The sequence below is a fragment of the Marmota flaviventris genome, chromosome 7, assembly GCF_047511675.1.
Source record: "Marmota flaviventris isolate mMarFla1 chromosome 7, mMarFla1.hap1, whole genome shotgun sequence".
In the NCBI taxonomy this organism is placed as follows: Eukaryota; Metazoa; Chordata; class Mammalia; order Rodentia; family Sciuridae; genus Marmota; species Marmota flaviventris.
Window position 1 is genome coordinate 39,626,468 of NC_092504.1, and position 133,818 is coordinate 39,760,285.

At 39.7% G+C, this 133,818-nt stretch overlaps 1 protein-coding gene across 1 annotated transcript; it reads left to right on the plus strand.

The window, feature by feature from the left end:
• Nucleotides 1-27,019: 27,019 nt before the first annotated feature.
• Dcun1d4 (defective in cullin neddylation 1 domain containing 4) lies at nt 27,020-97,521 on the plus strand. Its single transcript, XM_071614275.1, is given in 12 exon segments — nt 27,020-27,065; nt 27,068-27,166; nt 49,267-49,337; nt 49,643-49,682; nt 58,093-58,207; nt 61,667-61,758; nt 68,376-68,446; nt 72,471-72,562; nt 79,981-80,089; nt 91,813-91,917; nt 94,011-94,113; nt 94,242-97,521. Coding segments are annotated over 12 exon segments (999 nt in total). The 3' UTR covers nt 94,298-97,521.
• Nucleotides 97,522-133,818: the final 36,297 nt, after the last annotated feature.

Genomic DNA, 133,818 nt, shown 5'->3' on the forward strand with positions numbered 1-133,818 from the left:
CATCATCATCATCATCATCATCATCATCTTCTTCTTCTTCTTCTTCATCATCAAAAATTGGCTTTTGTTTAAAAATAATTTGGTAGATTTAAAATTATCTTTCTACTAACAATTTCACTTCCTTGTCTTCTGATCTTCTTGAGTGAAAGACTTGGTTAGGGTCTTGTGTATATAAAAGCTTATATTATACATCACTTCACTCCTAGTCTTTTCTTAAAACTTGTTCTTTTTAGACATATATGACAGTAGTGTGTATTTTGACATATTATACATACATGGACTATGACTTATGCTAATTAGGATCCCAGTCTCACTCCTAATGTTAAAGTTTTAGAAACAAGTTGCTATTGGGAACATAATTTTTCAGGGTTATTAATAGAGAAAAAAAAATTGAGAACCACTTTTCAAGACCAAGTGCCTAGATTCAAGAATAGGAGTATGCACTGCAGATCCCTGGGTACCAAAGACTGGAATGGAAGTATGAAACTCCAGTAATGAGGGACACCAACTAACTGCCCTAGCCTAGGCAAGCAGTGCCTTTAATTGAAAGCAAAGTGTCTAAACAACCTTCCACGTGTTCTGCTGACATTTCCATCAGAAGTTGAATTCATTCATGGTATTCAGTCATGGAAACTGCTCCTGTCAGCTTGGTCACGGCAGTGCAGTGACACAGGTGACAGGAACTTGGGGAGAAGATTATCACATTCATTAAAGCCAAGGAGGGAACCACTGATCAATGTTTTAAGAGTTTCTATTGCATTAAAACTCAAATCCCAAACCAAGGTGGCTTAGTGAGAACAAAACAAAGTGACCTTCATAGGACTGCCCTCAGGTGCTGTGATAAGTTCTCAGTTATGACGTTTCAACATAGTTTCCTTCAATCTCTTGACTCTATCCTCTGCTGGACTGGCAGGTTTCACTTCCTGAGTTCAAGATGTTCACAGAGTCCACATCATCTGTCTATGCCTGCCACCCCTAACTTTCTAACTTCATTCCTTTGGCCTCTGTCATACTGACTTCCTTTCTGTTCTTCAAACATGACTAAGATGTTCCTGCCCCAGGGCCTTTGCACTTGCTATTCCTGTGCACCCTTTCCCCCGATGTACATATGATTTGTGCCATAACCTCTTCTAAGACTCTAGTCACATAAAACCTTCATAGTGAAGCCTTCCCAAACACTCTATTGTAGCCTAATCCTCTCCCTGGAACTTCCTATTCTGCTTTATCATTTGTCTTAGCCACACTGAAAATGTATATATTCCTTTATGTGTGTGTGTGTGTGTGTGTGTGTGTGTGTGTGTGTATCCGTTTATTTTTTCATAGCTCCCATTAGCACACAAATTCCATAAGGGCATGATTTTTTTTAATAGTGGGGTTGAATCTGGGCCCTTTACTTCTGAGCTACATCCCCTGTCCTTTTTAGAATTTTTAAATTCTGAGACAGGATCTTGCTATTGCTGAGGGTTTTACAGAGTTGCTGAAACTGGCCTCAAATTTGCAATCCTTCTGCTTCAGCCTCCCAAGACACTGGGATTACAGGCATGTGCCACTACGCCAGGAGAGGGTAGATTTTTAAAAAATATCCCTAGAGATGCAATTCACATGCCATACAATTTACCTTTTATAGTGTACAATTCAATGGGTTTTAATATAATCAAAGATTTGTCCAACAATCATCATCATCAATTTTAGAATATTTTTTACCCCTCCCCCCCACAAACCCCATTCACTTCTCCTTCTTGCCTTCCCCATAGGCAACAGAGAATCTTTCTGTCTGAGAATTCCTTATTCTGAACATTTCAAGCCATTGGAATTAAACAATGCATAGCCTTTTGTGACTGGTTGTTTTCACTTCCCATCATCTTTTCAAGGTTCAAGTGGCAACATATATCAGTACTTCCTCTCATCAGTAAATCATATTCCATTGTATGTACATGTCACATTTTATTTATCCTTTAATCAATTAATGAATAGGATAATGTTGCTATGAAAAGTTATAGAAGTTTTTATGTGGATCTGTGTCTTCAGATCTCTTGGGTACATACCAATGAGCAGAATTTCTGGGTCATATGGCCACCCTACTTTGACCTTTTGAAAAACTATCAACCATTTTTCAAAACTGCTGTACTTTTCTACTAGCAATGTATGAGAGTTCCGATTTCTCTAACACTCATTCTCCAATACTGACACAGAACTTATTTTCTCCCTTTTAGATGACATCCATCTTTGTAGGGGTGCAATGGTATCTCATATGATTAGGAATTGCATTTCCCTAATAAGTAGGATGCTGAGTACCTCTTCGAGTACCTCTTGGACATTTGCATATCTTCTTTAGTAAAATGCTTTTTCAGATCCTCTGCCCATTTTTAAATTGTGTTGTCTTTTTGTTACTGAGGTATGAGACTTCTTTAACAGAGTCAAGATACAAGTCTCTTGCTAGTAACATGACTTGAGAATATTTCCCCCATTCTGGAGGTCATTGTCTTACTATCTTGATGGAATCTTTGGAAGCACAAAGTTTTTAATTTTAATGAAATTTGAAATTTTTCTTTTGTTGCTTGTCTTTTTGGTGTCATCCTAAGAAACCATTGCCTAGTCCAAGCTCACAAAGATTTATGCCTTTTTAAAAATGAATTTTATAGTCATAGCTCTTACATTTAAGTCCATGATTTTTCTATATGGTGTGAGGCAGCTGCTCCGTTTTATCCAGATGCTTGTGGATATCTGGTTGTTCTGGGACCATTTATTACAAAGCCCATTCCTTCTCCATTGAGCACTTTGGGAATTCTTGTTGAAATCACCCTCCATAAACACTCATAATTTTATATCTGTGCTCTCAATTCTATCCCACTGATCTATGAGTTTGTCATTATGCTAGTACCATAGTGTCTTGATTACTGTAGCTTTGTAGTAAGTTTTAAAGTCTGGAAATATGAGTCTTCCAATTTCATTTTGATTTGGCATTTCAGAGACCCATCAATCTCCTTTTATAAATTTTTATTCGTTTTGCTAATTGCTATGCCCCTGGAGTCTCACACAGTGCTTTTAGGGTGCATAGTAAGGGGTGAAAAAGTATCATATGAACCAATGAACATATTCTCACAAAATAACAACAATAACTAGATATCCTATAAAATAGATATATTAATTTTTTTTCTGCTTAGCTTTCTTTCTCTATATTTTTCTGGAAACAGCACTCTCACTTTCTCTGGGGAACTGCCCCTCCCTTAGTAACTTCATGTTGTTCTTTGGGGGCTCCCAAGCATAGTATCTAATACACCTGACCCCAGAAGAAAGCATATAATTCAGCCCTGGCCAATCTATCCCATCCCCTGCCATACTCTAGTCTTAGGTGTAAGCCTGTGATTTGAGCCTGCTAATCAGGGTTCTGGGATCACTCATTTTAAGGAATGAACCCTGCCGCAGTCTGGCTGGGCACAAAATCACGAGCCACTCAAGCAGGAACAAACTTTATTATTTTTTGAAACTGCCGCCAATGTCCGGTACGCACCCGGGAAGATTTTTTCCACCCACGCGGCCTCCTCTCGGACCCGCAGAGAGAGCTCCTCCCCCGGAACTCCCTCCTACTGTACTTCCCCAACCAATGGGAACTCTCCAGGAGTCCCTTAGCCGGCCTAGGTGAACAGCAGGAGTCCAATATCCATATGAATGCAAATCTTAACATAATCATATCATCTCAATGGCTAGCTGGCGTCACCTTTCGACCAAAAATGCCATGCATCATATACTTGGCTCTTAGCATCTCCCCCCTTCTGTTTAAGTAACAAGCAATCTGGCTAGGGACCGTGCCTGTTAGGTTTGTCCAATTAAACATATGGTTCTTACCCGTCATCGGAAAACTGACTTTTAGGCGTCAGCCTCCTGTCTTAGGTTGATACCACTGCAATTGGATCATACCCGTCACTGACTACCGGTCCAGCATATAGCCATACTTGTGGATAGGCCTATGTACCAGTGGAGGGGTGAGGTTCTTTGCCTCACCTCTGTTGGCCCCCAAATTTAGACCATCACTAGTAGAAGGGAGGAGGATACAGAAATGTCATGACACCAAGTCAATTAACGGCTCCTAGGAAAAATTGCATCACTGGTGACACATCAGCAAAGATACGCTAGCACTACCATAATTTGCTGCATCAACAAATAGATCACAAAGCATACAAGTGATACATAGTCCAGGCAAGTTCTGTAAGCAGTTCAAAGCAGAGGAATCTATCAATATGTCCATATCCTCCCAAAATAAAGCATACAAGTGATACATAGTCCAGGCAAGTTTTGTAAGCAGTTCAAAGCAGAGGAATCTATCAATATGTCCATATCCTTCCAAAATAAATCGACTCATTGATTGAGCATTACTTGTTGAGTTATAAATCATTGATGTATCAGTTTACACGGTTTGTTGTGATAACTCTTGTAGTTTGGTTTTATCTTTGTCTTCACCGGCACTGGGATGAAAATAGGAATTTTGACAATGATGCTAAAAAAAAAATATGTAACATTTCAACAGTTACTAAGAAAACAATATTGAGAACAATTTACATTATCCTGAACAGAATTATTAAATATAATGAAAAGGAAAGGTGAAAGTAAACAAACAGATCTGTTAACCTTCTATTTGTTCATATATTAAAATAATCCTCAACAGCTGTTTACCCAAATTAAATTAAACTATTAAAATCACGTGAATAATAAAAAAAAAATTTTTTTGGATCCATGTGCATGAGTGCTCCTCATATGTGATATATGGACATACGCACATACAGACATACAACACAAAACAGAAGTGTGCACACGTAACATATAACACATAAGACAATAGTAAAGGCCTTGTAGCTTTACCTAGGTGAAATCTCCATTGCAATGTTCAAAAACTCCACAGTCAAAAAATAAAACTGATCAGAAAAAACATTAACCTAGGTCTGTATGAGCTCAAAAATAAAATAGAACTTTATGATGTGGGAAAAAGCAATAATAAAATAGATATTGAAAAAAGCATCCTGGTTAATCACTGTCACAGATGTAAGAATAGCCAAGCTGGAGATCTGGATATCAGCTGTTATGGATTTGAGTCGAATCATCTTCCTTTTGGTCTGTAGAAATTGTTTTAGTTAGTCTCTCTGGAATCCAAATCGGCTGCTGTTCTTCCTGTGGAAAAACACAAACAGAGCCCCGACTCCAGACTATCACTGGGTCAGGACCTTTCCATTGTCCTGTTAGAATATCTTTCCAAAGTACCTTAGGCTTATGTACACTTTTTGGATACAAATGTCTTTCTGCAGCACTAAGCCCTGATGAATCCAAATTTAAAAAGTTTAGAGTAAAAAGGGTTATTTTAAGTTTATCTTTGGGGGGATATATACCCCTTTCCAATTCCCTCCTTTTGTTTTAATAAGTACCTTTTAATAGTTTGATGAGCTCTTTCAACTATGCCTTGTCCTTGTGGATTGTATGGAATTTCTGTTGTGTGAGTAATGCCAAATGATGAGCAAAATTGTTTAAAAGAGGTGGACGCATAACCAGGACCATTATCGGTTTTTAACTGTTTTGGAACGCCCACAGTGGCAAAATTTTGTAAGCAATGAGCTATAACATCTTTAGTTTTTTCTCCGACATGAAGGGAGCCCATCAGAAATCCGGAAGAAGTATCAACTGTAAAATGTAAATATTTAAATTTTCCAAATTCTGGCAAGTGTGTGACGTCCATCTGCCAAATATAGTTAGGTATCAGTCCTCTAGGATTGACTCCAAGATTAACTTGTGGTAAAAATGTCACACAATTTTGACATTGTTTTATTATATGTCGGGCTTGTTCTTTAGTTATTTTAAAACGCTTTTGTAAAGTATTAGCATTGACATGGAACCTTTTATGAAAATTTATAGCTTCTTCTATTGTGGAGAAAATATGTATGTCATGTGTAGATTTATCTGCTAACTCATTGCCCAAACTAAGGGCTCCAGGCAATCCTGTATGTGCCCTGATATGTCCTATAAAGAATGGATCTTTTCTGTAAAAACAGTAGAAGAAGGGGAAATCCTACCAGCATCTTCAAGGGATACTATAGCATTAACTACATACTGACTATCAGAAAATAAATTAAATACAGAATCTTTAAACATCATAAAAGCTTGTAATACTGCATTAAGCTCTACCTTTTGAGCTGATTGTTTGGGTACTAAAAATGTAAAAGTTTGATCAGGGGTAACTACTGCTGCTGTACCATTATTTGACCCATCAGTGAATATATTTGGAGCATTCATGATAGGGGTTTTTTTTGGTCATCTTTGGAAAAACTACAGGATGTTTAGACCAAAAAGACAACAAAGGATTAGACGGTAAGTGATTATCAAATGAAACATTAGATTTACACATGATTATTGCCCAAGTATTTAACTCATTAGCTAACTCATCAATTTGATCCATAGTATATGGAGTAATAATTTTATTGGGAGAAATCCCAAACACTCCCTTGGCTGCTTTTATTCCTTTGAGTATTAATTGTCCTACAGCCTCAGGATATCTAGTAAGAATAGTGTTAGGAGAATAAGATAAATGTATCCACAATAATGGACCTTCTTGCCAGAACACTCCTGTAGGAATATTTTTTGTTGGCAGTACAATAAATAATAAAGGCAAACTTATATCAATTCTATCCAAATGCATATTTTCCATATATGTTTCAATGATTTTTAATGCCTTTCTTGCTTCAGGCGTCAACATGCGGGGTGAATTTGGATCTGATGGACCTTTTAGAATATCAAATAAAGGTCCCAACTCTCCTGTTGGTATGCCTAGATAAGGCCTTATCCAATTTATGTCTCCTAATAACTTTTGAAAGTCGTTAAGTGATTTGAGTTGATCTACTCATATTTGAATTTTGGGTGGACGGACCATGGTTGAGGATAATAAAACCCCTAAATAATTAATTGGAAGATTTAATTGTACTTTATCTATTGCTATCTCTAGATTATAATTTTTTAATAAATTTGTAAGTGTGGCATAACATTCTAGCAATGTGTTTTTATCTTTATGTGCCAATAACACATCATCCATATAGTGAAATATTTGTAGTTCAGGATTTTGATTTCTAAGTGGCTGGATTGCTTTGTTAACATAAATTTGACACATAGTTGGACTATTAGCCATCCCTTGAGGGAGTACTTTCCATTCATATCTCTGATCAGGACCTTCATGATTTAGTGCATGGATAGTAAATGCAAAATGTGGACTATCCTCGGGATGAATTGGAATTGAAAAAAAAACAATCTTTAATATCTATAGCTAAAACATACCAAGTTTTTGGTAAAGCAGACAATTGGGGAATCCCTGATTGAGCAGGTCCCATAATAACCATCTCATTATTAATGGCTCTTAAATCTTGTAATAATCTCCATTTACCAGATTTCTTTTTAATGACAAAAATGGGAGTATTATGGGGAGATACGGAAGGTTGTATATGTCCCTCTGCTAATTGTTGTTTGACCAGGTCATGGGCTATTTGTATCTTTTCTTTAGTCAGGGGCCACTGAGGAACCCATACTGGTCTTTCTGATTTCCAAGTAATTTTGATTGTCTCAGTGGCCCTTTCTGAAAACCCAATCCATGTCTATTTGTTTCTTGATCTATTTGAATTGGTGCTGTCATACCTTGTTCTTGTTCTCTTAATCTTTCTTCTTTCCTAAAGCCTTGTCTAGCCCTAGTAGTGGGCGCATTAGGATTGATGTTATTTGTTAATGTCAAACCTAATTGATCTAGGACATCTCGTCCCCATAAATTTATAGGAAGATGATCCAATACATAGAGCTGTATAGTTCCTTCACATCCTTCAGGATCCTTCCAATCTAATACCATTGCACTTCTATGGGGATTAGTTGCCACTCCTAGGCCTCGAAGCGTTTGAGTGGCTTGTTGTAATGGCCAGTGTTTTGGCCATTCTTGATGAGATATTATGCTAAGGTCAGCACCTGTGTCCAGTAGCCCAATAAAGTCATGTCCTTGAATATTTAGTTTTAGCATGGGGCGAGAATCTAGATTTAAAGACAGCATAGCCCAATCTACACCTGTGGAGCCTAATCCCTTGGAACCTCTTTCTACAGTACGACTGGAAAATTTATCATGTAGGCTGGGTATTATTAATAATGGTGCTATTCTATCTCCTGGTGAAATTACTGATATACCTCTTGGAGAACTAGCTATAATTTTTATTTCACCCTCATAATCGGGATCAATTACCCCAGGACTTATCATAAGTCCTTTTAGTGTTGAAGAACTGCGTCCCAATAATAAGCCTACTGTTCCTTGGGGAAGAGGTCCTTTTACTCCTGTGGGAATGATTTGAACTCCCATCTCTGGAGTTAGTACTGCTCTGGCAGAGGCGCAGATGTCCAACCCTGCACTCCCTCTAGTTTGTCTGATGAGGGATTTAATGGATAATGCGTCCTGGGCACTACCTTGATGGTGCTGCTGGGTTCCTCCATTGCCCCGTATATTTGTGGTTTTGGGCCCCGGAGCATTGGGCCCTCCAGTCCGTTTTTTGGCAATGGAGCCTGATGTCTTTCTCCACGATATCGTGGGTAAACACTTGGTCCTTGTCTGTTTTTTGATAATGGAATACCTTCTATGGTGGTTTGAGAACGGCATTCATTAGCCCAATGTTTCCCTCTACGGCATCGTGGGCAAATACCCGGTATTCTATTCCTTTGATACCTAGCCTTGTTAAACCCTCCTCCTATGGGGCAACTCCTTTTAAAATGTCCTGTTTGATCACAATTATAGCATGTTTTTGGCCTGGCATCTAAAGCCTGTTGTACTGCTGCTAAGACTTGCCCTTGTTCATTAATGTCTCTACATAATTTAATATATGTGTTTAAATCTTCATGTTTCCATGGTTTGATGACCTCTCTGCAGCAACGATTTGCTTGGTCATAAGCCAGTTGTTTTATAAATGGCATTGCCTGTTCTGTATCTCCAAATACTCTAGATGCTGTCTGAATAAGCCTATCTACAAATTCAGCGTAAGGTTCATTAGCTCCTTGTATTACCTTAGATAATTGTCCTTGTAAATCTCCATGCCCCTGTAAAGTTTTCCATGCCTTAATTGCATCTACAGCAATTTGTGCGTATACGCCAGGATCATATTCAATTTGTTGCCGTTGACCCTCATAAGGTCCTTTTCCTAATAACATATCTAGATTTCTTTGAGGGTAACTGGCTGCTGCATTTCGCCTAGCTGTTTCCATGCAAAATTCCTCATTGGCAACCTTCCATAACAAATATTGTCCTCCATTTAGCACAGATCAACACATGTTAGCCCAATCTGCTGGCGTCATGTCTAAGTTCGTAATGGATTCGACCATGCTCACAGTGAAGGGTGCTTGTGGCCCGTAGGTTGTTACAGCCTCCTTTAATTGCTTCACTGTTTTGAAATCTAAAGCACGGTGAATTCGTTGCCCTCCTGCCTGCTCAAGTACAGGGCATGCTAATCTTTGGGGTCCTGCCTCAGGATTCCGTCCATCAACTATGGGAGTTGAGGGCCGCTCAGCTGTAGATGGAGCTGTTGGTTGAATTACGCCCTCTGGTGATAGAACGGGGTTAGTAGCAGCCTCCTGTTGTAATTCCCCGCCTGATGGTTGTTTTTCCTCTAAGCTTTCTTTCTTCAAATCTTCCTCTGTCTGACTAGCTTGAGAGACCTTCTCTTTCGCTTGACCTAACATGTTTTCTACCATAGTCTGGACCTCTAACAATTTACTTAACAGTCTTTCGGTTTGTTTTTTACTAGTTTCTAATCTACTATAAAGGTAACGCAACCCAATAAGATAGCATAAAACAAAACCGAAACAGAATTAAACAAAAACCGAACAAAGAATAGTTGTATCAATTTTCTCTTTCTCAGGGCCGAACAACTTCAAACCTTGAGTCAACCATTTTTCCCAGTTTGCCTGAGAAAATTCTAGGGATAGGCAGCTTGAAACAAAAACAAGATAAATCAAAACGAGAACACATTGTTTTTTGAAATGGTCACCCATTTTGTTGCCTTCCCTCAGGGGCGAGCAATTTTACTCACCTCCAAGCTTCAGGCGTTCCCCGTGCGGGCCGCCAGTTGCCGCAGTCTGGCTGGGCACAAAATCACGAGCCACTCAAGCAGGAACAAACTTTATTATTTTTTGAAACTGCCGCCAATGTCCGGTATGCACCCGGGAAGATTTTTTCCACCCACGTGGCCTCCTCTCGGACCCGCAGAGAGAGCTCCTCCCCCGGAACTCCCTCCTACTGTACTTCCCCAACCAATGGGAACTCTCCAGGAGTCCCTTAGCCGGCCTAGGTGAAAGGCAGGAGTCCAATATCCATATGAATGCAAATCTTAACATAATCATATCATCTCAATGGCTAGCTGGCGTCACCTTTCGACCAAAAATGCCATGCATCATATACTTGGCTCTTAGCATTACCCAAACTGTAGGAGACTATATCCCCACTAGACTGAGAAGCATGTGAAACAAACAAGACCTCTACGATAACAAAACAAGTCAAAACAGGTTGAAGAGAAACAAGACAGAGTCCTTTGAGTTCTAGTTTCTGTATCCTATTGACACTTCAGTTGGATTATCTCTTCTGAACTTGGCAGAATTCTTTGTTGCACATAACAAATGTGACTCTAGTTAACTTGTGCAGAAGAAGAATGCAGGGGAAGGACATTGGGAGCTTGCAGAATGCAGGGGAAGGTTGGAACCCCTAGCTTAAGCAAGAACCAAGCAATTCAAATCCTGCCATAGAGATGGTCTGCTTAGGATGTTACCACTGGCAAGTCGTGCACCATGCTGGACCCTGCTGTTCCTGAGTTCCCTGCTTTGCCATTGGACTTTCAACTTTGCAGCAGGTGAGTGACCATCTCTAATCCTCCTCACACCTGCAGTCACTCTCTTAAGACACAAATTCCTAGGCAGGAGCAGTATCTCTTCTAATGTGGCCTCCAGTCAGCTGCCAAGACCCCTCTTAGTGCCAGTGCTCAATAAATATTGGTCAGAAATGAATTACATCTGCTTTGGTTTGTTTCAAATTATGTGAGCAAAATTAAAAAAGAAATTACCCTAACTTTTAACCTAAGGTATATAGATCGAACGTTAGCCATTTATAACAAAGGAGATCTGTTATGGTTTAGATATTAGGTATCCCCCAAAAGCTCATGTGAGAGACACTGCAAGCAGGTTTAGAGGTGAAATGATTGGGTTACGAGATCCTTAATCCAAATAGTGAATTAATCCCCTGATAGGGATTAACTGAGTAGTACTGAAGACAGCTAGGGTGTGGCTGGAGGGGGTGGGTCCTGGGGGGTGTGCCTTTGGGGTTTATATTTTGTGCTTGTTCAATGGAGATTTCTCTCTCTCTCTCTCTCTCTCTCTGCTTCTTTTTAAATTTATCTTAATGACAGTAGGATGCATTTATGCACTTTGATATACCATACATAGATGGAATATCTCTCAGTTTCTTGGTGTGATGTCTTGAGCTGCTTCCCTCTGACACATTCTGCCACCATGATGTTCAGCCTCACCCCAGAGCCCCGAGGAATGGGACTGTCTATAAACTGAGACTTCTGAAACTGTGACCCCCCAAATAAACTTTTCCTCCTCTAAAATTGTTCTTGTCATGTCTTTTAGTCATAGCAGTGAAAAAGCTAAGACAAGATCTGACTAAAGGAAACGAAAATAAAAGTAACAGCCTCCACAATGCATGGAAAATAACCAGTGCTAGAAGAAGTGCTTCAAGCACTGTATTGGGTTCTTATGCTACTGTAACAAATTGCCACAAATTTAGTGGCCTTAAATAGCATGCATTTATTGTCTCATCATTCTTCTTTTTTTGTCCGGGGCTACTGGGGATTGAACTCAGGGGCACTCAACCACTGAGCCACATTCCCAGCCTGTCTCATTGAGTTGCTTAGTGCCTCACTTTTGCTGAGGCTGGCTTTGAATTTGTAATCCTTCTGTCTCAGCCTCCTGAGCTCCTGGGATTACAGGGGTGCACCACTGTGCCTGGCTGTCTCATAGTTCTTGAATCAGAAGTCCCAAGTGGTGCAATGGAATCAACCATTTGACCCAGTTATCCCGCTCCTTGGCATATACCAAGGGAATTAAACTCAGCATACTACAGTAATACAGCCACATCAATGTTTATAGCAGCTCAACTCACAATAGCTAAACTATGGACCCAATCTAGGTGCCCTTCAACAGATGAATGGATAAAGAAAATGTGATATATATATATATATATATATATATATATATATATATATATACACATACATACATACATACATACATACATACATACATACCGGAATACCACTCAGCCATAAGAAAGAATGGCTTTATGACTTTTGCTGTAAATGAATGGATCTGAAGACTATTATGCTAAGTGAAATAAGCCAATCCCCAAAGGTTGAATGTTCTCTCTGATATGTGGGAGGAGAGGGAAGAATAGAAGTTCACTGGATTAGACAAAGGGGACTAAAGAGAAGGGTGGTGGGGTGGGAATAGGAAACCCTGGAGAATGAATCAGACATAACTTTCCTATGTTCTTATGTGAATATGCCACCAAGGAAACTCCACATCATGGGATCCTAATTAGGATAAGTTATACTCCATGTTTGTATTATATGTCAAAATACACTTCAGTGTCATGTTTATCTAAAAAGAATAACAACAAAAAAGAAGTCCCAAGTGGGTCTCATGGACTCAAATCAAAGTGTTGTCAGCACTACCCCTTCCGCAGCTGCAGGGGCACACTGCCTTCCTGGGGGGTTTCTGCAGCTGCCTGCATTCTTTAGTGCGTGGCTCCTCCAGAGATCACCTCACTCTGACCCCATCACATCCCTGATGCTGACTCTCTTGCCTCCTTCTTTCACTTCAAAGGACCTTTGTGGGGTTGGTGGTGTTACTGTGCCAGCTATGGTTTGAATGTATGTGTCTCCCCCAAATTCACACATTGAAATCCTCCCCCACCCCATATGGTAATATTAAGGGTGAGGTCTCTAAGAGGTGATTATATCATAAGGGTGGAGCCCTCATAAATGGGAACAGTGCCTCATAAAAAGGCTTGAGGAAACTTGCAAGGTTCTTTCTGTCTTCTGCCTTTAGGGGACACAGAAATTGGCTTTTATGTTCTTTTTACTCTTTCCACTGTGGGAGATGTGGCAAAAAGGCCCTCACCAAACACTGAGCACTGGTGCTTTGATCTTGGACTTCTTACCTCCAGAATAGAAATGGTGCATGTCTGCTCTTTATAAATTGCCTAGTCTAAGGGCTTTTGTTATAGCAACAGAAATGGACTAAGACAAGGCCCAGTTTGGGGCTGGGGTTGTAGTCAGTGGTAGAGCACTTGCTCAGCATGCATGAGGTCCTGGGTTCAATCCCCAGTACCCCATATAAATAAACACATAAAAATAAAGATATTGTGTCCATTTGCAACTAACTAACTAATTAACTACACACACACACACACACACACACACACACATACACAAGGCCAATTTTAAAGATAAGTAAATCTTGCCCAGAGAGGTCCAAGGTGAATGGAAGAACCCATGCCCATGTCAATCCTTGGCCACTTTGTTCCAAAATCCAAGTGTGAATGCTTTTTGCAGCCCCTTCCCCTGGTTTCTAGAGTGTTGGTGAGTAAGGTGAGTAACCAGCAGATAGAATCTGGTGGATGTGTCATCTTTGCATCCTCTCTTCTGATGAACTGCAGAAAGAATGGCAGAGATTTTGGGGACCCTCGTAACCCAAGATACAGCAAAGAAAAGCAACATATCTCTGATTCTTATTCCCAAATGCTGATTTATTCTGCAGACCCATAGGAGTAGTCTAGGTCTCTGAGCCAGACTCTGGCTTATTAAAAAGGGACATGGATCCACAAAGCCTCAAACACAAGCTTCTCTAACAAAACTAATGGTAGCAACAGGAGATGCAGCAGGAAGCTGAAGAGCTTCAGGCCCTGGAGTCAGAGGAGAAGGCTCTGCCCAGAAGAGGCTGCCCTTAATATGGTAGCAACACAAAGACTAGTGGGAAAACAGACTTTTCCCAGTGGACAGAATCACAGAGGATTTCAAGTTGCCTGACTCCCCGCTACAGCACCCTCATAAATATTAAACACAGACTGAAAACCAGTTTGAACATTCAGCTATAGACTTGCAGATCTGGAATGTGCCTCATCTCAAAGGTGGCCCACTGGCTCTCAACATGCTGAGGCAGAATAAAAGCCGCTGACGCTTTTCCTTATGGAATCAATCCCTCTAGCTATCCATAGTCAAATTCTAGATAAATAAGAACCAACTAATCACGTAAGCATCCGCTTGAGACCACATATGCCCAGGGTCAGTGGAAACCCATGCATGAACTCAGTCGGTGACAAGAGATGTATAAAAGAGACACCCTGTCCCTCCATACTTCATCACTTTGTCCAGCCATGGTGGACAAATGACCACCAGTAGAGATTTGGTCAACTCTTGGTTCATGAAATATTAATAGAGTTTCTACTCTCTGCTGGGGACAGTGATAATTCATCAAGGATAGAGCTCTTGTGTTGAAGGTGAGAGTAGAAGTTTCTAAGGAAACTTCTATAAAGGATGGGGCCTGGCAGAGATAATGAAGGCTGGCTGGAATAGGGAAAGGACAGCCAGATAAGCTTTGCTCTATGAGCTAAGACTCTCCTAATTGCAAGGGACAGAAACCTAACTTGAACAACAGAGGGGGATGTTTTGCTATGAGACCATCCTCTGGAAGATCAGGGCATCAGTGATTGGAACCAGGGACTAGAGAGCCATCGACAGCTCTTCCTTTCCACTTGACTTATCTACTACTCACAGTTCATGTGACTCCAGTTACCCCCCCCCCCAGGGAAGCCTGCCCCTCCCACCAACTCATCTCTCTGATTGGATCATACCCTAGAGTTTCAGTTGGTCTAGTCAAGTCTTCAAAGGAAACCAGAAAAAGGTGAACTGTTTGGAGGATAGTGCCAGGGTGGGAACACCAGGGCTCATGGCATGATGGGCAAAGTTAAAGTGGGATTTGGGCCTACCTGCCCCCTTATCTGGTGCTCCTATGTGCATGTACAAACTGTACACAGTAGCTGAGCCAGAGTTTCTATTACATGCTCTCTGAAAAACTGTACCTGTTCTCACTACCTACTGATGTGGTGGCTTAACTTTGCTTTCAGGATTATTTAAGGAATGCCCCTGCAAGCTCCTAAGACCCATGAGAACAGCAACCAAGACTGTGTTGGCTTAATGGGTCATTCCTAGAGCTGAGTGCAGTGTCTGTCACATCAAAAGCCCTTGTTTTATGAATGAATGAATGAACAAGCAAATGAGTGTTTCTGTTATTTCTCTAGGACTGGCTTCTTCTATGAGATGGGGGCCACAGTTGCTGGCAGCTAGGAGTCCACAGACAGAAAAGGCTGCTTTAATTCTAACTTTAAATTTTTCAGGGAAGGAGATAAATCAGCCCAAATGAGATCACATGTGCACTGGGAGTGATTGGCACTCCCCAGCCCAACTTTGTTGGATAAATGGCAGCTGAGCAGTTCCCCAAAAGAAGAGGGGGCCCTTCCCAGTGAAAAAGGGGAAAGATAAACAAAAACAACTCCTGGTGTCCTCCAACCACCCCTAGTGTGATGTGGGATGGTCACTTCTGCGTCTTTGTTTCCTCATCTGTGAAATGGAGGAATGTGCCAAGCTTACCTCTGAGATGGCCCCGCCCCAACATTCCATTCTCTTTTGTTCTGGTTCTGGTTCTGTTGCCAAATTCTATTCTAGTGCTTTAGGCAACAAGTCGAAAGAGACATGACTGTGGGCAGCCTCAGTCAAGGAAGGCTTAATGGAGGTGAGTTTTAAGAGTTGTATGCTGAGGGGGATGGGGGGAATTCTAATGGTGGAGAGCCTGGCTTGGGGAAGAGCATTGGGGGCTAGTGTGGAGCCATTTGTTTGTTAAAAAAGTCTTTTTTTTTTTTTCTGGTAGATACCTTTATAAAGGATAAAATCTTAACTTATCTGTGTTGTCCCCTGAATTAGCTTATGCAAGAACATCCACGAGGATCTGAGGGGATGCAACGTTGGACAGGCAAGTTTTGATAAGGTCTAGTTAGTCCCAATAGGTCCGGAATAGAAGCTTCTCTAGGGTGAATGACTCAGGCTGCTCTCCTTGGGATCTATACTTTTATGGAGGTGTTTTGTGCTCCAGTAGCCCAAACTGAGTGTTTGTGTTAGTCAGTTTTCTGTTACTATAATGAAATGCCTGAGATAAAAATAAAAAAGGTTTATTTTAGTTCACAGTTTTGGAGGTTCCATAGCATTCTCAGTTGGCCCCAGAGCTTTGGACCTGTGGCGAGGCAGAACATATTGTGGCAGTACCTGGTAGAGCTAAACCACTCACATCATGAGCCAGGGAGAAAACAGGAGAGAGGAAGAGCCCAGGGTTCCAATATTCCCTTCGAGGGCACATCCCCAGTAACCTAAGGACATCCCACTAGGCTTTACCTCCCCAAGGTTCTAATAGCACCTTCCAATAGCACCACTTTGGGGACCAAGCCTTTAACACATGGGCCTCGAAAGACATTCAAGATAAAAACCATAGCAAGGTTACTCAGGGATTCAGGGAAGGAGGAAGTGTCTCCATTTTATGATGCTAAAAAGACATGAGGCTTTTCTTACACACACACCTGGTCCTAAATCCTTCCCAGCATCATTAAGTCTTGGCGGCTGTCTGGCTCCCTCTAGGTCTTCATGCTACCTACCCCTCTGTGGCTTTTTCCAAGGATGCAACCCAACTTATCTCAGTCTTCTTTAGCTTATTAACATGGTTAGGGAACAGACAGTGCAGTTTGCCTCACTCACTAAGGAACCACAGTGAGGGGCTCTGGGCACCAACAGTGAGGAGCTAGAAAAGGAGAACTGACAAAGAGGGTGTGGGAGGAAGGGAGCCAGGGGCTGGTGCAGCTCTGACCCAGGGATGGTGGCAACCCTTTAAGCCCGCAGTGTCTGTAACAACCCTCTGCAACTCTGTGCTCCACTCTTATATGCTCCTGTGTGGTCCTGTTTCTGGTTCCTCTAATCCACTTAACAAGGAAGAGAGCAAAAGCCCATACCCTGGAATTGGAGAAACTGTGATTCATGCTGCCACTAATGATGGGCAGAGAACACAGACTCACCTTGGCTCCGAGGACTATACATTACTGGGACTAGAAAAATAGACACAGTTCCACATCTAAAGACTTGGAGTATGTGAGAGAAGGTAGACCGAGGTGGGCAAGCAGCACTCTTTAAAATACTATACCAAGTAGCAGCATAGCACAAGTGATTAAAAAATACAGATCTGAAGCCAGAATGTTGGGTTTAATTCTCCCAGTTCCATTACTCACTAGCTGTGTGATGTCGAGCAACTTACTTACCTATCTGTGCTTCAGTCTCCTCACCTGTACAATCAGTTTTAGAAAAGTTCCTACCTTTTGGATTGTTAGAAGGATTAAATGAGTTAACATGGGTACACTCAGAATGGTACTTGATGCAAAGTGAGTGTTCCGTGTTTGTTGACATGTCTCTCCCCAGCTGTCTGTAGATCTGATTGTTTTAAAATGTGAATGGAATTTTCGAACAAACTCAGGTTGTGGTGATAGAGCTTTGAAGCCAGAAAAAGAGATGTTGAGGTGGAGGGATGAAGGATAAAATGCAAGCAGTCGCTGTGACTCAAAGTTGGAATTTCAGGGTGACTGACTGTACTCAGGGCTGGAGAAGTGACGGTTGGGAGGCCAAGAGTGTGTGCATGGTGATGGGGGGACATTACTGGGCTCAAGAACTGATCAGAGCCTGGGCTCAGGGGGCGAGAGATGGAACTACTGAATGGGAATGAAGGCAAAGGGAGACTGACATGGGAACCTAGAGCCTGGGTCCATGTTTTAGGCAGCCTTTTCACTGCTGTGATCAGAAGACCTGGCAAGAACAATTTTCAAGGAGAAAACTTTTGCTTCTTTGGTGCTCAGGGTTTCAGAGGTCTCAGTCCACAGAAGGCCAACTCCATTGCTCTGGGCTGGAGGTGAGGCAGAACATCATGGTGGAAAGGTGTGGAGGAGGAAACAGGTGGACGTGGCAATCAGGAAGCAGAGAGAAACTGCTTTGCCCATCAGGGACAAAATGTAATCCCCAAAGGCAGCTCCCAGTGACCAGCATCCTCCAGCCATACCCTAGCTGCCTTCAGTTACCACCCAGTTAATCCCTAAAGGGATTAATGCACTGATCAGGTTAATGATCTCATTACCTAATCATCTCGCCTCTAAACTTTCTCTCATTTCTCTTACATGAGCTTTTGGGAGGATACCTTATATCTAAACCAGAAAAAGCAGTTTTCCCTAGGACCCAGTGTTGAACTGGAGGTGAAACAAATTGAGGCAGAGATGAAGTTTGTTCTTGGCATCTCCTCTTCAAAGAGCATTTTCTTCTCTTGCTCCAAGTGCAGTACCTTCACACCACCCTGAAGATGTTGTTCCTGAGTTCTGCCTTCCTCCTCTGCTCACCTCATACACTGGTTCCCAATAAAATTCCCATTATTTGAGTGCAGGCTTAGATGTCTGCTGAACTCAGGGGAAAAAACTAACAGAGTGGAACTAATCTTCCACTAACGGAATTACTGAGAGCCACTGACTATTGCTGAAAGCTCCTGGATTTTAAAAAGGAAATACCTGTTCACTCCAATGAATGCCTAGTGCAAGGGCCTGATGGGGTGGCATGGTTGGGTTGCCGGCTTTTCATAGAAGATAATCATTTCAATGATCTTAAAGGAAGGGGTCTGTGATCCCATAATGTTAAGGGCATTCGCTGTAACCCATCTTGACCAAGGCAGGGTAACAAAGCAGAAGGGTAAGCATTCAGGTTAGTTGGAAGAAAATATTTTTCAATAAGGTAAGCTAGTGATTTTTTGTGTGTGTGCACATGTGTGTGCATAGGTGTGCATGCCTGCATGTGCACATATATGTATGTCTCCAAATTCCTTTCTTTTTCAATGTTGAAGCCATCCATTTTTTCTCTTAAAACTGCTTAAATTCATTGCTCTCCTCCCACTAACATGGCTCTGGTGGTAGCTTCAATAGGGGTTCAAGGGTGAGTGTTGGGAGGTGTGAGGTGGCTGAGGCAGCTGTAACCAGGCTGTAGGGGCTGGAATCTGCTTAGTCATGACATCCCATATACTCTTCCTCTCTAGAATAGGAAGTCCTTACTTCCATAACCTGTTCCCATCACCACGGAAGTGAGCATAGATTTTCCACAGTTCCTGTCCTTCTCTTCCCTCCCCCTTTCCTACTGCTGTCTGCCTTCTCTATCCACTCTCCCAGAATGCTCCACTTTGCCATAATGAGATGCTCAGCTGCGGAGCAGCCACTGACGTCTGGAGATGGATGGGGTCTCCTGCACTGCCCTGAGAGGGATGTTGAAAAGACATTGTATTCATGGAAGCAGGCTAGAGGAGGCGAGGAGAAATGAAGAGCCTGAGAATACACAGAAGCCATTGTCCAAGTAAAATGGTTATTCTTTCTGTCCATTCCCTCTAGCTGGAGTAATTGAAGCAATGCTATATTTATGGAAGCCACCATAAAGGTCATGCATTGTTTAGATTCAATTGGAAAATTATACCTTCTGAAATGGAATTAAATGCAGCATCATTAGGACTTGATTAGCTCGATGAGTAAGGTGAAAATACCCAATTCAGAGAAGAACATGTGATAATGAGTGAATATATTTTAATTCAAATACTCTGTAAATTCTCGAGGCAGGTGAGATTTCTGTAAGGTAAAAGGCCCTGGGTACAAAGGAAAAGAGTTTAAGCATCCTATAGCTGTGCCAGAAAAAAAGATTAGCAAAAAATTAATGCTATCCTGATAATTATGTACCAAGAAATTTTGAAAGTTAGTTTTAAAAATAAATGAAAATTTTTTCGAGAGCTAGAAGTAAAAAAAAAAATCGTTGTTAAACGAAATTAAAATTGAAACACTAATATCGAATCTAATTAGAAAATCCCTAGTTTTTCAAAGGGATCCCTTAGATGGTTACTTTATAAAGAAAGAAAGCAGAATTATCTAGAAAATTTAAAAATACATGCACAATTTTATTTGGAGTTTTCCCTAAGCAGGAAAATTAGTCAGCTGTACCTCAGGGGCTTGCATTATGTTCACAAGGGAACCTGGAAGCTCCTGCAGTCATTCCTGCTACCTCTTCTACTCTTATAAATGCTTTTACATATTTTATCTTGTTTAGCCCTTCCTTATTCATCCCTTGAGGATATTATTCCTGTTTTTATAGATGAAGGAATTGTGGCCCAGACAAGTTTAATGCCTTGTTCAATGGTTATAAGTGTAGGGTCTGCATCTTAATCCAGACTAGCTCAAAGGCAATACTTAAAGACATTTGCCTTCACCTTGGGCATAGCAGATTAAAAATGCTTTATGCTTTCAGAGAAGGGTAATATTACTTCAAAGTACAGGGAAGAGAAATTATTCATTATGGGAACACAATGTGTCTCTATTCACTTCAAGTCCCCTGTAATTTACTACAACCTGTTTACTTTTTTAGGATGCCATCTTTCTATATTCATAGGAATTTTCCATATTTGTCTGAACTCCCAGTATCAATCAGTCATTGTTAAGCTATTTTTCAGAGAGTTTGAATGATGCAGTTATTAATATGGGGTGCACAGTTTGTTTCTATGTAAAGTCTCATATTTCAGCTTTGAACTAGGCAAATTTCACATTGGTGGCATGTCCTGGTGAAGGTTGCTTTTGCATCCTAACTCAGTTCACTGTAAATTCTAAACTCCAGGCAAGAAGGAAGCCAAGTAATCAAATATAGTGACCATGGAGTCATGGGGCAGTTTAGAGGAAAAGAAAAGCTTTGTGATAGGGAAGAGTTTATTGCAGAACATGATGGAACTGTAGTGTTACAACAACATTGCTTATGCAGCATGCATTGGGCATTAGTATGTGCCTTATTATATTCATTCATCTAATGTGCACAATGTCCTGATGAGGGAGAGCCTATCTTTTTCACCATTTTGCGATAAGGACACTGAAGCACAGAAGCAATTTCTTCTTACATGGAGGAGCAAACGGGATCTTCACCCAGGCCATCTTGTTCCAGAAGGACTATGTTCTGCTTCTGAAAAAAAAATGGCAAAAGTGGTCCACAGGTTCAAATGTCTAGCAAAGAGTTGCCTTTAGAAAATTCGTCTCCATTGCATGTATTAAGGTTTTTATTTGGGGATACAGTATTGCCCCCAAGGGAGTCTGATGAAAAAAAAAATGTAAGTCCCATTAATGTACACTGTAAGTCCACATTACAGGAAAATACAAATTTTAGAATTTTAGTACTGATTGTAAATAGGTCACTTCTTGTGCTAAAATTCACTTTTCTGATCGTTAGGGTAAATAAGACAAGTGGGAGGAGAGGTGGGGAGGAAACTAATGAAAGAATTAGTAAAGGATGACAGCAAATGATGCCATGTTTTCATGGGCTGGTCACTACAAGTGTGAGGCAGGGATGTCCTTGTTGGTACAATGAAAAAAATGTTTACCTCTATTCTCCATTGACCTGATAATTAGGACATGTCTATATGCAGATATTTAAAAGCGAAACTACTGTGCATATGTAATATGTAACAACAAATCCCATCATTTGTACAACTGCAATGCACCAAAAAAAAAAAAGAAGTGAAAGAGAAAAAAATCCAATTCATTGAGAACCCAACTTACAATAAATACATAAATAAAAGCTAAAAATAAAAAGTGAAACCAACAGTTTTATTACCCTTGTAGCATCTGGCAAGTGGCTGTGTGCAAGACTGTTTTATGATATATGTGAAAAGCAACATGCTACAGTGGCATTCTTTGTTATTAAAAGCTTAAAAGATGCAACTGGTTCTCAATAACACAGGCCTCATTGGTTAAAAGGTTAATTCCAGTAAGGCTGAAGAGGCTGCCCCTTCTCAGAGAAAATACTAAAGGACAGAATTTACTACGTTCAGCAGAGTCTCATTAGGTACCCTGAATAAATAATCTCATTAAGAACATATCATAGAGTAGAGCATTGCTGTTGAAATAATGTCAAAAGAGCAAAATGAAGAAGGACTTAGAAATCTGGAAGCAATGCTTCTAACTCACACTTTCCATAATATATAGTTATTTATCTACAAAGACCCCCAAGAGGCTAAATGTTCAACCTGGTAAGAGGCCTGGTTTCATTAACTTTTAAAAACACCTTCATATCTATGTTCTTGTATTTTATAAACAAATCTCTGAGTTCTGTAGGGCATATTCTAACCTGGTTAGAAAGAGAAAGAACTAAAGCCCAGCAATGGAAATATTACATGCAGGAGTGGCTACTTAGGGGCACTTTTACTTTTTAGCTGGGTGGTGAGTTGCTGGAGCTCTCTAAGCCTCAGTTAACTGATCTGTAAATTGGGGATGACATTAGTACCCCATTGAGTTGTCATGAGGTTAGGTAGAATAGTTTGCAAGTAAAGCAAATGAGGTTAGGTAGAATAATGTACAAATAAAGTGCTTATTTTGGAAAACACTTTAAAAGGTTGTCATTTTTATTTCCATATCGTGGATACTGACTTCGACTGACTTTTTATCATTAGAAGAATTCTACACATTAGTGAATTCTACATAGTATGTCTATCTCTGTCTCTCTCTCTCTCTCTCTCTCTCTCTTAAAATCTAACTAGGGATTTAACCCATAGGGCATTTTACCATGGAGATACATCCCTAGCCTTTGTTATTTTTTTATTTTGAGACAGGGCCTCTCTGAATCACTCAGACTGGCCGTGAACTTGGGATCCTCCTGCCTCAGCATCCCATGTCATTGGGATTACAGGTGTGTACCACTGTGCTGGCTTCCACACAGTCTTTTACTGTAATCTTAGGCTGCATTAATTCCTCCCTGCTGGGTATTCTTTCTTATTCTTTACAAATCTTCCCAGAGACACATTTATCTATATGTCCGAGCAGACCCAATTTCATTTCAGCCTTGAGGGCTATGCTTTTTCCATTTTGTACTCCAAACCCAAAAGCACACTATAGTGGGATTTATCAAATTTGGGGGAAAGTTTAAAATTTGAAGAGGGCTGGGATTGTAGCTGAGTGACAGAGCACTTGCCTGGCATGTGTGAAGTATGGATTTGATCCTTAGCACCACATAAAAAAAAATTTAAAAAAGAAAGGCATGCTGTCCATCTACAACTACAAAAAAAAAAAAAAAAAAGGATTGATTGAAGAGCTCTGCTGTTCTTTTTTCTTACCAGACTTTCCATATAGAATTCTAAGCTTAGGGTACTTCAAAATATATATGATTAAAATTAATACCATATAACTAAAATAGGAAACTTCCTAATAAATTAAATATCAGTTAACATGAGGTAACTTTCTTTAATAAAGCATTATGTTAAAGCAGTAACCAAGTTAAATGAAATGGCATACCTGTATCCCCAAATCTCTACCTATCACATCCCAAGATACTCAATTATTAATTCTCTCCTGAATTTGAATATAAATGCACAGAAATATAACATTATTATTTTAGTAAGCCTCCCCTCAGGGGTTATTTAGAAATACAACCAATGAGAAAATAGAAATAATGTATATTATATTATTCAATATATTATATATTGAAAAAATTCCTTATCTACATTTTAAAAGGTGATATTCCAAATAAGAAGCATAGAATATGCTGACATAAAAACTTTCAAATAGGAAGAAAGAGTGGATTGCCTATCTTTGGAATTTGAAGCTTTGATATTGGACAATATGGTGTTGCAGCGAAAGACCTGGACCAGGAGATGGGAAACTTGAATTTTTGAGTATGCTTTGTTATTTACTAGCCAAGTGACTTGGATTAGACATTCAATTCCTTTGAGCCTCAAGTCTCATTTCTTAAAATAAGGAAGTTGGATCTGATAGTCTTCAAGTTTCCTTCCAGATATACAATTTCACATTAGTCAACATTCAGTTCACTTTTAGGAACAATTACCAGTGCCTGCTATTTGAAAGCACCGTACTAGGTACTAGGGAAATGAAAAGATAAATATAGCAAGTTTGTTGACCTCAAAAGTATATAATATGGGCTGGGGGTACAGCTCAGTTGGTAGAGTGCTTGCCTTGCATGCACAAGGGTCCTGGGTTCAATCTCCAGTGCCACACACAAAAAGTACAGAATCTTGTGGATTATTAAAATGACCAGGTAATATTTGCAGGGAATTATATAGTCATTTTATTATACTGTTTCATTATTCATAAAACATGTGGGGCAGTGAAACTCAGCAGACTAAGAATGAGCTTTGCCTCTCAATCCTCAGGCTGTACCTGATGTACCTCAAAGATCTGGCTAAATTACTCTAAGTCTGTATTTTATTTGAAAATAATTATACTAGCTCAACTGAAAGGTATGTTGAGAAATAGCAAAGGTTGTCCATTCTGTACGTTTTTATGGATACCATTTATGCTTCAAAGGAGTGCTAAGAGCTAGGAAAATATCAGCTGGCAGGTCCTTCATATAGCTTAACCAGTATACAATTATAAAGTTTGCTGCAAATAAGTCAATATAGTAACTGCTAAAACAAGTTATGGGCTTATTTTAGTTTAGAAGTGTCAAGAAGCAAGCCCTTTTCTTTGCAAAATATTATGTCTCAGCCTTGAAACACCATGATAAATAGTAAAACAAACACAAAATTTAAACACATATAAATATTACACTTACCAAAAATTAGGACTTACATAAAATATATATGTTTTATTCTCCGTGTGTATATTAGGCTAAAACAAACAGGATAAATAATGCAGGAGCAGCATGCCTGCTCAGATTAAGGATAGGTTTTGTTGTCCAACAAGAAACTATCTCAGAATCCAGAGTTACTCATCTCTGTGGGGCCTAGCTGAAGTTCCATCATATATAGAGATGCTCTATGAAAGATTCTTGTCTTAAGGAGGAACCTTAAATAATAACTTCAAGTAAAATTCTGAGATTCTGTGATTAAGCAAAGTATCTGAATGACAATGAAAGAGATAAAATCATAAGAATGCCATTGATTAAAAAGAAATTAAGAATTAAGAGGGACGAAGCGTATGACAAGGAGAGTTATGTGGGCAATAGAAACTGGTTTGCTTGAGCCCTACTTCAAATATCTTGTTTTTGGCCTAACACTTATGTCCTGACTCGAAACCTACATTTCAGAAACCCGCAACAAAAGTCTGGCCTGTAGAAATCAAAACGACTGCCGCTTTGTACCTGTCATTTGTGGTGTCATCCATGTTCTGTGGCGGGATCTGCAAGATGCCTGGGCTGTCTTTGGCAGCATTTAGGAATCTGGGGAAAATGGTGTGTGTGACTTGGGGATGGGGGTGGGCGGTTGTCTGTGAATGTCTCGAAATATTATTCTGTTACCACAATGTGGTGTGGTGAACTGGTTTCAAGAGTTGGGAAAACGTCGAAATTCATACGAATGGTGCAAATTTTTGATTTAGGAAACAAGGATCAGAATTCATCTCAATTAACGCCTCCCTCTGCCAAACTGCCAGTTTCGTTTTCTGGATGGCCTCTCCGCGTCAATGACTTAGGTTTTCTTAGATGAGTAACTTGTCTTTCGTGGGTTGGCGATCTGCCCCTGGACTTGCCCATGTGCCAACCTGACCTCGGAGCAGAGTGGCCCTGGATTTGGTGCACGTTGTCTGGAACATGCGAACGTTTCTGACGGACAATGCCTGTAGCATTCGAAGCGTTTTAAACAGTCCATTTGTGAGGAAGGGGGTAAAGGTGCGTTGACTTTGGAAAAGAAGTGCATTTTGCGAAAGTGGAAAGAAGATAGCTCGTTGTCGGAGAGATGGGTGTTTCCAGCAAAGGATTTGCTAGAAATGAAGACGCGGCAATTCTTTTTCCAGTTTCCTGCGGTAGGAAACAGCTGGCCAGAGAAGTCCCAGTCCAAGTTGGGCGCGGACTGGGCTTGCAGAGATCTGCTGTAAGGCGTGCGGGACAAGTGGTGGGAGACTGGAACGAGAAGCGCTGGGCGCTAGGGATGTAGGGGCTTCGCTACTCTAAGGAACGGGATTCAACGTCCCGCAACTGCGCTTCCCCTTCTCAGTTCTTAGGGGAACACTTCGCGTGCTTTGTTTCAGACGCCAACCCATCTTTCTCGGTTGGTCTCCAGCTCCACCAATCCTGCCCGCCTCAGGGCGGGGCTTCAGGGTCAAGGTGGACCAATTCCCCAGCCTCGCCCCTACACGCGCTTTCGGACCCCCGGGGATGACTGACAGCAGTCAGGCCCAACCTGCTACTCCAAAGCGGGGCCTCCGCCAGGGGCGTTACGGGGACGAGGGGCCCGGACCAATCGTATTGGACATCAGGGGGCGGGGCCTCGTTGCCAGCTCCAGACCGGCACTATCGGCACACCCTTTGTCAAATGAGAGACGAAGAGGGGAGGTCCCTTGGTCTCGGCTCAGCCAATGAAGAGGGCGAGATGGGCGGGTCCGGAGTGCCTGGCGGCGGGTCCTCAGCTCTGAGCCGAGGTGCGGTGAGCCGGTGGGGGGACCGCGAGGCGAGCGCGGGAGCCTGGGCGGCGAGCGGGGTGTGAGCTGCCCGAAAATGCACTCGGATGCCGCAGCTGTCAGTGAGTAGTGGAGAGCCAACAGGCCGGCCCGAGCTATTGCCAGCACTCTCCACTAAGCTCCCTCTGTTCTCGCCCCACGCCTCCTGTCCCGAAAAGCGCCGGGAGCCCCTGACAGATAGCCACCCCTTCCCCTCCTGGGGCTCGGGCGGGCGGTGACGCCGCGGGCGGCGTGGGGCGGGGGCGGGCGTGGGGGGAAGGGGACGGCCTGCCGGGGGCGGGAGGAGGTGAGGGGGGTGGGGACTGGCTCCATTTCAATGTTGGGGGAAGCGGGGGCGGGACGTGCGATGAAGGGCCCGGACCCGAGTGTCCGGGGTGAATGGAGGTGGAGGCTGTGGCGGCGGGCGCTAGCGGGCAGGGCCGGGGGTGGCACCAGCGGGGGAGAGGGAGGGAGCGAGAGAGCGGGGCGCAGGGGTGAGGATTTCCAAGGGGCTGAGCGGTGCGGGTGGCTCCGTGAGAAAGGCGGGTGAGTGCGAGGGGAGCGCGGGGGCGGGGACAATGGGAAGAAGGGCTGAATGGCGAGGGTGGGGGGAACAATGGGGTGGGGGAACGGGGGCAGTGGCCGTGCGGGGCAGGAGGGCGGGCTAGGGACGAGGGCTGATGTAACGGGAGAACGAGATAGTGGGAAGCATTGGGGTGTGATGGAATAGTTGGGGAGTCCGGCGGGCGGGAGGGGCACTGGAAGGGTGGTTGGGTAACTAAGAGTGGTAAGGGTTTGGGGGGTTGGTGTTGGGACGGTAGGGTTATCGGGAGGAAGAGAGGAACGTGGGGAGGATGTGGGGTGGGAGGGTGGGGGCAGGGGTGGGGGCGGTGAGGTGGGGGTGAAGAGCTAGTTAGGAAGGGGAGGTAGGGAGGGGTTGGGGAGGGGGAGTACTGTCACGTCCAGATTCGGTTCGCGCCGGGCCGGGGCGGGGGGCGTCGGACTGTGTGTTTGGGAGGGGTGCTTCTTCCCCCTTGTCGAGCCAGGGTCCTTTTGAGGGGGGAGCCCAGAGCCTCGGGGCAAGCGGAGAGCAGGGGGCGGGGCTGGGGTGGAGGGGACGGGGGAGGTGTCCCGAGGTTGGCTCTGGCCACGGTTCTCCCGGAGCGGCGGGAAGCGAGGTCAGCGTTGGCGCGGGCTCGGGCTACAGGACTGGGAGGCGGGGCAGGGGCGCGGGCTGCGGGTTTTCCGCGGCGGTAGCCGGAGGGGTCGGGCCCTGGAGGCCGGGCGAGGGTTTTGCGCAGGGGAGGTGTCGGGGTCCCTGGCGGTCCGTGGGTTTGGCAGTCTGTGACGCAGTTGTCTAATTTGTGGCCATCAGGTGTGGAGGCTGATGTCTTGGGACCTGCTTCCCTGGAGAGAGGGTCGAGCTGGAGGCCGGGCTCAGCTTCTGGGGAGCGCGACCTCACCCCCAGCGCGGGGCGGGCGCTTAGGGGTTTCCTTTAGGGTCTGGCTTCAGTCGCCGGGTGTGAAGGGGAAAGGCAGTCTCGCGGAATTCTGGGACTTGTAGTCCGGGCCGCGCCGGGCCGTGGTTGGGTTGGGTGCACGTGGGTAACTGTGGAAACGAGTCCCAGAATGCAGCGCGCCCCTCAGAGCCTCTCCGCTCTGCTAACTCGTGCTTTATTCCCCCAGCGACCCGAGCACGCTCTCGGGAGGCGCTCCAGTCCCTGGGGACTGTATTGGCCGGAGAGAGAGAGAGCCCAAGCCAAGCCCAGTCCTTTTTTACTTGGGCTCTTGATCTCCGAGAGTTTATTTTCCCCTTGTAGAATAAATGCTTAGTCTAGAACCATCTAGCATATAGGTTCAAGAAGCAACGCAAGGCAGCGTTTAGGAAGGTGTGTTTCTCCGCATCTTGTATGTAAGCTAGCCTAGGTTGAAAGGCGCAGTCTTATATAAACCTGGGAACACAGTAGAGACAGTTGTATGTATCGCTTATGAAGACGATATAAACTATTTGTTATTTCTTGGGCTATTTTGATTGCCCAAGGATAAGGGGAATTTTTGAATTGAATTGAGTGATGGAGGTGGCTTAATGGAATTTGGGTTGGAATTGTCCCATTCATAAAGCTAGAAGAAAATATGAAAGTGAGTAAAGGTAATATGTGATGTCTTCATCTTTCAGTAAGTGTGGAAAACAAATGAGTGTTGTTTGTTTCCTTTTTAGCTGTGGGCTGAATTCCTTCAGTCTTTAGTATTAAAAACGTTCCTCTCAGTTTGTAGATACCCAACCATAACATCTTCTGCCAGTTCCCTTTACAGTGGTAACTCCCAAATCTAATGTAGAGGTTAGGAAGATGAGGTAGAAATAATAGATTATTTTTGTGATATGTCAGCTAATATGAAACTATTGGTAACAGTCATTAGGTATTTTAATGATCCTAGTGAATAAAATTTATACAAGAAATCCTAAGGTTTGGAAACCTTTTGATATAGTTATAAATATACTCAAGTTGCATATTTACTGCATGATGGTTCTTTAAATGTCTAAAAAGGTCAGTGTGTGAAATAATGAGTATCTTTCTGTCATATTTGATTTAAGTCTGTGGTTAAAATGTCCAAAAAATCCTTTGAAATATGTAAATGTATAATACAGACGTTTTTCAAAAACATGCATTTAATTCTGGGATTTACTCTTGCAAAGAGGTTGAAAATATATAGAGCTATCTATAATTGTTTTCAAGATTTAAAGAAAATATTAGTCTAGTCATTTCTACCTTTTTCTTTGGTTCTAGTATATCTCAAAGGAGAAGTGCCCATTGCACATGCTTAACTCCTGTCTCTAGCCCTAAAGGCCTGAACTCTTGCACAATATCAGCTTATACTTTCTGCTCTGGTTTTTAGGATCCTCTTTGATTTTGGTTCCTTGGAAAGGTCCTTTTTTTTTCTTGTGAATTTACTCTGCATTTAAACAGGTGTTTCTTATACCTTACTTAGCAGTTTTGACAGTTTTAGAATGGGAAGCTTTTTAGGTAATTTTATCTGTAACAGAAACAGAGAAGAAAGTTCCCTCATTCTCTCTACCTTAGAGGACTTCTGTATACTTACTTACTCTTTATTCTTTATTCCTGGCTCCAAGATGTGCCTCTACTGGACTTGATCAGATCATTTTTTCAAACTTTATTATTGTCTCCTTTTCTGCTTTTATCTTACCTACTTATTGCAGCTCTTACTAACATATTGCCTTCTTCCTGTGTATGATATATGTTTGCATTTTTCTCATCTTAATAATAATCATCCTCCTGATAATTTTAGCTAATAATTAATGTTTAATGATCCTGTTAACTCAGCAGTATAAAAATCAAGTTTGTCAGAAACTGACCTTCTGATAGTTTATATTGTCAGTTAGGGTGCTTTTGGCAAGCAGCAACACTCAACTAAAAATGGCTTAAATAATAGGGCTTATTATTGTCCAGTAGCAGGAAGTATAGAAATAGGTGTTTCTTAGACTGATGCAGTGGCTTAACGTTGTCATTAAGAATGGGGCTCTTTGTGCTTCTCAGAGTCTTCCCAGCACTTAGTATCACAACTCAGCCCTGGGTTCTTTACTCAGCTCCAGATAGAGATCATGAAGAGGCCAGTAAAGAAAACCATCTGAGCTTTATTATTGCTTATTCTTAAGCAGAAGGGAAATGGAAAACAGCATTGGGCCTGTGGCATGCTCTCCAAGGACTTGAGGGGTAAAGCTTGAAGGACAAAAAGAGTGGGCTCCTGCAGGCACACATGATGCCACTATTTCTGCACACATCTTGTCAGGTTTTTAACTTAGCATGGGTTTGCATTTGATATAGTGATGTGCTCATGTGTGTTTGGCCTGTCTGCATTAAACTCACAAAAGACCATGGAAGTAGGTGCTCACTACCACCAGCCCATAAAGGTTGTATATATTGGCAGGCTTTCTATGGCGGGGTGTTGCAGAAAGCTTGGGGGAGGAGTAGCAGCTCCCAATCCTGGTCATTTGTAGAAACATCTTTTGAAGGCAGCTTACTGATGGGGGTGGGGGGTGGTTCCTAGAGGTGTGGGGGGCATTGTTGAGGGCCTTTTTTGTCTCTTTTGCATCATTTCTTCTTATGTATTTTGACTTTTGATCCAAGCTCTTTGCCTCACATTTGCAATATGATTGCTGCAGCACCCGACATCATGCTTATGTAAGAAAGAAGGGAAGGAAGGAGCATATTTCCTTAAAGTTCCCTGTTAGGGCTTTTTTCCCCCAAAATCTCGCCCTGGAGACTTTTGTTCCAGTGTCATTGGTCGAACGATTTCATGCTACTCCTAGTTGTGAGGGAGGCAGAGAAAGTAAAGACTGGCATTTTTCAGCTTCTATGATAGAATGTGGCTTTTGCTAGATTGGAGTAATGGTGCTCAGATGGCTCTGGATTGGCAACAGGTACACGTCTAAGCCAACTACTTAACAAGGTTCTCTCTGGCTTGGTCTCATTTTTTTTTAATCTTCCTGATGTATTTTCTGCTTTATTCTAAAAGAATTAGGGATGACTTACAAAATATTAAATCCTATCAAGTGAAGGAAAATAAATTGCATATGGACTTAAAAGGTGCACTAAAATTCTTGCTGTCTGTTGGAAGTAGACTATGTATCTGGCTCTGAGCTTCCCAGTAGTCAAAGAGGATACCAAAACCAATTAATTTTGTTCATTTGGTTAATGAAACTGCAGTAACTTTTATTAACGCACACTGTAACCTTAGTTAGGCATTTCTTTATCCTCTCTTTCCCTGGCCAGTAGTGAGAAGGAGAGGATGCTTCTTCCTGCACCTATGGCCATTACCTTTGGTCTGACCCATTTTTCGGTTGTGATAATCAGTTGTACCTTTGTCAGGCTCAACCTCTGTCTTCTCTATTACCATTTGAGTGATCTTTGTGCTTAGGATTCCCCCTGCCTACTTGAGAAACTTGGAGTCTCCCAGCTGCTTAGTTAAATATGGACTCTGGTGTGGATGAACAGCCTCTGCTGACTGCCCTCGGTTGCTGCTATGGAGCTGCTTTACCTTGCCCTCTCTTTCATGGACTCTCGCCCTTAGATCTCCAAATTTCTGGCTACTTCTATTCTGTTGCTCAGTTTCATGTTACATGACAGTGACTGTTTGCTTACTAATTTCTCCTCTCCCTAATTAGATTATTACCCCCTGAGATTGGGGACTGTGTCCACTTAGTGTCTAGCATGATGCCTTGCCTAGTGCTTATATGTATTGGATTGAACTTAAACAGCTACTGAATAGTTAGTGAATTATCTATAAAATTTTGCATGCTTCTTTATCTTTTTTTCATTATCTTACATTTCCCCCCCCCTCAGGGAATGCAAACTTGCTTTTTCATTCTTCACCTTTTTTTTTTCACAAAGTCAGCCATATGCAAATTAATTTAAATAGTATTTTTAAAAAATACTATTTAAGTTATCAGTCTTGAAGGTGTGGAGAGATTGAAATGCTGGTCATGTGGGAGGAACAGAAGGAGTCTGAATGTGTGTGTCCATTTCTAATCTCATGTCACAGAGTCCTGTGTGCAGAAGGTTAGGGTGGTGATAGCAGGTCTTTTGTTTAGGAAGAGTATTTAGGCTTTTCGTCTTATCACTATATCCTGTTCCTAAGGATTTATTTAAGTTAACATGAAAAGGCTTTCATTTAGAAACTAAAATATGAGTTGGAGGTAAATTTTTAAAGTAAAATTATCTGTAGTGAATTCTACATCATTGCTGCCAACTCTACAGTTGGTCAGCCTGAATTGGTGTTAATAGGTTTTCATAGCTTATTCTTTTTCTTATTTTGAAATTCAGGTTATGAGAGGAACCTCTTGAGGATTATTCTTTAAAGCAGAAAGAATATGCATTTAAAATTGTGTTTTAAGAAGACATGGAAACATTTTAGATAGAATTATGTGTTTTAGTAAATCGTTGTATGACAGTTTAGATCCAAGAATTTGTTTTTTTTCTAGAGTGCCTGCTAGTCCAGTTTTGAATTGCTTTTCTTTAGAAAACATTGTTAATGGGTTATTTTCAGCGTAGGGAGATAGGCTTGTGGGTTTTGAAACTAATATGCTGAATAAACCACTAAATGTTAGGAAAAGACCCCTGCCTGCCCCAAATAGCATTACCCCTAGATATGACTTTTTTTCTTATTCCATCTTTGAGGATTTCTTCCTCTTTTTTTTTTTTTTTTGAGAAAAGGGTCTCACCAAGTTGCGAGACTGGCCTCAAACTTGGGATCCTCTTGCCTCAGCCTTCTGAGTTGCTGGAATTACAGGAATGTGCCACCATGCCTGGATTGAGGTTTCTTTCTTTCTTTTTATTTCCCCCTTATGAATATATTTGGAAACCTTTTTTACTTGCTGGCCCATGTCAGTAAGATTTGCAGAGCAGGGGTTGTGTGTATAGTGTGCATTGTCAGTTTTCTGGGACCCTGGTTCTTTCTCTGGGAATTCCTACCCTTAGCAGGGGGGTTAGATACACATCCCCAAATGTGAACCTAAAGGTGGAGACAGATGATGGGAAGAAGGCAGGAGCTAATGGAGGCCATTTTGGAGGGTGTTCAATGGTGGCAGCTTTCTATTTTTAGAGGCCCAGGCCAGTTCTGGCACTGTCTGTGGGGTACCTTGCTATGTGTCCACAATGTTCTTTTGGTTGTATAACTGATAGGCTTAGTTCTCTGTATTCCTGAGAGATTCTGTGAGCTCTCCAATAGCCCTTTTTAAGAAAAGTCACTTTTCTGTTTAAACTATCCAGGGTTAGTTTTTGATGCTGATAACTAAGAATTCAGACACTTAAGTATTTAGACCTGTCAGTGATCAAATACATAGTAAAAGCCCTTGTGGAGAAGAGTAGTGGTTTCCTTTTTTTATTCTGGCTACCTGTGGGCTCTGTTCAGAGGTTACCCAAAGGACTGAAGGGGGCACACAGGTAATGTCACTTGTAGGTGGTTCCTGCAGCCTTTGCCTGGATTCAGACAGGTTGAATCACATGTTCACCAGTTCACTGCATCTCATTAGATGGAACTGTTTTTTTCTGATTACCGATCGATGCTCAGGAGCTAGAGCATTGTTTGGGATCAGACTTGGGAAAATCAGCTGTGGAAATATTTGTGTGTGTGTGTGTAATATTTATTTCATTTAGCCAAAACTGTGTCTAATAGTTGTAATGATTTTCTAGTCAACTATATTGATGTATAATGTACATATTATAAAATTGTACCAATTATGGTTGGGTGGATTTTGACAAATATATACTGTTGTAACCACTGTTGAGATACAGAACATGTTCTGTATGTGTGTCCTCTTGAGGCCAGTACTTCTGTTCCAGCCCCACCACCAGATTTTTGGCTTCCTGAGGCTTCCTTTATGTTAGTTGATGATTTGTCATTTTGCTCTTCTTAATTATAGTACTAAAAGGAATTATGATAAGTCTCAGTTTAGATTTAACTGAACTGTTAAATCTAAAGAAAAATATCAGTGCTGTGTAAATGGTAAATCTGATAATTAGTATTTTACTGTGTGGGATTGTCTTGAGTTGGATCACTTGCTCTGTTGGAAGGTTTTCCAGTGGATGACTTTTCTTGCCTTTCTGTGACCCAAAGATATGCACTGTTAGCACTTGCTCTTTTGATGCGATAATGTCTTTTAATTGCCAAGTGAATCAGATTGTAGGCTGCAAAGCTTAGTTGTTAGGTATGGGCACTAGAGTCAAAATGTCAATTCATATCCTGCTCTGTTGTCTATTAGGTATGTGACTGTAGGTGAGTTACTCAACCACTCTGTGTGCTGAGTCCTCATGTATAAAACTACTTGTTGTCTATGGTGGGGCATGGAGTTGTATTGTCACCAAATGTTAATACCAAGCCTCTGCTCTGTACCAGGTCCTGTTCTTCATCTTTCAAGACTTTTTCATTCTTGTGTGAGGCAGGAGACAGGTAGTAAATAAATCATGGTAAATTTTGTATAGAGAGGTAAAGAGGAGAGCACAGGCACCTGGATATACATATATACGTGTGTGTGTGTGTGTGTGTGTGTGTGTTTTAGAGGGGTTTGTATTTTTAAATACTGTGCTCAGGGAAGGCCTCACTAACAAGGTATTAAAATTTGATGGGGAAGGGGCCACTCCAGGCAAAGGGAACATCATTGTGGAGGCTCTGGCAGGGAGAGTCCTGGATATGAGGGACAGCAAGGAGATGATGTGCTGGGAGTAGTTGGGTGAGAGTGGAGGGGAAAGAAGTAGGAGGCAAGATCAGAAGTGGTCCTGAGGAGTAAATGAGCTAAAACACATGAAGTGTTTTTGTTGCTGATTACTGTGTAAAGGCCTTACAAGGAACCAGTTGAGAGGAAAAGAGGTTACAGGAAAGAAAGAAGACTCAAGTGAGACATTCCCTTACTCAGCCATTCAGCAAACATCTGAGGGGTTCTTGTTGCCAGTGCTGCTATAACAAACAAGATGGAGAAGGAGCGTGGGGGCCAGTGTTTAAGGAGTGTTCTTTCCGGGGAGTTCAGTTAGAGCCGAGAAGTAATGGACAGGTGAAGTCTCAATGGATGACAGCTGCTGGGTCAGGCGGAGTCAGGTGGGTAGGAGGGTGGGCTCCTGAGCTGAGGGAACAGCAAGGGTGGGAAGGAGAGCTGAGGCAGCGGGAAGAGTGTGTGGTGAGCTGGAGTGCAGGGGAGGGTGAGGCCTGAGAGGAGGGGCACAGGGCAGGGGAAGCTGGGGGGGAGGGTGGTCCGAGGTGGGGTGCAGGAGAAAAGGAGGGTGCAAGGGCCTGGGGGGACAAACACGGGCATGGGATCCTCACAACACCCCCCCCCACACACACACACACACCCTCAAAGTGGATTTGGGCCTCTTGTTATCCCTAGTTCACAGGTTTAGAAAGTTGTACTGTTCTCAAGGTCACATAGCTTGGAAGTGGGGAACTGAGTTTCTAAGGCATTCTGACTCCAGGATCTGGGGTGTCTCTCCACTACCAATGAAATTATTCTTGACATTTTATTTGTGCTTTTCATTTAATACTTTGTGTAACCCCTTGAGCATTTTGAAATTCCATTTTTTTTTTCTTGGCTTGTGAATGATGATAGCAGAGCAGGTTGGTACGGTTATCTCCATTTTGCTTTTGGTTCTTTTCTTCTTGGAATGGTCAGGATTGGGATTTCAGATGCCTTCTTTTACATTCCTCTTTATCCCCTTTCCTGTTGGTCTGCTTATAAGACAATAGGCACTTAAAAAACCAGATCTCACTGGGCAACTGAAGAATTATGGCAAGGAAAAGTATTTCTATATTAACTTGCTGATGAAATAGTCATTTTTGTCTTCTTAGATTTTATTTATTTTAGATGTGTATTGAAATACTCTTGAAACTTATATTTAAATTCAGGAGATATCTCACTTGCAGAAAAGCTAGGAAATATAAGATTTCTTAGTAGAGCTGCCGATAGCTTTTGTGTAACATTTTTGAAATTATTTTCTTCCTGTAGTTTAGGGTAAATTTAAGTATTTTCCCCTCTTAATATCTCTTCTCTACAGATGCCATTTCCAAAATTTGACTACAAAATACTCATTCTTAATTAAACAGGAAATTGAGGATAGTTGTACAGAGTCAAGTCTAGTGGTTACTGAATTAATAGTTTTAAAGATGCATCATCTTGTTATTCCTCTGCCCTGTCTTTACTTTTTGCTGTTTTAGGTTTTGTGTGTCTTAGTCTCTTCTGCCTTATAGGAATTAAAATAATTAGCCTCATTTGGAGCGTGATAGGGGCCTGCACAGTGCTAAGTGTTTTTGACTGTATCATCTCATTTCATGCTCTGAGTATCTTTGTGGAGAGGAGCCTGTGAATTACTCCAGCTGTGTATGGGGAACACGGAGGCAGGCTATGTTAGGTTGGGTACCGTGTGCAGGGGAACTCAGCTAGGACACAGCACTACTGGGATTCTAACCCAGGCCCTGATGCCACAGCTCACCTACTCTCCGCTAAGTCTGGGACCTTGTAATATTAGCAAGATTTCAGTATGACTTTTCCTCTGACTGACCCATGGATCTGTGTTTTCAGTGGGTAGGTGGGGTGGGAAGGAATCTAGAGCCTTTTTACCTTGTTACATTGGGAATGTAACCAAATTGTATGTCCTTAGGTGACTGTCTCCTTGAATATGGCACCAGCAGGGCAGTGTGCTGGGTGGGCACCCCCTTCTCTTGGGTGGCTGGTTCTCCTGTCCTTTTCTGTGGGTTTTGTGAGAGACTTGGGAGGAAAAAGCCAGGTGCGGTTTGCTTGGATGGCTTTCACTTTGGATGTTGTGCTTGTTGAAAATGCTGAGTCACCTGCAATGACCTGGTTTCCTTATCAGTTTTCCCTTTCTCTAAGCACCCCTTTTTGGCTTTTGTGCCTTGTAAGTAGCAAATATTTATTGATGAGGTGAATGAAGCTAATACCTCCTTCCCCTGCTACCTTTGTTTTCTTTTGCTGTCACCTGGCTTTTTCAGTCCTGAGCCTTTCCCCTGGACCTTGACCTTTATTCCATGCACTGATAGGATACCCTCAAGTGAGTTAGAGTCCTGTGGGGCCTCCACGGAGGTTGTCCTAGGGGCAGCTTGGCTGCTGGCAGGGTAGAATTGAGTTACAGGTGCTGCACATTAGAATCACCTGGGGCTGCTTGAGAAAAGATTGACCACTCACTTCCATTTGTATTTAATTGATCTGGGTTGGGACCTTGGCATCAGTGTTTTGTGAGCTCCCTAGGTGAGTCTCCTGTATAGCCAATCCTGTATGGATTCCTTAAGAAGATTAGTGAGATAGATGGGTTTGGTGGTTTGGCCCTAAGGGAGAGGGCTGAAAAGGTGCAGCAGCTCTTCAGTGTCCCCACCCTGGGAGGTAGGCAGACCATTCCTGCTCACCTTCTGACATAATAGCCAATACCAGGGCAGTGCCTATTCTGTGCCAGGTTCTGTTTTAAGCACATATTAGCAGTAACTCATTTAATCCTTCCAATATCCTTATGGGGCAGGCACTGTCATGCTTTTTATAGAAAAAGAAATTGTTAATTCTAGATGAAATCCATGTAGTGTGAAACTGATCCATAAACCTAGCTTGTGGATTTTTCTTGTCTTGCAGTATGGAAAAGTCATTTCAAATCTTTGTTTTAATAACTTAGCCTCAAATATGAATGTTTATTTTACAAATGAAACTAAGACCTGTCCCATCTCATATAAACTTATCAATTGGTATGCAAAATTGTAAATTGGTATTGTAGATCATTTAAAACACTCCTTTTTATAGTTTCAACTAAAGTATGCTTCACTTTATGATAGTAGATCTTATATTTAAGTCATTTTGAGGTAGAACTTATTTTTTATTTAATTGATTTTATTTTTAAAAAACACTATAGCAGAATGCATTACAATTCTTATTACACATATAGAGCACAATTTTTCATATCTTTGTATATAAAGTATGTTCATGCCAATTTATGTCTTTATTTTAATGTAATTTTTTAAAATTGCATTTCATACTTTAAAACACATATGCTTTGTGTTGTTGAGCTCAGATACAGGTCTGCACTGACTTGTGGTCTGACCTGCCTCTTTATCCTCTGGCTATGGTAGCCTTTCAGGATATTAAGCAAATCTAAGATTGGCATTTTAAACATGCTCAAGTCCTGCCATATAAAAACCTGTATTCCACATACCATCAAGTCCACAAGCATATCTAGTCTCCCCTTCAAAGCCACGCTTCTTGAACAGGTTGTCCATGGTTGGCATATTTTGTTTCCTCATCTCAGTTTATTTTGACCTCAGTTCTGTCATTGCAATCTTTGCTGAGGTCATGGGAGTAACCTCCTTGTTGCTAAATCCAGTGACTTTTTAAAGCATTAATTCCCCTATTTATTCATACTTACAATGTACTAGGTAGGCTCTTGCTGTTCTAAGTATTGGGATAGGGTGGTGAAGAAAGGAAAAATGTCCTTGTCCTCCTGAAACTTTGACTCTGGGGATAGTGACAAAGTTGTAAATATACATAATTCAGTGTTGGGATCATGAAAGACCTCATATTGTATGATATCCACAAAAGGCAAATCTTTAGATTTAGAAAGTAGATTAATGGTTGCCTAGTATGGAAGGGAGTTGGGGGGAATTGAGGAGTAACTGCTAATGCAGTGATAAGTGTTTCATAATTAGATTTTGGTGATGGTTGTATAACTTCTTGGATATATTAAAACCCTTTGGATTATATACTTTAAATGGGTGAGCAATATGGTATGTGAATTAAACCTTCAGAAAGCTTTTAAAAATATATCAGGAAGTGATAAATGCCACAAAGTCTGAATCCGGTGGTGGTTGAAGGTACTGCTTTGGATAGAGAAGGTAAAGGAGACTTCTCTGATGAAGTGACATTTGAATAGATATTTCAGTGAAGACAAAGACAACTGTTATGCCTTGTCAATATCAAGTGTCATTGAAGGAAAGGACATAGTAAATGCCATTCCTGAATATACAAGGAAGAGTGTAGCTGGAATAACAGTGAACACGTCCAAAAGAGTGGGGTTCTATAAGACATCATGTGGGGTCTCATAAGGACTTGATTTCTTTTCTTTTATGCTGCACTAAGACATCCAGATTTTCAGTAATTGAAATCAGGTTGTGACATGTCCTTTCTGAGTTGGCACCGAGGTCTCCACTCAACATCATTGACATCCTTATCCTGGGTCTATCTGAAACCTAGAGGAAAGAAGGCTGTATTTCTAGAGGGCTTAAAGAAGCAAGGCAAACCTGAACAGTGGTTCTCAACTATAGTACGCCCTTGACTTTAACAACAATTTTTTTCTTTTTCCATGTCTCAGAGCAAAATTGTCAGGAAGATGGCTATGTACCCCATGGCTTGGAGTACCCTTTAAGCATTCCATGTCGATTCCCAGTTAGAGAGGCATAGCCTTGCACTGCTAGATTGTTTTGTCCTGTCCCAGAGACATTTAGAATGAATGCTGATTTTGATAACCTTTAATTTTTTCCAGTTTTTGTTTTACTTTTTTGGCAACAACATGGCCATTATTCTACCTTTACCTGTATTATGTAAATGTGCATAATACAGTGTTGGGATCATGAAAGACCTCATATTGTATATATCCACAAAAGGCAAATCTATAGATTTAGAAAGTAGATTAATGGTTGCCTAGTGCCAAAGGGAGTGGGGGGAATTGAGGAGTAACTGCTAAAGCAGTTACTACTTTAACCCTGCCCGCCACCAAACTTTACAGGTTTGTTTCATCATTTTCATTGTCATCAAAAAGCATTTATTAAGTGCATAGTGCTGTATTTAAGATGTTTATATCTGAGAACATTGCTCACAGATTAGCTGGAGTTTAGCTAATGATACTTTGATGAACCTTTAGTGACCAGAAAGTGTCTATAACACTGGTATTATATATCTTTTCTGCACCCTCTTTTTAAAAAAATGTTTATTAGCTTTATTAAATAATTTTACTAGTTTGGTTCAGAAATAAATGGACAGCATTTTTTACCAGAAAAACAATATATGTTATTTTCATATACCAAGTACATGCCTTTTAAAAATATATTTTGTGTTTAATTGACACATAGTAATGGAACACATTTATGGGATGACATTTCAGTACATGTATACAATGTATAATGATCAGATCAGGGTAATTGCCATATCTAACCCTTACATGTGTATTATTTCTTTGCACTGGGAACATTTGAAATCTTCTCTTCTAGTTATCGATTGTTGTCAACCATATTTATCCTACTGTCATATAGAACAGTAAATTTTTTTCTATCTTAACTGTACCCCTGTACTCCTTAACTATCCTCTCTCCTCCCTCTCCATATCCTTCCCAGTCTCTGGTAACCACTGTTCTATTCTGTACTTCTTTGAGATCGACTCTTTAGCTTCTACATATAAGTAAGAACATGAAGTATTTGTCTCTCTGCTGATTTATTTTGCTAAACATGAAAGTCCTCCAGATACACTCATGTTGGCTGCAGGCGACAGAATTACATTTGTTTTTATGACCGAATAATATTCCCTTATGTATATATGCATATGTGTATGTGTTTCTACACATATATACCACATTTTTATTCATCTTTTGATGATGATTGATTGCATAACTTGGCTGTTGTGAGTAATGCCACAGTAAACATGCTAACATAGATGCCTCTTTGACATTTTGATTTAATTTACTTTGGAGATTTTATATATATATATATATCTGGTAGTGAGATAGCTGGACCAGATGTTAGCTCCATTTTAACAAAATCATACATGGAAGGAACTTGATTTCAATCCCCAATTCCCCTCTCTTTTTCCTCCCCTCCTCCCTCTCCCTGTTTCCTCCCCTCCTCCCTCTCCCTATTACCCCTCCTCTACTAACCTTCCTTTTGTCTACATATCATTTCTAGATTTTTGAGGAACTGTTTTCCATATGACTGTGCCAGTTTACATTCCCACCAGTAGTGTATAAAAAGTTCCCCCTTTTTCAATTCCTCAGCATTAATTTTTTTTTGTCTTTTTGATAATAGCCATTATACCTAGAGTGAGATATCTCTTTGTGTTTTTTTTTTAATTTTTTTTTTTTTAGTTTTCGGTGGACACAACATCTTTATTTTATTTTTATGTGGTGCTGAGGATCGAACCCAGCACCCCCCGCATGCCAGGCGAGCACGCTACCGCTTGAGCCACATCCCCAGCCCTCTCTTTGTGGTTTTGATTCTTGTTTCCCTGAATGATTAGTGATGTTGAGCAGTTTTTCACATACTTATTAGTGATTTTTATAATCTCTTTTGAGAAGTATCTTCAGGTTATTTGCCCATTTTTTTTTCTTAATTTTTTTTTTTTCTTTTTCATGTGCCCATTTTAAAATTGTATTATATGTGTTTTTCTTTCTTTTTGCTGCTGTGACTAAAGTCCCTTATATATTCTGGCAATTAATCCCTTGTCAAATGACTACTTTGCAGATATTTTCCTCCTTCAGTAGGTTGTCTTTTCTCTCCTGTTGATTGTTTTCTTTTGCTTTACAAAAGCTTGTTAAATTTGATGTAATCCCATGTGTCAGTTTGTGCTTCGGGGGTCATCCAAAGAATCTGCCCAGACTAGTATTCTGAAGCATTTCCTCTGTGTTTTCTTGTAGTAATTTCATAGTTTTGGGGCCTTATATTTAAATCTTTGATTCACTTTGAGTTAAATTTTTATATATGGTGAGAGGGATCGAGTTTTTTTCTTCTGAGTATGGCTATCTAGTTTTTTCAGTATCATGTTCACGTATCAAAGAGACTTTCTCCAATGTATGCTCTGGCCACCTTTGTTGAAAATGTTTGCTGTGGATGTATGGATTTCTTTTTGTGTTTTCTGTTCTCTTCCATTGGTCTGTGTCTGTTTTTACGCCAGTATTGTGCTGTTTTGGTTACTATTGTTTTGTACTATGTTTTAATGTTAAGTACTATAATCTCTAGCTTTGTTCATTTTGCTCAAGATTACTTTGGTTATTCAGGGTCTTCTGTGGTTCCACACAAATTTTATGATTGTTTTTTATTTCTGTAAAGAAGGTCATTAATATTTTGATAGCAATTGTGTTGAATCTCTAGATCATTTTGGTAGTATGGACATTTTAACAATATTAATTTTTCTAGTTCATGAACATGGATGTCTTTCCATGTTTTTGTGTGTGCTTCAATTTCTTTCATCAGAATTTTGTAATTTTCATCCTAAATATCATTCTCTTTTGTTAAATTTATTTTTAGGTTTTTGTTGTTTATTTTTTGTAGTGCTGTAAATGGGATTGCTTTTTTGATTTCTTTCTCAGTAATTTTGTTATTGGGGCCTAAAAGAACTATTGCTTTTAGTATGTTGTTTCTGTATCTGCAGTCTTATCGAATTCATGCCAGTTCTAATCATAGCATGGCAAGGTGGAATCCTTAGATTTTTCTATAAATAATATCATATTATCTGCAAAAAGGGATAATCTGACCTCCTCCTTTTCTATTTGGGTGCCTTTTATTTCTTTCTCTTATTACTCTGGCCCATTTTTTTTTCTCTTAAAAAAAGTTGATAGATTGTTTTATCCAGTTGTAATTTAATTACTTTAAGTTTTAATATTTAATTACTTTAAGTTTGTGGACTTGATGATTAACAACTTTGGGTAGGAAATGCTGCTGCTTTTTTCCCTTCATGGAGTGTGAAAATAGCTTAACAAAAAAGTTAAGCTAGAATGAAAGAAAGAGCTAGCTTTAGATTAGCAGTTAGAAGATGTGATTTATTCCCAGCCTGGCCACAGCCAGCTAGCCGGCTGATCCTGCTTGGGCTACTACAACAAAGAGAATCCGATGCAAGTGCATGGCGTGGAGGAGGTCTTCTCTCTCACCTCCCATATGCACTCCACTTGGTCTTATTCTTGTAGTACAATCACATTTTATATAGAAATTGTTTCTAAGGCTCCTATTTAAGGTGCACATCACCTGTATTAAAAATACCACTGAAAATAATTGCAGAAGGCACCCCATTGGAGAATAGCTTGGATGAATCCAGCACAGTCATTTCCTTCTTCCAGTGTTGTAACAGATCACTAGCTCCTAAGTTGAAGCACCTGGCAGGCATTTAGGGACCATGTTTTATGAAAAATTCATCTCTTTAAATACTAGACTCATACAGTGTTGTGATGCACTAAGATTGGCCTGTAAAAACTGAAACTGAGTGACTATTCATGTGTCACATCTTAGTTTAAATAGAAAAGAGGGCAGTTAATGGGACAACTGAAATGCCCCTCCCTCCCAAAGTGAATAAAATTGAATTTACTTGAGTTATGTGGCTCTTTTCTGCAAATCCAGTGTATGGAGGATCTTTCCTCTCCACTTTTACTGCCATTGTCTAACTTGAGGCCCTACTTATTTATTTCCCACCTCAGTCACTTCCAGTTCTCTCCATAAATGGCCACTCTAGATCCAGGTTGCCTCATCCATGTTACACTCTTGTCCTAGAGTAGTCTCTCTAGCAGATTCCTGATTAGAATGCTCCCACAGCATCCAGACTTCCACAGGAGTGCTTTTCATACTTCTCCAGCAACGCTCTGCAGTGCACAGGTTTGTGAGGTAGGCACTCCCAGGGTTCTGGAATTATGTATGCACTCAGCGTGTTGAAATTTCTTTACGGTATCATGCCATAATCATGTAAAATTGTTGTAGATATATTACCATTGAGTAGAGTTGGTGTTGCTTGAATGTGCCATGTTTATCTCTTAAATTTGCATCCCTCTGGTAGAATTATATATTTTAAGGATATTCAATCTAAACTCAAAAGCAGGTTCTTTATTTTCTGATCTTTGCTTTTCTTTTGAATCTCTTTCTCTCTCTCTCTCTTAACCTGACACTTCTTAAATCTGAAAGTCACTTGAAATCCTCTGAACATATCAAGTTTAAGTCTTGGTACCTTTATATCTGCATTGAATCATTTACTGAATGTTTATCGAACAGTTAATATGTGCTGGTACTATTCTAGGCACTGGGGACATAGCAGTGGACAAGATCAAATCCTTGGCCTTTGTGGAAGTAACATTATAATACATATAATACAGATATGTGATATAGTGTCAGGTGTACAAATGCCATAAAGAGAAGTAAAACATGGTGTGGTGGTAGAGTGCAGAAAGGATCCTGTTTTTTGACCTACCAAGGTTCTTTGTGGAGGTGATATTTAAATGGCAACCTGATAATGTGTGAGAGCAAGTTGTGTTGTTACTGGAGGGATGAGCATTCAAAGCAAAGAGAACAACATGTACAAAGGCTCTGAGGTATAAGTGTGCTTGGGAGTGTCCACTTAACAGCAGGAAGTCACTGTGCCTAAGCAGAATGAGCAAGGGGAAGATGAGTAGAAGCAGAGTGTGCAGGGTCCTGAGCCTGTGATGGGGCATTTTCTTTTGCCATGAATAGCTTTCCCTTTCATTTGTAACTTTGGGATGAGATTGGGATTAATTTTAGTTTGTTCCACAGGCTAGCCATTTACCCATCTGTTACTGAATAATTACTGTTTTCTATTGATTTTCACATGATATTTAATTACATTAATTATATATGTTTACTTATACATACATGGAAACATACAAACATGTTTATCAACTCCTTTCATGGATTTATCCTCCTGCACACATACCATACTGCTATAGTTACTGTATTTTTATACCAGGTATTGGCACACTAAAGCCTACAGACCAAATGTAGTCTACCACCCAGCTTATTTATAAAGTTTTATTGGAACGCAACCATGCTCATTTATGTATTATTTATGGGTGCTCTTGAGCTACAATGGCTGGCTGAGTAGTTGTAACAGATCAAAGAGGCCCAGGCAGCCTAAAATATTTACGACCTGGGCCCTTTACCAGAGGGTTTATCAACCTCTGCTTTATAATATCTATTGATATCAGATGGAGTAAGTTCTTCCTCACTCTTCTTTATCAACAGTTTCTTGGCTATCATACATGTTGTTTTTCCATAAACTTAAAAAAATCAGTCTACCAAGCTTGCCTGACTGCTTTCCCTATGTTTTTTGGGGGCTGAAGAACTGCAGGGCAGGTGGAATAGGTATTTGATTGCATTCAGTTTGTATAGTTTAATGAAGGGGGAGAAGTGATTGTTTTACAGTTAGAGTCTTTCTATTCCAGGAATGTAATGGCTCTATCTACATTTATGTCTTTCAGCAAACTTTTATTGTTTCTTCACTTGTATCTTACATACTGAAGTTTATTCCTTTTTGTTGTTATTATAAGTGAGATCTTCTCCCAGTTATATTTTATAAGGGACTATTAGAGTATAAAGGAAAGCTTTTGCTTTTTATATATTTAAATTTTTTTTGGCCCTCAGGGGCCAAATTAACAAAATTACTTTCATATTTAATTCTTTTGTTTGACAGTCATTGTCTGAACTTACCCATTCTGTGGAGAGGATAGTTTAGGAAAATGGACTTTGACCTCCTTAGTGGTGTTCATTTTTCTTTTATATTGTGCATAGTGAATTTGAATTAAAATGGAAAATAAACTATATAATTTTGTGGTCAGTCTGCATTTGTGGATAGTTTAAAAAATATCCTGAAGATCATTTAGGCAAGCTATTTGTCAAGCAGGCTATGCCTCTTTGCAAAGCCAGTCGTTGCTTTTAATGTAGGACTATAGAGCTGTGCTTGTCATTCAGGAGAATCAAGCCCAGACACCACCTTACTGTGGAAAGCCATTGGATCATGGAATACAGTTGACTTAACCTGGCATTTATCCTTTGGAATTGAAATATGAGCAGAAGGAGATTTTTATGAATCAGTTAGTGCTTTCCTTAAATATGTTCTCTGTAAAGCATTTGATCTTTACCCCTAACATCTATGCCTTAAGGATGTGAAATCTGTTTTAGATTTCAAGGTCTATTACTTGCCCTGAGCACTGAACAGATGAACCATAAATCCAATATGTGTTAACCTTTGTGAATTTATCTTTTAATGCTATTTTTGTCCTTTTCCCCTCTGAATTCATGTCTTCTTAACTTCTTATGTTGGTAAAACTAAAGAAAGATTATTAATTTTGGTTTCTTTTTTCTTTTTGTATGTACTTTTTGGGTGACGTGATGGTCGGTGGTGTCAGAGTAGGGTTTGGATATGGAAATGAATAATTGCTGGCTTATACCACGTGATTTCTGAAATGAACCGTTACACCTTCTTTGTGTGAGTGAAGTGAAACTTCACATGCAGAATCTGGTTGTAAACACTCCTGTACTTTTTCCAGTGTGTTGAGATTACTTGCAGCCATTATTATAAACATCACTTGGTGTATATAAATATAGAAATGCTGTCATAGGCTGTAGAGATGTTATCTGGCCACATGCCTCAATCATAAAGGGATTTCTGACTTTGGACCTGAGTTGGACCTAGGGAAAGTAGATACTATTTTAGATGACCATTTGGTGTGTAGAACACCATAAGCAAATATAGTGGTCATCAGTGGCTTTTATTTATTGTGTCCCAGACATTGTGATGGGTGCCTGACACAGATAGGTATTATGATAGGTGTCTGATATATTTTCATCCTTCCAGCAACACTATGAAGGATTATTTCATAGTCTTATTTTTCAGATAAGGAAATTGGGATTTAGGTTAAATAACTGTTAGACCTGAGATTTGAGCCATGAGTTAAAACTCCAAGGTGAGGTGATAAAACAAAATGGTATTTTGGGCAGGAACAGAGTGAGTGTGCGTGTGCACACGCACATATGTGTGCACATTGGACTCTGTTGGAATTAGAGAGGGCATTGGACAGAATGTGAAGGTTGAAAAGAAGGGTTTTGTGGGATGGAGTGGTGAAAGAAGTTGGGTAGGGCTCAGCTGAAATTCCAGATTGAGGACAACTTCTGTTTCTTTTCTACTTCTTTCATAGCCGTATAAAGGAGAGAGAAAGATTTAACAACTTGACTTCTTCCCTTAGATTCCCTTATGTGAATTTTGACACTGACTTAACAGTAGAACAGTGAAATGACAAAATGTAGCATGGGGGTTAGGAGGACTTCACTGCATGTATGACCTTTGGCGCGCCCCATTCTCTCTTCCTCCTATTGTGGCCTCAAACTTTGTGTGTTAGTTTTTGGTTTTGTGGGGGTCCCAAGTGTTTAATTAACATTCCAAGGTGATAATGGAATGTATTGTCTTCCTGTTTCTAAATTGAGAGAGTACAAGAAGGGGGTTATGGTGTGGTAGTAGATGGGAGGCTGCAGAAATTGGACTTTCTGGCTCATTTGGCTGTCAATTTTGGTTTTAGAGATTATCATTGGTGTTCATTAAATGTAAACATAAGTAATTAAGTGCATGTACACGCGCTTGTGCGCGCGCGCGCACACACACACACACACACTTGCACACCCCAAATGCTTTTCTGAACATTTGTACCAATTAAGATGAAAGATCTAGATTCTGTGCCACTAATGTCATAATTTTAAGCATGGCTAGATTATTGAGATGCCAAACAAAATGTGTCTCTATTTGAGGCCTGTTTAGAGCCTGAGGCCCTCCTCTGGCTGTCTCTCTGCCCAAAATTGGTTCTTTGAACCATTCTAGCTGGCTGTGACTGTGCCTGAGCAGTACGTGTGTATATGTATAAATAATGGCTTGCTGCTGTGTATATGTATAAATAATGGCTTGCTGCTCCTGTGTTAATGTCAGGGGCTTTGCTATCCTGGATCCCTTTGCCCCATAGGCCTGCCCAGAACTGGATTCCTAGTAAGACTTAGAAAATGAACCGATAAACCTTTCTAACTAGTGGCAGGGAGGCAGCTTGCTTTCTTGATTTGAAGTGAAGTAGTACCAGAAGGTCCAGCCCCAGCAGACAACTTAAAATGTGGTAGTATCTCATCTTTGGATCTGTTCTTTGCATCTGATGCGCATTCCAAAAAACATTTCAGTGAAGGGTGGCTTCTTTTTGTTTTCTTTTTTGTTAGATTGTTGTTGGTTGGATAGTTATAGTATCTTTTCAAAGATTTTAACCTTTGATTTTAACCTTTATATTGGAAAGAAAAGGAACTTGGGTTGGGGGCTGCTTATTAGTGATATCAAAAAGTTCATGTAGGCTGGGGCTGTGGCTCAGTGGTAGAGCGCTTGCCTAACGTGTGAGGCACTGGGTTCAATTCTCAGCATCACACATAAATAAAATAAAGGTCCACCAACAACTAAAAACAAAGAAAACCTAAAAAAGAAGAAAGAAAGAAAAAAGAAAAGGAACTAATGTAAATCCTAATGTTTTATGAAAATACTTCCATTGATGCTTTTTCAAATAGGAAGTTATTGATAAACTTGTATTTTTACTGCCTAATATACATGACAGCATAGTTTACAAAAATGAGAAATTTGTAAGACTAACAGTTTATTAGTTTTATATTGTGCAGGATTCTAGGATGGAGCAACTTCATCAGTCTTTTGATTCTGTAGATAATTCTGAAATGATTGGGGATGAAGCATGGGTATATTTTTTGATCTAGGCCTGTTTCCTTAGGAGTATGATTTCTGCTTCTGTGGTACGCTTTAACATTGCAGTGCCTGCAACTATACCCATAGACCCATCATTGGGCTCTGGCCTGCAGGAGAATTCTTTGATTTATCTGTTTGTTTAATGGGAGAGATTTTGTTCTCTCTGTTGTATAATCAACCACAAAATAAATATATTGTAAGAAATACTGGCCTTGGAGTGCTTTTCTATCGTTGTTTTGCCAGGACTTACTCATTGTACCACAAATTCTGGGGACAGGGAGGAGAAAGTGAACACATTTCGAGATCTGTCTTCTATTTGCTAACATTTATATCTTTCTAGTAAGTTCAAGTTCCCTGCTGACAGGATTTTACAATTACTGTAGTATTTTCATTTTACCTTAGAATCCACATGAAAATTTCATGAACTTTAACATTTGGTTGGGAATTTAATATTATTGTCAAACTTTATTTCTAGGAGGCAGGTCAGTAATTGCATGTCATTTTGTATATATAAATATAAATTAATTGATATCAAAACATTTGTTTATTTTTACTTTTTTAAACAGTCTCTGTAGTGTGGAAATAGATGACAGTGAATTTTTTCTTTTTTCTTTTAAAGACTTTCAGCTGAACTCTCATCTCTCAACACTGGCAAATATTCATAAGATCTACCACACCCTTAATAAACTAGTAAGTCAGTCATTTAAAGATAAAACTATGGGCTGGGATTGTGGCTCAGTGGTAGAGCGCTCGCCTAGCACAGGCGGGACTGGGGTTCGATCCTCAGCACCACATAAAAAATAAAAGGCATTGTGTTGTTGTGTCCGTCTACACCTAAAAAAAATAATAAAATAAGTTTAAAAAAAAGATGAACTATTCATTTTGTGCAAGTGTATTTGCTGAAAATTTTTCAATTGTGGATAAGATAGCAATTGCGTATAAAACTTGCTGTATGCTATGTGATTTCTTGGTAATAATGAATGTATTTCTTGCAGAATTTAACAGAAGACGTTGGCCAAGACGATCACCAAACAGGTATCTGTAAATGCTAACATTACTTAATTTTTTTTCTTTATTCTTTTGAGACAGGGTCTCTCTTTAGTTGCCCAGGCTGTTCTTGCACTTGGATCCTCCCACCTTTAGTCTTCCAAGTACTGACTGCTTAATTTTAAATACCCTTACTAATACAAATTATGAAAGAGAAATACTAGCCATTAATGCTCTGTGTTATCGCAACACTCCATGAACAAGTACTTGGTTGAGGAGATCTTTCAGGGTGTAGTGAAGGCAGCCATATTTCAGCTCCTTCCTAGAGGAAATCTATTCTGGGGTGCTGGTTTATGGAAAAGCACTTTAATTCCTTTAAAGGGGCTAAAAATTCTCTAGTGGTCTTAAGATCTCATTTTTTGGTTAATTCAGCTGAAAATGTGATTTGATTTGAAAGGTAGGTGTGTGTGTGTGTGTGTGTGTGTGTGTGTGTGTGTGTGTGTGTTGTATAGGAAATGAGGACTTATGAATGAGAACACTGAAGCTAGATTATTCACAGTTACTCTCTAGCCCTGCGCTCTTCAAAGTGTAGCTAGCATGATAGTCTCCTAAGGAGGGCTTATTTAAAACAGGTTGTCAGGCTCTACCCCCAGAGTTTCTGATTCTGTAGATTGGGGATGAGTGGGCCCCCAGAGTGTGCTTTGCTAACAATCTTTGAGATGATGTTGATCCTCCTGAATCTGGAGACCATATTTTGAGACCATTTCTTTAAATTGTTAAAGAGAAACTGGCATTTGGTTTATAGTCACTAAACTTCCAGTGAAAATTACTAAAATCTATTTTAAAATTAGAAAGTTACTGCACAGTATATGAATTCCTGCTTGTTCTAGTCTGTTTGGACTACTATAACAAAGTACTTTAGATGGGGTAATTTATGAACAACAGAAATTGATGACTCATGATCTGAATGTTGGGAAGTCTAAAATCAAGGCACCAGCAAATTCTGTATCTGATGAAAGCCCGTTCCTCAGTGTTAGCTCTTCTTGCTGCATCCTCACATTGTGGGAGGGAGAGGCAACTCCTTGGGCTTCTTTTATGAGGGAACTACTCCCAGTCATGAGGATAGAACCCTCCCAAAAGCCTTACTTCTTCATACCAACACATTGGAGATTAGATTCATGTCTCCCAATCCCACCCTATTTCCCCAGTGCACTATTTAATGTTGGTTCTTTCAGATATTTTTATGCATGCATATATACTGGTATATATGCTTGTTTTTTTCATTTAGCATTCATGATTTACTATGTATATTATTGGATTTTTTTTTCATTTAATTAATTTTATTTAATCTCGTGGTCATTGATTTAGGACTCCCACCCCCTTAGATTGGTTCAGAATCAATTGAAAATTATGCATAAGAAAGAGATTAAAAAGTAACAGTTTTGTTGGAAAACTTGCTGAGATGTGCAGCAAGACTAATCAAGCTTTTCAGTATTTCTCTTTAAGGCTTAGCCACAACTAGGTTAAGTATAGGCTGGCATATCTGCTGCCCTCTCATACCACCTACTGTGATGGTGGAAGGCTTCATATGTCTGCCAGCAAGCAGATCTGAAAGTTGCTTCAAGGGGCGGGGCTCTCTGCTCAGTTTCCTCTCTGTGGATCACTAATTAGACCAGATATTCCTGCTTTCAGGGAGGAATGAGACAAGGGGGCAGGAATATTCTAGGGCACTGTGTGTCTTTATAGTAGCACATTTATAAAGCATCTTCTCTCATTTTAAATGGCTACATAAATTTTCTAGTTCATAGATACATTATAATATGTTTTTTCTAGGCTCTTAATAAACACACATTTGTATATTTAACTTTTAGCTACTTTCAGTAATGCTGGAATAAAATTTTCAGGGCCAGTCTTAATAGCTAAGGGGAAAAAAACACTTGTTTCTCATTCTGAAATGATGTTTGTGGATCTATGAGGATTTATTTTTCATCTTATTCTTTAGTATTGTTTTATTTTTAAAACTATGTTTAAAATAGTTTTTATTTTTAAAACAATTTTGCATTTGTAAAGCCCTAAAGTTGTATTTCTTTAAGATATGGTAATATAGCTTCTTAAGTTCTGAATTCTACACATTATATTGTTAATTTGAAGGTTTGATTTAAATGAGTAATTATAGTAATTTCACATTCATATATTTAACCTGATATGTGACAATTTAATAACTGTAAGTCATATTTAAGGAAGAGGAAATTGGAAAAAGCATTTGGCCTCATGCCTCTCTTATGCCCTTGGGAATGGCAGCTGTGTCTGATGGTTGGTGTATTGCATACGGCGGGTACAGTATCTGATGACTTGTGAATGTCTGGCATTTTCCTTTCTGGTTATACGGAGCATCACTTGTGATTTTCATACCCAACAAAATGGACTTAAAAACTTAACAATGTAAAACTATGATGATTGGAATCTGAGAAGGTTTAGTTGCTCAGATGCTTCTTTGACTATCTTGTCCCATCACAAGAGTCTGAGCCACATCTATAAAAATTGCATGTGGAAGAGCCAAACCCAAGTCAGAAAAGGCTTCTTTAACACTTTTCTTTGGTGTTCTTAATCTTCCTCCCAAGGTAGAGAGAGAATTAGTAGTTAATCTTGGAGAAGTGACCCAAAATAGAATGAATGAATAAACAAAGGAAAAAAAAAAAGGGACAAAGAAATGTGTAAGGAAGTTGATTCTAGTTGTCAGAAGTCAATATTATTTAGAAAGAAAGGAAAAGGAAAACTTTTTAAATAGGATAAAAATTGTTCATTTAGAAATTAATAATTTTATACTCAAGCAGGTAAGTAGTGCAGTGATCTGTTAAAAAAATTGAAATAAAACACTAGCTACTGGAAAGATATCTTAAAATGCTATCTTTTTATCTACTTAAATTATTAAATCTTTATGGCATTGTTCAGTGAGTAGTGAGGCTAACTAGCTATGTAAAAATAACTGAAGTGGCAGAATGAGCCCTGTAAAACATCATTAAGTGAACCAAAACTGCGATACATCAAGCTCACTAAAATGACAAATTAGGTAGTGAGTTTTTAAAAAATTGCTTTTAGATATGCATGACAGTAGAGTGTATTACACATACATGGAGAGCAACCCATTCCAATTAGGATCCCATTTTTGTGGGTTTACATAATATGAAGTTATATTGTTCGTGTATTCATTTATGATCAAGGGAAAGTTAGATCTGATTCATTCTACTGTCTTCCCTATTTCCATCCCGCTCCCTTCCCTTTATTCCCCTTTGGCAGTGAGGTTTTTGTATTGGAATATGCATTTATTATATAAGTTTGGAAAAGTCAGAAACACTTTTTAATTTGGTAAATCATTTGTTTGGGGATGATTGGAAAATGGACACATGAGTTGATATGTCTTATAGGAAATCAATTCTGATAGGAACTCACTTTACTGAGGCCCATAAAGCAAGATCATATTTTATAAATATGTAAAATCAGTGAAGCACCTACTGAGGCATTATTTTTTAAGGAATAGCGTGTTTAAGTAAACTATAATCAAAAGAGCAAGCTGGATAGACATTAAAGGACCTTTGCTCTGATCCAGGTAACTCAGGTTGCCTTTATGGGGCAAATACTAGGATAGACCTGTTGAAGAGTGTTGGCAGTATTTCTAATTGTTTAATTTGGGAAATAGCCTATATATATTCATTGATTGATTTATTTAGGAAAAAAATGGTAACTTATAAGATACTTAATTTGTTCTTTTTAAATACTGAACCAAAAAGAATGAACCTGAACTCCAATCATAATCTTGGGTTGAAAACTATACACAATTTTTATTGCATCCCTAAGGATCATACAAACACCACGGCATTAAGAAAGAGCCTAGCAGTGAGAGGATTGTTTTCAGATCCACCGCCCATCCAGTATAGAAATGTTAGAAACACCTCTCAGATTTGTGAAGGTAAATACTCTAAAAGTTGTGCTGGGGACATTGCTCAGTGGTAGAGTGCTTGCATGAGGCCCTGAGTTAAGAATCCTAGCATAGGGTTGTCAGGGGAGGGTGTTGTAATTATTGTCGATGTGTTAAAACATCATCAGTCTTGATATTTGAAGCAAATAAATACTCCATAATATTCTTGTGTACATTATTTACTTTTGAATTTTTTTGTAGTTGAAAGATAAAGTTTAATTGAAGTAGATGAAGTGATACAAGTTGTTGGTTAAGTCTAAATGATACAAATAAAAACAAATTTTTGTAACATATCTACTTAGATTTAAGTGTTTCTATTATAAAAAGACTTAACCACTGAGTTACTTCAAGGAGCAAATACTCTGCTAATATTTGTGTTTAAAAAAAAAAAAATTCTGCCTGCCAGGAAACGTAAAGTCAAGTGTTTGTTTTGCTGACAAATGGTGAAAAAAATCAGAAATGATGGCATATTATCTACTCATTGGTATTTTAAGTCTTTGTACGTGTACTGATTTTTAAGCAGAATTTGATTTATGTGTGTCATCAGAACACACTCAACAAATATTTATTGAGAGAGATGTTTTTATTGTAACAAGATACTGCATTAGCTGCTTGCTCTGTATGTACAAGCGAGCTAGACAGGACCCACAAACCAAGATGTACCTTAGTATATTATTATGCATCAGCATAACTTTAAAATTTCTGGTTTTTGCTCTTGCATAGTTAGGATCTGCCAGTGAGGGTAGAGTGGGGAGAGGGATCTGATCTGGAAGAAATAGCCTTAATTGTGCTGTCTGTGTATTTGGTTGATTTAGTTCATGTTGGTAAACTATTATTTTAAGTAAACTTGTTTTCCATGGCATTAAAACATTGCTTCTTCTGTAGCCTGAAACTTTCCTGTCATCCTGGGTTCTAGGTGGTTATGCCTGGGAGGGATGAACTGTGTGTGGTCCTTGGGAACTTCCTTCCCAAGTCCTAGTTGGTTGCATCCCTGCTGTGAGGTGGCTGTGAGCAGGGCAGTAAGTCAGAGAGTGCCTGGGCTGTGGTGACTTCAGGGGGGGGGCAAAGAGGCATGGGTTCTTTGTAAAAATGGCTCTACAACAACCACTCACTTACGCTGATGCTTAGAGTGGAAAGACAGAAAAGGAAGTCATGCTTCTTAGCTAGAAGATAATGTTTTGAATAAATAGAAGAGTATATTGCTGAACTTGGGATGGTTTGAGACTCTAATATGATTAAGTTTTACACAGACACAGTGATTTTTGAATCTTTTAACAGAAAGCATTCATCAATAAGAAAAAGTTGGAAAAGTGAATTAACTTACAATGTTTACCAAAAACGTACTACTCTTGAAAGGTAGGAGTAAGCGAAAGCCAGGTGATACCAGTGTTCATGAAGAAGCAGATGGTAGAAAAGCTAGTATGAAGTGTTTCTTGGAGAAGACATTATTTTGGAGTGTACACTTCCTGTGGACTGACGAGATGCGTGCCTTTTCTTCAGTGTTTTGCAAGTACTTGCAGGTAGAATAGGTTACCGCCAGGCTAGACACCCAGAACCAAATCATGCCTGCTCTTGGAAGAAGATGGCTTTCCTTCACATGTCCACATCCAGGGAGAAGCAAGCCTTCCAGTGTTGTGCCTGCTCTTTCATTTCTAGGCAGTGCTACTGGCTTCACAGCCAGGCAGTGTAGACTTTTTCTTCCTGTAAACTCTGTCATGAGGCATTAATAGACAAGGATAAATCTTTTTCTTAAATATTGGTGATCTGTGAAAACTTGGGTCACTACAGTTCTTTGGACCTTTGGTATTTTGGTGTTGTTTATAAACAGGACACTGTTTTCCAGGGAAGATGAATGGAGTATCGGTGTGGGGGTAGCACTCTATGTCTGGTTATTCTTTTTTTTCCCCAGTTTTTTCCCCTATTGGGGGGAGAGACATATTAGGGGTACTTTTTTTCTGAAAGGATAGGTCTTGTTGGGCCCCCTGGAAAGGTAGCTGGAGGTCATCTTGTTTTGACCTGCATGGAATCTGGGCTGAGAGTGCAAGCTGCTTGAGCTCAGGGGCTGGTAGAAACAGGCTCTGGGCTATAGCCCATTTGGGTGGTCATCTCGCCTCATAACAGAAAGGGTGTTTTCCCCTGGTATGTCCCTAAAGGCTATCACCAAAGAAACTTAGCACAGTGGTAGAAGCCTAAATGTGACCTGGGATTCAGGTTCAGCCCTGATCATTGCTTTTAGCAGCCTTATAACTTCAGCTACTGAGAGCCCTCTCCTTGTCTTCAGAGCAGGTGTCCTTAGAGAACTCTGCATACATACCCTGTCCACTTCCTCACCTCACATCCCTCCCCTACCACCTTCCATCTAGCCTGCTCTCTCCAGGTCCATCTCTGCTGTACTTCATTGTTAAATGCAGTGTGTGCCTTCACTCCTTACCTGATGGACCTCTGTGCAGTATTTGAACAGTTCCACCTTGAAACTCTTTCTTTGGGCTTCCAGGATATCATAGAGGAGAGGAGAGCTTGGGTTTTCTCCCTGCCAAGGTTGTCACCTTCTTTTCTTAGTCCCTTTAGTATCCATATTACCCATAGCTTTGCTCTTAATTCTCTGCTTCTCAGTCTCTACTTTCCTGCTACCCATCTTTTCATTAGTGGGACCAAAATAATAAGAAAGCTTATTTGAGGCTCAGGATTTCAGAAGTTCAGTCCATGGTCAGTCAGCTCCATTACTCTGGGCCTGAGATGAGACAGAACATCATGACAGAAGGGTGTGGCAGAGGAAACTGCTTAGCTCATGGCAGCCAGGAAGCAGAAGAGTGAGAGAAGAGCCAGGGACAAGATACAGTCCAACGTCACATCCTTCAAAGGACCTACTTCCTTCAACCACACCCACATGGTTACAATTACCACCCAGTAGTTCATTCACATTATTAATCTCAAATGTATTAATCCACTGATGAGGTTACACCTCTCATAATTTAATCATATCACCTCTGAACATTCCTGCATTGTCTAACATACGATTTTTTCAGGGAACTTTAAAGATCCAAACTATAACTGTCTTTGAAGGAGTGGTAGCAGATAGTGGCTGAGAGCTGGTTTGCTGTAGGGCTTCTTGGGTTCCCTTACACTTCTGCTGCAGGTACCTAAACACAGTGCTTGCTTTGGTACCTATGTATTTACTGAATGAATGTTTTTCCTTATGAATATCCTGAGAAATATCACTGTCCCATTCTTCAGATTACAATCAAGGGACCCAGAGTAAGTTAGCAATTGCTGCATCGTTAGCAAAGAGCTGGCAATGGTTCATTGAGTGCAGGTTGCCAAACTCCAGCAGCATTCACATGCTCTCTTGTTTTCATGGCTCCCTGAGAGTCCAGGTCCCTCAACCAAGAGCCAAAGAAAGGGGGAGGGATGTGGGGACCAGAATTCACCATTTTTTGCTTCACAAATCTTGAAAAGTCACTTGAATGCCTCAGCCTTGATTTTTTTTTCCCATCTGTTAAGTAGATAATTATCTTTGCCCTGCCTGTCATTCAGGGTTATTGTGGGAACCAAATGACATATCTGATGGCACTTGTGCCAAAATGGGATATTTAATTATCTTATAATTGTCTTGTAATTTATAATGGTTTAGGATAATCTGAAACAAGACCGTTTGAGTTTGAATCCCAGTTTTCCACTTTAGCTTTCTCTGTTTTCTTCCCTGTGTGAGGCAACAGTGGTCCTTTCCTCAGCGGCTTGTTATGAACTTACCTGAGTTAGTATCTGCAAAAGTTAAGAGGAGGACAGACTCCCAGTAAGTGCTCACTGAGTGTTCTTTGCAATTCTTATTGTCTGTTATTAAATTTTAATACCTTTTTACCAAACGAAAGCTTTGCTTTCCTGACTGTAAACCCTGACTGAAAAATGGCAGAGTTTCCTTCAAGTGGCAGAAACAAGAAAAGTTATTGTGTTTTGTTCAGGGCCACATCAGATTCTGCATGACCCCTCCCGCCCCCCCGCCACAACACCCCAATCTCTCCCCTCGGCCAATCATTTCCCTTGTAGCTTGTGAGCATTAGGATTGATGTGCTTATATGTATTTTAGAGTCATGGTTCCTGATTGAACTGACCTTGCCTAATGAAATAGATAAATGCAATAGCAGTACATTTCTCTTGAAGGAACATTGACGTGTAAGAGAAGCCAAAAGTTTAGGTGATTTCCGTTAGTATTTCTGGAGAGTAAATTAAAATTGAGCTTGCTTCTATTTCTGGTATGATTTGGGTGGTGGGAAGTAATTACTTGTTTTGTGTCATTGCTAGGTTTTTTCCTTGACTAACATTTTTTCAAAGAGGATTTACAAACCATTTTCTCTATAGTATTTACTGATAACATCAAACCCTTCACAATACAAGCCATGGCTGTTTTTAAATTTAGCAGTCATAACAGTTTGTAGGAGTTCCTGTGCAGCATGTTTTAATTTGTATTCTGAATTTTCTTTATAGGAAGCCTGCGGTCTTGCAGTTCTTCAGACTGCTTTAGTAAAGTGATGCCCCCAAGGAAAAAGAGAAGACCTGCCTCTGGAGATGATTTATCTGCCAAGAAAAGTAGACATGATAGGTATGGTTTAGAGACTGTAGATTCATATTAATGACATGCATGTTGAAAATACTGATAGGGTCTTCTTAGTGTGTAGATGCCACCTGGAATATTGTTTTGATTCTGCCAGATGATCTTTCAAAGTGAAATTATTTAATGATGCTTATTTTTATGTATTTTTATGTCTGGTTTTATAAAACAGAAACAAAATAGATAATTTGAGTTTTTAGAGATAAAAGTTTTGTCTCAATTCGTGGATCCATTAAAACTGGAGTAGCAGTAGTTTCTTTCCTTTGAAAGCCTTACTGTTGGTGTCTCGTGAGGACCACAAAATTGTCTGTTCTTTCATAGTGTCTCACCCTCTGACTACAGCCACAGGGCTGGAGCAATGCGCCTGTACTGCGTGTTCTACACTTACCCAGAATGTTAGCCACATGGAGGTTTATTCTCAGATGGTTGAGGATTTGACAAAAACCATGAAAAACTAGACTGTTCAGACCACTTCCCTTTTACACAAGTGAACTGTTAATTTTGGTGACTCCAAAGGCCTGTTAAATGTTTATTTTAGGCCTGTTAAATGTTTAATCTTTATTGTCTCACCTTGATTTTAATAAGCAATTTTTTTTCCTGTGTTTTTCTTTTTGAGACGGGGTCTCACAGTGTTGCCCAGAGTGGTCTTGAATGCCTGAACTTAAGTGATCCTCCTGCCTTAGTCTGCCAAGTAGCTGGAGCTACCAGCACATGCCACCAAACCCTTATCTCTTTTTTTTTTAAACAATGTAAAACATCGTAGTCTAATCTTTTCTGTCTTTTCTCGTCTTTCCCTGTCTTTCCCCATTCTGGCTCTGTGGGTCACTTCATTCAGCCTAGAATTTTCACATCTTAAATTGAGGGGATTTAGATGAGATTTTTCTGTTTCTTCTTTGCTGTGATATATTTGCTACAACTCAGTTGGAGGAATACAGAGATGGACTCTGAAAATGTGAAAATAATGTCACTGTTCATATTTCAAATGAATAGAAAATATTATGTAATAAAGAAGACAATTTAGAAGATAATCAGTAGCAATGTGTGGGGTTTTTTTTTTTTGTTTGTTTGTTTGTTTTGTTTTTTTTTTTGTGTGTGTGTGTGGCAGTACTGGGATTAAAACCAGGGGTACTCTACCACTGAGCTATGTCCCCAGACCTTTTAAATTTTTTTAAAATTTGAGGCAGGGTCTCACTAAGTTGCCCAGGCTGGCCCCCAACATGGGGGTCCTTCTGTCTTAGCATCTTGTTGCTGGGATCACTCATAATCTTTAGGACAGTGTTTTTTAGTTTTGTTAAACCAGGTTACTTTATGTCTTCTTGTCAGTATGAAATGTTATTATCAGGGAATTATTTAATTCTAATAACCACTTAGCATTTTGTGCCTTTGTAATCCTTGTTATTTTTTTCACCACAGTCTAATATAATTTAATATGATAAAATCAGATTAAAAACTGGCAGTTGCAATTTCTGAATTTTTAGTCTTTTTTTTAAGCCAATTTATTTATATACCTTAAAGTTCATACATTTTAAGTGTACAAAAGTGGTTTCTTCTTAGCTGAGTTGTGAACATCATTACTGTAGTCCAGCTTGGAACATTCCCATCAACCCAGAAACATCCCTGATGCCTAGTCACAGCCACTCCCGGTTCTACTCACTGCCCCAAGCAATGCCTTTGATCTACCTTCTATCCCTGCAGATACATGTGCTTTTATGGACATTTTGTGTAAATGATGTTTTGTATCTCACTTCTTTTCACTTATGTTTTTTAGGCACATCTGTGTAATAATAGCAGTTATCCATATTTTATTCATTTGCTGAATGATATTCCACTGTATGATCTTGGTCCATTTTTTATGTAGAACATTTTTAAGTAATTCAGAATCAAATATTATAGTGTCATACAAAGGACTTCAGGTTTTGACTGCTGATAGGCTTTGAGCTATGACAGGAATGTCTGAGCCCGGGATTAAAGAAGATCTGTCTAAACCCTTGACCAGTACCTTTTATAATATTACCTTTATTTCCAGGTAGTATTCCCATGTTTTATAGGAAAAGTTATAAATTGTGGTTTGCAGGTTTTTTTGTTTGTTTGATTTTTGGTACTAGGGATTGAACTTAGTCGTATTTTACCACTGAGCTACATACCTAGCCCTTTTGCTGAGTTGCTGAGATTGGCCTTGAATTTATGATCCTCCTGCCTCAGCCTTCTGAATCCTTGGGATTACGGGTGTACAGTACTGCATGTGGCTATGGTTTACAGTTTCGATTACTAAATATCCTTATAGCTGTGTTCTTTTTTTTTTTTTTTAATAAAAACCAGGAATTTCTATTCAGAGGTCTATACAGATAATCTGATTGTGTAGGTCTGGAGTAAATGTACACTAAAAAGAGAATTTCATCTTGTATATTCTTATATAAATAAAAGTTATTTATAAGTGTTTTTAACCATAACTCTCTAGGTAATTTATATACAAATAATAGATTCAAATGTCTATACTTACACTTTTCATATGCAAGTCATGATTTTAAAACCACTGCCTACTTACTCTCCCCCCTCCAGTGAGGAAGCTCTAGGACCTCCATCCCTGGTTAGGAGATAAGGAATTGTTGCCACATAGCAGGAGCATTGGCTGTGCTTCCTGATTCAGTTCTCCAGCTTAGGCTATGTGGCCACAGTGTGGAATGTGGGAGCTATGCTTCTCTCTTCTGAGGCTTTAAGACTTACACTAATCAAGGACTCATCCAAGACACTTTTTCTTGTCAACCTTATGATTGAATTTTTTTTCCCCCTTGGAAGCTTGAACATAAATTAATGTTTCTTTGTACTTGTTCAGTGTGCTCTTGAGTTGTCTCCTATTGACAGGTCTTTCTTATATCATATATAGAGCATGCTCAGCCTGACTTGTAAGACAGAAGTCAGAACTTAATGGAGAGACACAAGTGATTTTTAGGATCATTAACTGAAGAAAACACCTTAGACATTTGTTGCTGTGTCTTATTCTTTTTTTTTTTGAGAAAGAATTTTTTTAATATTTATTTTTTAGTTTTCGGCAGACACAACATCTTTATTTGTATGTGGTGCTGAGGATCGAACCCGGGCCGCACGCTTGCCAGGCGAGCGCGCTACCGCTTGAGCCACATCCCCAGCCCCTTATTATCATTCTTTAGTAAGCTCTAGCTCATGAGAAGAGAGTATATCAAATAAATGTTGTACTTCTTACTGATTACTTGTTCCTCAGCAAAAAAAATCTCATTTTATGTTAAGGTGTATGACCATATTTCAACACCATAGTTAGAAAAGCTGCTGTTTGCAAATCCAGGGAGTAATCTGTTTAAAATACTTAAAATACTGATTGAGTGAATGTCTTGTTTATATAAAAGTAAAAATTATCTGCTACTTAAAAGAACTCAGTATCTTTAAATAACTTACAACTACCTTTTCAATTTCTAGCATGTATAGAAAATATGATTCAACTAGAATAAAGACTGAAGAGGAAGCCTTCTCAAATAAGAGGTGCTTAGAGTGGTTCTATGAATACGCAGGTGGGTAATCATTTATATCATGGAAGACTGCCCTTAGGAAAATAAAGAAGTGCCTTAGAGGAGGTTAAAGAATTTAACAAGTTTTAAATTCAGTGCTTGTGTGTTGTGTATTGTGTTTGTGTCCCTGTTGAAGAGAGGGAGAACGGAAGGGAGGGACGTAGTTGAAACAAATCACTAAATGTCCTATTTATAGTCAGCAGCTAAGCCAAAGAATTCAGAACATTAGAAGGGAACTGAAAAGATGAAATGCACTTGGGAGAAATACTTTGGATTGCTAGGAGACCTATTTAGAATGCTGATAATGGGTAATTATTTGATTTAAGCACTGAAGTTAAAATAAGCTTTGCCATGTTGATCCCTTTTGTAGTACAATGGAATTTATATTAAAATGTCTCTATTTTGAAAGATGATTTGGCATAAAATGTTTGTTTTTTCATTTAAAATGTCTTAAATTTAGTTTTGCAACTTACTATAATTGGTTGGATATTTTAATATTGCAATCTAGGACTTGTATTGTGTGAATGGTGTAAAAAAGAGAAAAGGAAACATTTTCAGATGAAGTTGAATTGTAAGCTCTTTAACCTTTTTTCTTCCTCATGTTTTTCATTCCCTTTTCATAACAGTTCCAGCAACCTTCAAACCAATTTTCCTGTTATCAGTCTCTGTTCTAGACCAGGTCTTTTGTCTTACTTAAAAATAAATAAACAGAACAGAACATTCATGTCATTCTCTAACAATATCTGCCCTGAAACCCTCCTGCCCTCTGTTTAGAAATTCCTGCTACCTACAGGATAAAAGACAATTCTGTCCTCTTGCTGGAAGATTTCTCTCCACTTTTCTCTCCAACAGTAGTAGTTCTGTTTAGTTCTGAAAAACCTGCATTGAGTTCTTATTTAATTCTTAGTATTATATATCTTTTAAGCCCCTTAATTATATTAATAACCCTCTTTGTCCAAAAATTAGGACTTTGTTCATAACTTATTTTGATCCCTTTTTATTGAGTATAAAAATGAAGATTTTTCTCCTTGATCTTATCTGGCAATTTTTTCCTACCCTCACTATCCTTTTTCTGATGAGCCTTTCCCCTTTGGTTACAGGGGTTGGTCCAGAGGGACCATATTTTCTGGGGGGGGGGGGGGATTTTTAGATTTAAGCTGGGAAACAAATGTCGTCCCCACCCCCCCGCCCCCTGTTGATGAACTTGAAAAGCTACATCCCTGATTCCTCTGATTTTATTTGGATTTTGGGAAGTTCTTCCCAGTATCTTTCTAGTAAATTCTCCTCATTGATTAGATTCAACTGGATTTTGTTTGTTAGGGCATGAACACTGTACATACACTTACATGGTAATAGAATTTATCTTTTCTTGTGTACTTCCTTAGGTCATGAGTCTCTTGAAGACATTTTGTAATCCTAGTAAAAAGTACTTGACACTTTGCCAAGGGTTCAGGAAATGGGTCCTGAATAAGTGGAGCATTTTTCCACTGGAGAAAAATTATGAAGATCTTTTGCTTTCCAATATTGATTCACATTTATTTGTATGAAAATATAATATAAAAAGGAAATTTTTAATAGAATCCCACCATAGTAGCACAGGTATTTTGACTTTTTGTGTCTTCCTTTATAGGCAAGTATAAACTGTTTTCTTTAAAAAGGGAATGGAGTGGAATTTTCCTTTTGCTTTTTTCTGACTGAAGAAAGGTGACATTTTGAAAGTAAAAATTAAGCCACGTTTTTTAGTTTCCTTGGGATTCTTGCTGAGTGATTCCTTGTAATTCATCTCAGCAAAATGTTTCTATGGATATGGCTGTTCCTGAGTTTTATACCTACCCTTGTTTTTTTCATTTTTTTTTTCCTTTTATCTTATCACTAGGGAAATTTGCTTCAAATTGGGAATCACTGAAAGCTCCAGTTACTTACTTTTACTTTGAATATCTCAAGCACATGGGTTGAAAGTGTGGGTCAGTATTATTTAAGAGTAATGAACTGTGAGAAAAACCAGGATAACTGACAGAATGTGCTGTAGCTGTAGCTGTGATCTGCTGGCTGTTTGGTTACCTGAGGAAGGCCTGGGTGCCCTGGCTGTGGTACTGTCTCTAGGAGAGAGCCAGCTGGTTTGAGCTGAGGATAAAGGCTGACTTCGTTATGCTTTTAATGGGGGGCAGGGATGTGGAGCCTGGGGTCCATCACTCAGTTCTTTCCAGAGTTCTCAGTTCTATTTGTCATCCTGCCTCCTGATTTCCTTGGCTCTTGCAGCCTGCGCCCAGCCTGTCTCAGCTTCAAGTTAGCTGGTTCACCCCAGCACTGCTTTGCATATTCTGGAATGTAGCTTCTCACCTTTCAGAATCCCTATCAATTCAATTGTGGATTCTCAGAAGATTGATAAATAAAGCCCTCCTACCCCTTTGTGGGGCCTCTACCTGCTCTCTGTGATTGTATGTTTTACTCCCTTTTCTATCTTGGTACTTCACTTCTCTGTAATTTGAGATAGGATTGTCTGGGAGGTCAGGAACTGTGTTGTTTAGACCTCCATCTGAAAAAGGAAACCCAGTTTTACATAAATTATTTATCAAGTAATTTCCACTTTCTGAAATACGTCTTAAGAAAAAGAAGTTAAGCCAAATACACAAGTGCCAACATTGATTTTTAAAGTTACACTAACACCCACATACATAGGTCATATTAGTTCTGCAAGCCCTGACTGTAGTCCCTCCATCCATTTTAGATTAAGTTCTATAGCAGAATTCTCTTTTGGTTTACAAAAATGAGATCAGAGACTAGGAACAGGTGCTAAAGTTAGGCATTGACAGTTGCAAAAAGTGCCAAAATGGTCTGACAGTGAAGGAAGAGATGTATATATCACATATATAATTATAGTATAATTAATAAATATAAACATATTATAAATGGTACAATAAACATCATTTTGAATATATTTTTTTTAAAAACTACCAAGGAAGACCCTTTTGCCTCAGTGACACAGCCTTGTGTAATAATGGGAACTTCAGCATAAAGGTCTTGTTGGGCTATCATGAGAAAGTTACGTTAATACCTACTTACAGTGGCAGGAAAGTGGGAGTGTTATTGATTTTTTTCTAGATTTTTGTTATTTTTGTCTGCCTTTCCAAATGTATCTCTACTGTCTTGTCACTCAAGGCATTCCATAGCTCCTTGCTTTAAATATACTTTTTTTTTGTCTCTCATACTCCATTTTTTGACCACTTTATGTTATCTTGTAGCATTCATTAGCTTGATAAAATTATCATCTTAATTCTACAGGTGAATTGATATATTGCTATAAATTTGCTATAAAATAGAATTAAGATCCCAATGACCAGTATCATCACAACTAGATTTAAATGCATGGAAAAGATAAATAAAAAAATAAAGAGAGAGAAGTGATAGGTGGCAAGATTATGGGTAGATTTTAAATAATGTTTATTGATATTTAAAATAATGTTTGTTTTAATATATTTAGGATAAAATATACTTTTGGGAGTATAAACTCAGTTCTTCGTAATATGGTCAAAGCAGATATTTTTTTCTCCATGCCACTATGTTCCTTTTTATCACAAATTTGTTATTTTGATACCAAAAAAAAAAAAAAAAGTTTTGTTGTACATATTCAGTTCTGTTACCTTCTTCTGGGATTTTTGTTTTTTTCCACTTTATTTACTTTTTTGATACTGGGATGTGCACCCAGGTGCACTTAACCACTGAACTTTTTTTATATTTTGTTTAGAGACAGGGTCTCACTAAGTTGCTTAGGGCTTCGCACAGTTGCTGAGGCTGGTTTTGAATTTGCCATCCTCCTGCCTTAGCCTCCTAAGCTGCTGGGATTACAGGTGTGTGCCACTGTGCCCAGCTTCCTCTTTATTTTTTATATATTTTTTTCTATATATTCTTAGTTTTCTTACCTCAACCATTAGGGAAGAATCAATTAAAAGTTTGTTTAATTTAATTTAGGATTTTTTTAGTATATTAATACATGAACATAATGCACAATTTCATTTTAAAGTAAGCAAAAATTTCTGAAAAGAAGGTGACACAAGACTTTCCGGCAAGTGCTCAAGGTGATTTTTATGTTTATCCTTCATTGAGAACATTGCCTTAACATTTTATTGCAGTCCACTTACTACTCTGTATTGAAAGTAATTCCATGCTTTAAGCTCCCTTCATGGAGGGCAGGAGCCATGTCTTTGTCCTCTAGGCAATTACCACAGTGCACATTCCAGGATTTGTCTAGTTAAAGTTAACTAAATAAAACAGTAAGATGGTACATTCTCTTGGACTTGACAACTTGCTAGATCTAGAGGCTAAGGAAGGATTGTAGAGTGTGATCTTGGTTTTGGTTTCATCATTCAGTAAACTTTTATTGAGCAATGCCAGATGTTGAGGTTGTGGAAGGAGTAAAACAGCAGTTGCTCTTGAGGAATTCTGAGATAAATACTGAGGGCTGGCACTTTTTGAATGCAGGATGCTAAACACGAGAGACCATTCACATCGTTGTATGGGATCACAGAGGACTGCCTGTTTGGGTCCAGTCTTAAAGGTTGAATGAGGTAACCAGGGAAGATGAGGAGAGGTGAGGAAGAGGATAAGAGGGAGACAGGCCAGGGTACAGAGTACAGTATGGTGAACTGCAGGTCAGTGGGTGTTTCTGGACCTTAATTTTTATTCATTCAGCAATAGCTATTTGGCTAGAAAACTTGCTTTTCAGGTAGGAAAAAAGGAGGCTGAAGAGGAAGGTTTTCTAGATCATAGAGAACCTTACTTGATGTGCCAAAGACTTGGACTTTATCTTTAGGCAATGGGAAGCCACTGATGCATGGGATTTTGTTTGGGAAAGAAGATCTCCTGTTTATAGAATGGATCAGGGATTTTAAGAGAAAGAATAAGCCCCCACCAGGGAGGTACAGGAGAGATACCATTAAGAATATTGAGCAGTTAAATTGAAAGTTCAACTAGTAATCAATTGGTTATGGACAGTGTGGGAGAAGAGGAATATAGGATAACTCCCAGGTTCTCAATTCTGTTGGTGCCACCAGTTGGGACAGACTACATCAGGATAAGCAGGCTTGGCTATATTTTATATGGATAGGTGATGGGCTCCATTGTGTGAGGTGGTGTTTGAAAGTGAAATGCAGTAGGAGTGGGATTGGGGCAGAAGAGAGGTCTAGTTATGGCAGTTAAACAGGAGGTGGGGGTAATCAGCAGGCATACAGTTCAAAAGTAAGGGGGGCAGTGCGGGCTAGAAAGAGACATAGGTGGTACCTAAAAATCTCAAGAATGGTTGAAATTTCCTAGAGAGAGTGTACTAGAATGGACTAGAAAAAGTTTGAGGATGGAACTCTGCACATCAAATTTATCAAGTTAGGAGAAGCAGAAGAAGCCAAAAGAGGAAGGAGGAACATCAGATGAGAATGCACTTAAAAAGCCATGGGAGGTGACAGTTTTATGGTTAAAAACCACTTCAGATTTTCAGAGGTTGTAAAGAGGTTAAATAAAGAATGAATGAATGTATCTATTAGACTTGACAATTAGGGGGTTATTGGTGATCTTAGAGGAGTGTCAGTGAAAAGACAGAAGTAGAAGAAAGCAAATTGCAAGACTCAAAAAAATGAATGGGGGAGAAAGTAGAGATGCAACATATGAGCAGAAATAGAGCTAAAGCTAAAGTAGCTTGTTGCCTGTATCAAGATCAAAATAACTACAGACATCTCTTATTCGATGGGGATTGGTTCCAGGACCCCTGGAGGTACCAAAAATCACAGTGCTGAAGACCCTTATATAAAAATGACACAGTGTTTGCATGTAACCCATGTACTTCCTCCTGTATACTCCTAAGTCATCTGTAGATTACTTATAATACCTAATACAGTGTCAATGCTATATTAGTAGTAGTTATGCTGTATTATTTAGGGAATAATGATAATAAAAAAGTCTATAAGTGTTTAGTTAGACACAAGGGGTTTTTTTTTTATTTAATATTTTTGATCCCCAGTTGGTTGAATCCACAAATGTAGAACAAATATAGAAGACCAACTGTACTTGATTGTTTATTTCTGTGTTAAAGAAACATTTGTTTTCCAGTTAATTTTGTAGAGATTAGTATGTGGTTATTTGCTGTGTTCCTAATAATTATTGTATATATTGAAATTATTACCAAAGTAAGAGTGGAACTTTTTAAGCATATTCTATAAAGGACATAGTGATAGACTGTGGTTGTACCAAGGGCTGGGAGTGTTGCTCAGTGGTAGAGCAGTTGCTGAACATGCATGAGGGCCCTGGGTTCCATCCCCAGCACTGCAGAAACATAATCTAACAGAAATAACATAACAGAAATCAGTCTGCTGGGCATAGTGGTATGTGCTTATAATCCCAGCTGCTTAGAAGTCTGAGATGGGAGGATCACAAGTTTAAGGCCAGCCTGGGCAAATAGACTCTGTAGAATCTCAAAGATATGAAGGATTCCAGAATATTTTTCATTTTATACTTGATTTCTTTCTTCCAAAAGGAGTTAGGGCCTGTAAGTCTTATTTAATGATGTAATATTACTACAGTAGTAATCATGTGCATGGTCAGATTTAATTTATGTAAGATTGTATTCATTGCAGGTACTGATGATGTTGTGGGTCCTGAAGGCATGGAAAAATTTTGTGAAGACATTGGGGTCGAACCAGAAAATGTAAGTCTAACTTACTGAGTTGTGTGACTCAGTCATTTTTATTACTTAAAATTTTTGTTCCTTTACAAATAAAACAAAAATACAGAAATAATGATAGGTTAGTTTTTTATGAGGTCACTTAAGAAAATGCAGTTTGATTTGTAAGTGGCATGGTGTAATGATGGTGATTTTTTTTTTCCCCTCTAGTTTAACTTCTTGTATCTAAAAGGTACAGTGATTAAGTAATTGGATATTTTAAAAATGTGTGGGCATGTGTACCTATAATGACAGAGCAACCGGGGAACCAAGTCACTGCATGCTGTGTACCTTGGTCCCCCTCAATAGTTTTTTCAGTCTAATGTAGAGTTAGTCTTAAACTTTGAATAATTATTCATAAAGGTTTTGAGTAGGTTGTAATTACCATGAATTTTTCACAGATCTTTTACTTCCAGTCGAATTTAGCTCAGAAGGTGACTCTTTTTTTTAGTATTAATGCACTAGAATATTTTCTTTACAAAGATCAGTTATTTTATATGCTTAATTATTTTTGCCTAATTCTTAGCATCTTGTTATCGTTGAATTTTTTTTTGTTTCCACAAAATATCTTTTAACACTAAAATGAAAAATTGTGCTCATACATGTGCTCTAGTTCATAAACAATGCAGTTCAGTTTTACACACGCCCCTAGTTTAACAAATGTATCCGAAATAAATGTATTATCTAGAAAAGCCCTCAAGAGGTCATCCCTTCATTCAGACTTTACAAGAGGTATCGGTCCCATGCATATTTGTTGTGCTTTTAAAATTGGGAATGAGACTTGACTCTTTCTTTAGATTTTTTTTGTACCTTTACCATTTTTGTGCCTCTGTTGTCCTCTGCCTCTCACCATCTTGCCTCAAATAACATTTAAATTTTCCGAAGTGCCTTTGGGATATCTTTTTACTTGTTCATGTGGATTTTTGTCTTGTATTTTAGTGGGTTCCAGTTCAGGTAACTTGATAAATTATTCACTTTGGCATAAAGGTTTGGGGATCACTGACTGGATCAATAGTATTTTCCCTGATCTAGTCCATGGACATAAAAAAAGACCATTTCACTAATTTTCAGAAGGAAATTTTCTGCTGGAAGCTGGGCTAAGCTTGATTATTTTCTAACAGTGTTATCAGGGAATGAGTTGGGCCTGGCTGGGGATCTAGGGGTCCTATCCAGAAAACAGAAATGGGCCTGTGATCAGAGGAACCCACAACAGGCCCAGGCCTGAAGTAAGATGAGATGGAGACCAGAGTCAGTTTGCAGGTATGTGTAGGATTATCTGAGCATTTAATCTCAGAGGCAAGAAAGCATGCTTCAAGGGAGTAATAACTACTCAAAAAAGTTATTATTGCCATTGGGTTTTTTTTGGTTTTTTGGTAATTTGATTTGGAACTCTTTAGAATTCTGTTTCAGTAAGAAGAAAGCCTTGAAATGTAAATTCATGTTGACGATTAAAAGACCAAATTCAGAATATTGTTCCAAGTATATATTATTGTACTTTAGTTCCAAGATGACACCAATAGAAGTTAGATTATTTTATATCATCCCTAAGAAAGAAAAAGTGTGGCTAAATAAATTTTGATATGCTGTTAATTGTGGATACGTCCCAATTTCAGAGATGTTAACATTTGAAAAATGAGGTGACAGACGATGCCTTGTCTTCACTGAAGAGCAGGCACTTTAAAAATATTTAAAACCTTCACTTCGCCTGTCTTCATAGCTTATGAAATTTAAGCAGGCCTATAAAATTCTTATCTACTTTGATTTATGAAGCTAAGGGCAAAATCCTTTATTTAAGGACTTGGCTTTCTTGTCCGTGAGCTTGAGGAGGTCTGCTTGGTGAAAGGCGGTTTCCCTGTGTGAATGCCTGCCTTGGCTGGTTGGCCTTGCTTCATGCAGACTTGCTGTGTTTGCTTCTTCACCCTCACACTTTTTGTTTTTTAACTTAAGTTTTGAAATGAAATTTTTAATCTTTCTAATGAAGGGTTGAGTAGTGATAAAGCTCATGAACTTACATAGTATGTGTTAGGAAATGGGGGCTAGTTCACTTGAGTAAATTGATGTATTAGGAATCAGAATTCCAAGAAATGTGAGGGCTGAGGAGAAAATCCATTGCTGTGTGAATAATTTAAAGAACTCATAACCCCTTTTTTAGGGGAAATTCTTCTTAGTGCTGATTGGACTCTAAGTGACTTTTTAAAGAATCTTTTTAACAGTCATTACTATTATCTGCCTAATAATCTAGATTTTTTTAAGTCCAAAAAAACCCTAGTGACTTAAGAAAAATTGTAATGTAGTCATTTACTTGATGAAAGGTCCTAGAAATACAGTAGGTTCTTACTGATAAAATTTCCCAAGTGGAGAACCCTGGAGTCAACACTAGTTGAAGGCTTTTTCTTAATGCCTCAGGCATCAGACACAGCTGGGGATTTGCAGCTTGAGGACTAGCCTGTGGTCAACAGATAAAAGGGCAGATCTTTTGCATCTTCTGAATACTCCCTAACCTGGAGTTTTTAATGTACATGTGGGCTTTCAGAGGCTCATTAAGTCATCTAAAATTGATTTTCTAAACGACTTCTTGCCTCATTATTTCATGTTTTTATATCACTCTAATTCCTTTCACCACCACTGTCATCTGATTCAGTTGGACACATGGATGATGGTGTGGTGGTTTGGGGCTCTTCTTCCAGTTCCGGAAGTGACCCCTTAGGGTCTGTGTAAAGAAAGCACATTAAGAAATTGCAAGTATCTTGGTTCCTGGCTAACTGCATCTTAAAAACATGTATTTCTACCCAGTGCCTTTTTCTGCAACAACTGAGTGCCCACCAAGAATGTATACCTGGCCCCAGTCTAGGAATCGGGTGTATAAATGACTGTCCAGAGATGGCCATCCCAATAGAGTGGCAGGATGGTGCTAAGAAGGCCTTGTCCCTCTTGTTTACCTTTTTAGGAATGCTATGCTTGCTTAGTTGTTCCTTACCTTTCCTTGAGATGGATGAGAAGGAAGACTTCCTGCTCCTGCCCCAGTCATGGTTGGCTTCAACTCTGTTCCTGTGCAGGGCTCTGGATATCTTGAAGCTGGGTGCTCTTTTGAAATATAGGCTTGTTTTTACACTGCAGGTGTTTGGTATAACTTACTTTTGTTCTCTGTGCCATCTTTCTCTTAAGTAGCTGCATGAGATATTGCTAAGCAGTGAGTAACATAAGCTGAGTTGTCACAGTTCTTGATATCTGCAGAATTTTGGAAAACTCAGTAGAAACAAGAATGGCACTGAGGGATTGGTTCCCAATGGGGAGTGATTGGGCCATCCCACTCATCCTGGGCTTATTCCAGGCACAATGCTCTTTCAGTGGAGTATCCGGCTACTTGAAGATGGTTTTCCCCAGTGTATATGGCCCAATTCACAGACTAATAAGTATGTGTGGTACAGTGTACATCTCCAAGCAGCCATCTACCTTTTAATTTTTTTTTAACAGTATTTTGGACCTTGCTATTTCACTTAATAAAGCTTGGAATTTATTCCATATTTGAACAGTTAGCTCTACCTCATTCATTTTAATGGTGTTACATTATTCCTTTGATTGGAATATATTTAATGAAGAAGTGTTTAACCAGCCCCTCATCAATCAACACTTGGCCGTTTCAACCTTTTGTCACTACAAACAGCGCTGTAGTAAGTATCATTAAATATGTATCTGTGTGTACCTGTGCAGGTATATCTGTGGAATACTGAGGAGCAGCTGGGTTTAATTTGGATAGATCCTGAGGAATTGCCCTCTGGTGAGGTTGAGCACTTTCTACTTGTATTGTAAGGCATCACGAGAGTACATGTTTCTCCTAGGCTCTTGTCACAAAATGTTTTATCAAGATTTTTAGATGTTTGCCAAACTAGAACTCAGTTTTGAAGTTATTTTGTTCAATTTCAATGACAAAACCATTGGGACTAGCAGCATTTGGCAGGATGCTGATGTACTTAATTGCTGAAATTTAATTTGTCTTTTGTTTTAATAGGTAGTTATGCTGGTCCTAGCTTGGAAATTGGATGCTCAAAACATGGGTTATTTTACTCTACAGGAATGGTTAAAAGGAATGACTTCTCTACAGTAAGTTCTGAGGGTGCCCTAGTGGGGACCCTGCCATCCCCAGGAGGTTGCCTCTTCCCTGGGACTTCAGGGGATAGTTGAGTGTATATAATGGCCCCGTTAAAAATGTAGAAAGAAACAGATTAAAAACAGCTTTAATATATCGTACTTAACCCAGAATATCCAAAATATTATCATTCCAACATTTATAAATCAATGAGATATTTTACATTATTTATTTAGAGTATAATGTCAAAATATATTCATGATATGTTTATGGTCCACCTGGTCGGTTTGTATTAGCCACATTCCAAACTCTCGGTAGTCACGTGTCTGCTGGCTACTGTATTGGATGGTGCATGTTTGGAGCTTAAAAAGAAAAGGCGTATTATATAAGCATGTCTCTGGTTTTTAGTTTAAGTTTAGTGAAGTATAACTTTCTGGGTAAAAATACTCATTTTAGTTCTAGGCAAAATTAGAACTTCACTACTCTAGTGATTAAAAAATAATATTTTTGTTTGTGTTACTTGGCCCAGAAAAAGAAGAAAAAAAAATCAATGGTTCTATGTATTCATCTGTGCTTATCGATGTGTGTACTTGTATGTGTGTGTGAAGGTTTTCATTCAAGAAACTAACTGTTCTGATATATTATGTCTTGAAGGATGCAATTGGGGTGAAGGCTGAACATTTCAGATGGTATTGAAGATCAAATGCTAATTTTTAACCTAGTAACTTTCACCTAAAATACTTGGAATAACTTTTCTTTTCACTTTAACTAGGAATAACAGACCTTGATTTTTACTTGAGTAAAGTTGGAATTGAAATGGCTTTATGATTTTATTTAAATAATGTTTGAGTTTGTCAGCTTTTTTTTTTTTTTTTTTTTTCCTTATAGTGCTGGGGATTGAACCCAGAGCCTTATACATTCAAGGCAAGCACTCTGCCAACTGAGCTATATCCCCAGCCCTGAGTTTGTCAGCTTTTAATATCGACATTCTCTTGTTAATGTTGGTAGTGCTTTACTTGCATTGTACTTGAGTAGTTCATGAGACCTTTTTACTGTTTTCCATTGAAACCTCAGGACTACTTTGTGAAAAAGACAGGTCAGGCTTCATCCAGAATTTTTTTTTTACAAATGAGGAAACTGAGCATAGAGAGGCTAGTGACATAAAGGTAACAGAGATGGGAAGAAAACCCAAGACTTTTTTTTTTTTTTTTGGTACTGGAGATTGAACTCCGGGGGGGTACTTGACCACTGAGCCACATCCCCAGCCCTGTTTTTTATTTAGAGACAGGGTCTCACTGAGTTGCTTAGCACCTTGCTATTGCTGAGACTGGCTTTGAACTTGTGATCCTCCTGCCTCAGCCTTCTGAGCCTCTGGGATTACAGGCATGTGCCACCACGCCCAGCTGAAAACCCAAGACTTCTGATTCTTAAGTCACATTCTTCCTCTTACAATACTGTCTGACGGCAGATGATTTTTAGGTAAAAGCCCAACAGTCCTTTAATAGATAGTAGTTCCTGTCAGCATGCTCTAGGATTGTAGGATTAAATTCTCTGAAATCTCTTTGTAATTATGTTTGTCACATTGGAGAAAACATCACGTTATGATTTGAAGCCTTAGGATTGTTTTCCTCACTGCCTTTCTGGCTAGAACATCCAGTGGCTGCTCTTTATTGCATGTCCTTGTGACGACGAACGCTTGGCCATATTAGGATTTTATTTTAAGCCTTCAGAGGCAGCACCATCAACATTTTTCAGGTCCATTTTCATTTGTTTTAAGAGGATCTGATATCCATTTTTTAATAGTTTTAAGCTCTTTTTTACCTTTGTCTTTACAAAAGAATATTATTGGGTGTCAGGACTTGCCTGTGTTTTAAGGGCCACATTTTTATTGGGCTTCTTTCACAAAAGAGACAGTTTCCTGGAAGAAGTCTGTGGCTCTATTCTGAAGGCATAAGACTCTCCCACAGGCTCTTTGTCAGGAACTCTTGTCATGATGTGTGATGCAGGTGGTAGTAGGTGGATTCTCACAAGTGGCTGCCACCTGGTCTTTTTAATTTAGCCTGATCCATTATATTTAGGCATACAGGAATCTGCTTTCTGTTTCTGATATGAAACTCTGAGACTGTTTCCTTATCAATGAGGTGGAGATAATTACTTAGAATGACCTTTAAGGTTCTTTGTAGTTTAAACAATTTCAAGAACCCCCCTCCAGCCTCCCTAGATTATTCACTTGCTCAGCAAATATTTGAAAGGCAGTGATATGCCAAGCAGATATTCTAGACCTGGGGAAACAACCTATGAACAAGACAAAGTCTGTTAAGGGCAGGGACATAGAACCAGTGTTCAGGTAAAAGACCCATAAGGAATAGGCTTGTTTTTCTTATGCTAATTAAATTAACTGTTTAATTATGCTAATTAAATCAGCCTGTATATTTAAGGTATGTGTATCTAAAACATAAGCAAACCCAGGTAATTTACACTAAATGGAAAGTAGTTCATCTTTTGAATCATCTGTTTTGTCTGCCATTTTAGATTTTCTGATTTTGCTCAAAGCTGGAATTAATGCATATATGATAAAACCTGTATTTATATACATTACTATATGTCTTAGATGATTTGGATTACTATAACACAGTATTTTCAAGGGGATGAGGATGTTAACTCAGTGGTAGAGCACTTGCTTAGCAACACAAAACAAATAACAACAAAAACCCAGAAAAAAAGTACCTTAGACTGGGTGACTTATAAACAACAGAATTTTATTTCTCCCAGATTTGGAGGCTAGAGAGCCTAGGTCAAGGCACCAGCATTCTGGTATCTGGTGAAGGGCCATGTTTTGGTTCATAGTTGGTGTCTTCTAGCTGCATCTTCACACAGTGGAGAGGTAGATGAGCTCCCTCAGGCCTCCCACTCACAAGGGCTCTTCCCTCATGACCCAGTCACCTCCCAGAGGCTCCACCTCTTAGTACCATCACCTTGGGGATAAAGATTTCCACATATTAATGGTGGGGGGAAGGGCAAAGATTCAGACCATAGTAGTACATTTGCTTCAAATGCTGAGTTTAAAAAGGAGGTTGTTACTGTACAGGGTGCATGATAGAAATAGAAAGGGCATGTATTTTGGAACTGGAGCTTAAGTCAATTTTGTCACTTCTTGGGTGTTTCTGCTAACATTTCCAAATTGGGAGGGGAAAGTGACAACATGTGGCTTACACCTGGGTGCTCAAAACTGAGTCTCCTTGATGCTATCTGCAAGAATTGCCTGCTGCTCCCCAACACTACCCCTGCCCCCAGGCCTGTCGGTGTGGAACAGGTGGTGCTAAGAGAGGATGAGGAAGTAACAGCACCTGGCTGGCGGGCACATCCATTCTGCTTGGCCCAAGAAGGCACAACTCTGGTTTGGACTGACCGTTTTATTTACCGCTGTGTCCCAGCATGCAGGTTTACCACTATGAATTAAGCTGCTGTGGAGGGTGGGGTTTAAATTTAAGGAAGAGTGGGAGAAGTGTAGCCGACTTGGGGTAAAACTGATGGTGGGCTGGAGAAGTATATTTGGGCTAAGTCAAGGGGTGGGAGGCCTTTTCCTGGGTAATAGGGGAGACCACTTTTGATTTTATAACCTTTGAGGGTCATTGTGCTGATGTGTCATTTCTGAACCTGTTACAGCAGCAACATTCATGGAAGAAATGACCCCATATGTGTGTATGTTTTGTTATGGGAAATGATACTCCTTCAAAGTGTGGCACAGTCATTCTGACTTTTGTGACTGTTATTCTGTAGGGTACACTGAAGCGCACAGGGAATAAAACTGGGGTTGAAGAGATAGCTATTTTCCAAAGGTCAGGTCTAGGGCTTTTGAACTTCACCGTCATTTCTTCATCGGCTGTTAGTTGGAATAAAGTCCATTGAAGGTGTCCTTGTTGCATGGCCACTAGATGGCAGCCTCTAGTTCTGGACAGTTGACTCAGCAGCCTTTTCTCCATCGTGGGGGGTGAATCCAGAGGCTCTCTTAAGACATGGACAAGGCCCACTAAGAGCAGATTAAACTCTTTATTGGCAGTGTGCACTCTAACGCCATGTAACCACCCTTACTGGGTACTGAAGTGGAACCCTGTGCATTTTATGTTTAAAACATGAAATCTCATTTCCTGCACTCTGTAGTATCTTTTCAAGCACAGGGACATCTCTTCCCAGGATTGGGGTTTGGTCCCAGACTTAGCTGCAGAACTAACTTCATGATTTACCTTGCAGCAGTGCCCCAAAACCTGCGGCTATTTTATTTTCTTTTTGCCACGTAGTAGTTACCTCCATGAGAGGTCCCTGCTCTTCAACTGATGAAAACAAGCAGCTGCACTTCTTGCTCATTGCACAGGACCAAACTAAACTGTCAGCCCAGTGGCCTGTGGCCTATGGCTCTGGTCCTTGACCTTTCTAGTGAAGAGCAGGGGCTTGGTGTTGCCTAGCTTCCTTCCTCTTTGACCTTCCTTCATTATTAGTAATAAATATTATAATTTATATAATAACATTGAGTATCCACTGCTAAGTAATCCCTGCTACTGCTCCACCTCCAAGACTTTCTCCTGCTTACTGCTTTCTTGTGTGTTTTTCTAGTCCCTTTTGGCCCTCATTTGGATTCTTGCACCAGGTCTTTCACTAGGCTTTTAGTATCTCTGATTTTTCTTTCCCAAATCCTCTTCCACAAGGGTCTAGAGTGAGCCCCTCAGGATTGCAAACCTGATCTCCCGTGATTGGAGGTAGCCTCCATGGTTTCTAGGATTTATAAAAAAGCCTTCACGTTGGATCACAGAAGCTCTTTATAGTCTTACCCCCTACCTCCCTTGCAGTTTCTTGTTGTACTGCTTTCCCTCCTATTCTTTCCACTCCGGCCACAGTGGTTTTCCTTGAGATCTGTTCTGCTGCTGGGCCTTTGCACATGCTTTTCCTAATATCTAGAGAGCCCTTCCCACCTCCCCCCAAACACCTAGGACCTGTGTGTGTGTTTTACCTCTCAGCTTATATGTCAATCCCTTGAAGAAACCTTTCCTGATAACTTCTAAAATACTCTAATTTTAATGTTTGTTTTCCAACATCAAAAGGAAATAAAGGACATTCTAAATTATTCTGTTCCATTGAAATTAAATATTTAATTTTGGGCCTTTAGACAGTTAATCCTCTTTTGGCAGGGAGAGGTCCCAGGGATAGAACTCGGGGGCACTTGACCACTGAGCCACATCCCCAGCCCTATTTTGTATTTTATTTAGAGACAGGTTCTTGCTGAGTTGCTTAGCATCTCAATTTTTGCTGAGGCTGCCTTAGCCTCCTGATCCGCTGGGATTACAGGTGTGTGCCACCTCGCCTGGCAGTTTATCCTGTTGATATAGTAATCGTGAGGACTTGGTAGTTAGCTACAAAAAAAGCTTTGACAAATTTATTGCTAAAAATCAAATGTGCTCTATTATTAACCATATTTTAGTGCATAAGGTAGGCAAAATACTTATTTTGATAATACTTCCTAAATGTATTATCTACTTTTAAAAGTAGATAAAAATTCTACAGAAAAACACTTGCAACTATATGCAGTATTGAAAAGCTTTAATGTTGCTAGTGAAAATGGTGATTCTTGGTTCTCATTTTTAAGGGCTGCATATTGCAAATAGTTAATTTGTAAAAATAACCAATTAGTCTCCCTACTTATGAAAAGTGGACACCAAGCCCGGCGCAGTGGCGCACACCTATAATCCCAGCAGTTCGTGAGGCTGAGGCAGGAGTTCCAAGCCACTTCAGCAAAAATCGAGGTGGTCAGCCACTCAGACCCTGTCTCTAAATAAAATACAAAATAGGGCTGGGGATGTGGCTCAGTGGTCGAGTGCCCCTGAGTTCAATCCCCCCAACCCCCCCCCCCCAAAAAAAAAAAGTAGACACTGTTACATACTGGTAAAAATAGGTTATGGTCACCAGGGTTTCCTGGAGAATGGCTGATTTTAAGTCTGGCAGGCAAAGAACAAGATAAGCTGGAACATCTTGTTCCACAAAGCAAAGAAGTGCTCAGAGAGTGGTTGTGACATGTTGGGGGAGCACTGGAGCCAGTTTTAAGGGGCCACTGCCCAAATGGGGACAGTTTATACATCAACAAAGAAAAAAAGTGAGGGGCGGGGGACAGATCATTACATAGTGAATTAAAAGGAAAACAATTTAAATGTAGAAAATAGGAACGGTGGGGCATAGGGCTCTTTATAGAATTGTAGCCAATAAAGGTAGAAGGATGATAGAAAGCCACCATCTTGTATCTAAGGATGTACTAATTGATTGAAGCAGGTACCAGCAGTGAATGCTAAAACCACGTGTATTGTAAATAGAGGAGTAAGTCTCCCTCATGGGGTCTTTAAGGATCATTCCAACACTGCTTCAGAAACTACTGGGAGAGGCATGATTCATTATACCTCCCGATCTGGAGAGGAGATAGGCAGGCCATAGGGGAGGTGCTCTCAGGGAATGGGCTTGGATCCATGCGCAAGTGCCTTCATTGGGGGAGAAGGCAAAACACAAGCAGAAAGGAAGAGGGAACTTCATTGGTGCATTTCAATATCACTAGGTCAGTTGAGGAGACGAGGAAGGGGAATTAGCGGCAGGGACCATCTGTGTTACATTATGCACCTGGTCTCCTGGGCAGACTATTAACAGTCTTTTTGTGGGCATGTCGGGGCATCAAGAAAATATGAAGTTTAAAAAATTTACACATTGAGCAAAATGTTGAGGAACAAGACAATTTAGTCTCAAGGTGTCAACCCACAGATACTTAACACTCCAAAGGGAGACAAGTACCTTTAAATGGAGAACCCGGTAGACATCACCTTAACCATCATCTTAATTTCAGCAGTAATGAGACAGGCGACATGATGAGCCTCCCCCTGGGGTATCCTGGAAGGACACAATGCGACATGGAGTGGTCCTGTCAAGTGTTGAGCCTACACAGAATTGTGGAGAAATTACCTGACAAATTGATGTGCTATAAAAATAACTGATCTGTCTCTTAAAAAATGATGACAGTCACTGTAAAGGAAGTTTGGAGAACAATTGGGAAATGTGCATGTGGACTGTATGTTAGCTGAGAAAGTGAAAGTGATAGACTGAAGAGGGTTGGCACTATCCAAGTGTTTAGTGGGGCAGTGGCATTATGTTTGCAGCTTCCACACGTATAGAAAATAGTGCAGAGGAAAACATAAATGTGCCAGAAGCAGGGGTGTGGTAAGGAGGTGCTTATTTACTATTCTATCAACTTGTCTATAAATATGAAATTTATTTTAAAAAAATCATTTTTGGATATGTTCCAACTTTAGGGTTTTTTTTTTTTTTCCTTCCTTTGGGTGTTGTGTTTTATGTTGTCCCAGTTTCAAAACAAAGATTGTAATTTGCTGTTTTCTTTTTTCCCTAGATGTGATACAACAGAAAAACTCAGAAATACTTTGGATTATTTACGATCATTATTAAATGATTCCACAAACTTTAAGCTTATTTACAGATACGCATTTGACTTTGCACGGGTGAGTTCTCTGGAGCCTATCCAGATGTTTCCCTCCCCCGCCCCCCCACTTTTTATTGCCTTTTGAGGTTTGTTTTTACATACCACAGCAAAGATCATGAAAAAGTTACTCCCAGGATGCTAGTTAGTATTTCTTTATACATGTACAATTTAAAAAAAAATAATTGATCTGGGTAAAGATTTTGGTATATAAGCAAAAAGCTATAGTGGCAGACCTTGACCTTTACTAGCTCTTGTGATAAAAGTAACATACATGGGCATGTGATAAACTGTTTTAAATGTTTCTTAGGTAAACTTGAAAAAGCTCTTCTCATAGAATGATAAACCTTTGCCCCTCACGGTACTAGATAGAATCAGCTAACCACATCTAATCTAGTTTCACTTGGTGCTATCATATTATTTAGAAATTGTGTGAATTTCAAACAGCTTATTTCCTGTTTATTACATAGTGAGTCAAGTCCAAGTATGTGATAGCAGTGGTTCTTTGGTGTGAAGTAAGGCTTATGATTTGGCCTGGTCACCATAGGTAGTAAATCCTCAGGCACCAGTTGGCATTGTCATTCAGACACAAGCCACAGCCCTTACAATTAGAATTTTTTCTATAGTGATGTTTTCTATAGTCTGTGTGTTTAGTGGATTTGAGTGACTAGACTTTCTTGATTGATTGCATTCTTCTTCTTCTTCTTTTTTAATGCAGAGAACTTGGTGATGAGTTTCTTCAGCATCATCATTTTTTTTTTTCCACTTTTTACTCTTTCTGGCTCTGCCAGTTTAGTACCAAAGGTTTAATCCATGGTGAATGCTGATGCTTCTGTAGTAACACATTAGTAGCTCTCTGTGGTGCCCTCGGTGCATTTTTCCTTTATTGCTACCTTCTAATAAAATCACAACATGCATGGAAATACATTGGTGCTAGAAATAAGGTGAAATTCAGACGTAGTGTTTGACTAAATGGTACCTGATTGTATATAGAAGTTAGTTGCTGTATGTTTTTAGAATAGATACTAGTTTCTAGGATTAAATAGTTCATTACAAGAAGATTGTTTTTCCTCTCCTTCCATAGTCAGCTGTTGTTTATGGTGTGGGTAGAAGTCCGTTTAGAAGCATCATATTTCCTACACCTAAGTCAGCTGTTTTCTGAATACTTTGTTTGGAGGGTGGGTCAAAATTCTCCCAGATAGCTGCTATGCTTTAAGATTCACGTTGTTTTACTCTTTTCTGACTTCACCCCATGGTGGCTCATCTTACAGGAGCTCTTGGCCTTCTCTTTCTTGATGCCACTGCAGCCTCCCCTGTTGAGGCCCTCGTTACTCCTAACCCGCACTCTTATTTCTCCTGTTTCCATGTTCTTTCACTTTTCATCCAGCATTCACATCAGTAGGGTGTCAATACTCTTCCTTCACTCATCCTGTTCCCCAGAGACTTCAATAACTTCCCATTGCCTTTATGATAGCAAAGTGCTTCCTGGTATTTACAGTCCAGTTAGCCTCATAGCATCTCTCAGGAACAGCCAGAGATGGTTTCATGCACTTCACAAGGGAGGGAAGTGGGCCTCAGAAAAGTGGAAGAATTTGATGCTGGTCACCTTGTTGGTAGACAGTAGATCCACAACTTAAACCAAGGTCTTTTGACTTCAGGTCTAGTTTGTGGCTTCTTCCTGGGCCTCCCAGTCGAGTCTCAAGCTGCTTCACCTCACATTGCCTGTGTCATGGGGAAATTGTATTAGAGGCTGCTCACTGAGCCTGCCACCTGGCCTCTCACCCTTTTTGCTTTCTGCCATTGCTTATCCAGGGTCCTTGCCTAGAGCCCTGTTTGCGCTGGCATGACTTGCTCTATCTCCAGTCTGTCTGGGTCCCAGCCACATGCTTTTGCTCCTAGGCAGCCTCCTAGATCTTCCTGTCTTGGAAGGCTCTGCTGTCTTCCCTTATGTTACCCTAATATCTCCTCTGCGTGGCTTTGGAGTTTGGTGCAGGCCTTCATTTTTCCTGATTGGTTGAGAAACTGTGCGTTTTCTTCTTTCATTTACCAACAACAGCCAGCACAGTTCTTTGCTTTTAAAGAGGATTTCATAAAAAATTTGTGAATTAAGCCCTTTTATGTAATGCTGAAAACAGCCACCCATATTGAATCTTTGTTTAATTACCATAGTGTTGAGAGCCACAGCCGAAGGGGCCCCAGCAAACTTGCAGCTGCCAGCAAACTTCCAGCTGCCAGCTGATGATTGGCTCACAGCGGCCCCAGCAAACTTCTAGCTGCCAACTGATTGGCTCCTCTGCGGTGATGCTCATTGGCAGCTGGAAGTTTGCTGGGGCCCCTTCAGCTGTGGCTCTCAACACCATAGCACTTCAATTCAGCTTCAGATGTTCTAAGATTAATTTGTTAATGAATCTTTTTTTTTTTTTTTTTTTTTTTTGCTTTGTTTAGTTGTATCCCACAGTTTTTTAGATGTTGAATTTTCATTTGCATTCAGTTAGAAATATTTTCCATTTTACCTTGTGATTTATTTCCTGACCCAATGGGTATTTAGAAGTGTGTTGCTTATTTTCCTAGTATTTAGGATTTTTTAGATAATCTTTCCATTGTGGATATCTAATTTAATTCAATGGTGGTCAAAGAACATGTACCCTTTGGGATTTCAATCTATTTAATTTATGATCCAGAATATGGTCTGCTGTGATGTATGTTTGATATGTACTTGAAAAGAATATTTTGCTGTTGTTAAGTGGAGTGCTCTTTAAGTGACTATTAGGTCAGGTTGGTTGATATGTTGTTCAGGTCTTCTGTCCTTGTGATTTCTGTCTACTGGTTCTTTTCAGTAACTAAGAAAGGAATGTTGAATTTCCCAATTATAATTTCTAATGATTTCTTCTGCATTTCTTTTGTTAGTTTGTTTCTTCGGGTATTTTGAAGCTTAGATGTTAGGCTTCAGTTTACTTAGTATTGTTCCCTGTGGATGAAATGACCATTTAGCATTGTGAAGGATCTCTCTTTATCTCTTGTAATATTCCTTGTTCTGAAGTCTGCTTTGTCAAATACACCCCCTCCAGCTTTCTTTTCATTATGTTTGCATGATTCATCTTTTTTCCTTCCTTTTACTTTTAACTTACTGGTTTCTCTATATTTAAGGTGGATTTTTTTCTTTTTTAATAAATGGCATGTAGTTGGGTCTTACAAATATCTTTCTTAATTGAAATATGCAAATCATGTACACTTAATGTAATGATTAGGATGGTTAAGTTTCTGTTTCTCATCTTGCTATGTTCCCTCTATCCATCTGTTTTTGTTTTTTCATTCCTATTTATGTGTTTTGGGGGATGAAAGGTATTTAGTTTCATTGATTCCACTTTATTTCCCCTATTGCCTTATTAGCTGTATCTCCATTTTATTATTTTGGTGGTTACTCTAGGCTTTGCAGTATTCATCTTTAAAGTTTTACCATCTATCTTCAAAGAATATTTATTATACCTCTTCATGTAAGAACACGAGAACATGATAATTTGCCCTCCCATACTTAAAGCTTCTTTAACACATTTTACTGCTATAAATCTCACAAGATGTTATCTTTTTTGAATTAAATAGTCAAACATGTCTGTTACAGGTACTCAACTTGATGCCATTTCTATGCTCTTTATTCCTTTTGTATAGATCTGGATTCTATCTGGTATCATTTTCCTTTTGCCTAAAATAACATTTCTCACAGTGCAGATCTACCGGTGATGAATTTTCTAAGCTTTTATTTTTGCTTTCAATTTAGTCTGATACTTCTCAGAGAAGTATTCTAGGTTGACATTTTATTATTTCAGTGATATTTCCTCATTGTCTTCTGTAATATTGTATACTAGTTTCTCATGATAAGCCTATTGTTCTTATCTTTGTTCCTTTGAACATAATGTCTTTTTTGTTTGTTTTCTGACTGCATTTATTCACTGCTTTTCAGCACGTAGTTGTGATATTCCAGGCATTGTTATTTTCCTTATGCTTATTTAAGTTGGGATTTGTTGAACTCTTTGATCTGTGAGTTTTTAAATTTATATTAAGTTGAGAAATCTTTCAGCTGTTATTTCTTCAACAGTTTTTTGTTGTTGTTGTTGTTCTTCTTGAACAACAACAAAAAATATTTTTGTTAGATTGCTTGATACTGTTTCACAAGGCACTGATACTCTGTTCACTTTTTATTGTTTTCTCTTTGTTCATTTTGGTTAGTTTTTACTACTGTGTCTTCCAGGATTAATTTTTTTATTTTGCAGTATCTAATTTCCTATTTATCCCAGACAGTGTATTTTTCATTTTAGATACTATGCTTTTCATCTCCAGAGGTTCTATTTGGGTCTTTTTATATCTTCCATTTCTCACTTCATCATGATGTTTCCTTGTACCTCCCTGAATATCTAGAGTATGTTCATTAGGGAGTGTTTAACAGCCTTGCCTTTTGGTTTCATAATCTGTCATTCCTGGGTCTCTTTCGGTTGGTTGATTTTTCTTTTCATTATGAGTCCTACTGTTCGATTTCTTTGCTTTTCTAGTTTTCTTAGGTATTATGGATTTTACATTGCTGGTTACTAGATTTTAATAGTCCTTTAAACAGTGTTGAATTTCTTTTTTTCCCCCCCTGGTGCATAGTTAACTTACTTGGAATTAATTGGATCTTTTGAAAGGGCTGAGCCAGAGCAGCTTTTATTCTGTATGTGTGCCCTGAATATCCTGAGATTCTTCCATGCTGGCTAGTGGAAATACAAACTATCTCCCACCCCCTGTAAGCCCTGGGAGTGCCTGCCTCGTTGTTTGTGGTGTATCCTTCTCCAGCGTCAGGTTCCTTCCCCTTGTGTGTGTGCAGATGAGTCCTCAGCCCAAGACTGAAGGACACTGCTCTGGAAACCTCCAGATCTCTCTGATGCCTCCCATCTCACTGATATTTTTCCTCACACAGTATAGTTCCCTTTGCCTCCCTGACCTCCAACCTCTGTTTTCTCCAACTCAGCAAGACCGCTGGGCTCAGTTTGGGTTTCCCTTTTCCTTTTTTACAACCTGAAAACTGCCTACACAGGGTAAACTAGTATCCTGTAGGACTTACCTTGTTTCATTTTTCTCAGGGGTTATGGTCCCTTGCTGCCTCTTGCAGAGAGTGAAAGCTGGCACTTCATTCATATCTTTTGTCCAGCTTTTTGCTTGTTTTAAATGAAAAGGGAAATCTGGTCTTGGTTGGAAGCAGAGCTCAACTCCACCCCCAATATATATATTTTTTCTAATAGAAAAATGACTACTGAAGGTAATATGTTATATTCAACTCAGCAGGTCTTTTAAAAATCAGAATTTTAATGAAGATTGAACTTCTTAACCATTTTAGTATCCTAAATACTATATTGCAAACAACAAAATAACATGTTAAGTATTCTAAATTACACTTTAATATATCAGAAAAGAAACTAATGTAATATCAGAAAATGATAAAATGGACCTTCTAATACCTCTCCACCAAAATTACAGTCCCAAGTGGGTATTCATTTCTTTCCTTACCTCTGAACCTTGTAGCCAATTAAAACTGGTAATTGGCTATAAACTTGTATTACTTTCCCCCAATTTTTTCTTTGAACTGTACTTATTTATAGTTTTATAACTATCACAGAATCATGAAACTTCTGGTCCAGTCTTGTCAATATTCAGATGATGAAACAGAGCCAGAGAGAAGGGAAAGCTAATGGCACGAGGTCAGCCCTTGATATGTAGGCCAGAGTCCTCCCAGAGCCATGCTGTCTTCCTCAACTCAAAACTGTCACCACCCCGTTGTGTCTTGTTAGAGAAAGATGGTGAGATAAAAATGTCAAGAGCCAAAAAGTCAGTTCTCTCATACAATTGGATTTTTTCTCAGTGTTTTTATGCATAGGGATTTTTTTCCCTCAATGTAAATTATATTTATTATATAAACTATTGCATGGAGTCCTTTAAATAACAGACACACACACACACACACACACACACACACACCTGCTTTAGTTCTTTTTCTTTTTTGAGATGGGGTTACCCACGCTGGTCTGGATCTCTGGAGTGAAGCGATCATCCCTACTCAGCCCCCTAAGTACCTGGTACTGCAGACATGCCACCATGCCAGCCTTGGTTCATTTTTTGAAAAGGACCTAATGAGAATAAGAAGATTGAATAAAGAGAATGAGATGAAAGACTAAATTCAGTTATTTTTCATTGTGATTGGGAATAGTCAAATCAATACCAGCACAGTTGATTTTCTTTTACATTCTCAGTGGTGGAGCCAAGCTACTGTGAGAGTCTGGGGGAGGTTGGCACTTGGCATTTTGAGAAGGGTGAATGTTGGTTGGGTGGAGTGAGATGCTGACTAGCAGCATCAAGGACCAGATAAGGGCAGAGTCCATGAGTTCACATAACAGTAGGCCTTCCCCCCCCACACCAGCAGTGTAATCCTTTCCTGATACCAAAAGGAACAGATTCAGAATGAGAAGTTTGTGGGCTTGGAGTACAGAAGTTGAGAGGACCCCTGATGGAGTGATTAAGGTGAACCAAAATAGGACCAGAGTGGGTCAGGTAAAGCTGCTGGATGCAAAGGAGAGGCCTGGGCAAATGATAGTGAGCCCAACAATGAGAGATGGGGTGGGGGGTAGCATCTTTGTTTTTTCAAAGCATTTTAGAGCAGTCAGATGTGGAGGGGTCTTGTGGACGCAGGAGACACCTGGGGGAATTCATTTTCCTAATGCTTTTTTGACAAGTGAGTTTGTTACCAGATCAAACTAGTTTCTTGATGTTCTCACTATTCCAACAGAAGGTGCCATTGGCTTCTATTCATTGTCTCTGAGGATGATTCAGGAAGATTTAAGAGGACACATAAAGCCAAAGTACCTTCTTCCTCCAAGAAAAATAACAGTTGAACTAGAAATGATTATGGATGTTACTGACAGAATTTGCTAAGGAAACTTGCTAGGTCCTGTGTTCAGCAATTCCTGGTATATCAAGAGAATTCTTCCTGCCATTCACTTTTGTCTGTGAACATTTGGAATTACTTTCTCTTCTAATTTGAAGCATTTTTTCACTTACTGTCTAGTTTCCCTTTCTCTACAACCCCCAGCACAGGCTCTCACATGTGTGCACATGTTCTCTCTCTCTCTCTCTCTTTCTGTGCTTCTCTGTGTGTCTCTTTCTCCCCCCACCCCTTTCTCCTCACATTTCATTGTAAATATAAGGAAAACAGAAGGTAAGCCCAGATGAGGTCAGGAATAAAAGTAATATGAAGTAGTCATTTAATTGCAGGCCCATTACCCCTAACAATCTTGTTAGTTTTAAGATTCCTCTTTGGCTGTTGCAGAGCCACTCAGATTTGCTCAGCAGTTAAACTAATTGGCCTCTGTTTATCTCTTAATATTTCAATTGTTCTTCCTTTTTTACCACCCCAGCAAGCAAGATGGTATTATATGAAAGAGCTCAGGCTTGGAATCAGAATTCCTGGCTTAAATTCCATCTCTACTATATATTGATGATTATTTAAGTTCTTCTGCCTCAGTTTCTTTATTTATAAATCAGGAATAATAATAATTGCTCCTATCCTAATGGTATTAAAAGAGTTTAAGAAACAGTACACTCACTGGTTCAAGGTAAAAGTTAACCATATAATTAGAAGTAAGGGAGTTGCAGATCTCAAGTTTCAATAATGACTTGTTTTTTGAGAGTAGTGCTTATTAAATATAGTAGAATATGATTGTACCAAACAAAATAATAAGCAAAGTGCCTTTCAACAGACTTCTCTTCTGTTTTAAAGGAAGTGTCAAGAGTTGAGTTTAGCTGGGTATAGTGGTGCACGCTTGTGATCCCAACTGCTTGGGAGGCTGAGATAGGAGAATCATGAGTTCAAAGCCAGCCTCAGCAATTTAGTGGGATACTAAGCAACTCAGCAGAACCCTGTCTCTAAATAAAATATTAATAAGGCAGGTGGGTGCTGGGGATTGGCTCAGTGGTTAAGTGCCCCTGGGTTCAATTCCCAGTACCAAAAAAAAAAAAAAAAAAAATTGAGCTTAGTAAATTGCCTTGCAAATATTGTTATTCATAAAATATTGTTGGCTTAGTTCTAAGAGCATAATTATTTTAGATATGTTTTTTCCACCAACAGGAGGGCGGGTACTTTTGGATTTTATGACTTTCTGCTTTTTTACTTTTTGTTTTTAACCCATGCAAAAGCTACTTTGCTGTATTTTTAGTTTCTAAAACTGAACCACAGTGTTTAAGATTGAAGCCTTGAGAGCCTATTTTACCTGATGTTTGTTGATGCAGGTAGCTGTATTAAGGAGGACTGCATTTTCTCTGTGGTCTCATGTGATGCGTGCCATAAGGCTTTTGAGGCCTTTTGATTTCACATGTAATTTCTAACTTCGTCTTCACCATTTATTTTTGGAATCACAATAACTAATATATATTTTCTTGAGTCCAATTAGTATCTCTTAAAAAGCTGCAGGACTTTATTTCTGCTAAGTTTTTTTTTTTAAGTATAATTTTAATAAAAGGTTCTTCTTTTTCATATAATTTTCAAGCTATTAAAACTTAATGAAAATTGGAAGTTTTTTTAAAGATCCATTTTTGTGACATACTTTACATTTAGCATTTATAATTAACTTTTTAAATTTTATTTCCATTTTTATTTTTTAATTCATTTGTTCCACTTTAGGAAAGAACTGCACTGGAACAGTCTTATGTAAACAAAGGCACTCTTTGAAAAATTAGAGTTCTAAATCAGACCTTAATAAAACCTCTTTATTCTGTATCCTACATTGTTTGTTATTAGTCTTCAGCTTCAGGGGTGCATTTATTCCACATATAAAGTATAACTTCTTCCACTATTTCTAATGGGATCCTTTGATTTTTAGCTGCACTGTTAAAGGCTTGATCCCTTCCATCCTGCTGTGCCTTTAATCCATGTTTAAGGAGGACAGTGAGAATCTGGTTGTGTATTGTACAGGATTGGTTTGTCCAAAATAGTTCATTTTCTATTATTATTTGAGAAATGACTCAAAATTATTTTTTCTATTTATTTCTATTTAGAAAATTAAGGTTTAGTAAACACACATATAAATTTTGTGTTAAGAGATAGGTAGGAAGAAAAGTCTTCATTTCTCTCTCCTTTAACCTGGATGGGCCTTCTGGAAATGCTGGCTGGCTCTTGACAGGCTTTCTCAAGGTACTTTCTGCTTGGATACTGACCTTGGGATGCAGAAATCTGTTGGTCTGTCCCTTACTTCTTGGTGCTGCATGAACAGAAGGTTACAGGATTGATGTGCACAGTGTACTATTTTAATTTCTTGCAAAGAGTTTTTTGGATTCCTTTGCTGTACTCCTTGAAATGGTTAAGGTGATTTTTTTTTTCTTTTTGATGCCCATAATGTTGATGGCTGCCTGATAGCATCCTGGGAAGTTCATTTCACTTTTAAATTTGGAACCTCTTTGCAGAGAATTCCCTTAGGGATCATTGTAGTCAGAGAACCCTGGGGAGTGTCTCCATTTTGATGTTTAGTTGGCATTTGCTGTGGGCTCTCTCAACTGTGTTGTTCCCAGGAATTTTTGAGTGTTTCCAGTTATGGTCATTTGCACTTAGGTACAAGTCCCTACACAGGCACTGTTGGTTGTCAGTGAGATGCCACTGTTCAGACTGTGAGTGCATCCATAATATCTCTCTCTTATTTGCTAGGCAGAAGATGGTGTTAGTGATGAGCTGCTGGCTGGCACCCTGCAGAGCAGGAGTGAGTGAGTGCTGTTCAGCTCTCCGGTCCTGTGAGTCTGATGCCTCTCCTCCATGTTCTGGCATCACTGCCAAACACGCGTTGAAATCCTTCATGATCATCAGTTTGTCGGATGATTATATTGTTGCAAAGAGTCTGTCCAGGTCCTTTTGTATCTCTTTTCTTTTTTGTCACCTTAGTGTATGTCTGTTGTGATGGGGGCATAGGCACTGATGATGATGGAAGAAGGCCCGGTATATTTCACAGCCAGACTAGAGATTTGGGGATTTGGTGAATGATGACAAACTCTGCAAAGGAAAGCTCTTTAAAGCACGACTGCCATCAGCCCAGTGCTTCGTGAACTTTTGACAAATGGACTTTGGCCTGGTCCTGTGGTGCCGCGTGTGCTTCTCAAAAATTTACTCATTTTTCTTGTGGATTGCTTCATGGTGTGGTGTGCTGTTGCTGTCTGCCACACCTGTTACAGGCTAAGGGATGTTTCCCATTTGCTTTCACAGTGTTTCACAGAAGCATAAGCACAAATGCAGCAAGCCAATGAGGCTTGTTTGGTAAAAGACAATCTCTAAGTCACCTCTTCTACTACTGTCCTCTTCTCCTTTGTGAGTACTACAGCCCTAGCAGGACCATCTGCATGGCCAAGGGACAGGCAGAGAAGGCTGTGAGAAAGAGGCCTCCTGTTTGTGTAGAATTGTGGAATTGGGATGCCCCTGCCATCATCAGATTTGAGTTGGGTGGCCTCTAACAGAGAAGGGTGACACAGTGCCATTTGAATTGACCATTATACTATATGACTGAGAACAAAACAGACCTATTAAGACATTTTCCTTAGCAGCATGTTTCTGTATCTTCATCTCCCTCATTTGCTATTGTGTGAGGCTCTTAACATTCGCTGATTAAGTTCTCTTTTAAAGTCAGTACCCTGTGTAGAAATTTACTGTGTACCAAAGAGCACTTCACTGGTGGAGTTGGAAAGTATGTGTGGCTGCATATGTAACAGATGAGGGTGGTCACAGCATCCTCCCTTAATGTGGTGAGCATTTAAATTGCACATTTGGGGTAGCCAAGCACATCCTTCCTTTGTAACACTCTTGTAAATTTCTTCAACAGTTCAGGTACTACATGGAGGCTAGCTTTGGATGTGTAAGGTATTATTGTGGTCCCAGACCCTCTCGATTCCTTTCATGTAAACTGCCCATTTGTAGTTCTAGAATGGAAACTTATAAGAAAGATGAAATGAGAAATTAGGATCTTTAATTGCAAAAGATGAGTGAACATAATCTACCTTTATTTGTTTCTTTTGTGGTTTCCTTATGAAATGTCTTTCACTTGGTTACTCGTTAGGGACAATCTGCTAAGAAATCCAAGGTAAGAAGGATTGTAATGATAGACATCCTGCTTTCCCCCAGCACAGGTGGCTGAATACATCCTCTGATGAGGAGAGAATCTCCAGGGCTCAGCATTTATTTTAAGTGGAATTTAATTCCAGCATGTTTAGGTACAAGAAAAATGTTTACCCCATGAAATAAAATTGTTGGGAAAATGATTTTTATTAAGGAAACCTGATTCCTAAGCATGGCAATCAAACCTTTACACTCCATTTAGTTAAGTATAGGCTTCAGGATCAACAATTATGATTTTTATAATTATCATAAGTGTCAAACAAGCAAGTTAGTTATAGATTTTTATTTATTCAATGAAATGATTGTAGATACTGCTACATAATTAATTTTGCATTAGGGTAATCATTCAATTGACATGAATCTTTCTTACAATAAATTTATATAATATCAAAATAATCAAGACTTCTGTGTATATTACTTACTCTCCTTCTCCCTGCCTTAGTCTCTATTTGGTTTTTTATGGTGTATGGTAAATGAGTTGTTTGAAATTTTCTTGTTGAAGTGAAATATAAATTTGGATTATTGGAAGTTATTATTTGGAGGCATCTGGCTCATCCTTGTTTTTGTTTGTTAAACAGGAAAAGGACCAGCGCAGCCTAGACATAAACACTGCCAAGTGCATGTTGGGACTGTTATTAGGAAAAATCTGGCCCCTTTTTCCAGTTTTTCACCAATTCTTAGAGGTACCAAATTGTTATTTTATGAAATGTATATTTGCTTGCTTAGAACTACCAACTATACTTTCCTTAACCATTCTGTGTAATTTTTGTTTGTCGTACTTTATCACTCATAGTAAACATGGTGCCATAACTGCTGTCAGTCAGCACTCCCTGTCTTCTGGAGCTCGTCCGTCCACATTGCTTGGCAGAGCCTCATTCTGCCTTACAGTGCATCACGTGCGGCTGCAGCTCTGTCCTTGCCTCGCCCCTCTCAGCCCAGTTTTTTCTTTTTTTAAATTTATTTTGTATGAGCCCAGTCTTAAAAGCTTCATGGCTGCTTAGTTGCCTGCTCTTTATAACAATAGAAAAACAAGGTTTTCTTTATTTAATGGCTTTAGATGAATTTCGAGCTTTGATTATAAGCAAAAGTTAAAAAAACAGCCATCTGCCTTCTTACCAAAATTAATTTGTAATCTGTTCTTATTTACTCTTATCTCCAAGTCACTTGGGGAATTTAGATCAACTTAAGTACTGTATTGAGAAAACTGACAGTGTCGCCTTCAGTTTAAATTTTCTTCAGATGTGTATTAGAAACAACCAGCACTACTCCATCAATCTTTGTTTGCTTTAAGTATTGATGATCAGAATTTTTGAGATGCTGGTTATGAGGAGCTGGTTTTGTTGAAATGTCCTGCTGCTGCACCTGGAAGTGTCTGAAATATTTGAGTTACTTGGGCTATCTATGGCATTCTCCTTGCCCTCTTGCCCCAAGCCCTTTTAAAAATGCCCCTTGCTTGCAAGAACACCATAGACGTTGTTGGGTCTTGGAGAAGATCCTAGATCTTCCCTGACTCCAGCTTCCCTCTTGCATTAATAATCTTTCTGACAACTGGACAACGGTCCAGAAGAACCTAACAATTGATAGAATTCTTTGAGGACTGTTATCTCTGGGACTCAAGAAAGTTATAAAAACTGGTTTTAATGTAAGTATTTATTTATATGATGGTCCCCTCCATGTCCGGTCTGTTGTCATTTATCTGACAAACCTGTGAGATACAAGCTCACTATTTGGAACAAAGACGGAACTAGGTTCTCGCTTTTAGTTTACTGAGCAGGAGTTGAGCTGAGTGTGAAGGGTCCTTACTGAAAGACCTGGCTGTGAGGAAACTTGATGTTGCACAATCCCAGGATCATTACCAGCTGTTTCAAACTGTTCTTTGATTCCACTTGCTTAGAAAGGTAAACTTGTAGTCTGTGCTTTGCTCTTATACAAATTTGCATTTTCTTTTAAAAGGAGACAGTGATCCTTTGATTCTAGCTTTTCTTATGTTTGTATCCTCAAAACTATTGACTTAATTAATTCTCTTTGTTTTTTATGCATTTGTATTTTCCTATATTTTAGTGGTGAGGAGTTAAAAATTATTGGTTGTGGATTTTATTTTAAAATCTGTGTTTAGGAATACTATATTTTTTAAAAAGCCTATATAGCATATTTCTTGTCTAAGAGGATTTGAGGAACTACTTCATAGCTATTCCAGTTTCTTTTATGATCAGATTCAAGTTCTTAATTATTTGAATAGTAATTTTCTTCAGTGGCAAGGGCCCCCAGTTCTGAGGTCACTTGTAGCACTGATAACAAGTTCTCATCAAGTGACCCACCGCTGCATGTGCTTCAAGCCAGCAGCTTGGCAGTGAGCTGTGCGTGTCATGTTGAGGATTGTTAAGGGGAGCTACTCTTTATGTAACACTTTGTGCCAAGGACTGGATAGAGTGCTTTGTATAAATTTATAAGTTCTCTCTTAATTCTTGTAGCATTGCCATTTTACATAAAAAAGCTTCCACAGTATAGAAATTTCACTTCTAGGAATATGAAATTGTGTTTCTTTGATGTTCTTGCCACCTTGAATTGCCGCTCCCCACCCCCCACCCCCCGCCCCATATTTTGTAAGGAAAATTGTCATCTTAAATTCTACTCTTGCTCTCCCTTGCTTCCTCCTGCATCAGTGTTTGAGATGGAAAGGATTAACTCTACATGAAGTTTATTAAGTTCATACAGGAATTGAAACTGTCTCACTTGTTCATTTTAAGTGTAATCATATTCCTTTTCCTTCCATCAGCAATCAAAATATAAAGTGATTAACAAAGACCAGTGGTGCAATGTGCTGGAATTCAGCAGAACAATTAATCTTGACCTCAGCAACTATGATGAAGATGGAGCATGTGAGTACTGGGTGCAGAGTGTCCCCTCCCTCCCTCTCCCACATCCTTGGACATAGCCTGCCTGCCTCCCCGAGAAAAGCCTTAGAGCCACTGTGGTTTTTTTTTTTTTTTTTTCCCTCTCTCTCCAGGGCCAGTTTTATTGGACGAGTTCGTGGAGTGGTATAAAGACAAACAGATGTCCTAGGACTTTATGCATAGCAGCGAGAGAGTCACTGTTACCACAGTTATGTCACCCATTAGCCATAAATTGCTGTTTGTATCAAAGCGCATGCTGCTTTTCTTGCACTGTCTCCCTTTCGCAGGGATGTTTTGGTGTTTGCTATTGATGGGCCAGCTCTGCTTGCTGTGTAGCATTGTTCTCTTGGAAGGCTGCTTTGCAGTTTGTTATTTACACTACAGATTGGTGAATTTGCCAACGTCCTCACTGTGATTATGTGTATATTGCTGTTTAAATTTTGTATATGTGTATAAAAAGAAAAAGCTTCACCTAGAGATTATTTCTGCAAAAATGTATTGTAAAAATAATTTTGTGGCATATTTCTAGTCCCTTTTTTCAAATGAACCAGTTATACTTTATTTGGTCTCAAACGTAGCATTTCAGAAAACAAGACAAAACAACTGTTACCATAAGCAAACATTGCCAGAATTAACCATACTGTTTTAAGAGGCCAACTTCTGGAAGGAGGTAGGAGTCATAACTTTTCCATGGCATATGCCAAATATCATTTGGTTTACTTGACAATATTAGCTTTTTAAAATGACAAAAGTTATAACTATTTGACTACTTAGACAGGTAACATGCCACAGATCATTTCCACCATGCAAGGTATAGTATTTTTGTTTTTTAATGTTAAAGCTATAGTAGGTTGAATATAGGTACAAAGGAACAAATTAACATGCACCTTTTTTGAAATTTGGGGTTTAAATTCTCATGAACTTTCTTCAGTGGTCCTCCTACCCCGCCCTTTGCATTCTTGTAGCCAGTGTTGGTCTGCTGATGCTTTCTGTGCCACTCAAAGTCAAATTTATTTTGCCTCCCCCATGAAAACCTACTGGTTTGCTGGCAATTTATAACTGCAGAGCACTTTTAGTTATGGCTTGAATTTTTAGTTAAGCTTTCATGGTGTCTAATTTCCTCGTTTTTTGGGAAAAGGTATACTATAAGTGAGTGCTGTTTCCTTTTGTTTTCTTTGTTTCTTTCATGCTAGGCTTTTCCTGGCAGCGTGTCCATTGCAGGCAGTGGACAACAGACCACCAGCATTGAGCTAATCCTATCATACAGTAGGACCTTTCCTGGAGGGGCCACTTGTCATTACCTGAGTCATTTGTACTGAAGGGTGATAGCCATTATTTATGTGGATGAGGAAATGAGTAAATGGGATGGTATTTTTAGGTTTGTATTTTATGTCTTTTTTTCTTTCTTTCCTTTTCTTTTTACCTTGCCTTCTTGAGGAAATGTATAGATAACATGTTTTCACCCTAACTATCTGGTGCTATTGAGTGACTAACTCAGTCCCTAAAGTTTTGTGAAAACACAAAAGTCTAATGATTTAACCAAGTGAAGAGCTAATGGTGCATTTGAACAAGTGATGCTGTAGTTGTAAGAAAGATCCAGGCATGAGCATGTAATGATTGGAAGATGTTTGGATTATTGGCCAAAAAAATCTTTTCAATTAAATGTGAACTTTTCAATGGCATTAAATGAGTAAAGCACACAGACAATGCTACTCTTGACCACTGTTTTACAGTTTCTTTGCAAACGGTGTTCAGATTTTCATATTTGTTTTTCCCTAACTAAACCACCAAAGACAGAAATTTTGTATGTATATACAGTGTGTGTGCATATACAAAATCATGATGTGGTAGAATGCAACTACTTCCTTTTTCTACCAAATAATAAGGTTTGGTTTGCTGTGAAATAAACCACAAGTTTAAAAAACTCAGTAGTGACTAAGCATACTTAACCATTCCTTGTTTGTAGTCTCACTTTTAACTTTACAAATGAATATTTGCATACATTAATATCTGGAAAGAATAGAAAATGTTGATGGCAAACAACAGCTATTCAGACTGACATGTTGAAAAGGGTTCATGCGTGTGTCGTACAGTGTTGACTGGCCATAGGCAGGTTTGGATCTATGGAGAATTGATTCATTTTCAGATGTACCCCCAATGAAGCATAAAAATCACACTTTAAAGGCCACAGTTCTTAAATTTGATCCCTTATTGTTTTGTGCAAAACATATCTAAATCATAGATGAAATTATTTTAAACGTGCTAGCATCTAGAGTTTTGTTTTAAACACTAAGCACAGTTATTCCAAAATAAAAAAGTTGTTATGAAGGGAAGATTTTTCATTTAATCCACAGTGAACATTTTGGTGATAAGAAGAACTCTCAAGTAAAAACAAGTATCTCATGTGATACTAAACTAAGTATTCCAAAGGGATAATCTTGCATAGTTGAAAACTCCAAATCATCTATAAACTTTCTTGAAAAAAAAAAAACCTCTGTGACTGCTGGTACAGAGTGCTTGCCCTTGTTTTCTTGATTTTTATGTAGTTACTTTGAAGGGGAGAAAAGGGGGTCAGACACTTCTTAAAAATTTGCCTCAGTCACACAGAATTGAAGAGTCATCAAGCACTTATGCATGGGCTAATGTTAAATAAATTAGGGTGCCTTCTTCTGGGTTTTCTTTAGTACCTGAGTCTACACCCTTTCTCTCTTCCCTTGTGTTTTGAACTCAACTCCATATTGCAATACTCTGTAGTTGGGGAATACAACTTTTACTTGTTTACTGCTGCAGTAGGTCAGAAATTTCATTGTTTAATTTGTTACAGACATCCACTATAATGTTACGTGCATCTTTTTGAAGCATGACTCTCTGAAGTTTTTATAATCTGACTAGACAGACCTCTAGATTTCTGGTTTAACAACGGATTTCTGTTGCCTCTCAGTCTCCATTCTAACAGTGCTTTTGAAGTTTATACAGAAAGCTTTAAAAGTTAGTTTTTGCCCTTGGTTTTTATTCTTACAACTGCTGAAATACCTCTGTACGCCTTATCCTTTATTCTTTCATATGTTGTATAATAAATGTATAGAATTCATTGACCAACTGAAATGTTGGGTATCTGTAAATGAGACCAAAATGTGGGTTGCTTTTTTCATAAAATAAATTCTATTGGGGGTTACTGTTAAATGAACAGCAGCTAACCTATAACTGTGAATGCTTCGTGTCGTCAGTATTTGCATTACATTCATAAAAGTGTGCAAGTCCTGTGACTCCCAGCTTAACTAAAATACTGTTATGCCACCTAACTTGAGTACAGCAAACTGGTTTTAGGTTTTAATGGAATTGATGTAAAATGATATTCCATAAATAAAGAAGTATTTGTGTTTGGTTTCTGAACTGATTTGTGAGTTATTCTCTCTCTCTTCAAAGAGTGGGGTAGTTTTAAAGTATAATTTTTTAAATCCTTTTTTTCCCCCTCAACTTTTTCTATTGAAAAATGTCAAAGCTACAGAAAAAACAATGCAAGAATTACACACTGAACACCTACCTGTATTCCTGTCACTTCAAATTTTACATTTTACCACATTCCTTGCCCTATTCCTGAGTGTGTGTGTGTGTGTGTGTGTGTGGACTTCTTTCTCTGTAGGTAAATATTTCTTTCTGAATTATTTGCGAGTAAGTTACATTATGGCATGTCATACCTGATATTTTGAAATAATATTCTGTCCCCATGATAAAATGATCACACTCAAGAAGTTTAACACTGATGATAGTATCTGATCAAAATACCCAATAATGGCCTTGATAGCTATTTTATTTTATATCCAAGGATAAAAGTATTGTATTTAGTTGTCAAGCCTCTTAGTCTCTTTTAACCCAAACACTTTCAGATACAATATTTTAAATGTTTTATAGTGTAAATAGGCTAGGGATGCTGCTCAGTGGAGGAGCACTCACCTAGCATACACAAAGTCCTGGATTCAATCCCTGGTCTCACCAAAAATAACACTTTTCAGACAAATAGTGATTTTTAGAAAATTTGGTACCATGTGCCGTACATTGAGCTAATAATAGAATGCTTGGCGTGGACCATGAGCAAGGCAGAAATGACCATTTTTACCATGCCCAGGGCTGCCACCCAGTTAAACTATGTTTATCAATCTGGCTACATACCACAAGGTTTTATACTAGAAGATTAGCTTCCTGAGGGCAGGACCTCTGGCACATACTGTATGGACATTGTACAAGGAAGCAAGTTAACAGAGTTCCCAGTCTGGGCAAACACTTGTCAGTACCCAAGAAAATCCTGAAAGAACTAACACATATTTAAAGAGTTTAAGAAGTTTGAATGCAAGAAAGAGGAGGTAGCAAACAAGATTGCTAAAAAGCAGAATCCAGTTGCACACTGTTTGGGTTGGTGATATAGATGTTCCTCCAGTTGTCGTTAGCCAAAAGCTAAGGTTCAAACCAAGAAAATCGCACATTCCTGTATTCCCAGCAGCTCAGAAGGCTAAGACGAGAGTATAAAGCCAGCCTCAGCAAAGGCGAGGCACCAAGCAACTCAGTGAGACCCTGTCCCTAAATAAAATACAAAAAAGGACTGGGGATGTGGCTCAGTGGTTATGTTTGCCTAGGTTCAGTCCCCGGTACCAAAACAACAACAAAAACAAAAACAACAAGAAAAGCTCTTCAAGTTATCCAGAAATAGGATGGTGGAGATAATGGAAAAAACATAATCCCAAACCGATCCAAAGGAGGGGAGGTGACAAGCCTTAGAACAGGTCATTCTCAACCTGGAGTGTGATAAACAGAAATAGAATGTGTTACATCATCTAGTGCTAGAGGACAACAAAAGGTGAGCTCTCCTGGATGATACTAGTTCACATGGAAAAATGAATGTTTTCCAGCAATGGGATTGAAACACAAAGGACTGGTGAGAGAATACGTAACTAATGTCTACTCAGACAGCCCAGCGGAGATGCACTGCAGATAATGCCTGTGAAGGAAGGAGATACAGGAAGGTTACTCTAATGGACCTTTTAAAGCCCTTTAAAACAATGGGGGATACAGAGGAAAGTGAACTGAAAGAAAAATGGAGAATATTCTCATAGAAAAATAACTGAAGCTCATTGGATCAACCCTGGGGCTACAGAAGAGGGAGGAAAATGTGCTATTTCTGGACAGCATCTTCATTTGCACCTACACAAAGGCCCAACCTGCTTTCCATACTTGCTGTAATGTGTCACATCAGACCAAACTCACTGGAGTAGGATCTTCAAATCCTCCTGTGAAGAGTAACTTTTATGCAGATTAGAGAAAAGCTCTTATGATTCCGTTACAAAAGAATTATCTTTGGAACTGTTACAGCCAGAAAGAAAAACTATCCCCGTGGGGGAATAGCACATCAAGCTTTCTGGCCCTGTTTACTTATCTGAGCTCGTTGGCAGAAGATAATCCAACATTGGGCACGTTCGCTGCTTTTGGCACATTCAGCAGATTAATGTGCGGCTTTTCCCCTGCCTGAATTTGTTCCCGGCATTTATCTCCAATCGCCTTAAGAAGAAATAAAAATGATCCCATGTATAGAAGTACTTGCTTAGAAATCATTGTGAATAGGCAGTGCCAGGAATTAGAAATTGAAAAACAAAAATTGACAATAGTAACTAAATGGAATTTTTAAAGGGGGAAAAAAACATTTAAAATGTAAATCTCTTCTTCCAAAGAAGTTCAGTACTTTGAAAGAAATTCCTTTGCAATCATTCTCTCAGGAAAGTGGACTGTGAAGAATCCTAGCTGTGGGAAAGGAGGGGGCTCAAGAGGCTTGGTTTTTTCCCTTTGACACTTTCCAGCAGTGACATCTCAGAATTGCCTTAATTTGAATATCTAAAATTACAAACCAGTGTTCTCTAGAATCTTAGGATAAATGTGTGAGGACAAAAAGAGCTGCAGCTGTACTCATTACCAGTGAACTAAGTCACTAAAAAGTTGGGGGCCAACTTGGAAAGCATACTGAAAGGCTTTGTTGTTTTTTTGTTTTTTGTTTTTTGTTTTTCTGTCTCTGCTTGGTCATTCCTTTTTGCTCCCCTACCTGTGGTGGCTCCTTTTTATTTCATCTTGAGAACAGCTTGGTCAGGGAAGTAATCCTATCACAGATGCTCATGAAATCATTGGATAAATAAATACATGTCTTTTAGCAACTTATTCTGCATGTCTCACAAAGTGCTCAGAAGTCTTTCCTAGTCCTTATTTCTCCCACATTAAGGTTGATTTTCAGGTTTGAATGTAATTGTGACATCAAAAACTTTCATGGTGTTAGGCAGAATTCCTGTGTGGAATTGGTAACAGGCATTTAAGTTTGTAAGAATGTACAGAGAAGACTAGGGAAATGAAAAACAGGTTGAAGAATTAAGCAGGCCCTCTTGAATGGGAGGTCTTAAATCCATTGCCATCAGCCACTTATAAAGGATAGATTAGACATTGACTAGGTTGGAGCTGAGAGTTCCTTCTGGAGCCCAGGGCATTATAGGAATTAAATAAGGAATGAGTGAAGAGCTTTCTTTATAGGTCAGGTACACATTCATGGATCATCTTGAGGATTGTTTCTCTAGAGCCTGGATGCACCAGCAATCTGTAGTGCATTTAGGGGTATAGTCAAGAAGGCCATTTGGTGGTTTATTGACATTATTTAACTCTTTTTATCAGGGAAAGTGGTCAGCCAGGCAACATGCTTTATACTAATCTCATTGAACACTCTTCAACATTCATGTGAAGGATCTGGAGGGAAAATGAGATTGGAAGAGTATGATGGTAAATATTTTTTGGTTTTCATTCATGGCTCCTGGCTTATAACTCCCTCCCCAAGGATGGTCACACAATCTGTGAAATTGTATCTAGAATTTCTCTTACCAAGGTAAGTTATAGAAACTAATCTTCCCCTGCCCTTTTGTCTTGGAGCTGGCTTAAAGAAATGCTCATGCTGGGTGCAGTGGCACACACCTATAATTTCAGCGGCTCAAGAGGCTGAGACCAGGAGGACCATGAGTTCAATACTAGCCTCAGCAATGGCGACATGGCTAAGCAACTCAGTGAGACCCTGTCTCTAAATAAAACACAAAATAGGGCTAGGGATGTGGCTCAGTGGGTGAGTGCCCCTGAGTTCAATCTCTGGTACACAAAACAAAACAAAAAATTCTTAATTACCTTGGTAGTCACAAGATCTCCGTCCAGGAGGGTCCTGCCCCATACCCTGGAGAGAGGAATGCTACACAGAAGCCAGGAAGAATCTGAACATTTAGGCCTTGCTTGGTTCTCAACACAATCTATTAAAACTATAAAAACCCAAAGGAGTTCAGACAGCTTCTGGGTGACGGAACATGTGGAGGTTCCTGGAGGGTGGCATGCCAGGAGAAGGCCGGGGAGTCCAAGCCCCTTTTCTGGTACCTCACCCTGTGCATCTTTCACCTCCATCCTTTGTAACATCCTTTATAATAAACTGGTAAGCACAAGTTTTTCCCTGAGTTCTGAGAGCCACTCAAAGTAATTAATGGAGCCCAAGGAAGGTGGATGTAGAAACATTCATTTTATAACCAGTCAGTGAGAAGAACAGGTGAAGCCACCTGAGACTTTGTGACTGGCATCTAAAGGGAGATAGAGGGAAGAGCAGTTTTAGGGACTGAGCCCCCAACCTGTGGGATCTGATGCTAACTCCCCGTAGATAGTGTCAGAATTGAATCAAATTCGAGGACACCCAGCTGGTGTCCACTGCTACAGAATTGTTTGCTTGTGGGGAAACACCTATGCATCTCATGTCAGAAGTGATCTGTTATGAGTGTATAGTAGGTGAAACTGGTAGGTTTGTTTTTCCAACAGAGGTTAAGTGACTGCTTTAAAGTCACTTAGCTAGAAAGTTGGGAAGCTGATATTTAAACCCAGGTTCTGTCTCCACCCCAGCAATTTGGTGGGGAGACCACAAGATATAACAGAAGTCTTCCAGGAACTAGGAAAATTGAGGTATGTAAGCTCTGGGCTGCTTGACTCATTTAAGGATCTTGCAGGGCCCTTTTTCAGGAAATCCCCTCCCTCCATCCTCAAGCCCTGGCAACCACCGATGTGTTTCTCTTTCACACAACTTTACCAGAATGTCATACCAACAGAATCCTACAGTATATAGCTTTTGATTTTTTCCTACTTTCATTTTTAATGTGTTTGAGATTTGGTCTCACACTCTTGGTTCATTCCTTTTTATTACTGAGCAGTGTTTTGTTGAATGGTTGTGTCACGACGTGTTGATGGACATTTGAGTTCCCAACTCTGGGCAATTTCGAATTAAACTGCTATAAATATCCACATATAGATCTTTTTGTAGACGTGTATTTATTTCTCTTGGCTCTTTTGGAATTTAATGTAACTACTAGGCCTTATAACAAGTGAATATTTAACTTTAGAAGAAATTGCCAAACTTTTACACAATCGTTATGCTATTTGGCATTCCTAGCAGTATATAAGAGTTCTAGGGGCTCCTCATATCCTGATCAGCATTTAGCACTGTTGAAGTTTTTAATTCCAATTTTTAAAATTTTAACTAGTAGGTATGTTACTATACATACTTTCTGACTTGAAAACACATCAAATGTTATAGTGGTGCTTTCATTAACCCAGGTTTGGTGAATTCATTTATACTTTTTGAGTAAATTCATTTTTCTCTAACAGATATTTCCTATAGATTAAGTAAGTAGAATATATCCTCCAAGGAGCTTTACAGGATCTGTGGTCACCATGTTTCCTGGATCAAGGGTTAAGGTGGTCAGTTCCTATGGAGGACAGTATTTGGGGCTGCTTCTTGCTCCTTTGTGACACTCTGAACAGGAACTATAACTTTATAACTGGAGACTGCCTGTGTCGATTCCAATATAAATAAGATTTTATACTCATATTTGGTCATCAGAAAGTGATTTTTTTTCTAACCATCTCTTCCTTAAGGTGTGTGTGTGTGTGTGTGTATTTGGAAAAAGCACCAGTGAGATGATTTTCTCTTGAGTTTTGGGTAATTTTTATTTACAGGTGGATCCAAGTTTGAAAGACATATAATTACATTCCACAGTTTACAAAGTGCTTTTTCTTCCACAGTCTTTCATTTGAGTCACACTACCACCCCCATGAAGTAAAATTTTTTTAAATTTTTCACTTAACAGATGAAAACAAAAAAACTAATGGCTCATAGAGTTTTGTTAATATATTTACTACTCAAATTCACACTTAGTAATTGAAAGGGCAATGACTGAGACCTCCATCTTCTACCTAAACTCGTGTTCTTTCTCGCATCCCACCCTGCCTGGTGTGCTTGCGCTGTTCTGCTCTGTGTTTAGTGCTGAACGCCACAGGTCAAGTCTACATTGAGGGGCAAGTGAGGATGGCTGGACCCAGACCTGACATCCCTGCTGCTGCCATGGCTCCACTAGGCCATATCATACTAGAGCCTGCACACCCTCATCGCTGGCCCGGGAAGACTTAAAAAGTACTGCACAAAGGATCAGAGGATATGCACAAGGTAGCCCACAGTATAGTCCAGCCAAAGCTGTCCAATGCCAGCACGAAATCACATCAGCCATGAACCCAAAAGCAGAACATGGGTGCTAAAGAGATGGACAATCAGGCATATAGTTAATTGTGTCTGACTATGTACTAGGCGTGGTGTTGGGGTCCAGGGATAACACCTGGTCCCCACCCTAAAGCTCAGACTGTGGAAGAGCCCTGTGAATGTACACTGTTAAGTGACACTTCAGACCATTCAAAGCTATGGGGAGAGGGTGGGTGTGTGAGGAGTCTCCAGAAAAACCGTGTGTGTGCGCGCGCACGCGCATATATGCGTGCACACACATTTATTCATTTATTTAGGAATTGTCTTATGCAGCTGCATAGGCTGAGAAGTCCCCAGCACTGCTGTCAGCAAGCTGGAGAGCCAATGTATAGTTTGAACCTGAGTCTAAAGGCATGAGCACTAGGGAAGCCAATGGTATAAACTCTAGCCCAAAGGCCAACAAAGCCCCAAGAAAGGTTGAGGTTCTGGTATGAGTCTGAAGGTCAAACAAGACAGATGTTCTATTCCATGTAGTCGGGCAGGAAGAGTCCACTCTCAATGGCATGTGTGTTCTGTTCTAGTCTTCAGTTGCATTGATGAGGCCCACCCACATTAGGGAGTGCAGTCCTCTTTCCTTAGTCTACAATTTCAAAGGTTAATCTCAATCAGGAACACCCTACAGACACACCCAGAAAGTTTGACTGGACACTTTGACCCAGTCAAGTTGACACATAAAATTAGTCATCACAAGCCAATCACTTGTACAGCTTAAACCATAGGCTTCAAGTAAAGATAGTAGGCCATTGTGACACTTGCTGACACAACTATTCTGCATACACACCTTCAGAAGAGAACAAATATTTTATATTTTCTTGATGTATACGGCGATATAACGTGAACAGTACTTAAATATTTTATGTAAATTCAATTTATCTTATAAGGAAATTACAGAAAGAAAAAAACAGATTATAAATACATAGAATAAGTTATGGACTGAATGCTTGTGACCTCCCCAAAAGTTATGTGTTGAAATCCTAACCCCCAGTGTGATGGCGTTAGGTGGTGTGGCTTTAGTAGGTAACTAGGTAACGAGGAGGGAGGCTGCATGAATGGGGTTGGTGCTTTTACAAAAATCGACCTCGGAGAGCTCTCTGCTGCCAGAGGATACAAGGAAAAGTCAAGAGTCTGCAGTCTAGAAGAGGGCACTCATCAGAATCCAACCATGCCATTCTGACCTAGGACTTCAAGCCTCCAGAACTGTGAGAAATAAGATACCCAGTTTGTGGAATTTTGTTATAGCAGCATTAAAACTTACACACACACACACACACACACATTTGTGACAAAATAAGGAGTAAATACTCATGTTAATTACAGTTCTCATTCCTGTGACTGGTCGTGGTTGTAGGTGGTGTGTATAATTACCTTCTTCTCCTACCAAGTCTTCTTTATTTTGCCTTCAGAGGCACCTCAGCTGGCCATGGTGATTTACCTGGCCGGGTAACCAAATCTTCATTCCTGAAGTGTCTTGGCCATTAGTAGTCTGGCCTAGATTGAGCTGTTGTACTTTTCTATTGACCTTGGTAACAGGGCGTAATAATAGAGAAGGATCTGCCATATTCCAGACAGTCCCTTCCTTACCTCCACTGTGGAGGAGGAGGAGTTCCGCTTGGACCGACTGTGACTTCTTTCTTTGCTCATCAATTCAGGGACATGAAAAGTCCCAAGTGGCCAGTGACTGTCTAAATTTCCAGCTCAGTGGAATCATTGTTCTGTCTTCTGGTGTCAATATTCTCCCCTTTGGCACTAAGATCTCTAGGCCAACAGAGTAAAGGTCACCAGAACTAGAGGCAAATATTTTGCTAGTGAGTCACTAGGGATAATAGTGAGTGGTGCCACTCCCATTTCTATTCCTTGATTCTGGACCCATGAGTACTGGCTGTCAGGGGAATAGCAGGGTAGTTTAGATGCTGATTCAGAACAGGGACAGCCCTCTGGAGAACCTTTCCCCAGCTTTTTAAAGTATTTCCACCCTCTGAGTTTTCAAAAGGCCATTGCACAATTCTGTTGAGCCACGATTTCAGGATGGCAAGGAACATGGTACAAGCAGTAAATTCCATGAGCATGGCCCAGTGCTGTACTTCTCTTGCTGTGAAGCGAGTTTCTGCTCAGAAAGAATGCTGTGTGGAATACCATGAAGCACAGCATTCTACAAATCCACACACAGTAGGTTTTGGTATAAGTATTGCACACAGGGAAGGCAAATCCATATTCAGAGTGTCTGTTCCAATAAGGACAAAATATTGCCCCATCCCTAATGGAAGCAGCCCAGTGTAATCAACCTGTCACCGGATCACTGGATGACCAACCCAAGAAATGATTCCACATCAGGGGCCCAGTGTTGGCCTTGCTGATGGCGAACTGGGCCCTCCACAGCCAGGTCAGCCTTAGTTGCTGAGCCCATACATAAACTCCATCTTTGTTACCATGGCCACTTTATTCATGAGGTATTTGGGGAAAACAGAGTGACCAGGGAGTGGCTGACTAGAATCCACAGAAAAGGTCATCCTATCCATTTGATTATTAAAATAAAACTCTGCTGAGGTTATCCTTTAGTGAGCATCTGCATAGGACACAGATAACTTTATAGTGTTTGCCCATTCATAAGGATGACATACTTCCATGTCATCAGTTTTACAATCACATTCCAAGTCTTAACACCAAGACAAGATACTGGCCATAGCCCGTGAATTCATATGTAATCATATCTGGCCATGTCTCACCATAGGCACAGGTCAGGAGAGAAAAGACAGGAGCCAGATGCCCTTTGGGCTACTTCATGTAACATATGTAAAAGGATCTGTTCCAGCTTGATCTCGTGTTTTTCACTTCCCTTTAATGGCTCACCTTCCCGTTGGCCCCTTGCCCACTCCCCCTCTCAGTTTCCTTGTTGCCATGAGGAGAGCAGTTTCTCCCCACCACACCTTTCTCCCATAATGTTCCACCTCACCTTGGTCCCAGAGCAATGGAGTTGGCCGTCTATGGACTGAGAGCCTGCCCAAAACTGTTCTTGTCGGGTATTTTGTTCAAAATGTTAAAAAACTAATTGAAATAGTGAGTAATTTCAAAGAACACCTGAGGTAAGAACCAGAGAATCCACATGAAACAAACACAAACATCATCTCTCTTACTGTGATTATGGGAGACCAGCCTTAATGCATTGTGGGGTGGGGCACATAAGGAAACGGCAGGGATGACAGTTTATTCTCTTAGGTAAGACCCACATCATGACAGCAGACAGGATCAACTCAAAACTTCTCAGTTTGCCCAAAGTATCCCATTAGTTTAATGGAATTAACTTGTGTTACACATGTCCCAGGAAAAGTAGAGGAAATCACAGTCCTCATCAAAGAAACAAGTGATGGTTAGGATGGGGGAAGATCTATGTATTGCACTAGACAGTTTCTCATTATATTCACAAGTTGCTCAGGCTGACCTTGGAGTCTCACCTTATGGCAAAAGCAGATAATATTCTTCATTGGCCTATGTTTCCAGAAGGCTCTTTAAAAAACCCACTAGGTGTGACTGTTAATATGAAAGTTAGCTAAAAGATCCTCCATAATAGGGAGGGACCAAAGACCTAGGAAATAAGAACAATTGTTCGTTCTTTTTTTTTTTGGTGGTGGTGCTGGGAACTGAACTGAACATAGGGCCTTGTGTATGTGGGCCTTGTGTATGTGAGACAAGCACTGTACCAATTGAGCTATATCCCCAGCCCAAGAACGATTGTTGTTCTAAAAATGATGACATTTTGAAAATGTGTGGATTACATACTTTTGCTTTCCAAAATGGCTGTTATCTTAGACAACCTCCTGCTAAGAATAACTGGAAAATTTAGGCAAAATGTTTTTTAAAATGTTTGAAGGAGTTGAAAAGTTACTAAGGAAGTGAAAAGTTGTGGAGCAAATATTTGAAAAAGAAGCCAAAAGAGATGAATCCAGTGTTGAGATCACTTTTTCTCCTATAAGGCAGTTGTTAATTGTGAAAGTGAAGGTCTTAGTGGAGTGGAGTGACTAAAAAATTAACAGAAGCTGGGGTTTACAGACTTCAAAGAGGATAATATTTGGTAAACTCCCAGACTTAAGATTAGGATCCTGAAAAACTTTGAGGGGTCAGAGTGTAAGGATGAGCTAGAAATAGACCAGTACTCGAAGGGCCAAAACTCACTTCTAAATTAGTTCAATCCTGGATGGGATTAAGGAGGACATCACTAGCTTAACTGCTTACCAGAACCAGAAGTAAATTGTGGAAAAATATATCATTAATGAGTGATAATAAGTCAAAGAGCATCTGTACATAGGATTGACTGAATCTTTCATACTCTCTCAGGAATTTGAACTAAGATACAGTAAATAATTCAGGTAGTAGTAGGCGGGTGGAAGATCTATAATGTCCTGAAGATATAGAGTAGATTAACATTTTTCCTTGAGAAATTGATGGGGCAGTTTTAGTCTCCAAAGTTCTAGGTCTAGAACCTATTTTTCCAGCTGTTTTTGGCCTCCTTGTTGGTATTAGTTTTTGTTTTTGTTTTTGATGTATATCTGTAATAATGTTGAAGGCTTAAACCTTTTTTCAATAGTTAAAAAAAAAACTTTACATTTTCTTATACATAATGTTGGCAATCCGTAAAAAATTAACCAGGTGCGCAAAACAAAAAATAATTATTTTAAAAGGAGGAAAATTTATGGAAAAAAGATTCATAGGAGACTCAGATATTATGGTTATTAAATGTGGAATTTAAATTATTATAGCTTAATATGTAGAAAAATGTATGAGGCAGAATTTTAGCAAACTGGAAACTATAAAAAATAATCAAATGGAAATCCTAGAACTGAAAAAAAAAACCCTAATATATTCAATTAATAACCCTGTGAACTGGATTTAACAGAAGATTGGACACAACATAGAATTAACGAGAAGAAAATAGGTCAGAAAAAAAATCTACACTGAAGCAAAGAGACAGAAGAAGTAAAGTAGAAAATACAGAGAAGAGCCAAGAAATTCATGGCACAGTGTAAAGGTCTAAACTATGTGTGATTGAAGTCCTGAGAAAAGAGAAAGGAAAATGACAGAGGCAAAATTTAAAGAGATAATGTCCCAAGAATTTTCAAAAACTTTTTTTTAAAAAAGACCCAGTTTAGGATTGCTACAAAGCTCTAAGTACGTTAAAAATAAAGAAACCAAACTTAGGCACATATAAGTAAGATTTCTGGAAAACAGAGACACTATCTTAAAGCAACCATACCATAGATAGCAATTGTAAACTGTAGACAAACTACAAACTAGTAGCTAAAGACACTGGAAAGTAAGTAAGCAAACCAGCCAGAGTCCAGAAGAAAGTCTGCACTTGAATCAAGAGCATGGCACAAGACAAGTCCCCGTGTTTTTTTTTTTGTTGTTGTTTTTTTTTTACAGTTTTTAGCCTAGGGCATGCCCTAGCACTACCCAACGACTGAAACTTTGATAGAAACTTCAGAGTATTTCAGAGAATCAGAGGACAGATTTCAGGGAATCCACAGCCTCTAGAAACGGAGGAAGAGTCCCAGAAAGCCCCAATTTCTGAGTATAAATTTTGCCCAAATCTTCAGCTGATCCCAGAACTATACACGTACAGGGCAGATTGCAAGTGAAGTTAAATCTACAGAAGTGAATTTTGAGTTGCTACTCAATAGACAAGGTTTACCATTTGAATCCAAGCAAACTGATCAATAGTTGTTGGAGGAATTTTATTCAATACAGAATTTCCACAGCAAAATGATCACAATATCCAGGATAAAATATAGACTTACTTAATTTATGAAGAACCAGGAAAGTATACCCCAATTACCCAAGAGAAGACTCTCAGTGAAGACTGATCCTCAGGTGATCCAGATGTTAGAATTAGTAGGAAAGAATTTTAAAGGATGTATTATCGGGCTGTGTCTGTAGCTCAGGGGTAGAGCACTTGCCTAGCATGTGTCAGGCTGGGTTTGATCCTCAGTACCATATAAAAATAAATACATAAATAAAAGTATGTGTCTGTCTTTTAAGAAAAAAAAGGATTCATTATCACTAGCATGGTAACATCAGCTTTGTTGATTCTTCTCTCACTTATTATGACTAAATATGTTAATAAGTGAAAACTAAGAAATCTCAGCAAAAAAATAGTAACTATAAATAGGAATTCTAGAGGTTAAAAGTGCAATACCTCAAATAGCAAATCCATAGGGAAAGATTCAATGTGAAGAATAGGGGAAAATAGGATTGAAAAAATAAACATTAGCTCAGGAATCTATATGTCAATACCAAAGATTTAAGATATATGTAATTGGAGTTTTAGAAGGCAAGAAGAGGACAACTAAGGAAAGGAAGGCCGGAAAGAAGGAATGAATAAATTAAGGGCTAGAAGCCCCCCAGATTTGGTAAAGCATACACAGTTACAGATATATGAAGCTCAGAAAATCCAAAGCAGGACAAATATGAATAAAACTATGTCTAAGTATATCACGGTCAATCTGCTGAAAATTGAAGACAGCAACCACAGTGACAATAACATATTATATACAAGGAAAAACAACTGCAATACCATTTACTTCTCAGCAAATACAATAAAGGTCAGGAGACATTGGACTGGTGCCCATAGCACTAACACCAAAAATAAGCTTGTCAATTCAGAGTTTTTTCAGTGAAAATATCCTTCATGAATAAAGGTGAAATAAAGACAATTTCAGAGAATGGAAAAATCAAGAGAAAAATGTCCTTGGCAGCTTTGCAATACAAAATCTGCTAAAAGAAATTCTTTAGGCTGAAGTGAAAATCGTAGCTATAAATGGTAAGGCTAAATGACAGGTTAATAGAAGGAATGCAGTGGACTAATAAAAAAAACCCCATCAAATCAGGATAGGAAAGGAGATGAAAATGAACAGAACACACGATATAAGTAGAATACAAATAGTAAGATGGTAGACTTAAGCCATCTTATCCATTAGTTACAAATAGATGTTACTCCCTTTAAAAGACCAAGATCTTGAGAATTTCACCCTAACTAAATGCTGCCTACAATAAGCAAATCTTAAATACCAAAAGAGTGAAATAAAAGGACAGATATAAAGATAGACCATTGCAAACATTATCACAGGGAAGACTGGAAAGCAGTCCTAGTAGCAAAGTCGATTTTAAAGCAATTGGCAATACTAAATGTAACTGACATTATTGGTAATAATGAAAATTTTATAATAGTAAATTGTTCAATCCATATAGAAAATGTAACAATTCTAACTGTAATACATCTAATAGCATGACTTTGGAATAAAAGAAGCAAAACATGACAGAAGCAAAAGGAGAAATAGACAAGTCCACCATCACAGAGGGAGATATTAATACATCTCTCCCAACATGTGATAGAACAAATTAAAAACAATGGACATTAAGGACATTCAACATTTGAACAACACAATGATAAAACTTGATATAAGTGACTTATGTAGAACGCTGCTTTTAATAATCCCAGAAGAGATGCATTTTTCAAGTGTATGAAAAACAATACCAAAAAACCCAGATGTTGAGCCAAAAAGCAAGTCTCAACAGATTTCCAGTAATGTACAAACCAGCAGAACTAAATCAGGATCTTAGAAGTCAGGATAGCCTTTACCTGTTGCAAGGGAAGTAAAGACTAGAAGACAAGAAGTGCCCAGAGAAGGTGATGATAATATTCTTTTCTCAGTCTTGGTGCTGGTTACATGACTATATTCAGTTTGTAAAAATGTATTACAGGGGCTGGGGCTGTAGCTCAGAGGTAGAGCGCTTTCCTAGCACATGTGGGGCACTGGGTTTGATCCTCAGCGTCACATAAAAATAATTTTTAAAAGATATTTTTAAAATGTATTACACTATATAAATATAAATATGTGTGCATTTTTTAGTATGTTCTGCTTAATAAGAAAAAACAGCAAAACCTACAAAATTAAACACAACTTTAAGCCCAGATGATCTCACTTAAGGAGACACTAAAGGAAGAGATAACACTAACATATGGAAACTTTTTTTTTACAACATTTTGAAACTTTACAACAAAGAATATTGTGGGCCAATTTCTTCCATGAACATAGATGCAAATGTCTTAAGCAAAATACTATTAAATCAAATTAAGCAAAAAGTTAAGTTTTCATTCTAAGAAAACTTAGATTTAACTTTTGGTAAGGAATGCAATATATTTACAAAATAAAGAGGGAAATCACAAAATAACCTCAATAGACATAGAAAGATTATTTCATACAGTTTAGCATGCAGTTATCTGCAAGAGACATCCAGCAAGACACATCTACTGTAACCCTAAGATAGTTAAAGTTTAAAAATAGGATAACTGGCAGTACCCAGTTTTGATGTGAACATGGAGCAACCGGAATTCCTCTACAGGCTGGCAGGAGTGTACTTTAGAGAATTGATTGATATTCCATACTATGGTTAAATATATACACAGCCTGTGATTTATCAGTTCCTCCCAGGTCTATACTCATCAGAAATGTTTACGTAAGTCCTCCGGTGGCATTGAAATGCATTATTCCAGCTAACTACCCCTACCTGCCACGACATAGACGATTATCACAAGTATAATATCACAAGAAAGAAAGCAGACATGATCATTCTCTGTGATTCCATTTATACAAGGTTTGAAACAGAAAAACTATTTATAGTGTTTGAAATCAGGGCAGAGATACCTCTGGGGAAGAAAGAGGGTGTCTGGATGAGGAGAGTGTGGGTGAGGGCGGATTTCTAAGGCATGGTCGTGCTGTGTTAGCCCTGGGGGAGGGTTGTACAGGTTTCCTCACTTTGTGATAATTCATGCACCTTTACATTTAATGTTTATGCCTTTATTTTTTTGGTATATGCCATTCTACTTCCATAAAAGAAGGTTTACACTGACATGATAACATATGAAATCATCCATTTAACTGGAGTTCTAAAATCTTTGAATCACTATATAATATGGTTCATGCTTGTGTTCTGAGGCAGCAGCAATTCATCCTGTGAATGTACACTCTAATACAGTCCAGGAGTCAGCCAGGCTCATGGGCACAGTGAAATTCCAGAAGGACCCCCAGAGGTCACAATAGAATCCCAGAGCAGCCAGGAACCTCAAAGACCAGGAGAGGACAGTTTTGAAAAATCCTTTATGAGTTAGGGGCTTTGATGAAGGCTCAGTAGTTAATAAATACCCTATGAAACTCTGAGCTCTGCCTCCTCCAGGGATTCATAGAGGGCACCTCCTGGATCACAAACAACTGAGAGGAAATTTTTGACCCCCAAGTATTATAAGTAAGATCTGATGAGTGTTTTCAATGAGCTGGGCCCTGTCCAAAGCACTTTGCAGGCAGTAATTTTAAACTTAGCTCTCTACAACACTGTGAGGTGGATATTCGCGTATTATTAGTCTCCCTACATAGAAAGATGGACTTTGTGTTCATTACGCAGATGGAAAATATCAGAGGCAGAGACTGGTTAAGCAATTACCCTACAGTCACAGATAATAAGAAGCAAGATTTGAAGAAAGGTAAACTGACTCCCGGGGCCAATCTTTTAACTTCTACGCACACAACTCCACTAAGCTAATTAACACCTTTACAAACTGCTCTTGCCTACCAGCTCAGTAATGATACAGGATACAATTTTTTATGCACTGGAAGAATGTTTTTCCTGCCCAAATAAAATACTATTTTCCCTCCCCTGGTTGTGGTTAGAAACTCATCTGTGTGGCAAGCCTTTGCTTTGGCAGCTTTGCAACAGAAAGCCCTTCCTCCGGCCTTGTCCAGGATGGGGAGAAGGCCCCGTAGAACATGCTGACCTCAGGGGGGCTTGGGTGGAAGCAGTGAGCAGCTGTACTAGTCAGCTTTCTATTCCTGTAACAAATACCTGAGATAAGCAACTAATAAAGAGGAAAACATTGATCTTGACTCACAGTTTCAGAGATCTAAGTCCATGGTCACTTGCCCTGTTGCTTCGGAACTTTTGGTGGGGCAGCACATCACGGTAGGGAGTCTGTGGTGAGAGGGGCTGTTCACATCATGGTGACCCAAAGTGAAAGAGAGCAAAAGAGGTTGGGGTCTCCTAACTTCTTTAAGAGCATGCCCCCCATGACCTTAGGCCTTTCAACTAGGTCTCACCTCTTAAAGGTTCTGCTACCTCCAATAGTACGACAGGCTGGGGACCAAGGCTTTAATACATGGGCCTGTGGGGGACATTAGAGACCCAAATGATAAAAGAGCCTTCTTTGCAAAGTGTTTTTGTGCTCAAGATCCTGAATTCCAGTTTTAAGCCCGAATTCCCTGGTAAGAAGGGCAATCATAAACTGCATGTCATTTTGTAGTATCAGAATTTCCTAAGTGGAACATTGTTTTTTGTTTTGTGGTTTTTTTTTGTTTTGTTTTGTTTTTTGGTTTTTATTGACCTGTTTGAAGACACATGAAATTACACAAGTGTAAGCTTTTGTTTCTCTGATGAGCAACTGGGTCATTGTGGGAACTAGAGATGCAGGATTTTGACCCTTTTTTCCCCTTCAAAGGCATTAAGAGTATTCTGCATTTCCAAGGTTTCAAATTCCTGCTTGACTGACTTCATCTTACAGTAAGTGAAAGCTAGTGGTGTCTCCAAATTTTGTTCTAAGCAACTAAGTGGAAGACGTTCAAGAAATTTGCTAACAGCTAAAATATTAGCACCTCATACCATTTTGACTCATTTCTTACTGTGACTCTGTGTTTCTGGAAGTTTTTGATTAAAGAAACTGCTGCAAGAGAAGACAGAGGACCCTGAACTGGATCAGACGGCCCAGGGGTGTTGTGCTGTGTGGGGACTCTCTGGTTCCTAACCAGTTAACAGGTGTCAGCAGAGGCAAAGCCACTGTTTGCTGGAATGAAGTTTGAATGAAGCCAACACGAGTCCAGTCACCTCTCCTCACAAGGTCCAGAGCCAGTTCTGAGGACTCAGCTCTGAGAGTCTTACCCATTGGATTAGGAAGACCCCTTTCCTGCCCTGGTGCTCAGGCCACAGGCTTGCAGTTGAAGACAGGAGGAAGTGAAATATTGAGTGAAAGGTTGGGAACTTGCCCCTTGCGTTTGTGGGAGGTGATCAGAGAGGAAGCAAGAGAGAAGTGACCTACCTGACTTTCCTGAATACAGAGTAAGGGCATGGGTTAGAGAGTCCAGGGAAATGCAGAGGCCTCAGTGAGGACCCTGAGAGGGCTACCACCGCAGACACTCAGCCCCATCCCGGCTGAGGAGACTCATTGATGCCCATGGCCACCAGAGAGGTGGAGGACTGGAAGTGAGCTGTCCTGAGCTGCCCTTTCCTCCAGGGTGGTGTGGCTCAGACCCAGAAAATCCCACAGGGACCCAGCAGCTCAATCAAGGAAAATAACAAGGAAAATTGAAGACAGGGCAAGTGACAGCTGATTTCAGCCACAGAATGACAAAGAGAAGAGTGGCCCCTGGGCAATCCAGAGACATATCCTGCAGAACCCAGTCTGGAGGCCCCTTCCCTTCAAAGCCTTTCAAAAACAGAGTGTGGCTCTCCTATAGTCAGACACCAGCACAAGAAGAATGGAAAGAGAGAAAGCCAGAAATGAAGTCATTTCCATGAAACGGGCTAAACCAAGCCTGATAAAGAATCCAATTTTTAGTAGATTAAGATTTTGAATAAAAGGGAGACAATTTAGATCAGAAGAGATATATATATATATATATATATATATATATATATATATATATATATTTTTTTTTTTTTTTTTTTTTGTGGGCCAGTTTAAGTTATTCCTGTTGTCCTGGGTGGCAGGGTGCCCCCTGGAAGAAGGAAACTGCATTTGCTCTGGGATTCTGCGAGCCTTGGGAGTGACTTCGTGACTGTGCTGTGATTCACTGAGGTAACAGGAGAGACCTTTCCTGTGGGCCAAGATTACAGACACACAAGATGCCCTGAAATGGCACCAGATGGCAGAAAGCAGGCACGTGTGAGGCAGCTTGGTGATTGAGAGGAAATTTTTTCTCCATCTGCCCTCCCCTACTATTGAGGATTAATCCTAGAGCCACTGATTAAACCACTGAGCCACATCCTCAATCTTTTTTTTTTTCTTTTTTCACTAAGCTGCTGAGGCTGGCCTTGAACTTCTGAGCCTCCTGCCCTAGCCTCCCAAGTCTCTGAGATACCTCAGGACTGGAGTGCACCACCACACCAGCTTTCTTTTTCTCTAAATATGGCTGTTTGAGCCAATCCGTGATTCTAAGGTAGGAGACACAAACTGCTTATCTGCTTGGGTCCCAGGCAGATAATATAAATATAAATGGGTTAAAGGGACCAGATAGGTCCCTCACCAACTGACTGTGGCAGCAAAGAAAGTATGATTCTTTGAGATAATGGCTTATATTTACCATGTGTTGGGCAAATTTTAAGTTCCCTACACCCCCATGAGGAAGGTACTATTATCATCCCTAATTTTACAAATGAAGAAAATAACTGGAGTTACTTCCAGTCCTGAGGTATCCAGAGGTTAAGTAACTTGACCACAGATGGTTAAAGCATATAAAGTAGCAGAGCTGGGATTCAGACTCAGGTGGTCTGGGCTCAGGGCATGCCTGATAAACAATGGCACAGTTATGCTGATTTTTCTTCAGTCAGAAACTGATTTTTTTTAAAAAGTAAAATCTCCTAAGTAAAATAATTAAAAATTTAAAAAGAAGTATTCTGCAAATAAGAAAACCAAAGTGTGGGCCAGATATGACCTGTGGGTTGCCTGCCAGCTTGTGTTTGGAATTCTGAGAGAATTATTTATGAGGTATCCATGGAAAGCAATGTTTTGTACTTTATTTCTTCCAAACATTCACACCAGGGTTTAAACTTGTATATTTTCCTTTATATTAGTCAAGTTGGGGCATCTACAAACTTCTTGAGATAAAGCTTTGATTGCTCAAAATATTTTCAGAAGTTTTTTATTTTTTTTTCTCTTAGAATTGCCTCCAGAAAGGTTTACAAATCACTTAAATTCTTTTGTAGTCATCTCGGGTTTTTGATGAAACTAGATTTTCCCTGCACGATTCCAATCATCTTCTCCAGATGTGGTTCTGAATCACTTTTAGTTATTTTCAGAAATCACATCCATTTTGAATGCATAGTGATGTACCACCCAGGGAATCATTCAAGAGGGTGTTCCAAAATCTTTAAGACACATTTATAGCCTTCAAGATAACAATGCTTAAAGTGACACACCAATTCATCTCTCCACTCTCTTATTGGTTCAAAACCCAGTCACTAATGTAAATCTTCATCTCATTAATTTTACCTGAATTTGATATTCTAAGAGGCGCTGTGATATTATACCTTGTAAATTCTGTCATCTGAAATTAGTCATATCTTTTTTTTTCTAGTGCTAAGAATTATCAACAAGGTACAGAAGCATGAATGGCATTGTCTATAAAATAGGATAGCATCAGAAATAATATTTAAAATCTTGAAAAGCTGAGCAGTGTGCATTAGAATTTTTTTAGACTTTTTGCTCTTATATGGTGGAAATGTGTAGCATAGCATATTTGGAAGGACCTGCTATATGCAGATTCCCCTTAGTTCCTGTGCTTTGGGAACAAATTCCAAGGTAGTAAGGAATGCAGTTTTCTATGGGTTACTTAAATGGCAAAGATCTAAAGAAGACTGTAGACCATGGCTAGGTGAACATGTCATTCTGCTTCTGTTGTGTCTGAGTTCAAGGACTCACTGAAAGTGGGGTGGGTGAGCTTGTGTGCCATCCTGTGGTGGCAGATGTTGCTGACATTGATCCAATAACATTGTTAGAGTTGGTAGAATAGCTTGAATGAGGCAATCTATTATTCTGTCTCTATTTGATTTATGATGGAGTTGATTCATTTTCTCTCGTTTTGTTTTTTGAACATTCTTTTGATCTTGTGCAGTTGCTAATGTGTTTATTGCTCCTTCCTACTCACTAGATTTGAATTTCATGGCTTGAACTTTTTCTTTGAATTTCAAGGACTAACATAACAAGGTCAACTTAATTTTTTCATGTAAGGATATTTTAAAAACAACATTACAATCATTTGATGAAAGGAGATTTTTTAGCTTTTAAAAACAAAAAGAAATGATCCCAAATAAAAGACAATGGAATAAATTCATCTTTCAAAACACACCCTATTCGAGCACACTTATTAGGATGGCTACTAAGAATAAACTAGAAAATAACAAGTGTCAGTGAGGATGTGGATATATTAGAACTCATGCATGGTCAGAGAGAATGTAAAATGATGTAGCCATTATAGAAAATGGTGTGGTGGTTCCTCAAAAAATTAATAGTAAAGTTATCATATGATTCAGCCATTCCCCTTTTGGGCATTATTAGAAATAATGAGGTGATGCAAGAAATCAAATATGCTCAAAAATGGGTGGGTAAGGCAAACCTTTACTCCTGGCTAAAGGGTAGGTACAACAACCTGGCTAGCACGTGCACCTGGGCAGGCAGTCTGCCTATTTATATACATAACTCGGCGCTGCCCTTCACTCTGATTGGAGAACTCAGGGGTATAATCTAGTAATTGGTTGATTTTAGAATTAGAGTGGGCAAAAGGGAAGCACTACTACAGTTGAGTCCCATTAAGGCTGAATACTGTATTTTGAAAAATGGACCACCTGACTTTCTATTTATCACAAATTCCTCCCCACTGTGCCATCCCAGTGATCAGGAGCACTTAGGAAGGTCCTTTCCAGCTTGGTTGAAGACTGTCTTCTCTCCAGGGCTTGGTTAAAATCAAGTCACAAGGCTGGAAATGTGTGTTGCAAATTCTAAAAAGGGAGTCTGAGCAGTAGTTTATAATAATCATACCAGAAAACAAAAAAACTACAGATAGGTCTCAAATTGACCCAGAACAAACAAATTGACCCAGTACATTAGGCACTCCTGTATAAACCCTCCTCCTCCTCCTCTTCCTCCTCCTCCTCCTTCTTCATAACTTCCTGGTTTTACTCACTTTTGGGAGGACTGACACTAATGTACATCTCTAGTTACATAAAAAGAACCATTGTCTTTTATTTTAAATGCCCATGTAGGACTGTGCTTTAGTTATACTTCTCCTGCCAGGTATTTAAGGCCAAGTTGGTCAAAATTGACTTTGTTCCTTCCTATTTATTACTAAGAGTCAGCTGAGATTCCTTAAGGGGTAACTCTTAGGAACTTGTGGAAGCCTCTTAGCTTCTCCAGTGCCATCTGCCAGAATGGATTAGGATCTTGCTTCCCTTGGAAGCATCAGGCACATTTCCCTCTCCAATGACCCACTCTTTGCAGAATGTGCACTGGTTGGTTTCCTATTCTCCAGGGTCCCTTTGATTCCCCTGATTAGTAGGTCATGTGACCCAGAGTTGCAAAGCCCTTAAAGAAGCCGTGTCATAAATCCTCTGAAATGGAAATGAGGACAACCACTCCATTCACAATATCCTCAAAAAAAAAAAAATACTTGGGAATCAACCTAACAAAAGAGGTGAAAGACTTATACAATGAAAACTACAGAACCCTAAAGAGAGAAATAGAAGAAGATCTTAGAAGATGGAAAACTATACCCTGTTCATGGATAGGCAGAACTAACATCATCAAAATGGTGATATTACCAAAAGTTCTCTATAGGTTTAATGCAATCCCAATCAAAATCCCAATGGCATTTCTTGTAGAAATAGAGAAAGCAATCATGAAATTCATATGGAAAAATAAAAGACCCAGAATAGCAAAAACAATGCTAAGCAGGAAGTGTGAATCAGGCGGTATAGCGATACCAGACTTCAAACTATACTACAGAGCAATAGTAACAAAAACAGCATGGTACTGGTACCAAAACAGGCGGGTGGACCAATGGTACAGAATAGAGGACACAGAAACTAATCCACAAAACTACAACTATCTTATATTTGATAAAGTGGCTAAAAGCATGCAATGGAGGAAGGATAGCATCTTCAACAAATGGTGCTGGGAAAACTGGAAATCCATATGCAACAAAATGAAACTGAATCCCTTTGTCTCGCCATGCACAAAAGTTAATTCAAAATGGATCAAGGAGCTTGATATCAAATCAGAGACACGCCGTCTGATAGAAGAAAAAGTTGGCTATGATCTACATACTGTGGGGTCGGGCTCCAAATTCCTCAATAGGACACCCATAGCACAAAAGTTAATAACTAGAATCAACAAATGGGACTTACTCAAACTAAAAAGTTTTTTCTCAGCAAAAGAAACAATAAGAGAGGTAAATAGGGAGCCTACATCCTGGGAACAAATCTTTACTCCTCACACTTCAGATAGAGCCCTAATATCCAGAGTATACAAAGAACTCAAAAAATTAGACAATAAGATAACAAATAACCCAATCAACAAATGGGCCAAGGACCTGAACAGACACTTCTCAGAGGAGGACATACAATCAATCAACAAGTACATGAAAAAATGTTCACCATCACTAGCAGTCAGAGAAATGCAAATCAAAACCACCCTAAGATACCATCTCACTCCAGTAAGATTGGCAGCCATTATGAAGTCAAACAACAACAAGTGCTGGCGAGGATGTGGGGAAAAGGGTACACTTGTACATTGCTGGTGGGACTGCAAATTGGTGCAGCCAATTTGGAAAGCAGTATGGAGATTTCTTGGAAAGCTGGGAATGGAGCCACCATTTGACCCAGCTATTCCCCTTCTCGGTCTATTCCCTAAAGACCTAAAAAGAGCATGCTACAGGGACACTGCTACATCGATGTTCATAGCAGCACAATTCACAATAGCTAGACTGTGGAACCAACCTAGATGCCCTTCAATGGATGAATGGATAAAAAAAAATGTGGCATTTATACACAATGGAGTATTACTCTGCATTAAAAAATGACAAAATCATAGAATTTACAGGGAAATGGATGGCATTAGAGCAGATTATGCTAAGTGAAGCTAGCCAATCCCTAAAAAACAAATGCCAAATGTCTTCTTTGATATAAGGAGAGTAACTAAGAACAGAGTAGGGTTGAAGAGCATGAGAAGAAGATTAACATTAAACAGGGATGAGAGGTGGGAGGGAAAGGGAGAGAGAAGGGAAAATGCATGGAAATGGAAGGAGACCCTCAGAGTTATACAAAAGTACATACAAGAGGAAGTGAGTGGAAGGGGAAAAATAATACAAGGGGGACAAACGAATGTCAGTAGAGGGGGCAGAGAGAGAAGAGGGGAGGGGAGGGGGGATAGTAGAGGATAGGAAAGGCAGCAGAACACAACAGACACTAGTATAGCAATATGTAAATCAATGGATGTGCAACCGATGTGATTCTGCAATCTGTATACGGGGTAAAAATGGGAGTTCATAACCCACTTGAATCAAAGTGTGAAATATGATATATCAAGAACTATGTAATGTTTTGAACAACCAACAATAAAAAAATAAATAAATAAATAAAAGAACCAGAATCCTATAGAAGCATAAAAAAAAAAAAAAAAAAAAAAGAAGTCGTGTCATTCCCTGGGTCCTAGCTGACCTCAAAGGGCAAGAGGCAAATATTGGCTTTTTTTTTTTTTTCCCTCCCTTTAATTTCCTTGCCTTTGTTTCAGTTTTGAACATCTGGCAGGCTAGTTTCACCAGTCTTAAAGTGGGAATACTGGGTTTTAACTTTAATATCTATAACTTTGCAGTTACTTATCACTTACATTTAATTGGAGTCAGTACTAGTACTGGATATCAGCCTTATATTTTATCTGCCCTGTAGGTGATGGCTTATTTCAAGATTAACTCAAGTTGTCTTGTTAGAAGGAATATTTCTTCAAAACACTAACAGATAGAAGTTATAAAGTTCTACAAGGAAAATACAAAATGAAATCAACAAAACCAAAAACATATTTAGTTTGTATAATAGCTTTGAACCAAGAAACATAATTTCCTATTTTAAAAAAAAATTTAGTTGTAGATGGACACAACACTTTTATTTATTTATTTTTATGTCGTGCTAAGGATTGTACCCAGTGCCTCACACATGCTAACCAAGTGCTGTTCCACTGAGCTACCACTGCAGCCTCAAAACATAATTTCTATAATAACACTAATATGTCTTTGGTATCTATATTGCCTCCACAGTGACATATAAATTTATCAGCTCAATCACACACGAGACCCTTCACAAATATTACTTTCTTTAAAAACTCTTATAATGTTACATGTATTTTCTAATTTACCCAAACCTTTCTGTAATTTTGTATTATATTCTTGGTTATTTTGAGACCACAGTAATTTTTACAACAACTTTAAATAAGCTTAAGTTTCATCAATTTTGGAGCCATCCTAACGTGGAGTAGGGAGAGAGGCAGAGACTTATCTCAGGTAAGGTGGGGCTCTTGACAACACAAGATTACATCTGAAACATGAATCAAACAAAAACTGATTTTTTTTTCGTGGAAAATTTAAGAAGTGACAAAACGCGTCTATGTTCCATATTGTTAACCTTTAAACAAACTAGGCTCTCCTTATTACCTTCCAAAATTACATGTAAATTTTCATTTCAGTGTAAAGAGTCACACAAAATTTTAGACATATCACTTATTCACTACAATTATAAAATATTATATGACATAAATAAAACTCCAACTAATTGTTATTTCTATATAAGTCTGAAAGAGACTACTGCTATAGACAACTTTAGTTTGGACAACACCAGCTTGGTGAAGTGCTCTCCTAAGCTTTACATTTCACTTGGAGAACATGAATACATATAATACACAAAGAAGCCAGTGATAGCATCCCAACTATATTGATGTCTTTATAATAACCAAGTGTAACTTTTAAAGAAAATTCAGAATCCACAGTGTAGGGAATGAACGCACAGATAACATTCAAAGGATGGTTTCTAAATATAAATTTAAGAAATTGGCTATAATTAGCATCATCAGCTAAAGTGAGTCAGGTTTTAATATACGGATAGGAAGCAAAGTCTTCTGAACATTGATCTGCTCTTGTCAAGAGCATTTTCTTGTGTCTGTTAGGTTTTATTACTTAGGGAAGCTAAGCCTTAAAGGATTTAGGCTTATACAACTCTGGTTAAACAAACAACTGTTATTTTAAGTTTTCTCTACACTATGGATGGAAGTTTCCTCCCCTGCTCCAAGGCCACTTCAACATACTCTACTTGTCTTCTCTAAGGACGGGGGTCCACACAACCCCTAAGCGATGTATGGAGTCTCATGCCAGGCACCAAAGTTGTTACGAGTAAGGAGGTGCTGCAAGAAGTCAAACACCAGCTCAAAAGTGGATGGGCAAGGCAAACCTTTTATTTCTGACAGAACAGTGTGCAACAGAACCTGGCTAACAAGAGCACCTGGGCGGGCAGTCCACTTGTTTACATACCTAATGACAGTGCTGCCCTTTGCCCTGATTGGAGGACTCAGGGGTACAATCTTTGCCATTGGTTAATTTTAGAATTAGGATGGGCAAAAGGCAAGGGCTACTATAGTTGGATCCAATTGAGGATGAATGCTATATTTTGAAAATTGACTGGCGCGCTCGCACACGCACACAAAGAAAAGAAAATGGACCAACAGACTTTCTATTTTTCACAGTATATACCCTAAAGAATTGAAAGCAGGGACTCAAACAGATACATTTACATGCACATTCATAGTATAGTAGCATTATTTGCAATAGAGAAAATGTGGAAGCAGTCCAAGTGATCATGGACAGATGACTAGATAAGCAAATCATGGTGTACATATATGATGGAAAATTATTCAACCTTAAAAAGGAAGAGAATCCTTCCATGGATGAATGAACCTTGAGAACATTATGCTAAATGAACTAAACCAGACACAATGTAACAAATACTGTGTGTTTCCACTCATATGAGGTCCCTAGAGTAATCAGGGTCATAAAGACAGAGCAGAAGGGTGGTTGCCAGGGGCTGGGGGGAGGGAAGAATGATGAGAGGTTGTACAGTGGGCACAAAGTTTCATTTTCAAGATGAAAAAGTTCTACAGATCCGTTGTACAACAATGTGGTTATAATTAACAGTACTAAGCTCTTAACAATGATTAAGATGGAAAATTAAGGTAAGAGGTTATATGTATTTCACTACAATGAAAATGAAGTAAAGTAAACAAAACCCTATATGAGTGTATTTCTTGTATCACTTATATCTTTATTCATTTATTTTTGGGGGAGGGTACTAGGGATTGAACTCATAGGCACTCAACCACTGAGCTATATCCCCAGCCCTTTTTCACATTTTATTTAGAGACAGGGTCTCACTGAGTTTCTTAGTGCCTCGCTTTTGTTGAGGCTGGCTTTGAACTCGTGATCCTCCTGCCTCAGCCTCTGGGGCTGCTGGGATTACAGGCGTGCACCACTGCACCTGGCACCACTTTCATCTTAACAGACTGGTAAAACCTTCACCTGAGGTAGGCAGTGTCCTCAACAACTGGGAACCGCTGGGCCAAGAGGCTTCAATGCCTATGTTTTAGGCTGGAAAGATAAAGGCTTGCCTGGATCAATAGGGGAGTTAGTACCTGAGTCCAGGTAATTCTGTAGGAAGAAAGTGGGTGCGTCCCCAGGCAGTGGAAACATGCCCGTCTGTCCACCTTCAACTTCCTGTGGGAATCAGAATTGGGAATGTGTAATTTTTATTTATTCCCGGTAGCACAAGGTGATATCCAGCTATTTTATTCCGTATGCTTGCTGAATGCTAGGGCAAGATCTAAAGTTACTTGCCAATATACCAGGTGCTCCATCTTTGATGAGAACCCTTCAGGAGAAGGGGAGGCCTTAGAAAGAACACCAGTGAACACAAAAGTGTTTCAATGTCTTTACGACCAAGGAGGATCATACTGGGGATCAGGCTAGCTCAATACCAGCCACGTTTTAGGTTCTTAATCAAGGTGTTTCTGAACATTTCCAAACCCTGCTACATTGAACCAAGGAGGCAGGAGCCCGGTCTGTACTTGAGCAAGTTAATTAGGGCAAGCAAAGTGGGTGGGTCAGGTGGAGAGGGAGAGGGGACGGTCAGCAGCTAGCCCAGCTGGAAAATCAGGGAAGAGTGGGTAAGCAGGGAAAGCACGCTGGCAGAGAGAAATTGGAAAGATTGAGTGGAAAAATACCTCTCCCTCTTTCCAAGGGCACATGCACAAAACAGCATAAATAAACTTGCAAGCTTTAAAAGTAAAGACGGTTCATAGTTTTCTCCTCCCACCACTCTGTTGGAGCTTGTACCAAATCACAAGGCAGATGTTCTGAAGTCAGCAAGTCAATAAATAGCTGGTTAGTTCAGGGAGAAGTTAGTGTGTACTCCTGGACAAAAACTGAATGATAGGCATAGCACCTCCATGACAGTTCAAACCGAGAATCACCCCTGCATAAGGTGGGGTAGGGGTGCACACCTGCCCTCGGGCACACAGGTGCAGCTGCTCGTACCTTGCTGATGGATAAACAGACACATTGTGAACATAGTGATGTCACACTTCCAGGACAATAAAGAATTAGTGGAGAGGCCAGGAAGAAGACCTAGTTCCCTAGGTGGTAAAGCTGTTCCTTACTGCTACATTTAGTCTGTTTTCCCTTCTTTTCATTCATCCTCCCTTCCCCTTGATCACAGAATCTATGATTCAGAATAGAGCTGCAGTATCGTTGGGGGTAGGGGAAATTATCATGGTTACTAGGAAGGTGTGGGAAGATTGATGTAAAATTTCCCTGGAGGATGGCAAGGCCAAATATGTTTGTTGAATGAATGAATGATGGGATAGAGTGGAGACAGGTTGGAAGCTGTGTTTACCTGTGAGTGCTGCTGTAACAAAACACCTTAGACGGGGTAATTTATAAACAATAGAAATGTACTGCTCGTAGTTTTAGAGGCTGGGAAGACCAAGATCAAGGCTCCAACAGATTCTGTTTCTGGTGAGGGCTACTCTCAGCTTCCATGTGTCTTCACAAGCCTGAAGGGGCAACTGGACTCCCTCAAAACTCTTTTATAAGAGCACTCATCCTATCCATGATGGAGGGCTCTCATCACCTGGTCATCTCCCAAAGCCGCCATCTCTTAATACTATCACATGGGGGTTAAGTTTCATCATCTGAATTTGGGGGGAACACAAACATTCAGACCACAGCAGTGCTGATACTCTCATTAAGAGGTGAATAATAATGGCAGGACACCCAGCCTCCTGTGCCAGATGCTTCCTGAGCATTGCACATATGTTTTCTCATTTAATTCTCATATAATGGGGCAGACACTATTGTCATCACCACTATGTGGATGGGTACCTACAGCTTGGAGGCAGTGGAGTGCTGGTAAATGCTTAGTTTGGGGAGGGAGGGGGTGCTGATTGTGGTTATGCCCATTTCTGTGGTGTAAAGCATCACTGTTGTGATTTGTTAAGTGAGACATTTAGGTGAGGGTAGTTGTAGTCAGGTGCAGCACAGTGAGGGATATTTAGACCAGAATGAGGCTGTAGTACTCCTGGATCCCAGAGTGAGTTGGGCAGCATGCCTTCCGGGGTCAAATGGGGAGAGGGGGCCACCCGGGATGTGGGCCAACCAGTAGATGGGAAGCAAGAGAGAGAGAGGGCAGGATCCAGGGGACAAAGACTTTACTGGGATCCAAGTCATTGCAGAGGTGAGTTTCTGGCAACAGGGTTGAATTTGTCATTTTTACAGGGAGGGAAAGGCTAAACGTGGGAGCTCAGGAGTTGTGTTATTGTGTCCACCAGGCTTAAAGCAGAAGTAGGGAGGTCAGGTGGTTCAGGATATGGCCTTAGCTGTCTAGAACATGAGACTAAGAACTGGGTAGAGACTGTCTCAGGCCAGGCAGGTCAAAGATGACAAGCTAGGGGCAGGACAAGGAGGTGGATGCTGAGGCAGCATTAATGTGAACCAGGTTATGACAATCCGCAATCTGCATGGGTAATCTTAAGCTTCCAACCTATGTCACTGGACACAGAGTTGGAAAGAAATGCAGAATTTGCTCCCGTGTGCTGGTTAGAGTCAGTTCTAGCTCCTCTCTGCCTAGACAAGTTAAGCAACTTCCACAAAAGCTCCTGTCTGCCCATTAGTGGCAGAATCAGGGCTCAAACCTAGATCTTACCCCTGCCATCCTCTCAACCAAAGCACTAGAGCACCTGTTGTAGTTGGCTGTATAGTGTCTTGATTTAACATCTGAGCAGCCATCTTAGATGTTAACCGCCATCTTATCATGAGATAAGTTTCACTTTCCTTACCCCAATTCCCCCCACTTCCCTTAGTGACTTACCCCATGGTATCATAACCCTAAGCCAATCCCAGAAGGACATGACCCTTTGACTCTGGAAAGCCCCATGGTGCCATCACCTAAGCCAATCCCATGCTATTCCCCTCCTGCCTAGCTCTGAGGCAAGCCTCTCCCATAGTGCCACAGTTACAACTCCAAGCCCCTACCCCACAAAAGCGCAACACCCGAACGTCTCGGGGGATCTTCTCCATCTATGAAGAAATGGCCTTTATTTTTCAGCTCTGACAAATAAACTCTCATGTGCATTTCTGCCTAGTCTCCATCTTTCATTTCTTGCTCGCCCATCTCCAGGTTCCTCGCTTTCCTTTTGAGCTGTTACATTGCTGTGACCAAATGACATGATAAGAAAAATTTATTTGGGGCTCATGGTTTCAGAGGTCTCAGCCCACAGATGGCCAACTCCATTCCTTGAGGCAGGAGGTAGGGTAGAACATCATGGAAAAAGAGTGTGGTCCAGGAAAGGGCCTCAGGACATGGCCATCAAGAAGTAGAGAGAGCTCTGCTCAATAAGTACAAAATATTCACCCCAAAGGCACCCCCCAGGGACCCACCTCTTCCAGCCACACCCTACCTGCCTACAGTTACCACACAGCTAATTCTATCAGGGGATTAGTACATCGATTGGGTTGAAGCCCTCATAATCCAATCATTTCACCTCTAAACCCTCTTGCATTGTTTCACACAGGAGGTTTTGAGGGACACCTCATATCTAAACCATAATAACCTCTGTGTTAAACCCTTCAGGATGTGAAAAGGATCCCCTTGGGGCAGAGGCTGTGACAAAGAAGGAAAGGATGGATGAGAGAGAGTTTGGGGGTTGGCTTGTTTGTTTTACAGAGTGCCCTCTAAAAGACAAATGTTCTTTCATTTTTCTCAGTCTGAAAAAAAAATAAAGCAGATTCAAAGATCAATGACTAATTAACATTCAGCTGCCAAAAGAAAACAGCCTCTGGGTTCAGCAGAAGGTGACATGTACTCTTCCTGGGCAAGAGCCTTCCTAGGGCAATCAGAGTCCTAACCGAATTCACAGGGAAGAGCTGGGAGAACTTTCCTATGTCATTCATAGAAGCTGTGGAGGGTGTAGCCCAGAATCCAGATGGATGACATTTCTTTTTTTTTTTGGGGGGGGGGGTACCAGGAATTGAACTCGGGGCACTTGACTACTGAGCCACATCCCCAGTCCTATTTTATATTTTATGTAGAGACAGGGTCTCACTGAGTTGCTTAGCACCTCACTTTTTGCTGAGGCTGGCTTTGAACTTGCGATTCTCCTGCTTCAGCCTCCTGAGCCCCTAGGATTACAGGCATGCGCCACCCTGCCTGGTGACATTTCTTGACATAAAGACTTGTCAGGTTTCCATAAGTGCTCCAAAACCCAATCTAGAGGGGTTGGTGGTGGTGTTGGAGGAATTTACAGATCTTTCTGTTTGCTTGTTTTGCCTTCTGTTCCAAGCTTGATTGTTGCAGTAAAAGCCCTGGCTTTCCCAGGGCCAAATGGCACTTTCCCAGGACCAACTGGGGGCTTGATTTGATCTGCAGAGAGTAGAGGATGACACTGAATTCTAGCCTGAGCCCTGCCACACTGGACTACCTGATCTTGGGTATAGTACTTTGAGCTGGTTTTTGTCATTTGTAAAACAAAAGAATTGAGCTACATTGATTTTTAAAATCCCTTCGATTCTAAAATGCTATGATAAAAATGACTATTTCCTAGTGGTATGTTGTTGGTAGAAACTGTGATGAGGTGAAACTAACTTGGAAATAAAATACCAGTAACAAGAAATATTTATGTGGTGCTCATTGGTGCCAGACACTGTTTCAAAGTGCTTTACATGTTAATCTTTACAACAGTCATTTGCAGTAGGCAACATTATCATATCTATAATAACATTATATACAGATAAAGAAACTGAGGCACAAAATAGTGATGTAAGCCTGGGGGGGAGGGGCTATTCCTATCCCTGTTAAGTGGATGAAGAAACGAAGGCTGTGGTCAATGGTGTGCTGCTAGCTTGTGGCAGAAAAGGAAAAGGTCCCCTATTTTGGGCAGCAGCTCCATGTGTGGGCCTAGACGCATATGACCAAAGGAAACTGGAAAGGTAAATAAATTAGGCCCAGGCCACCCTGCTTCTGGGTCATTGCAGGATTTTCTGGATCTTAGCCACACCACCATGGAGAAAGAGCAGCTTGGGCCAGCTCACTTCTGACTCTCCACTTCCCTGGCCATGGGCACCGCTGAGCCTCCTTGGCTCAGAGAACCTGGCTGGTCTGAGGAAACCGCCCTCCCAGGTCCTCACTGAGGCCTCGGCATTTCCCTGGCCTCTCTAACCCACGCCCTTACCTCTGTCAGGCAGGAAAGTCAGGTAGGTCACTCTTCTCCTGCTTCCTCTCTTATCACCTCCCACAAACCCTCAAGACACAAGGGGCAGGTTTCCAACCTTTCACTCTCGATATTTCACATCCTCTGTCTTCAACTGCAAGCCTGTGGCTTGGGCACCAGGGCAGGAAGAGGGTCTCCCTAATCCAATGGAGGAGGCTCTCTGAACAGAGTCCTGAGGACTGGCTCTGTGCCTTGTGGGGAGAGGTGACTGCCATGCAGGATGCTGTAAGTTCTTTCTGGGTGTGTGTGCCCGGAATGCAGAGCTCTCACCCTTGTCTCAGGCTGCTTCTCAGGGTAGTGTTTGCAGGGAGCAGCCTGAGGGAGGAGGTGACAGAAAAGAGGCATGCTGCAGAGGAAGCAGACTCCCTCAACTCATGGTTCCCTCAATTCACGGTACACACCATGCTCACCTACTCCATATGAACACCTGCTGAGGGTTAGTGAAAGACTTAGGCAGGAGCTGACTCGTTGGCACTCTTCCTACCATAGGCAGCTAGACGGCTAATGTCCCCAGAGAGAACCAGCCATTTATTGGCTTTTGGGCTCCAGAGAATCTGATTTATGATTTGATATGAGTTCCAATAGAGTTGTGGGTGGAAAGTGAAACTTTTAACTATCCTCACTTCTAAAGGTCACAAGATTATTTATTCCTTCAGGGTTATGCACACTCCCTTGAAAAGATTTCTCAAGGTAAATGGTCACACATTAGATGTAAGGAGGCCATCAGCACCCTGATTATACTCCAAGTCCCAGGGGTTTTAAAAAATATTTATTCTTTAGTTATAGGTGGACACAATACCTTTATTTAATTTTTATCTGGTGTTGGGGATCAAACTCAGTGCCTCATGCATGCTAGTCAGTGCTTTTCCTCTGAGCCACAACCCCAGCCCTAAGTCCCAGTTTTGTAGGCTGAGGCATTTCACCCAAAGAATGATAGAAACCTGCCCCATGCCCTTGAAGAATGCTGAACTCCAGAGAGGCTCACTGATGAGGCCACAGAGGGTTATTATAAAGCTTCCATTGATGTGCAACTGGGCCCTGATGGGAGTGCATCATGCAGAACACAGGGAGGTGTCCATGATTGGGGAAAAGCCCAGGTAGGTGCTTTGGTTGAGGCCCTGGAAAAGGAAAAGGAAGGCATGTAGACTCGAGGGACCAAACCAAAGCCAAGAGAGGGCATGGTACCACCAAGGATCTGCAAATCCCAGGAATCCTTACCCAACTCCTTTCTAAATTACGACTCCAACTGTGCTTCTTTTCTCCAAAGCATATAGAAATTGGGACAAGGAATTATCTGGCAATGATGAGAACTGTCAGGGAGGTGGTGCTTTGTGGCCCTTTCTGTTGAAATTTTATGAAAATGTTTTAAGTAAAGAAAGAATTAGACTGAAAGTCAGAAATTATAAACATTCTTCTAATTTTCCAGTTTCCTAGAACATGGGGATGCTTCCAAGAAATCACACAAAGTTGTTCCAATAGGAGATTGAATGGCATTTTTCTTTAGTTATTTCTGAAATTAATCAGTCTGGGACTTTGTTCTGCAATGAATAGGAGTGTCCTTTCTAATATGAGTAGTTGAAAACACTGTTTCCATTTGGTTTAGCTGGAGTCATAATTTGTCCATTCAATACATGTTTGTTGAGCACCAACAATGTACCAGGCACTGTCCCCAGCCCAGGGGATGCTTTAGTGACCAGAGCATAAGACTCTTGCCCTTATGGGGATTATAGACAATTCAGAAGGAAATGCTTCAATAAACAATAATTTTATAGATCATTTTAGAAGGCATGAAGATAATAAATGTCAAAATGTGCAAGACAATGCTTTTAGTGGGATGTGCACTATCTAGACGGAAGATATTACAATAAGAAACCAGAGTAGGAGCGAGTGCAATCCCAGTTGCTCAGGAGGCTGAGGCAGGAGGACCTGAGTTCAAAGCCAGCCTTAGCAATTTAGCCAGGCTCTCAACAACTTAGTGAGACCCTGTCTGTAAATAAAAAATATTTTTTAAAAAGGGCTGGGGATGTGGCTCAGTTGTTAAGTGCCCCTGGGTTCAATTCCAAGTATCTGCCCACCCCACATCCCCCCTGCCAAAAAAAAAAAAAAAAAAGAGAAAAAAACCAGAATAGGAACTACAGATAATACACTCAATGCTGAGGAAACAACAAACATAAAGACCCTGTAGTGGTACCAGCAGATGTGTTCTAGGAGCAGAGAGAAGCCAGTATGGCTGACCTGGTACAACCAAGAGGCTAGTGTGGAGACTGCGCAGTAGGCAGCCAGGGGTGCTGAGCTGGAAGATGTTATGCAGGGCGACCACGTGATCTGGCTACCTGGTGGGAAGTGTGCTTGTCCCAGCTGTGTTTAGTGGAGAATAACAAAAAGGAATCTGTGCATTCGATTCTGGGTAAGGAGTCACACATTTTTTAAAGGAAATATTTCCCATTTTGCTTAATGGTAGCCTTATTCATATACAAATAAATGTACATTTGCATTTCCTCCATTGTGCTTTGGTTTGCTCATGTTGCCATTTAATGACATTAGGTACCTGAAGACAAAATTTCCACACACTTCCATCTATAGATTTAGATTTTCCTAAGTGGTTGGGGCTTCATAACTAAATGTAAATAGAATCTTGTTCATGAATTTGCAAATTGATTTTTCCTCTACTGACCCATGTATGGCAGTAGCCCATCACATTTTGAATGTAATTTAACAGCTATTATTTAGATCTGTGGTCTAAACAATACACTGGTGTTCCTTTTGCATAAATCCATAAATCACATTAAAATATGAACAAAAATCTGGCTTGCAGACTTCCCATCTCCCTCACCTCTCATTCCTGCTTCCCCTCCTCCACCACTTACTTCCCGAACCTGGACTCGATTTCCCTGGGCAGTATGGGTTTGTACTTCTGGTGGAGGAATTTGGTCTTGGTGAGTCTCTCCCACTGGATTCTAAGCTCTCTGATGGCAGGACTGCATTGGTCCAGCTTCCACTTGGCGCCTCCCTCACGTGGCACCCTCATCCCTGGATGGACACAGCATTTTGCACTTTAGAGGTGGTCAGTGGAATTGAATGGTGAATACAAGAGCATTTCCCTGTGCATGTGTGCACAATTTAGCAAACTAAAGCAGTGCCTATGGTCCTTTTCAATTGTGCCATGCAGTTGATAGAAGGTAATTCCTTCCAGGCTGGTTAGGCAAAGTCAGATCTGATATATTTTTGAAACTATGAGGTTGTTGGGGAGGCTGAGGGTGACTAAGGGAGAGTACGACCACTAGTTGTAGAACTAACAGAATGGAAGGCTCTGAAGAAGGTTCTTCTTTTTGAAATTGTGCAAGCTTTTACCTAATACACCCTCCCTGCAAGTAATGCTGCGTCTGTGCAATGAAACACCTTTTTTTTGCAAGGGTTTGTTTTGTTCAATTTTATTTGGTTTTTCCTTGGCAACTGCAGGCAGGACTTGATGTTCTGGAATTTCTTCCCTCTGGATCTGGTGTGAGTGAATTTCCATTTATACCTTTTTGTAAATCATTGCTTAGGCTTTGACAGAGGCACTTTTGCAAGCATGGGTGGTATGTGCTTACTGCCTCATGCAGAACGTAACCAGCTAGCTAATCATTTCTTTACTGCAGCAAATGACATTCAGCAATATCCTCCTCCCTTTTTGGAATGGGAGAAGGTTTCCGTACACTGCATGGAAGATTTTTTAGTTTATTTGAATATTAAAATAGGGTTGCCAAATAAAACATAGGTCACCCAATTGAATCTGTATTTCAGATAAACAACAAATAATATTTCAAGTATAAATAGGGACCAAATATAGCATGGGACATACTTAAATGCTAAGAAAGTATTTGTTGTTTATCTAAAATACAGGCTGGACTAGGCATCCTGTATTTTTATTTTAGGAATCTTGCAGCCCTGATTGAAATCACAGTTGCAGCCATTTATGCAGGCTGATCTTCTCCCTCAGGAAACAGGGAGATATTTGATGGAACATTTCTCTTTTCTCCAAGATCTTCTACACTGTGCAGTCTTTCCTTGTGAGGGCAAGGAGTCCCACAAAGGGCAGGCTTCAGTGACATGTTGGAGGAAGTCTGAGTGAGGAGGAAGGGAGGCTGGCCTTAGAGTATAAGGGGCCACTGCCAGCTTGGTTGAGGCCATCTTTAACAGAAACAATTTCAGAACAAGCACACTCCTGCTGCTAAAATAGCAGAAGGCAGTTGAGGGTCATTGTCATTGTTACTGTTCTTATGGCCCCAGAGGTACCCTGCTGCCTGCTACAGTATGGCCCAGGTAAACCTGAGGGAAAGGAGGTTCAGGAAAGATGCAAGGAGCAGGTGAGGGGGGACTGCTGAGCTCCTTGGATCTGGAGGGAGTAGAAGAC